The sequence below is a fragment of the Cyanistes caeruleus genome, chromosome Z (genome assembly GCF_971803275.1).
Source record: "Cyanistes caeruleus chromosome Z, bCyaCae1.hap1.1, whole genome shotgun sequence".
NCBI lineage: Eukaryota > Metazoa > Chordata > Aves > Passeriformes > Paridae > Cyanistes > Cyanistes caeruleus.
The window spans coordinates 49,401,372-49,507,911 of record NC_141732.1 but is presented as its reverse complement, the minus strand read 5'-3'; the positions used below and the strand labels follow the sequence as shown (position 1 = coordinate 49,507,911).

At 38.8% G+C, this 106,540-nt stretch overlaps 1 protein-coding gene across 5 annotated transcripts; it reads right to left on the bottom strand.

The window, feature by feature from the left end:
• Nucleotides 1-32,927: 32,927 nt before the first annotated feature.
• TTC39B (tetratricopeptide repeat domain 39B) lies at nt 32,928-105,956 on the bottom strand. 5 transcript variants are annotated; one of them, XM_086869246.1, is made up of 20 exons: nt 105,762-105,906; nt 103,506-103,632; nt 81,039-81,073; nt 55,609-55,713; nt 54,427-54,558; nt 52,578-52,654; nt 51,380-51,447; nt 46,986-47,050; nt 46,734-46,839; nt 45,349-45,414; nt 43,661-43,769; nt 42,741-42,808; nt 42,594-42,653; nt 42,133-42,294; nt 40,966-41,057; nt 40,565-40,685; nt 38,557-38,668; nt 35,267-35,384; nt 34,077-34,193; nt 32,928-33,072 (listed from the first exon to the last, which is right to left on the bottom strand). In XM_086869246.1, the coding sequence occupies exons 4-20, from the start codon at nt 55,701-55,703 to the stop codon at nt 32,976-32,978; spliced, it is 1,665 nt and encodes a 554-aa protein (XP_086725372.1). In that variant the 5' UTR covers nt 55,704-55,713; nt 81,039-81,073; nt 103,506-103,632; nt 105,762-105,906; the 3' UTR covers nt 32,928-32,975. The 5 variants fall into 5 exon arrangements, with proteins under 5 accessions (XP_086725372.1, XP_086725373.1, XP_086725374.1 ...); XM_086869247.1 differs by lacking the exon at nt 105,762-105,906 and adding an exon at nt 105,174-105,303; XM_086869248.1 differs by lacking the exon at nt 105,762-105,906 and adding an exon at nt 104,990-105,098.
• Between the last annotated feature and the right edge of the window lie 584 nt (nt 105,957-106,540).

Here is a 106,540-nt window from a genome sequence, read left to right as displayed (position 1 = left end):
GCAAAAAACACCAGCAAAAAAACATTTCTTTGAGGTACATTATTCGTGTTAGAGTGGAATACTGTCCTGGTTTTCAGACCACACGTTTTATCAGGTTTCAGAAAAACTTGCAGTAAATATTTGTCTCCTCTGAGTTGTGTAGATGGCTGTGGGTTACCCAGATTGTTTCTGGTTTTGCTTGCTGAAACACAGCTTCTAATTTACTGTGATGAATGGCCTGTCTGTATTGTACAGTGCTCTGATTAGGAGCATCAGCATAACTGTCCTTACAGGCTGATTAAAATAGTGGCAGCTTATATTAAAGTCTGTGACACATTAATCAATAATATCATTCCAGAAGCTGTCTTCAAACTGGTTTTATTACTGCAGCAATGAACTTAGCATCTCATTTCTTATTGTACTCCTTAACTGCAATTAGTTTTTGTAATCTATCAAGGTCACATTATCTAAAGGGTAGAGCAAAATTACCCAAGCTTTTCTTGATAAATGCCAGAGCAGAGAAAATAAGACAAGGCTTTTTTACAACGCTCATTCTTTCCATTTCAGTGTTTGCCCACACAGGAAAGAGAGTAGTCCTGCCTCCCATAGAGGAAATTTAAGCACAATATCTATTTTTATCAATTATTAGTAAAATCATGCAGTCCAGACTGTTGATAAGAAGGTAATAAGTAAAAAGTTTTCTGTAAGCTTTTGTTAACAAGATACAGCCAAAATCAGACCCTTTCTTTACAGGCTTTAATTTGAAAAATAATAAAAAAAGGCCATACTTGAAGCACAAAGCAGGCAAGAAGACACAAATGCACCTCACACACAGCCCCATTTCTCCTCTTTCATTTTGACTTACATTGATAAGCAACGGTCTAAACCCACATTGTCTGATATCTGCACATTCATTCAACACTCCTGTAAAGAGGATGAGGCTCTCAAAGGAACAAAAGACTTGTCCCTGTCCTGATCTGGAGGCTGTACAAGAGGAAGATCTGCTGCATTGTGAGGCAAAAAAGATACAATTATTTTCCAGGTATTTACTACATGACATTAATTTTATTGTGTGAGCAAAAATACCTGGTAGCAGCAGTCCATTCTTCATACAACTTTTAAAGAAAATATTCTGATGCATCAATATCTTACATGGAGCACAGCTGTCAGAAGATCAAATGCACTGGGTCATTGCCAGCTGCTTCATTGGAAAATACATGCAGAGAATCTATAATGGCAACGTTCTTGATCAAAGACAAATTACTCTAATTTTTTGACTGCAGAAGGGGCATTAGACATAGAGAATGGTATTATGGAAAGTACAACAGGGCAGCACAAAAATATTTGGTTTGTGTCAAGCAGATCAAAAGCTGCCTGAATGCTTGAGACAAATGTGAGTGGTACTTCCAGTAAAATGAGTAGCTTCTTTGGGAAATGCATATTCAGTCCTATTATCTCCAATTTTAAAGACATTGCTGTCTTTTTTAAAGACTTTTTGATATTTTGTATCTTGAGCTAGACCCTCAGATGTTGCAGAGGGCAGTGAAGGGACATCTTCAAAGACTTTGGCATCTTGGCAACCCCTGCAGTCCTTTGCCCCTGAGTCCTTTGCCTAGTGCGTATCTGGAGCACGTCACCACTAGTAAGGTTTCTTCAAATTATATGTCCATAGGGATTAGTATTCAGGCTGTAAATCATAAAAACACCTCTTCATGGCCATGGTGTTCTTTTCAGAGAAAGGGACTAAGCATAGCTGGATACAAAGCAGCAAAGTCTTCCCTCCATGCTTTCCAGAGTAGCCTCACTGCAGCATGCATGGCCACTGGGATTGTGGGAATATACAACCAGAAATGCTTGTCCCTCACTGGACCAGGACATTAAAGACACTTAATTATCTCTTAGGAAGGGAAACTCAGCTACCACCATTCTGCAGGACACTTTCTGCAGCACTAAAAGACATGTATGTGTGTGTAAACTTCATCACAGAATTTCTGTTCTTGAAATTATGGGTATTTGTACTTGTGCCCCCAGCATCTATAAAGGTATTTATTCTTTGTCTTCAAAGCTGCTGCCACATCCTTCTCATCTGCAGTAAAAAGATAAAGGTTAGGCTTTCCAAATCTTCAGGTAACAGTATGAAGTGGGTGGCAGCAGCTAAGATGACCACCAGCATTTCCAGCTTTTGAAGGTGGCTAGGGTCTGATCTGTCACACAGGTATCACACACAAGGTCAGGATCAACCCTTTCCTACCTCTTCCTGGTCACAGAGATCCTAGATAGGTTGAGCACCATGAAGATCATTGATTTGGCATCACTGGAGAGCAGCTCTTAATGAACACGTTGGAGGAATGGCAATGTCCCTGTGGCAGAAGAAATAATTATATTCCTGCTTGCAAAGAGCTGGGCTGTTCTTTAATATACCAAGGGATAGAAAAAGCAATTTTTCACACATCAAGAAGCATAGGAGAGAAAGGGTAAACACTATGTGTTGGATATGTAAGCTAAAGAAAGGCTAAAAATAATCTCAAAAACATGAAGGATTGTCTCATGCTGGCAGTCTGCCCACTTTCTATGAAATTGCTCACAACCAAGTTTCAAAATGCATGTTCCAAATGCCAGTGCTTTCCCTCTCTTTCCTTCAAGTCTGATGTTCCATGTCCAATCATTCCACCAAAACCCACAGACCACGTATCCTCATTAATGCAAAGGAGGAATTGTTTTCATAATTAAACTACTATCCAATTTACTTCAAACTGAAAGACTTTTAGGAATATATGCCTTATTGCCATTAAAGTAATTTCCACTCAGAAAAAGTTCCTTAGTTGTTTTAATTGAGATCAATCAAAGTGAATTTTATGAGACTTTGGAGATTTTTATCCAAACTCTTTGAAAATTGGGTCTTTTGTGGTGCAGGGCCTTACTTTGGCTTTAGACCACATATGAATTTAGCCATTTACACAGCTGGTACAAATGGATTTTCATCTCAGTTAATGTTTCTAAAGTTTCACTGTTTCCTTATTTAACTCGATCTGACACCAACTATGAAAGATCTGCAAAAAGAGTTTTCCTAGCAATGCCACAGATTTACATTTTGTATTCTACAGAAAGGTGTATGTTCTGCAAAGTCAGAAAACTTCTCAGAAGCATAATATGGTAGCACTAATGTGTAGAAAATACTGCTCCTGAACTTAACCAGTAGTTCCAGAAAACCCATACTTTTTAGAATACTGAAATCATCTTATGCTGTACAGAGCATGCAGACTGAAAACCAGGAATGCTGGTCCTCATAAACAACCTCCCTTGCATCTGAAGTCTATATTTTTACCAACAGCAGTGTTATAATTGTGATGACATATTCTCAAAACTCTTGCAATCCTTACCTTTTCAGAAGGTATTCATAAGTCTTCAAGCACAGAATAGTGCTTTAATTTGCTATAATCCTCTAAAAAGACCACTTCTGAAGAATTTTCTTAAATTGGCATTCAGCTAAGCTATTATTAAGATGAGCGATTAATTAAAGAAAATTGAAGGAGCCTTCTGAGGCAGAAGAAGAAAAGAAATCACACTAGCTTGCACCCAATGAGGATATCTTAGGGAATTCTAGGAAGATATGGTGCTGTTATCACAGAATCAAACAAAAATCACAGAATCACTAGGTTGGAAGAGACCTTCAAGATCATCAAGTCTAACCCATGCCCTAACACCTCAATTAAACAATGGGACCGCGTGGTTTAGGGCCAGCTGTTCCAGGAGTGTGCTGTGGGAGACGGTGTCAAAGGCCTTGCTGAAGCCCAAACAGAAACATCCACAGCCTTTCCATCCACAGGTGGGTCACCTAGGCATAAAAGGAGACCAGGTTGGTCAAACATGACCTACACCTGCTACACCCATGCTGGCTGGGTCTGATCCCCGGCCATCCCGTAACTGATGACTAGTTTACTCAGTGTAAACTACTCTATTACCTTACCAGGTACTGAGGTCAGGCTGACTGGCCTTTAATTACCAGGATCTTCCTTCCTACCCTTTTTATGAATGTGTCACATTGGCCAGCTTCCAATCATCTGGAACCTCTCTGGTGAGCCAGGACTGTTGGTAAAGAGATGCTGCTTCTCAAGTTCATCTGCCATCTCCCTCATCACCCTGGGATGGATCCCATCTGGGCCCATAGATTTATAAACATCCAAGCGGCTCAGCAGTTCTCTGACTGCCTCCTCCTGGATATGGAGAATGGGGGACCATTCTGCTCCCTGACACCATCTGCCAACCCAGGAGGACAGTTGTCCTGAGGACAAGCCATCACTGAAAACTGAGGCAAAGAAGTGCTAAATACCTCTGCCTTCTCTCCATCTGCCATTACTAAGTTCCCTCCTGCATCTATAGAGAACAAAGGCTGGTCTTATCTTTCCCTTTTATATGTTTAATTATTTTTATATAATTAATATATTTGTAAAAAAAATTTTATTATCCTTCACAAAGATTGCCAAATTAAGTTTTAACTGAGCTTTGACCTCCCTAATTTTTTTCCTACATGCCCTAGCAACCCCTTTAAATACTTCCTGAGAAACCTGACCATCATTCCAAAGATGATCCATCCTCTTTTGATTCATAAGTTCCTCTGAAACCTCCTTGCACATCCAGGGTGGACATCTGCCTTGTTGTTGCCATCTTTCAGCACACAGGGACAGTCTGTTCCTGTGCTCTCAGCATCTTTGTTTTGAAGCACATCCACTTTTCCTGGACTCCTTTGGTTTTGAGGGCTGCTTCCGTTGCCAAACCCATGCCAAACAAGGCTATATTCCTTGCTTCCCAAGGAACTCTCTGACTAAGTCCCCTAAACAGGCCAAATTTTATGCTGTTATCTTAATTCTATTGATTTTTGCTTATAATGAATGAAACATAGAATTTTCAAAGGAAAAATGAAGGCTTCTCCAGAATATCCCCACTGCACACACGGGTATTCCTGCCATCTTTGTACTTTAATATCAAAGCCCAGCTGTGGCACAAGCCGTACCCACCATCTGCTCCAGGCAGATTCAAACCTAAGGGAGGTACAACAGAATGGGCAACACTAGAGGTATGAGAGACAAAGCCAAAAAGAAAAGAGGAAGGCAGAACAAAGACTGGCTTGGAAAGGAGAGCCTGAAACCCAGATGCCAGCTACAGCCAACAGCTTCCTCTCACACTGCCCAAGGCACACCTTTGTTTCAACATTCTCACAGAACACCACATTGGTGTTAAGACGTGATCTGTCAAGACCAAAGAAATGCTTTCCCAGCCGGACACAGAGCTCTATCTTTGTGTGTGCAAACAGCTACAACTCAGCAAGAATTTTATAAGAAGTTATGCAAGTAATGCTATTAAGTTTGGTCATTGGAAGCAAGGAATCATACTTTCCTTTTCTTTTCAAGAACCATGCTTAGGATTACAGTAGATAATACAAAGAGAAGGAGAAAATTCTTAAGCAAGAACCTCTAAATGTTTGAGAAAGAATCTTGAGTAAGTGTTTTGAGTTGTGTTAACTTCATCAGCTTACATATCAGAATAGAGAAATGGCAAAAGACACATCACAAAACACCTGGACACACTATGAAGAAAAGAGACTTTCAAGAGACTTTCTAAAAATTCAGCACCTAGTCACTGTAGTAGGTAGTCTTCTCAAAAAAAAAAAAAAAAAAAAAAAGCAATTCTTCCTTTTTTTCCTCTTTCACTATTTTTTTGCAGTCTTTTTTTTCTAAGTCTTCAAATGACCAGATGTAACTCCATTCCAATTTCACCTGGAAGTGACTAGTTTTTATTCACAGTGTCTGTTTCTTACTTGAACCATCCTCCCTGCACTGGCCAGAGGATGAGTCCAATAAAAAAAATTAAAATAAGTAAATATACTCCATTCAAAACCTCTTTCCAGCTGAGGTTCTTTACAGAGTTGTTGCAGTCAGCAACCTCAGGATCTTGTCCAGGAAGATGCAGGGTTCTGGGGACCAGCATGAAACACCAACAAGACGGGCTCCCGGTTCACGAAACCATTTATTCAGGAACAAAGTCAGGTCCAGAACAGAGAGCCCTGAACAGAGGCACAGCAGGGGTTTTTGAGGGACAGAACTCCCAAGGGTCTCCACCTTTGAGGGTGGAGTTCAGGGTCAGGGACCAGTAGAAGCACAGCAAGGGAGAAACCCCCCAGGGACTCAAACCCAATCAGAGCACCTGGGCCACCCTTCACAAGGGGTTTGGGGTGGGACAATGGAACTCTTTGTCTCCCTTGAGGCACACTGCCACACAGAGTAACAGTGAATGATAATGTGAGGTGTCTTTTCTCTTGGAAGTTTGTCTGAACAGAATTTTAAATTAACCAGCCTAGATCTGAGTGAAAAAGCACAAAATCTCTTGAGGAGTGTAGGGTGCTGGCCAGAAAAACAGATGTTTGCAGGAGGAGCTGGGGTATTGTAGAAGAACAGAAATATGAATGAGGGACAAAGAAAGTTGTCCCATTTTCTGACTTTCCCAAGCCAAGGTACCCAAGGCTGGATCCAAACTGTGACAGCACTAATGGACATGGTGTCAGCTGGGTAGGACCTGGGGTAGGACAAGGTGGAGGAGCAGAATGCTAGCAGAAATCCCAGCTCTGGCAGTCCTACCTCCTGCGAATGACTGCAAACAGCATTCCTTCCTCAGGCATGGCTTGGGCTGGTCTGTCTCCCCAGCAGGTCAGGAAACCATTCTTTTGTGAAATGGAAGGTCTAACTGAGATGAGAGTGGAATATGAGGAAACAAAAGTGCACATTTCTTTCCTTTCACCAAGCCTATTCCCTCTGTTCACAACACTGTGATAGCACTTCAACAGAAAATTGAGGTGTCAGCAAAACCTCATCCTAAAAACACTTAGCTCAGATGCACATGCCATAGAAAGATGTTTTGTTTGTGGCCAAGGAAGGTAATGACCTACATATGCTGTTAACTAGCTTGTGCTATGGTCTGAAAAAAATAGTGTAAAACAGCATGGTATTTAGAACCAAAACCCAAAACTACTGGGTGGAGAGGAGGGTCATTAGTACAACTGAGGGATGCAATGATAGGCTGGTAATTACTGTACATTAGCAAATTTTAGGAAGGTTTCCATATTTTAACAAAAAATTTATCCTTTGCATCTTTGATCTCTCTCTACTGCATCTTCAAAATACAGTTGACTTCCTCCCCAAAAAAGAGGGACTTGCAGAAGTAAGGAATTGCTTAGTCAAGCTCCTCTACCCTTCAGGGAATTATAGCCAATTACATTTATAAACAATGTCTGAAGTTAACGGCAAGCTCTTGACCAGACCTCAGTATTTAACGTAAACTATATAACTTCAGTACTCAAAGTATTAAAGTATACAAAGTATACAAAGTATAAAGTACTTTAGTATTCAAAGTAAGCTTGTGTTGGCCACAGATACCACTCACTTCCCCTAAAAGCCTTTCCCTTTTTCTGGCCTTTCCCTTTTTTCTCCAGCACTATGTAGGATACTGACCAATAAAAAAATTGATGAAAGAAATTGTCTGTCTGAGAGAAAACATAGTTTTGTCTCTCATACTGTGCCTTTATTCCCAAATATCAGGAGTGTTGTAAACAGGGGTGAAGGAAAGCTACAAAACCACAGAATTCTGGTCAGCTTTGACATGGAAGACCATCTCTGCTAACATCAGTAAGACCAGTGACAATTATATGAGTGATTTTTACATTTAGGACTGGGCTTTACTCCTTAGGATCCACAGATTTTTACTGAGTATAGAGAAGACAATTGTGCAAATAGAAGAAAGACCTTTTAACCTTAACCAGTGTTTTTAAGTATATATATAAGCCAACAGTCTCAGCCAAAACACATTTTAGAACTCTGTTTTAAAGTATTTAGTTGAGTAGCCCAAACATGGTGTACCAGTAACAGAAAATCACTGTTTCAAACCAAAAAGAAAAGGGGAAGGTCTTATTAAAGTTATAATTTAAAAAAACAAAAAATTCTTAATACAAATCAATGACCTGTCTCTTCTGTATTAACATTTTCATCCCTTGTTTTCTCCTTCCCAATCTCTATTCATGTTATAGATGAAAACCTCCAGAGCCTCATTCCTCTCAACACTGAGCCTGTGTCTGACAATTTTTAACATCTTCCTCTTTGCAGAAGTCTGTCATAGTGAATCCCACTCAGTTGTGTCAGCACCAGACAGGGCCAGGAGAGTCCTATGTACATGAAATTGGCAGTCCTGCGTTTGGATGTCCTCCTGCAATAATATACTGATTTGCAGAGCTGCTGAGCACCTGGCATCCCCCCATTGCTGCTGAAAGGTGTTAAGGATTTCAGATGACAGTCACACCATCAGAGGCCTGACAGCAAGATCAGATGTAGTATTTTTAACAGTATATTAATTTCAAACCGTATTCTAACAATGTGCTTCAAAACCAGAAAACTTCAGTTATCTTGATTTTACACACTAGTCAAAGAGATGCTTACCCTGCAGGCCAAGTGTCCAACCTGTAATCCTGCAATGAATTATCACTGTCTCCGTGGACCTTTCCACTCCCATGGAGCCTCACAGAAACAAATCTTGTTCTCCCTATTCAGGGGATCCAAAATTCTTCGTTCATCAACAACTCAGTAGAAGTACTATTAGCAAACAAAGCAGAAATCTTGCCAATGCCAAAAACCCTGCCAAATGGATTGTTGATTGAATTTAACAATTGGATGCAACCACACAGCACTGGCAAAACAGAAATGTCTATTTTCATTTTCAGAGTGCTGAAGGATCCCCTCTATCCTACCTAGCACTCAGCCAGGTCCCAGCAATGCAATAGTGTATTCACTGCACTCTCATTTTGCCAGGCTGAGCTCAGGCAGTCAAGAACTTGCAACTGGAAAAGGTCATCTCCTTCTGAGTCTGTTTTCTAACAGATGGTTACAATCAGCTTTTCCTGGTAAGCACAAATGAATGATGTTTAAATTCTTAGCATCCTCTAGATAACATCTCGTGTAAACAGAAGTAAATTGCATATAAGAAATGTCTTTAAATGTATTTAAAGGGACTACCTCTATTTCAGCGTTCTTCTCTGAAACCAAGACCCTGACTTCTTGAATATCCACAGTCCAAGGGGCCCCAAGTTTGTATTTTGCTGTATGAGCCAAATCAGTTCTTGCTAAGAACACTGCCAAATACTGGAGACAACAGGATATGGAGCAAGTATATCACCCTTCAAAAACAAAGTAAACACCAGAGCTACTATTCATACTGGCTTTGTGCTTTATATTTTGATTCTGTAATGAGAACAATCTCTCTTCAATATCTATACCTGGAGGCCTGTGTTACATCCATATGACTACTTAGCATGCCATTCTCAGCCTTGTTAAAGCAGGATAACAGACTAATGAAAAGCATACTTCTGAAAGATGGGAGGTAGGAGGAGCTGGACAGGAATGCTAACAAAAATAAAAGACTGCTAATAATGGCAAGAGTTGACACCTGTTACATAATTTACAGTTTAACAGCAAAAGGAACTGTTTGTTTAGGAAATTAAACATGTTGTTACTCACTGCAAACACAGTTCTAATACTGCATTATAACCTCCTGATGGTTACACGGCTGAAGAATTTGCTTACTTTGGAAGAAGTTTGTTCCTTTCCTGTGAGAAAAGTGTTTCCCATAACTTTTGCCATGAACAGAGGGAGCTCAGGGGTCAGGGGCCCATCCAGAATGTTTTTGTAAGGAAAGCCAAGTAGTATTTTGCCTGTTAACTTACAACCTTATTTTCCCTGTCTCTTTGTTCTCATCTTTTCACTCAAATTTCCTTTAGGGGAATGGGGGGGGGGGGGGGGGAGGGGCGGGGGGGGAAGGAAGTTAAAAAAAATAGGAGTTTTTGGATATTCTAACTAATACTGCAAAGATTCAAGTGTACCAAAGAAAGAGAAGTAAGTCTATTGCAGCAGAAACTCTTTTCTACTCAGGTCATAACATTAAATCTTGACCTTTTCAAATTTAAGGTATAAGGGAAATTGGGAAAATTGTTTTCTCATTTGAGTCAAGAAATGGAAAACCCAGGCAAAAGATATGGTCAAAAGAGACAGGGGATCTTCTAAGGTTGGGGGTTTTTTAAGCTTTTTTTCACAGCTTCCTATCCTGACTGTAACAGTGGTTTGAATAACACTTTGAAATATCTTCCCATCAGTCAAAGAATACATGCAGAAAACATATGGGAGCCACCTTCTGTGTCAGGAGATCCTTAACCAGCACTGAGCAGAGCAGCTATTCCTGATGCTTATCAAGAAAAAAACAAGCAGAGAGTCTTCTTAAAATCAGAGATTTTAAGGTTGAGTAGGAAAAGTCAGCTCCTCCTAACAGCCAGAAAAGTCAAAAAATTAAATTTAAAAGCTCTTTTATAGGTTATTTTGGTCCTCCACAAAATACTATAATAATTGTAGTATCAAATCTTTTGCTTCTGTCCAAAACAATTTAATATTTACTAGTCAAATTTCACTGTATAGACTCATTTCAGTGCATTTTGTGTTTAAACACACAAAAATTCACTTGACTGGAAGATGCTTGTTTTGGAGCAAGATGATTGTAGGTTGATAAAGTGAAATGTTGATAACATGGCATAATAAAGTAAACATATCTCCTTTGTGCTCCTGAACAGTGGATGGATCTCTTCTCTCATAGAACAGGTAGAGTGGCTGTGTTTTTGGAAAAAGAAAACAACAAAAAAAAAACCCAAACAAAAAACCCAACCCAAACAAACAAAATAACACCTCCCCCCCCAAAAAAAACAACAACAAAATCACTTGCTAAGAGGATATCCAGTTTATGTGGTGTACCTGCATGGTACATGTGTTCCTTCCTTCAAAATCACTAGTAGGCAGAAGGAGTCACCATATTTAATTCATTATTTCCATAGCAGCCCTGAAAGTTTGAGCAAAATGAGCAGGAGAACAAACCTATATGTAGGTGGAAAAAACACTTGTATTTCACTTCTAGCAATGCTATTAATTGTTTCATTTTGATTCACTTTCCTCTGACTGGAACTTGCAGTTGAAGAAAAAAGACTACTTTCATTTTTTTTAAATCATGCCCAGTTTGTGTGATGTATGTAGCTAGTCCTCCCCAGGACAATGGTCTGTCTCTCAGGAGTGTTTTGTGCTGGTTGCAGTATCTACATCTGCAGAAATGACTTCCTAGAAAGTCTGAGCAAGTTTTAAACATACTACGTGACTTACCCTGCCCAAAGATGAAACCATGAAAAGTCACCTTATGTACCCTCATCTATAAAACTTCTCTGTGATTAGCATAGCCAGAGACAGCTAGAGTTGAACAAACTGCACTGAGACCTGCTCTCACAATAGGCAGCCAGTCAAGCATGATTTTAGTGTGTCCCAGACAATTCCATGAAAGACAGATAACCATGAAACATGAGGCACGTCTCCCCTAGACCATACCTTAATCTACTTTAATTGTTTTAGTGAAAAGTGGCAGTTTTCTCAGTGTGACTGAACACATGACTTCCCTTCAATGTTTTTAACACACTGCTCATTCACCATTTTCTCCACAGGTATAAGCAAAGACATGTGTTTCATAAGAGTGACAAAGAAAGTGTACAACTTCTGGGGTAACTCAGCATACTGAGTCCAAAAGGAGTAAAAAAAGTTCAAATCCTTTGTGTCTTCTGACAGATACTAAAACTCCCGAGATGGCCAGAAAACATGACAAATAAAGGCTCCATTAACGATTTTCAGAACATTGCATTTTATTAATAAAGCTTTGTCCCAGGCAAGAATTTAAGTGCTGAAAAAAAGAATTCCACATTTTCTAAGACTTATCAATATTTGTTCAGAGCTTTGTGCATACAGGAAAAAAAAGTTAAAGTAAGGGCCAAGAGGAATTAAAATAAACCATAAACTGTATTCTCATCTAGGCATTAATCAGGCAGAATTAGTTTGAATCTTAATCCTATATTAATGAAATACTGAAAGAAAGAAATGCCAACAGTGAATAAAATAATTACAGATTAATGTTTGGCAGACTTACAGAAGACAACTGGGGACATATGTATGCTAATATAGAGCATATATAGAGCTATATAGAGCTGTGTAAACAATTATCTGTTAAAAGTAATCCACGGACAACACAGACAAAGCTGAAACTTTAAAGTTGCCAAGTACTTTTCCATACATGGTGTGGTCATATCAGTGCTTAGAGGTAGTCAGCAAGAGGATCCTTAGACTTCATTAACCTGCATGAGCAACTGTCTCTCTTCCCTTGTTTTTTTGTCTGTCTTCTTTATCTTGTGGTTAAATACAAGTATGTCACAATGGCTGGTGGGTGTTGTACAAAATCATTGATGTCTTCTTTCTGAAGAAATAGAATTTTTAGTATGTAGGATTATTTTTAAGATCTTAGGAATTTGCTTCCATGGAAGAAGCTACTGGAAATGACAGGTATGAAGTCTGGATTGGAGTCTAGTGGAAAACTAGAAAATGGAGAAATGCAAAGCTCCTGGAGAAATGCAAAGTTCCTGAGGTCTCCAGCAGTCTTTGACTTACAGGGCAGAACTTCAGAAAGGCAGCTGAAAGGGAAAGGGAAGTAGTTGTCTGCTCTTCTGTCCTTGGGAGCATCATACCTGTTCCAGAAGAGACAGCTGCTTTCCATGTCAGCAGAGAAATCCATTCACATGCAAAGATTTGCTATTTACCTCCATGCATGACATTTTTAATCCATTAAAGTTTAAAAGGGGAGGCACAGACTCTTACTTGTCAAGGGGAAATGTATTTGTAAAACATGGCTAGACCAGTACCTGAGCTGGGTTTTTAAGTAGCTGATATGTTCCTGCCCTGAGGAGTTCACCACACAGGGGCAAGCACAAGGGCTATATTCTGCTATCAGAATTTTTTTTTGCTCATGTGGAATCTTGGTGTCTTCATTGGACCTCCTATTCAAGTATTTTATGTAGTACTACATAGATTTCTTATAGAGTTTATGCTTGTACAGAAATTCAACTTTTCTTTAAAGAAATTAGATGGAATGTTGCCAGTTTTAGTAGTCCAGTTAATTTTAACCCAAAATTACTTTCTTCTACAATGAATGATAAATACTATCCATTCTAATACTGAAATGCATCACTGCTAAAAAAAAAAAAAAAAAAAAATATTGACATAGGCTTCTCATTAATAACAAAAGATCCTTAGTAAGTAAGTACCCTACCACATTCTATGTTTAATGATTCTGAAGGCCACTAAATAAGTCCTGAACTGTAATTCATTAAATTATCTTTTGCTCAATTTTATAATTAAAACACCTTAGGAATACCAGAGTGAACCAAACCTAATAGTAGTAAATTGTCTTAGGGAGCTGTCTTTTCATGCCCTTTCACGTGAATCTACATACATATGTGAGATATTTCAAGCATGGACTGTACAAGAGCATATCAGGTTCACATCTCTGCCCATAAGTTGTCTGGTGCAGTGGTAAAGCAATTTGTTCTGTGTCAGTAACAGCATTCATGGCTGACAAGGGAGCCCAGGATGTGATTTATTCCTAGAGCAGCTGAAGATGAAATTCCAGCTGTGTTACATTCTCTTAGTTAAACCAGCTGTAAATTACAGCCAGATCCCTGCAAAAGGCAGAGAGATAGCAAAAGATGAAAAAGGAAGGAATGTCCAGAGACACAGTACCTCACAGGCTCCAGAGCACTTGGCAAAAGGTTTGGCTTGGTTAATTGTCTTCTCTGTGACAAGGAACATATGGCTCTCACACTTAAAAAAAGTTTGTGAAAAAACATCTCAGAGAAAGGAGTATTAAATCTCAAGCAGCTACATGTGGTGCTGGGTGGAAAAGGGAGGCAAGAGCAGTATCTTACCTGGCAAGAGCTAAAACAAAACCAAAAATTCTTACTGGATCTGGAAATCGAAAATTACAGATAATGGGAATAGAATGTTATTGCAGTGCACCATACATTCCCACCTGGGGAGAAATCCTTCCAAGAGTCATAGAGTTGGCAGGAAAAAAACCTCTAAGGCCATGGTGGGTTTCCACACCTTCCAAACCTGGTAGACCCAGGTATAAAATGATTGTTTAGATAAAGCATATGGCCACACTGCCTTTGTGAGCTGCTAAATATAATTTAGCAGAATTTGCAGTTTTTCAACTGTTCATGTAAAGCTTGGACAGAAGAGAGGGGAGGAAGAGGAATCAAAAATGTTGAAATGTATAGTTGCCTCTCTTTTCTACCTTTTTTCCTTAGCATCTGCTTTTGGCACTGTGGGAAGTGTGGCTGAGGATGGAAACCCTCCACAGATCCAATGCAGACTCATTATATTTTTGCAATCTTTTGGAAAATACACTTTTAAGATGAGGATGAGAATGAGAATAGCTCCCAATAATGACATTAATAACAGCAATTCCGTCTTTTTTATTAGGCTCAGTGTTTCTTCTGTTGTTGAAAGAGGAACTTCAGCCTGTGTCTTTTCTGAATAAGTCTTCTCATTTTTATGGAGATGTTTTACATCTTGAGATGTGGCTGCTAAGTCACATAAACATTGACCAGTCGCAGTAGTTATACAACACAGAAGTTAGGAACAGTTTTATTCTCTGAAACAAAAATATTTGAAAAAAACCCAAACAAACAAGCAAAAACAAACAAAACCAGAAAAAACACCAGCCAACCAACCAACCAACAACAAAAAAAACAAAACACAAACAAAAACATAAAACCTCTGGAAAAAAACAATACCACAAAAAAAAAAAACATAAAAAAAAAAAAAACCATGACTAGAGTAAATTGCAACTGTGTTATTTAAAACACTGCTCTTGTCAGCATTTAACTGATCATGCCTATTTTCAAGATGCTTTTAGAAAAAAAAAAACTTTTTTTTCTCAATTTTTTGTTCATTTACTTGCCTTTATTCTCCAAGCCCTAGTTAGTTTCTAAAAATATCTATTGAGGGTAATCACAAGAAAATCAGACAGAAAATCACTAAACTGGAACTAGAGAATGATAGATACACTTTTGCACACTAACCTGAGTATCATTTCTTATCTCTCACCATTATTTGACCACTGAGAGGACATGTACATTTGCCAGAGCTGGTGACATTTGACTAAAACTCCTCCTAAACATGAAGGATTCAGGAAGTAAATGCAAGAGAAGATTCTTGGAATCTCAAGCCCTACACCACTCTTGTTCTCTGTTTTGTGGACACAGCCAGACTCAGTGGTAAATAGATTCCAGTACTAGTTCAGGGTAATATTTCTACTGTAATAAATTCAAACAACCCCAATGTATGTAGTAAGATTCAATGTTATTACCTTAAGTATTCCTGAGCTTTTCCTGATGGGTATCATAGGCCAGGCTCTGAATAACAGGTACTGTGCAAATACCTTGAAAACTCCAATCTCAAGCTACCTCAGAGACAACTAAGAAACTGCCACTGAAAATCCTGTTGTCCTGAAAATTTCTCCATGAAGACTTCAGTGGTCACTTTACCTTCTGAAGTCATAAATGAACAATGAAATATCTGCCATTAAAAAAGCAACCATCTGTTGCAGACCTTGGAATGAAAGTGTTTTACATGATACCGTAAATTCTGGTAGGCCCAGTAACAACTTCTGTAAAAGCACTTCATTGGAGGGCTAAGCTCACTATATAGCACAGATTTCATCAACTGGTGAAAAAATCCAAACAAAATTACAGCATAGCTGCATTGTTTCGTAGAGGCATGCAGGGAAAAAAGCGAGAAGTCCCACAGAGAGAGCAGTAATTCCCACCTTACACTGGAATTGGGAAAATGTGTGTGAGAATAACGTCTCCCAGTTGTAATGAAAGAACAACGCTGACAAGTCTTCTTCCTCCTCTACCCTGCAGACCAGAAAGCACTTCATTAGCTAATCAGCAAGACCTCCAGCCTGAGGGAGCTGAGGGAGCAAAATCTGCAAAATTACATTGCCAGTATTCCTGGATGACTGAACTTGACTGCTTAATATAAAATGGAATTATGATTAAAAGGAATGAAAGACTTACGGGTAAACAAGTTGAAATCTGGCTAAACACAAGGCTTGTTGGCTGTAAATTTTGTCTTCATATCAGACCCCAGGAAGTGCTAAGGCAAATGCAACGGCAGGAGGTCAGAAAACCATAAGCAATCAAACACTACTAAGTCATTATCCTGAATTAAACTATGGCAAACAGGGTGCATGTTGTTCTTCACAGCAAATTTCAAGTAAAATATACTGGTCAAAATCAGAAAGATGAAAAACAGTGGAACTTTTAATCTCACCAAGGTGCACAGATTGAAAGCTCCTAAAAATTGTTCATATACTAAGTGTTAATTCATGATTGTGAATTTATTTCTTGCAATACCTTCCCAAACTGAAAGTGCAGCTAGGTCAATCAAACAAAGACCATAATGCAGCAATACTAGTTTAGTATTTTGTCTCTAAAAAGCACCTATACAAGTCTGCCTTTTGAGTAGTGATCCCTAATATACTTCACCTCTAATATAACTCTAGTTATAAGTCTAACATTCTCCAGGTCTTTCCATTCAAACCTGCATATATTTTGAATAACTACAAATTTGAATAATTACTAATTATAATTTTTTTTCAAAATTTCTTAATAATCCTAGGAAAAGTCACAAGAACTGTTGTAGAGAATTGACACAAAGGTTAATAGCAAAGAGTGCATCACAGCAGAAAACTGTAGCTTTTTACAGAATGTGTGCTGAAGAAAGCCATTCCAGAGAAATTAAAAACAGTTTTTAGAACACCCCTTACCAGTGGAGAAATTACTGGCATTCATGGGAAGACATTTCTTGATGTTCTTTCTGAATTTAAATGTACTCCTAATTCCTCTACAGATTTTTTTGGAAAGTGACTTTTTCTGGTCTTTGTATGAAAGAACGGAATAATTAAATCACACAGGCAGCAAAATATTGCTTACAAGGCTTCTATCTTATAAATAACCAGCCAGGTGCCTTGTGAATAGTTTCATTACTTGAATGATGCATCTCTGTTACTAATGGGAGAAGAGCAGTCAATTGAGCCATGGATAATAACTACAAGTCACAAAAGAAATTACAACCAGACTAAACAATAAGTTACTTGCAATTGTGCTTTCATGCTTTAAATTCCAACAGCACAGCCAGATCAGATATCCAAGCGGGAGAGGAAACAGGATCATGAAATCCCAAGAATGCCACAGCAAAGGACAGGAGGCATGCTTGATATTCACAAGGAAAATTGGCAGTCAGTTGATTGCTATTCTGAATTTGTAGAGACTGCCCAGAGAATAGATAAACTAAAGGATGAGAATTATACATTAAAAACAAATAACACCAAACACAATTAGCCAAAGAAAATATATCAGAGCTTCTAAAATTCATCTAAATTAAGAACATTACTTTGAAATATATATAAACAAACACCACAGATTGTAAAAGACAGGTATATGAGCATATTCATTTCCACTGTTTCTCTCATAGAGTAACTCACAGAGGGGAAGACTTAAATACCTGGGATACCACTGAAACATACATGAAAAGACTGTTTGCATCAGAGTCAATATTCATTCAACTGTGTGACATTACACACTGCAAATTACATGGCCACAATAAGGCAAAAATCCCCTCACGGTGCTGCTAGTTGCAACACTTTCTGTGTTCAATCCCCAAGAAGCCAAGGCTAAGCATTCCCTTTCTCCAGCCCATCAGATCACACAGGATGTCAGTAAATAACCATCAGCATTTCTCAAACATTCCTTCCTTCGGTAAACACATGGTCTTCACCAGGACAGCACGCAGAGAAAGGAGAAGGCTGTGTATATTGCTTCAATTTCTTCCATCAACAGGCATGGGTTTCATGGGCTGGAACCGCACTATCGATGTCAGCTGTAAAAATCAGCCCAAAGCCTGTGCCCCAATCAAGCCAGCACCCTGTGAAGCTCTGCCTGTCTTGACCAGTAGAGCAGACCATGGTCAATGTGACAGGAGACATACTTAGACCCTTGAAGCCTGATATTGAGGCTTCTCATGGCAGGGAGAGTGGGACTTCAGCACTGGTACAGTCTGGGCAGGCTGATGGCTCCTGTTGATACAGGACTATGCCATGAGGAGCTGGGGCTGCAGCCTTGGCACTCTGCACCTCCCCTCGCTCCCACCACTGCCCCACAGCTGGCGTGTGTGTAGGCACGTGTGGCAAGGGTGGCTGAGCTTGGGTACACCTCCAGTTAGCACATTCCCCAGCCCAAACCTCTGAGGGATCTTGGGTTGTGCCTGAAGGGACTAGAGAGGGAAAGAAACCGATCACTTTTGGTTAGACATCAATGGGCAGGTGAGTATACTTCAGCTAAATCCTCAGGAGACTGTTTTATGTTCAGTCTCCCATGGTCCCCACCATCTCCTTCTACCCTGTAAGTCATGTTCTATTTCCCAACACAGTCACAGCTGGGCTTCCCACAGGACATGGTGCTCTTCAGCATGGGCTCTACAATGGATGTGCCTCCTCACCATCATTTTTCTCAGAATTCAGTTTCACACATGTACCTCAATCTTCTTTCACCCTTCTCTGAAATTTACCCCAAACATTTTTGCAACTCTTTGGCTTTGATGTCTATTTTTCTCATGCCTCTAAGTGTCCACTTCATCTTGCCTGACAAACTAACTGCATGAGTTAAGTCAGAGCCCCATGGCCCTCCTTTTCTTCTTCTACAGCTAGCTGCGAGGGAATGCCCTTTAAGTGCACTGTCTACCTTCTGGCTTGTGTCCCAGAAGACATGTGGGCATGTCAGACTTTGATACCCAGGCATCATCTCTGCTTTCCACATTTTCCCCAGGTGGCAAGTTATAAAGCTCAGTCTTTCTCATACTTCTTATAACAACAGTCAGAGACAGACCTTAAGGATCATGATTGCAAAACCTTTCCCATTTCTGTGCTTTGAGCCCCTTTTACTGATTAGGAGAGGAACATTTTCCTCACAGTAGTATGCTGCGTTTGTATTTCACTTACAATACTGTTTATTCCTTACTGGAATGCATCATAGTCTTCCATTTTACCCCCAGCAGAGCTAGTGTAAAGATCCCTGTGCCTCTTCAGGAAGGTTATGAGCTCCTGCTGTTTTGCTTTGCTTTGTTAGGGACTGGTTTTCCCCCAGGACATATAACTGCCACATCCTAAACTGAGGGCACAGATGAAAAAATGAGGAGTTGGTTGCATGCAGAAAGTACAGGGGAGAAAAAGAGGAGGAAACAATAGGGCCAGCATATGGAGAGAAAATCTGACCTTAAACCTCGGGAGATAACGTGATAAAGATGAACGCAAATTCAGACAGGATCAACAGGTTGTATGGGGAATATGCAGCGTATAGAGAGAGCACAGGAGATACGAGGAGATAGAGAACAGGGTATTGTATTGTCAATATGACCACAGCAGGTGATTATGTTAATAGATCTACTTAGCCTACTGGTTAAAGGATGAAGAAATACATGGCAGGGTATTTCAAGGAGGGGGCAGGCGAGGGCTGCAAAGGAGAGTAAAGTCTTGATCCAAGATGAGAAAAGTATTAACAGAGTTCTCCCACAGAAAGCCTATATGGTTTCCTCAGTTTAAAGGTATGCTGTAGGTTTGTGTCCTCCAGTTCAAAAAGCAGATGTTAGGTTTTAAAACAACTCCCATCATTGTTTCAGGATCTCATGGTTGGAAATGCAAACAAACAGGCACAGAGTCATGAAACGATCTTCCACTGGATGCATGGCTTGTCATCATTATCACTCAGAAGAGCAAATTCTAGTTCAGACCACAGCTCCTTTCCAAACTGACTGGTTTCAGTTCCCCCCCTGCCCCACCTCCCAACACACTTCATTCTTGCTAATGAGGAAGCAATCCCTTTTCACAGACCCAGAAACATTCCCACAGAGGACTTGCTTGCAGTGGAATAGAGGGCCTTTGTTCTTTGTCTAAATTCAATGTCGTTAAAAACAAGCCCAACAGCTGCAACAACAGCTTCAACCAAACAGTCATTCTAGGGACTGAACCTCCCTGGTTCTTTTCAAATCTTTGTTAAAATCTCTCTACTGCTTCTTGTTTCTTTCCAAGCTTTCTTCACTGCCTTTTCCTAGTGAAGAAACATCACAGAAAAAATATCCACAGAAAAAATATGCACATTACATGCACAATGTCTTACACTGTGAATGTGATCACAAATATTTCCAGGGTTTCTTAAAAGAGCCAGGTCACAGCCCCTTACGCTTTCAGCTCTTTTCTTGGTGGCCCTGTGCATCAGATATACACTTTTTTCCTTCCAAATGCTCCTGAGACCAAAGCCCATGGATGGTTAGCAGAAATGTCACTGGTCCATCCCAAGTCATACCCTGCTCCCTATTTCACCTGCCTGCTTACTCAGTGTCACTGCTTGAACTGGATTCCACAGTGCCTGAAACACAAGACTCATTTTCATTATAAATGTTTAAGTTTCTTGAAGATGATCCTTGTTTCTGTAATATGAAGAATGCCATGTGCTCCCTCACACTTAATGATACTAAAGAAATGGTAGCACCAGATTATACTTATTATTCCAAAAAAAATGGCAGTGCTTTTTTATTATTCTAAGTAATGCTTGATCTATCATATCAACAAACCAGGGCTGTGGTTCATAGATACATTGTTTTTCTTTTTAAATAGCAAAGGGGACATTTTTCCAGTTGCTTATTCACTAATTTCACAGAGCAGAGAGTAAATACTCCATTACAGTAGCTATATGCTTTTTCACAGATCAGCTCAGAAAAGAAAATGTTTGAATTAGGAGCAATAATGGCTCCTTTTTGGCAAGTGAAAGAAGGCAAATATTATTTGGATGAGGTCCAAGCAAAGCTTTCCCAGCACATGTTATTTTATCAGAGGTTAAAGGCCTGCAAAAAAAAAAATATCCACCCGGCTACAGCTTGTGAAGTTTGCCACCTACTGAGGAAAGCACAGCACAGCACCACCAGAAAAAACGTGATGAAAAAAAATTTGTGCTGAAGCTATTAGATGTTACAGACATATTTGCCCTCATAGAGTCTTCATAAAGGCTTCTGGATACCACTATATAGCTTCCAAAGGACCAAGTAAACAACAGAAATACTTCTACTCTTCCTTCTCCTTGATACATAAAGACTCAAAGGCAGTGTTTTACCCTGAATTAATCCTAGATTTTGCCTTACAAACCCAGAAATGACTGAAAAAAATGACTCCCAGATTCAGCACGGAACAGAACTTCTCAATGATCTGAGTTCTTGAGATGTCCTGAGCCACAAACCGCTAAGTAATAAAAAGTCATGCTGTAGCTGTTTCTAGAATTATATTGGCAATTTCTATTTACCTCTCAGGCCCATTAGAAATACTGCTAAGAACCTAAGAATCTGCCTTTACAGCAGGAGCATTGAGAAATACTACCTGTTAAAGTTCAGAAAGATCTGCTGTGGTCTGGAAAGATCTCTCAGCGTGCATAGAATGCATAGAATTTAATAAGGCCCTGGAGCAAGGTAGAGGGTGCTCATACAGGATGTGGAGACATCACTGAGCATGACAGGATTGCTTCCATTCCACATTCGCTTAGGTCAAATACATATAAACACAAAAATGCTATTAATAACCTTAGTGGAGCCATGGGAAAAAATAAATCAGAACATAAAAGGTGCAGAAGACTCAGAGTCCATCTTAGTTTTCCTTAGCGTGTGGTCATGGGGCTACAAATAAAGCCTCATCAAAATATTACCTCCCCAGTAACACGTGAGTTTGCTGCCTGGAACAGCAGAGAGCAACAGCTCCACAGCAGATTTCATCTGCCTCCTGTTGGAGCAAAAATCATCGGCCCTAGCTGCTCACAGGTGGGTATTGTGGGTGACATGGGAGCTTCAGACAAAGTCTGTTAAAGAAGTCCTGCCACTGAGTCACAAGGTGCCAAGAAAACCCACCCTATTTCTAAACTCCTCAGAGAGAGGAGTCTTGGGGCAGCTGGATCTCATTTTACCCTCAGACTGTCAACAGTTTAAGTTTTCATAACTATGTCCCACAAGTTTTAAAGATGGAAAATCAGGTATATTTACAAAAGATGAGTTTTTTATTAAGAGGAATTAACAGACAGAAAATCTGCTTCTGAATAACTTATAGTACAAAAGCAAAAAAAAACCCCTAGTCATCTGTGACATAAAATGGCAAAATACACTATATTAAATCAATTATGTATTAAAGCTAGCAAAAGAAACTTTAAGTAGAAGTTTTGAAGTATCTCACCACAGTTCTTTTTGTGAAATACTTCCTCTTTGTATCAGTCCCTGGGAAGCAACCATGAAGAGGCATCCCAATCCATGGGAGAAATTCCATATACTTCACATGGAAGAATCTAAGTGAATGAATGTATGGACTTTTAGAGCATAAAGAATCTGGCTACCAATCATGCCTTCAGGCCAGTTTAGCATCTTATCTGTTAAACCTCACTTCAAAGGGACAGATGGGTTTGAAGATGGTAAGCCAAGCAGGGCTTTTAGGATATCCAACACCAAAAATTACTGGCACCTCCTCCAGTAGCTCCCCACAAAAACAGTTTGCATTGTTTGTATCTTCTGACCACATTCCAGGCCAAGCAGATAAACTTTGTTGGGGTGAAGTATTCTGCCCAAACTGGGTACCTGTTTGAACCTGGAAATCAGAGCTACTAGGGTCATCCTGCACCAGAAGCAACCACACCTCATCTATAGCAAATGAGTGTCTCTGCTTGAGCCTGTGGCCCTCTGAATAGAGGGACTCAGCTGGGCTCACCTCCTGCAATAAACCTCTCTGTGCTAGTGTCTGTGCTGCAGCTGCACACCAAGCACTAACAAAGCAGAAGTGTTCTCCAAGCATAGAGAAGCTCAAAATCCTAAGGTTGACCCTGCTATTTGAAATTATGCCTAAGTGGAATAATTATAAATGTATTTTAAATACATGTTTAAAGAGCACATATATTTATGCATTCATTTTCATATATATGTCTGTATCTGCAACAATTTGTATATATACACCACAGCAACCAATGTCAAACAAATACATTTTAACAGAGATGTACATGAAATTCCTGTACAATAAAACAAAAATGCTGAACAAAGTCACAGGTTCTGGTAAATAGGTAACATCACTCAAAATCCTCACCTTTAATGGAACTGGTCAGCAAAATAATAGCCACTGGATGAATATGGAGATATATTTCATCCGACACAGATAGAAAATCTGTGTTTGGCTGGTACAACCTAAAACTCAGAAATACTTCTTGACAAAAAAAAAATATTACTACTGCAAGGCTCTGGGAATGGCATATGAAACCCTACCAATTACTGCACACTCAGTGCGCCTTTAGCCCCACACAAAGGCTTAAGTCACTGTGCACTGAGCTGGTGTCCACTGCTGTGGGCTTCTGTGTCAGTGCTTTCAGAACTCCACACTCATCAGGGCACTCATCAGGGCTGCACAGAGCCCATGGGGCCCTGACACACGCAAGGCAAGAGTGCTCTGCTTCCCAGAGTGCCAATGGAAAAGTGTAATTGCTGGTTTTCCAGCCTGTAGGTTGAGAAAGTTACTGGTTGAGTGAATGGCTTACTTTTACAGGAGGCAAATTGAGTCCCCTGCTGAGATGTTCCTATTCAATCAAATTGTAACACCAGAGCAAAGCTGACATACTCAGTTCATGCAGTGGTGAAGACAACAGTGGCTCCTGGAAAACTTGCTCTAAGAAAAGCTTGTAACATTGGCCCCTAATAAAAAAGCAATGAAATTAAAAATTATTGCAGTCAATGCAAGATTATGATACAGATTTGTACATGCTACACTTCTTTGGGTTTCTTTCTGGTGGCTAAGTAAGTGAGGGGAGAATTATTGATTTTCAAGTGCATTAAGATCTTTGTTTACAATTGGAAACAATTTGCTACAGAATATCCCATAAAATCAGTTTCGTGGCCATCTTGCCCTAATTCTTCATTAGCTTGTACTTCTTGCAGGTCTTCTTTATTTCTTCCAAGCCACATACTTTGGCTAACTCTTTTGGTTCTCACAGCAAGAGCAGCAAGGAGCTGTCAGGAGACACCACCTCTCTGGTTACTGCTACGCTGCCCTCCTCTTATTTTCAATACCTATCTGCAATGCCCTAGTAGGAAAATTGCAGGTTTGAAGTTCTGCAATGCTTGCTTTCTCTTCTGTGGGTGGAGCAAGACATCAGGAACCTTAATTGCAGTGACAGCTCCAGGCTCATTCTCTATGTGTCTGCCAGTTATGCTCCTGCTCTTCTCCAAAATGGGAACAGACCCCAGGTGTCAATTTTAATGAGAAACAGGAAATGCACAAGATTCAAGAGAAGTCTGAAAACAATTAACAACCCACCTGTCTCAATCACCCCCTCTGATGTTATTGCAGATACTTTTCTACTCTTCCCACCTTAAGTGTCAAGAAGGTTGTCCAGCCCTCCATAGAAGCTCCGTGCTTTGGATCTGTCATGTACTGTACCTACAGACCTCCACATCAAAATGTCCTCTCAGCTGGTATTTTGGCTGTCTGCCCTGTAATGTACTCATGCACCTGCACACAATACAGCCAAAATGGCAATGACTAATTTACCAGTTTCTGGAACCACAAACTCATTACACCAGTTTTTAAAGATGATTTACCTTGGTGATATCAATAGCATTTTTTTTTTTTTTGTCTCCACATCTTGCTTTCTGCCTTTGAGACTACTGTGTCCTCTGTGAGTAATCTTTCTCTATAACCTTCAGATGTCTGCATTCAGTCTTCCAACTGATTCTCCAGCAATTAGAAGACTGTCCTCAGTAACACTGCACACATTTCTCAGCTTTTGCTAATCTTATTACAGCTACAGCTATTTCTTTCATATCCTGGAAAGTAACTCCCACAGCATTTTGTATTCCCATTTTCAATTAGCTCCTGTAAAGAGCAACCCCCATTTTTTTCTGTAATTTCGGAATCCTTTGTTTGTGTTGTCAAGGGTAAAGTTAGCTTCTGGCAGCCAATGCCCTTCCATGTGAACGGAGTCTTTCCCATCCAAGAAGGGCTGATCTGGTCATTTAAGTTATTTTCTTGGAACAAGATGAAGATAGTAGAGGGGAAGAAAAGAAATCAAGAGGTTGCAAGATCCTATGACAGGTGTTATTCCAGAGTCCCTGCCCAACCACAGCAAGTCTCGGCTAGCACAATAAGCCTCCAGTTTCTCCTGCACTTATATTGAGCAGCATGCTAAGAGGTCTGGAACATCTCAAGCTCAAGGCTCTGTTTTTACACACATGAACGTGCTTATTACCATCACATGAACATCAGCAAATATCTTGAATACAACTAGCTCCACCTGAAAACTGTGAGCAGAGATCAGCAAGGAAGAAACATGTTGTCACTGAGGACTCTTTGAAACTGGGACATCCCAGGCTCTGCTGCTGCGTCTCACTGTCCTGGTCACAGAGGTGGGGAGCAGTGACCAAGTCATTCTCACTGATAGTGGCTTGTCTCAGATTCGGCAGAAAAGCTTTTCTCTGCTGAAAAGGTTTTCTCTGCTGACCTATGGTTCCAGCCATCCTCTATCTCATGCTCTGCAGTTAAGCAAGCTCACATTGTCTTGTTTTGCTACTGCCGTCTCATTTTAAATGCTCGGAGTATGAGAAATGACAAATTCTCACTACTGCAATGGGGTTTCATACACCAGAAACACTGGGCATATAACTGTTTCCTGTTAATTCATCAAGTTAAAACCCATCAAAACCAAATTTCCAGATATTCATATTCATTCAAATAATCAGATTGGTAGATTAATGAGGCATAGGTAAGATTCCTGAAGTTAAGGAAACCTGCTTGTTTCAGAAACCAGAATTCCAATTTTTGTCCTGCCAATGTCAATCACTAAAATTTAAATTCAATTTTTCAGTGAACCCAGTACCAAAAGTGGTATCTTTATTGCGACATACTATTCGGGTAACACATCAAATAAACACAGAAACTTTTTTAAAAATTAAGAACAAAAAGGAAAAAAGATAGAAAATAGAACATTCATCACGTAAGGCCTACCAATTTACCAGGTAGCACTGAAAAAACCGAAGTGTTTAGACAAGAAAATATATAATTTGATTTTGAATAGATTGCTTGATTCCACACTCCCAAAGTTATCAATGGAGAGAGGTATCTCCTAGGGAAAGAGATGTGCGGGGATGGTTGACAAAAAACTCAGCATGAACTGGTAATGTGTACTTGCAACCCAGAAAGCCAACCAACCCTGGGCTGTATCAAAAAAAGCTGCCTGGCCTGCAGGGCAAGGGAGAGAATTCAGGTAGTAGTTCTGTGGTGACAGAACGAGGAGGAATAAATATAAACTGAAGGAGGGGAAATTTAGGTTCGAGATTAGGAAGAAATTCTTTACTGTGAGGGTGGTGAGGCACTGGAACAGGTTGCCCAGAGAAGCTGTGGGGATGCCTCAACCCTGGCAGTGGTACAACAAAGCCTTGAGCAACCTGGTTTAGGGTGAGGTGCCCCTGCCCATGGTGGGGGGTAGGGTTGGGACCAGATGACCTTTATGGTCCCTTCCAACACATAGCATTCTATAAATAACTTTTCACATACATCACATGGACGCCTTAAGTTTTAGTTTTCGTATGTTCCATATTCTGTGCTGCCTAGGTGTGTAGTTCTGAGTTTCATATGAAGTGTTAGTGAGCTCTCTACACAGGGTAGGTAGACAAAACAATTCCTTTTCCAGCTTGATAAGGACAATTGTTACAAGTTTCAGGCCTAAAAGCATAAACAACGGTGGGCTGCAGAGAGAAAACAAGAAGGACGTGACTTTGTAATCTGAAGCTGGAATTGGACACTTAACCCAAATACACGGAGCAAAACTTATGAAGATGTGAGACCTTGTGACCAGTTGTCCATTTTGTGACCATTTTTAGGTCCATCTTGGGTGTAGCCCTGGCCAAGGTGTATCCTTCAAGGCTTTTCAATAAATACCTACTTTAATCTTAACTCTGTCTCCAGCCTCTGTTCTAGGTCAGACTCCACAAGACAGCAACATATCCGACATCTTAAGTTAGCTTACCTGGCTCTTTCTTTCTTGTTTTTCAGGCAAGGCTTATTTATTTTTTTTCTACCTAAACTAAAATCCTAGCTTGTAGAAAAATGGCCTGTAAGCTGATATTCACTAGATGTATTGCCATAGGCCTCCAGAGTACACTGCATTTAAAGTAACATCTGGATGCAGCTGTTCATCTTCTATAGCCACTCTGAACTCCCCACAACACATTTTACTTTCACCTTTTTTTCCTTTTCTTTCAACTCACAGAAATCTGATTTAAAGCAGCTTCTACTTCAAAGATTCATTAAGAAGTAGACACAATGATTATAGTATTATTAGTATTACTGATTATAAATAAATAACAAATGAAGTCAGTTGCTCCCACAGCATATTTACCAATGTAAATTATTGGAGGAGTACTTTCCATTTGGGTTGTGAAAAGAAACTGATCTTGAATTTTATGCATATTATAGAAAAATAAAGTCTAAACTTTCTTCAAAGTGTAAAACCAATTAATTGTAGATGAAGGAACATCTGGCATTCTCTCACTGTCAAGAACAATGTTCCTATGTAAAAACTAATACAGACAGATTTGAAGCAACCTTACTGGTATGACTAGAATTTGAAGATTTAAGCCATGCATCTTTCCCAAGCAAAGCTTGAGCATCCATATCCTACCCCAAACGAAATTTTAAACTACAGCTAGATTCCTTTGTAGAACACTGCTTAAGTTCATCAGTGCATACAATACAGAACCTCTCTTAAATGAGAAATAATCTGATCAAGGTGGGCTGGGTGATACAAATTAAAATTTTACATCTGTACCTGAGTATACTTGTGTTTTGCCTGGAAATAAGTTCTATCACCTTGAGCAAAACTGTAATGTAATTTCATTATTAAAATTATTAAATTAATTATTAAATCATACTTAAATTCATTCTGCCCTGTTTTCTACATCCAAGTTTAATTCTGAAGATCATCTAATACTCTGGAACAAGTTAAGCCTAACATAAGCTATATAAGTAGCATTAACCTAATTTTAGGTATCTCTCCACCCTGACTGTAAATACTGAAGTAACATATCATTTGAGTATGTAAATAAAGTTATGCTTACATACTCTTATATCCACCTTACAGTAAGGAAATTGAGTTTTGAGGTCCACATTTACATGCTCAAGCAGGTAAGACCATAACTTCTCAGGAGGGATTTTAGTAAAACCTTAACTTTTCCCACAGTCACATGACACAAACACTGAGTATTCCCCACACTTCAATGGCACAGATATTGACTCTAGCCCACTGTCATTTTCATGGAACAGAAGACCTGACACAGAAAACAGAAACATCTCCTACTGCTTAAGTGTTTGAAGAAGTTTTGTCTTTAGATAAGTGACTAAATCTAGGAAGGTGTTCTAGCCTGGAATTACTAGCAGGCATGTACTTCTCTACTGACTAGAAGTACATGCTTACACTAACACACTAATAAAAAGGAAAGTATTTCATCTTGCAATCACTAAGCATTAAATTTGTCATGCTAACCACGGACTTGATTTTTTTTCCAGAAGGTACTCTTCTACTAATTGCAAAGTTAAGAGCCACACCATTTCTTTATGAAGCTGTCCTGTAGCATTTATTACCAGATTAAGGAAAAAAAAAAATAACCAAGCTGAAACCCATTTAAAAATAATCCGAAAACACCAGCATCACAACAAAAAATTCCCCAAACAAACAAAAAAAGCCCCGTAGCTTATTTTATATTTGCTATCTACATTCAAAAGACCCTTTGTTCACCCAATAGACTTAGACAGCTTTGTATAACCTCTCAGTCTGGACAGGTTGTATAAGAGCTCTACACCAAAAGTTGCATTTTTAAACTAGACACTTTTTTGATGATAATGCTTTGGTAAATCTCAGCTGGAGTTTTTTGATGTACAATTAGAATACAGTGCCAAATTCAGCACTCGGTAGAACAAGCGTATGTGATTTATTTGCCTGAAGTGAAAATCCATTCCATTGCATCACAATGAACATTTCTATATGCTCTTTAAACTAGAACATACTTCATTCCTCATTTTCTGTTTTTCTGCCCTCATTGTTTTCTCATAAAGTACCAGAAAAGAACATGTGCAAACCTCAGTAGATTAGAAGCAAAAAGACTGCAGCACCAGGGCAAATATAAACATTCTTTGTTGAACTAGGCAGTGTAAGGATATACAGAAACAGAAGACATGAAACATTAAGATTAGTAATAAAATAACTGCAATGTTGAAATTGTTACAAGAAATTACATGTTTTACACATTACTTTGCATGGTGTTTTAGAAACGTAACAAGATCTGATTATTGTACATTTCTTGGCCCAGAAAGTGCTACATACATCTGCTACCCCATGTGTATTAGAACAGATATGTAACAATCTTGCATCAGCTTTCTTTTAGCATATATATTTGCTTTCAATTTCTGTCAAAAACTGATGAATAAAGACTTACAAACCATAGTACAATGATCTTTCAATAGATTAAATATTTGACTGATATGCACAGACAAGTTTTTTATAATTGTTTCTAAGTAGGCTATGTTTAATCAAAGAGAAGCTTTGTCCTATAACCAGGCTAATTTATTATTATTGCTTACCTTAAAAAAAATAGATCTATTATCTGAAAGAACTAAATGACCTTTTATCATAATGTAACTGTAAGCTTAGGCTTGCTTGCTTAAACTAACAAATTAAATTTGCTCTTGTATATATTATAATTTCTACTATTATCCAGAGAAGCTATAGCATCAGAGGTAAGTGATCAGCTTTACTTAGTTAAGTCTCAGCACAATATTCAAAATTCCTATAGAGGATGAGCATGTGCAGTAAATATTATGAACAGCAGTTAAGACTAAATCAGAGCTGTATTTAAGGCCCAGTACAGAATACAGATTAAAAAATAAAATAAAATAAAATAAAATAAAATAAAATAAAATAAAATAAAATAAAATAAAATAAAATAAAATAAAATAAAATAAAATAAAATAAAATAAAATAAAGCCACAGACCAATTGTCTGAACTCTTGAACAGGAATCACTTAACTCAGACACAATGTCCTAAATAATACTGCATCACTGATGCATCGTGTCAAGGAAACATGCACTTTCCTGCAGCATTTGGAAAACTAAGCATCTCTTGCAGTTCTGTGGAGACCTACCTTAACTGAAGGGTTACAAATCACTCTCACACATTTATGCTTCCACCTTTAATAACATGGAAAAAAAATGCCCAGAATAAAGCTTAAAGCTAAGAATCCTGATTAATCAATCTTTCTAGCAGTTTGGACCAGCAGCACAGCAACGAGACAAACCGTAAATAGCACTTAATATTGGGTCCTGAAAACATGACAGAGGGTACTGCAAATCTACATTGATGAGCCTGTTCTCTGCAGGAGTGCAAAAAGGCTGATTCCAAAAGAAACACAGTATAACATACACAGGGAACTAATATTACCTTTGGAAGGTTGAACTGAAGAAAACATTTTTTTTTTGTTTCTCTTCAGTCAGTACTGAAGTCATCACCCCTGGGGAAAAAGTACACTGTTTCTTGAAGCTTTGTACTAAACTTAGAAAAAATCAGTTTCTAAGGAAGTTAATTTTTTTTAAATTTTGATTTCTATCTCAAATTACCCATAAAATATTAGCTGTAAAACACTCCGCACAAAAAAAAGGTATCAGAGACTACATCATGCTCTGCTCTGAGAGTCTGTAGTCTAGTTACAACTCTTCTAGAGGGAAGTACTATTTAGAACACAAATCATGGAAGTTTTACTGGCAATTGTTCTCAACACCTTCCACAGAAAAATGATTCAGACCCCAATCCAATAATCGGATTAAACCAAAATAATCCTAGACTGAACAGATAATGCCCACAGATCCATTAGAAGTATACTCAGAAAATATATGAGTTTATGCTCACTACAGTTTACAATCAGATAAATGGGAATCTTTAGAAGTCAGTTGACAGCATATCTGCTTTGAAGTTTAACTACAGATAACTGAATATATTTGAAAATAAGCATGCTTATTTTATCTGTAATTCAGTGTCTTGGGTAGCTAAGCTTCAGACCTTCATGTGTATAATTTTACACAATTACTTGCACATTTACAATAGGCACAAATCCAAACCATCAAAGAAAGACTTTGGATCAGGTTTGCATTTTAAAAAACCCATTATATTTATTTAGCTAATATTTTTAAACTCTTACTTCTGTAAAAACACCACTGTATTACAGAATTATAAGCAATTAAATGAACCCATGATTTATTAGTCATAGAAGAAATCTGTTTTCTCAGTAACCTGAGAATTGTTATAGCATTTAGATTATATTGACTGTTTAATTAGAAACTTCAGTTACTCATTTACTGAGAACATATTTTTCACCTATTTCTTTTATAGTGATTTTGCTTGGGTAGTAATTAAGGGCAGTGAATCACATATATGAGCATAGGGTACTATGAATTTTCTGTGCAGAAGTAAACATACTAGACATGGATAAAATATGGAAATTTCAAGTTTTGCAATAGCTAGTGAAAAGAGTTACCAGGTGTATACTGAAAATATAAATCAAATATATTTTTTTTTTTTAAGAACAGACAGCTAGAAAATCTGTGTATCCAAATAAACGGGAAATTCAATTTGATTCTGCTGTTTGATTATAAGCATGAAAAGAAAAATGCATGCACTTGTAAGTATCTCAATTTTACTGCACAGTTTTGGTAGACATTGTACTAGAATATGCACATTTTCTTAACTGCAAGTTTAAAAGTGGATTTGCTTTTTGAAATGCAATCAACTTCTGTTTATATGAATTATAATTGATTATTAAGAAAATATATAAATCCACTAATTTTTTATATACTTTGGTTGGGATCTAAGAACAGAGAATACCAACTAGGGTGCTAGTCTACAAACATTAAATGATTGCTTCAAAAATGAAAAGAACAATCCTGTCTCCAGATCCATGACAGGGAAGATGGGAAACAATCAGTTTCAGTTGTGCCAAGAATTATCTGGGGTAGACATCAGGCAAAATTTGCCAGTCTTTTCTCACTGAGAAAGACATCCTGTAAGTTCCAAAATTACTTTCTCAGTGCTTTTTTTTTTTTTTTTTTTTTTTGGTTATTTTTGTTAAACAGGTGAAATAAATCTGTCAGGATCAACTTAAGACTGCTGATTCTACTTTAGAATAAGGACATAATGTCCTTTGTAGCTCTGCTTTTCTACAAGTGAAAAATATCCCCTGTAAGCACTTCTTTTGAATGAAACAGATCTGCAAAGACATTATAACTATAGCCCTGTTCAGCTTCATCTGAAGCCCTCCTTAGTTTCATCTGACAGAGTAAAAATATTGCACTTCAGACAAGTTCATTTTGTTCCCAAAATGAAATTAAGTCAAAGATGACTAATTCTTTCCTCTGGAACACAAGTTTCAGAGTATGGTACGCCAAAAAATGTGGGTAGGGTTATCTGCAGACATTGCATTTTTGTTCCAGAGGGAAAAAAAATGTCTCAAGTGTACTGCAGAAATTCAAACTTTCAAAAAATTCAGAAATTATCACCAGCTCCACTGCATAACCTGCATCTGTTCTTATATAAAAAAAATAAAGTATTTTCATTAAACTTTATTGCACCATCACCTTTGTTTTAAAAATATCCCCCATTCAAGTCAAATATTAAATTATTTTTATCAAACAAAATATAAGGTCTTCTTTAAAACAGCATGTAGATACAGTATAGGTGCTATAGAGAAAACATCTAAAGGAATAACATACATCAAATCAAAAGTGACAGAAAACAATCATTATGTTCTTCTCTATGATTAAAAAAAGACTGCAAAAAGATTGTGTAGGCTATTTATTGTTTGCATGAAAAGCATCCCTCCTCATTTTAAGGTGTTGAAGCAGGTGACACCCTCAAGCTGTCAAGTGCTGCATGAATTCTGAAGTGCAACCTGGATTCCATAGAGTATTCCTTGTAGTTGTTTCTGCAAAACAGACAACTTATTTTAAGAAAAGTATGTTTGGACTAGATTGTTTCTACTTCATATGTTTGTAGGTTAACAGTCTTTATTCCTTCAACAGGAAACAGAGATTGACACACAAATGAGTTATGAGACATTTAAAGCTACATCCACAAGTTGAGCAAAGAAGACTTAGACCAGTATTAAAATTAAATGTCCTGATAAACTGAACCAGTGTCTTAGCATCTCTTGAACTTATTTTGATCTTTTTAACAGCCCTCCCACTTACTGAAATTTGCTGTGAAAAGACAAGCCAAAATACTACAGAACAGGGTGTTAGTAGGAAATGTATATTCAAACTCAGAATACAATTCAGCCAGAGTAATAAACTCTGGATATTTACAGAGATTTTATTCTGTAACTCCCATCCCCCCAAAACAAACAAACAAACAAAAACCCATGAGGGGACGCTATTACAAGACTGAGCTACTTCTCTGTAAACACAAGGGACATTCTACCTCCTACTACCATCTACAGATGATGCAAGCATGCTGCTCTACAGTAAATTAAACCCTCAGGTGGTCCTCTGTGACACCATGTGAAAGGAAAAAGGGGTCAGACTGGTGTACTGGCTGTTAACCTACTCTTATCAACAACTTCAGTGGAGCTGATTTAATTCCCACAGGTGCCCTCTGGGACAGAGAGTACATATCCCTTCCCTGGAATCTCCAGCTTCATGTCATGCAGGCAGTGGACCCTCAACATCTCTGAAGCCCATACAAGAAGGAGACATTTTCCCTTCATACTGTGTCTTATTTGAATCTGCCTATTCCACTCTGTCTTATGGACAGTTCATGAAACTGCAAAATTCAATTATATTGGACAAGTTCTGCAAATCAAGAACACAGATTTATAATTACTTGTGTTTTTGCAAGGAAGCTGTCAGGAAGAAAAAAAAAATGTGCCTTCATTGCTACAAATATACAGCTATTCTTAACTTACAAGGCAATAAAAAAAAGGCCACTTACTTTGCAGTTTCTATGTATCTTATTGCTTTTTCTCTCTCATCCTGTTGTTTGTAGAGAAGACCCAATTCATACAGCGTGAATGGCACCAAGTAACTGTCATATTTTATTTGCTTCTCACTAGAAAACCGGAAAAATACAGCAATTATTACAACCCTGTCTCCAGTGACCAGTTAACTTTTAAAAGCAATCACTGCCCGTAACAGCACATAGCCAGAAAAAACATTCTGAAGCCTTTTTTACTGGTTAATTCTGTACACATTGATAAACAGTCTTAGAGCACTATAGCAGCCCTAAACATTTAGAATGTCTATCACAAAATGTTCCTCACAAAACCTTTCCCCTCAGCCATGCAAAACATACCACTTATGAAGAACTGCTGTCTTTAGATTTTTAAAAATATCTCAGCTATAAAAGCTTGCCCATTGCCAGCTACCTTTGGAAAAAGATGATTCAGAAATAGTGTTCCTTTAACTTGCAACCAATCAAACCCCTCTGCCTGTCGCCTGCAATGTTCTTGACTAAACTCACATGGGATCTTAGAAACAGTAAGAGAAAACAAGATGGCAAGAGAATTAAAACACACAATTCTTAATAACAAACTGTATCATTAATTTTTCAAAATCACTTGTTAGAAATATTGTACATGTAAAAATGCTTCTTCAGCCCAAATACCTAAAAACTTCTAAGAAGTTTTCAACTACAACCAGTACCCGACTCATGTTTTAAACAGAAAAGTTATTACAGGTGGTATGGATCTGAGACCTGAAAATCTGTAACACAGGAAAAACCAGTCTTCAACTAAAACATGTAACAAAAACTTCTCATCTACATGGGAAAGCACTCACTACTGAAGTACTAAATACTGAATAATAAAAAAAACCCAGGAAACTTACTTACAGGTATCCTTACTTACAGGTAGCTCTGCAGATACAATTCCAAATGTATTTGGGTATGTTACCAGGCAGTTTGATTTATTTAGCTTCAAACACCGCATATAGAAAGCTATAGTAAGTGTCAAACTGTTACAGAAAAACACAAAGTTTTCTGGTTCTCTAACTATTTTCAGAGCTACTTTAGTTCCAGCTCCGTAACACAATGTTTAATTATTCCAAATTCAAGTATGACAGCTGCAACAGGAGTATCAGAAATGTCACCAAAAGCTAGAATATCTATTTCTGTTACTTTCTTACCTTTGAATTACTTTATTGAAACATAATTCAGCTTGCATGAGTCTTCCCAAGTGTTTCAGGCAGAGGCCTTTCAGTAGCTGCAACATGCACACATCATCCACATAGTATTCATTGTGATCTGAAAGTAAAAGTGAGATATGTCAAACAATTTGAAGACATCATGAAAACGGAAATTAGATTTTCAGTAGGGAATATATATCAAGATTCAGGACATTGTTTCTCATGTTCTATACCTCAAAATGTACATAACATGATTTAAAATGATTTAAAATACTGTCTACTAAAGAAGATGCGTCCATGACATCCACATCTTTCTCTTAAAAGACAGGCAAAGAAGAAATAAGAAATCGAAACATTCAACAAACAGATATAAACTTCATTACTTGAAGATCAAATAGTCATTAGTTAAGTATATTACATTATATAAACAGTCATTAAAGATTTCTTACTTGCAACAGCTGAAACCACAGTGAGACAGAAACCATGATATTATCTTAACAGTTAATTGTAATAGTTAATTATCTTCCTGTGTTATAGAGCACTGACAGAACTCCACTAGCAATGGTAACATAAAAAAACCTGTGACTGTCCTACAGAACTCTTCAAATAATTCATTTTGCAGTATTCAAATAATTCAATAAACCATGTTTTTATCATAATAAACTAAGTAAACTAATTTCTCTAATATTTGAAAAGCCTCAGTAGTAGTGTATAGTTTTTGAAAAATTCAATGGGACTAAAAACACCAGATGAAAGAGGGTGCCAGAATCAATTCAAAATTTACTTATCAAGTGTGATCCTTTTTAGTTCCCTTAGTTTGTAGCATTTGCTGGGTAAAGGGAAGGAAAAGAAAGGAAAGCAAACACATATGGATAGACAGATGGCACCACATACATTAACAATTCAGGAAGCATAACACTCTCCCTTCAGATCATGCTGTTTACAACTAATTACCAGCTCTCTAAGGTCACATTATTTTTTTCCTTAATAGTCTGCCAAAGCAATCCTACGTAAACAGTTCTAAAACATGCAAGACTAATGCATTTTAGGATCCTGCAAAGTGCTTTGCCACTATGTTCAGCCTTATTTCTGTCTGTGTTTAAACCCAGAAAGTCTTGATAGATTGTAACTGACAAGACTGCGCTTTTAGTGATAGTAGAAATTCAGCACATGAGTACTTTGCATTCTCTCTAGCCTGTTCTGCTAGGCTAAGGCATTGGATTCTGTGACTGGCTCCTGAAGGACATGTTCACTGAAATTACTGGGAGCATGTACTTATGTCAGTAAGGGCTCAGCAGTCTTTAACAACTTCAACTAGTAGTCTTATTTCCCAAAAGAATAAAAGCTATTATGCCAAAGCATTAACACTAAAGGATGAGAAAAGCGCAGGCCAATTTAACGCAGACAACCTTGCAATCAAAGTGGGAGCAACTGCAGTGCTCTACACCAAAGAAAGTATCATTACCAGGACAAAAAAAAACAAACAAAAAATTACCTTTGAAGTTACATATTCTTTTACATATATATATATAGATATTGGAAATTAAAAAAACCAAAAAAGATTCCCAGAAATCCTGTGGGGGGAAAAAAAGTCTTCCATTTGTTCCTTCTACCATCTCTATCTTCAGCTCTATACAACAAAATTAATTTCAGTCCTTGAAAGATTCCATGCTGTGCCTGATCATGTGCAGCAAATGAAGTAAAAACAGTTCTAGGAAGTCTTAATCCCTAAGTGACCTTTGTGTATAATCAACACCCTTTTTTCACAGCAATCCTTTGACATGGCTACTACTGTTTCTTAAAATTATATTGTAACGTTGTCATACTCTACTGGCAGCCTTAATCACCTTTTTTTTAGGGATTCAGCAGCAACTCAGGTAATCAGAGTCTATTTTCACTAATTCCACATCTTTAAAAGCAGATCAAGATCACATATATGAAGTCCAGAATAAACTTACATCTGACTGAATTTATTACTAAAAAAACAACACAGAAAATATATACACTTCCAGACTATATCTAGCAGTGAACTTCTGTAAGAAAAACACAGTGGTTTTATTTCCACTGCTTTTATTTTGGTACCTTGTACATCTCTAGTTAGGGATTTGATAGGAAATTTACTTCACTGTTGCAACTGATGAGCACTTCTAGTACGAACCTCTGCACAATACAGCACTGGATTTCAGCAGGTTCTGCCAAACCCTCCATGTGGAGCTCATGGGAATTACTTTATTTGCAAATATCTTGCATATCACTACACTTTTGTTTTAACATCACAACAATTAAAAAGAAAAACACCTGAGATTTAGGAGGCACACTACTGATTCTGCAGAAATGTGAAGAGCAACACAGAAAGTAAAGGAACACAGTTCAAATATGCAATGCAGGTTACTCTTATTTGGTTTATAATACCATCCACATTTGACCATTATATATTTCTTGCACATTCCTGTGCAATTTCTAATGCATCGTCTCACTTTACACTGTAAATCATACTTTGATGTATCTTATGTTTTAGAATTGCTGTTTTAACCACAGGTAAAACTAAGTTGCTAAATTGTTCATAAGCATGACTAAAGTCTGGGTTCAATAGAAATTATTTTAGTGAATTATCATTTAAAAAATTACACATGCAAAACCATAATATTAATTCTAGAAAAACTCAAAAAACAACTGTACCAAAAAATTCATGACAGGTGACAGAACCACCCTGATAAAATCTGATAAAATCAAGTACTTATGCAATAAACCAGTTGCAATAATTGAATTTAAATTTTTTTAGGAGTTATGGGCTGATTCTCTAAACATTACCCTCAGATGTAAAATCATGGAAGCTTGTTATGTTTCATTTTACAACTATCAAACATGTTTTACTTTGCCAGAAAGTAAAACGAAAAAAAACAGACTCATGCATGCATAGCACTATGTAGCATGTGTCTTCTGTAATAAAATGTGATGTAGATTGGTTTTACATTTAAGACATTAGAAGATTATGGTCCAAGAACAGTCTCAAAGATAAGAAAAACTTAACTAGACCAGTCATGTTCTGTAACTAATAACTTAAAGTCCCTGAGTTTTCTGTATTCATCTGCAACATCAATCAAGCTGCCTAAAGAACATATTGAAGAACCACTCCTAACTTTCACATGGCTCCAAAATTTCCATACTTAGACTTAATTAGCACATTGTCAAAGCAAACACTCACTTCTCAGAATACTGGAAGACAGAAGCATAGAAAAATGTCAGCATTTCTTATAAGATGATTAATTCCATCTTAATTGACCACTTACTAGTTTCATTTTGTAGAGCAGTTTCTTCTTTTTCAATTGTTACCAGTAAGTTTTCAGTAAGGTCTGCTCTTTTGCCCACAATTGCAAATCCATTCCAGACATACATCATTTCCTGATCAAAAAAAAAAATGAAAACAAAACTAACCAATCAAAAAGGTAAGAAAAACCACTGGAACTGCATAAATATTTAACTAAAGAGTGCCTCTGAAAAGGCTACTGTGGAACATTCTTGAGTACTTAAAAATACTACCAAAAGCTTGTTTTGGTATAAAACATCTATGAATAGGAAAGGAAAAAATTATGTTGAATGTGTGTTGACAAAATTAACTTGGGCTTCTAAGTTTTGAATGTTTTGATGCCTTTTCAGTGGATTTTACTATCATGTATTTCCACAGATCTTCAAGAATGAAGATTTTATCAGGACAGTTTACCATCACCCACAAAACACATCAGCAAAACTGGATGCCTTAGGTTCAACCTGCAGTCTCTGCCACATGAACTAAGAAAGAACTAAAAGTAGTTACTTTCTAAAGGATGATAGGTAAATTTGGTGTACATTTGTATGCACAGTATACAAACACACTTGTTTGGTTTTTTTATACATATATATATATATATGTTCTAATCTATAGACCACTACCTTCCATACAGAATGAAACTGGAAGTAGATACAACTTTCTAGATAAAAATGTGATCCCAGCAGGCATATCCAACATGATTTTAGTATAACTTCTACAAAATCTTGTTGAAAAAAAAAAAAACAAGGCAAATCCTGTAAACAAATCTTCCCAGATGCCTCAGACCAAAAGTAAGCAATAAGCTTGTTTTGATACATTATCACATTGTAAAACTTAAGGGGAATGAGGGTTAATGCTAACCAACAAGAAGCTTTGCCAAGACCTTTACTCACAAACTCGAGTATCATCTGTTCTACCTTAATTGAAATTACAGCTCTGAAATATGAAGACTGATGTCATTCTGAAGCTGATATAATACACTGGTGAAGTATTTCCACTTCTATTTGTACTGTAAATATGTAGGTCTTCAGACAGAGAAAAAAATCTGGCTCTATAGAAGTCTGAAATAGTTATTATGTTACAATGTTATTAACATCATCAACTGCATCATGCTAGATGCATTTCAATTCTGTAGTCCTGTGTAACTTATACTTACTGAAATAAACCATACACTATGTTTGGTTATGACTAATCCATTATGAAAAAATTCCTAAATTAAAAGATACTGGATTTGACAGCAAGACCAAATATATGCACTCACAAGCACTCTGCTGAACAAGCCCAAGACAAATTTTACTTAAGTATTCTACATGCAATTTAATACAGAATGAATTTTATAGCCGGTGGATTGATTTTCTTTGGACTCCTCTTTCTATATCAATGAACTTTAACATAAGAAATTCCTCCTCACATTAGTTTTTTCATGTACAGTTGTCAAATTATGCATGTACAAGGATTTTAACATACACATATGAGAAGTACCACTGCTGTGCCCATATAAACAGATTGTGCAATAGTAATGACTCTGAAGTTAAAATATGGGAATTTAGAATAGCATTCATAAAGTACCTTTAACTTCTGCACATTTTCATCAGACTCAGTACAATGAAAAAAAAAAACATATCCACAACAAAACTGACCACCGCTCTTCATTTTCACCAGAAAAACAGAAAGTACCAAAGTACTCCTTAACTTGCTAATGAGTCTAGAAGACGAGGACTAAAAATAAGCCTACCTAAAGAACATGGAATGCTGTATGCTGCACTTTGCACATGCAAAATCTGGTGCTTGTTTCAGACTACTGCTTAGTTGGTAGTATGATCCAGTCCCTAATACTTTCCACAAAAATTACATTGCATGAATGCAATACTTCATAAAAAATTTAAAATGCAGACACTTAATACCTGACAATATTATTCCTTCCCTCTATAATAAAGTATACTGATTCATTTTCTTTTTTAAAAGGATGAAAACAAAGCAAGAACAAATACCAAGGCAGGTAGTATCAGCTTCACTGGTTCAGGACATGCATAGCGTCGAGCTTTCCTTACTGCGAACTTCTCCGTTGGGATAGATTTTCCTGCAATTCTCTGCTTTAGACCATCCACTTGTCTACAAGAAGGGGAAATAGAAAACCGAAGTAGTTTTTGTATTTTTTTTCATCTCATTTCAATTAGAAAGATTTACTGTTTTCCTCTGAAATATAACATCTTAAAATTGTTTTACACCATGGAGACCAGAGCTGTATGTCTTTGCTGATAAAAGCAATTCTAATGCTAAAGGCAAAGAGAAAAAAATGAAAAGCTTATGGTAATAAGCAAGAAGTAAGTCACACAAGAAAAAGACATGGCAGGAGAAAGAGTGCATATTCAGCTGCTTTATAGAAGTTTACCTGAATAAAGACACTATGTCCTCACCAGTCCTCTTCAAATCATCCTCTGGAAGCATACACAAAATAGCTGCCTTCTGGAATACATATATTGCCTATTTCAAAAAGAAACAGAAACAGATTACCACATCTAATTTTCTGTGTACATTAAAGACTCAAATCTCCCACCCCAATTGCTGCAGCGAAGTGTTTCCATAATCCTCAGGCAGTTAGAACTATAAAAGTTTAGCATTCCCTCTGTCATCATTTGTGCTGTAATTTTATTTTTATTGTATTTATTAATATTTTATATTAGTCAGAAAGTTAAAGGTATCACCTGCAAAGAACAGGAGAATTTATTATGCCAACCACTGTCAAAGAGGTAAGGTTAACTGACTTAACTGTTCTGAAGTCCACTACTGTTATTATATGATCTATTACATGATCTATTACATGTAGAGATATGATTGACAAAAACGGCAGGAAGTATCTGAGGTACTGATTTAAGGGCAGTTTAATAACTGGACTTTGCAGAAAAAAAACCCAAAAAACCTGTAATTCTATTAAAGACACTTGCACTTCATGTTGAATATATTATTCTCTTCCCCTTTTGCCAAGAATTAGATGTATAACCTTTTTCATTAAGATAATAAAACAGAAATCTATAAAGGAACAGACAATAATAATGCAAAAAAGGTTATTGACACATTGTGTATGCTTGGTTCATACTCTGAGAAACATTTTTGCAAGGAAAAGGTTATCTGGTAGCCCAGCCTTTCTTGTGAGATCCTGTCCCCAGCAGCTTCATTTTGTGCCACAAACCAGCTGCTAAGTAGGTGTGTCTGTTTATAAACACTAAACACAGTTTCTTCAGCCAAGTTTTACTAGTGAGTGCTAGAACTTGACTTGAGAGACAAGTTTACAGGTGTCCTATCCCTCTTCTTTCTCCCAGCTCAGGTAAGTACCTCCATTTTTGGAAGGGCCAAAGCATTACTGCTTATGGTTCTGCTGCTTCAGAGCATGAAATAAAAATTCATCCTTAACCACCCAGTTACAACATTTTGGTGGCATTTTGTCATTGCTTGTGAGTTTCTCAGGAAGGAAAACATGATACTTATTGTGCAAAATGAAAAGTAACTTTAACTGTAGAGACTACTGGTATATCACAAGAATGTCCACCTGCCCATTTACCTTAGACCACCTGCTCTCTTTGCTGAGCAGGTCTGCATACCGATATGCTTGAAGCCAGTCCTGCTGGAAGGTGTAGCACCACATCAGTTCCCAGTAACAGAGATGATGAATCTGTTTCCACTCTTGCTGGGCTGCTATGCAGTCTTGGAACCTCAATTGTGCCTATGAGAAGGGAAGGGAGAATGACGAAAACTGGCTCGATTACAGCTCCATGTAAGATCAATGCCTAATTACAGAGCAAATTCTTACCTAGCACTCAGGTGGAGAACACCTGACAAGTAAAATGAGAAACTTCCCTTTCAGTCTCACTTAGAGAGAGGGCTGGAATCAACATTGACAGTGAATGTGAACAGAGGTAACAGCATACTTATCAGTCCAACTGATACGTAGATGGATTAAATTATTTTTCCCCCCGCAGGCTAAACACTACACAAAAACCTTAGAAAGAAAAATTTATTTACCTTTTCAAAATTTCCTTTCAGTATGTCTATTCTGGCAGCATAAAACAGAATAATGGAACCCTTGAAAAGAGATGAGAAAAATAAACAGTAAGGAGTTTGAGCTTAGGGAAGTACATTTCTGTTATAAAATTTATTAAAAATACGCACATTTGGAAATTTATGGAGGTAGGGCTCGAGGAGAGTGTCTGCTTCCTGAAGGTTGGCTTCCCCTGTACCTAGAAAACATAGCAAATCAACCTCAGTGTACTTAAAAAAATCCAAGTTTCATAGACTAAGATTTTTTTTTAAATCACATTTGATAGATCAATGGATGATTGCTTAACGTGAAAGCAGAATTATTTCATCATATCATGTACCTATAAAACTAAATTATTGTCCCAAAGATACTAAGTGCTTTAAAAATACTGTCTGTAAGAAGAAACAGACTAGAACTATAGGAATGTTTTTTAGACTGTTCCATTATTGATCCTAGTTATATTTTTAAATCCCTTTAATTGTTTTAGCAAGTTAGGAAAACATTCTTCAGTTGCCTCTTCTCCTAATTTTGAACTCAGTAATGAAATACAAGTGATACTGGAAGAAATGAAGTTCTCCTTAATTTCCTGATGAGCCTGAGGGACAAGTACTAAAATACTTAAATATTAGAGAATGTGAAAATATATGGCAAAGAAGCATATAGAATTAATTATGACTTTTAGCTCTAAATGGCAAAAGTGATTAATTCTGGGTGTATAGGCTTTTTTCTGGAGGTAGTTTTCACAACATCTGATGTTAATGTATAGATGATCACTTTTCTGAACTTAATACTGTTTTGAAATATTTTGCTGTTGAGACAGCCCTGCAAATGGAGCAAGATGTTGGTATAATGCTATCAACCCTCACTGTTTCTGCAGACACGGCTTTGTCATGGGTATTAATTTTATATCCTTATTAACTACATTAGGTCATATTAATTTATACCATAATTAATTACATTAGGCCACAATTTTGAAATTCAGTTATAGAAATAAATCACAGTATCTACCATAAGGTGTAACATGACTGAAAAGCTACACAGTGGGTCTCACCAAGGATTAAGGAGACGTAAGTATGATAAACCAACAGGGTGAAAGTACACAGAATGGCCCTCAAACTGCTGCCAGATGCGCCTTCCCGTAGTTGGCAGAGGCCCAACTCCTAAGAAACATCACAAACACATGCAGAATTAACTATGAGTATACAGAGTTACTATTATTTTTTTCCTGGCTAACCAAAATTCAGTTTTCCTTTCAGATTTAAGTATTTTTTTCAGATTTAAGTATTTCAGATTTAAGTTCATAATTCGGTGCTTATCTAGAATCCAACACAACCCTCTACCAAAAAGTTTCTGTCACAGCTAATAGCACTAAAGAAGGAGAAGACTAATCTTACTCTTAATAAAATCATGCACTTCAGGGCTCTGGTGAAATGGGAACACCACATGAACCATCCAGACACACAAGTCTACAACCCTTCCCCATTGTGTTCTGACTATGAGCCTTTCAGAATATCATCCTTCAACCTATGTTCAGAGAAAAACTTGCCCAGCTCTTCCAGTGATACTTGGTGGTGTGAGTCTTCCTTCACAGAAAACCCTGGTTATCCTCAATTCTCTTCCATCAAGTCAGCCACTACTTTGAGTTTCTGACCAAAATACTACCTCTGCTGATACATCAGTGTCTAAAGACAGGTCCAGATTCACAGAGCCTTACACAGCTCTAAACATATGAGATTTCCCTCTTGTTCCTGTTTAGTCCCATTACGTAACAGTCTAGGGGGTGCTGAGTTTCCTGATCAAAAGCAGTGACTCCTCAGAAACATAATTTTGCCTCAAATATTAACAGATCAGTTTTACTGCACAGCAACTTGATGAATTATAGCAACTTGATGAATTATAGGAGAACTCAAGCACCGCACAAAAAAATCGTGATAATATTTCAAAATAGTTAATTTTCTTTCAATCTTTATTGCATTTTTAGTCAGGGAAAAGTGTATTTTGGAAGAGCTTCAGCATGAACCAGGTTTTTCAGAGGAAGAAACAGAATGAACAGATCTCTAGTGAAGTCTTATTTTACAGCAGGAGACCCATGTTGTGGACAAGCTAACAGCAGTAAGATCATATGGTGACTAGCATTAGTAACTTGAAGTTCAGCTGTGTACAGTTCTGTGGGTTATTTTATTTGGTATTTTTGCTTGAGTTTTGCTTGGGTTTTTTCATTTCTTAGGAGCATCAAAAAGTGTTTTAAAGAGCAGTAAAATATTTACAAAACAAGTTACAAATATTTTTCTCATTCATAAGAGAAAGATGTACCTAGATTCCAGGGTGACACATGATATTCAGAAATTCTTTTTTCCACAGAAATGGGCTGGGATTTTGGGTGGAAAAATGTAGAACTGTGATTCTTCCCTCAGTTACTACTGAGGACTGTCAATTTCTGACTGCATCAACTAGAAAAGAAAGCTGATCTCCTCTACTTAAGGATCAGCAAAAGGAAAGGAAACTGCATTGTCAAAATCTCCTCTTAACTGGTAATTTCCCATGGTTGTTAAAGAGTGGGGTTATCATCATATGTGCTTTTATGCCTGTATCATCTAACCCATTTATCTTTTTAACAACACTAAAATACAGACAAGCAATCGAGATTATAATTTTGGTGTGGAATATATGACATTAAATTAATCTAGTCTTTTATCTGAGAAAAAATTAATTTGAAAAAGCAAGTATCAAATCAAATACCCTATTGCCAGAAAATCCAATAAATTCTAGAAGTCGGAGGATCCTTCCTGGTAAAAGTGACAGCATCTGAAAAACATTTAAAAATGAAAGGATAATTAAAAAACATGTACACTTCAAAAAAAAGTTAAATTGCTATAAATGTGAACCAAAAAGGCCAGCTACTATGTTAAATGCAAAGAAAAACACAAAAGAACTTGAAAGTAAACATGCATGACGAGAATTCTGATGATCATCCAGCATGAAAATATACAAGAGTCCAACTGTGCTTCTTCAGGTTATGACAGATGAAGTTTCTACCTTCAGGTGGTCAGACTTGCTTGAAAATGGTGGGTCTTTTGGAATGAAAGTCTTTTATATTTCAGTATTACTTATAACCTACAACTGTCATCTTCCTTGGCCATTATTCCGTTTTATTGTGAGTCTCACAGAAGCTCTACTTGCTCCTCCTGTGGGAGCACTGAATCAGCAGATCAGTGAGCATAATGGTTCTAGAAATACTAGCTGTTGCTATCATTCTTTAGCCCTCTATTATAGGTGTTTTTGCTAACTCTGTAACTGCATTCTCCACATCCTACGCCACAGAAAAGGTAAAAACACCATAACCACCTTTTCAATGAGAATTAAGAAGCAGGTCTACTTGAGGGTCAGTTTTTAGAAAGCTCATTCAATATATTCCTAATATATTCTGCCCATCAGACACTTTTTCTGTTAAGCCTCCTACTGAGAAGACTCTATGAAGAATAGGAGAGGTCAAAAAGCACTTATGAACACAGTTGCTACAATTTTCAAGTCTGGTGCAGATACACCTGAGTGCTTCTGACCATACTCAAAATTGACCATCTCCAATCTAGAATGATACAGAAATTAAAACACTGGCAGAAATACACGTTCACCATTGCCATGACAGATGTGAAAAGGTAACTGTAGCAAATTGTAAAGAAAACGCAATTTTCTTTTGCACTAACTCAGTAAAGTACTGTTCATTCTTCTAACTATAATTATCTATGTGAATCTGGAGTATGTCATTGCAGCAAAAGAACAGGATACATGGGGGAGTTAGAATTAAACAGTCGCTCCAGGTATTCTGTAACCACAGCCACGGTAACCTCATCTTTAAAAATCCTGCTACACACAGGTAGATGCAGCTGCTTTTTCACTTCACAAATACATACTTTAGTTTTTTCCAGAGAATGAAACAGTTTGGAATAAACCAGAAAGCATGCATGCCAGAAGCTGCTGCTGGTTTCATACTGCATAAAACCTCCAAACCCCATATCTATTTTACAAATGTGCAAATGTGACATCAGTTGCAGTACTGCATATACAAAGAAAGACAGTCCTACAGAATTATCCCCATGGCCTTTCTGCAGTGGAAGAAGCCATACCAAGTTGAATGCTCCAATTCCAAGTTTTACTCCTCCTTCAAACTGGTAGTATGTTTCATTTTTGCTTTTGTTCCCCTGAGTCATCTGTAGCACCTGATGACATTCCCTTGTGATGGAGAAAAAAAGGAGGGAAGGGGAAACATGAGACAGAAATTATATTCATTACTATGATTGATATAAAAATATTCCTTACTATTTTGGGGGCATTAATGCCAATCCAGCTGCTTATATTAATGTTTTCTAATAGCTTACTTGTATATTTGGTAACTAGTCCTAATTTTGAGACCACCTTTGATAAAGTTGATCATATTTTCATCCTGGAAGAAAAAAATTTAACAGTAAAATACTGTGCATTCATATTACACATAACACATACACAAAAATCCTCCAGCTACATTTACATTTATTTTTAAGTTAATGTCTTAGGAAACACTAAAAATGTTTTTCAGTTACTGGATGTGTCTCTAAGACTGACATTAACACTTGCTCTAAGTTGTCAGGGAAATATTTCTTTGGTGCATGTTGCAAATTTTAAAACTGAAGAGAGAGATGAAAAAAAGAGTATTTTAGCAGAATTTGCAATGTATATAAATGAACCAAGTACGCTCTCCACCAGAGGGCACTGCCAGAACTGTTCCGAACATTTGCGAATGGCAATCCTGATACACACAAGGAAGCCTGCACAAACTGGCAGAAGACAAACTTAATCCCCTCAACAGATGAAATTCCATTGCTGATCAAAAGTAACTACACATGCTACTCAATTTATGTGCTTAGTAACCTCTATAAAAATCAAAACAAAGCCACAATGTACTTGTCATCAAAACTAAATTCCTGAAAAGCAAGACATTATCAATTCAATAGGATGAAATATTTTCTCCTAGAGCTCACACAAAAGGGGAACATGTGTTGGCATTTCAGAAGTGCAGGTTTAAATACTTAGGGACTGTGGGGAGCTAGGGCCCGGAGGTCGGAAAATATCGTGGTGTACGGAAAGATAGAGTTACCCCCCTCCTCTACACTTTATGGTAATGACTCCCATAATTGGCCAATAGCACCTAGCTGTGGTGAAAGCAGATGGGAGTGACACTGTGAACCTAGGTTATAAAGTGTCAAATTCTTCACCAATAAACGCCATTTTTGCCATCCATCACATTGGTGTTGTGTGCGGATGGACCGAGTGACCTGGGATTGGTCACCGTGCCGTTCCTGAACCAGGTCCTCTGCCTTGCCGAAGGCAGCAAAGTGGTGCCGAAACCCGGGAATCAAATTCGAAAAGCGGGAACCAAATCCAGAGAGCGGGGATCACCTGGAAAGGGGAACAGTGACCAGAACAGCTGGACCAGCCCAGCGGGGAGGATGCTCCTGGACCAACAAGGAGATGGAAGCCCTTGTGAAGGTCATATCACAATTACATAAGCAGTGGGGTATCAATTACAAACCTAAGGATTTTATTCTTGCAATTGCAAGGCTTTTGCATATTGGGGTCATAGACTAGCCAGTAGATATTATCTACCCTAAGGTGTGGGACAGATGTACTAAAACCCTTGCCAAAGAAACTTGGAGGGTGGCAAAAAACTGATTACTGGCCACCCCGAAATTTGGGGTCAGTGCTGCCACCCAGACATTACAGCTTCCAGACGAGAACAGCCTGGCTGAGCTGACGGGGACACAAGAGGGCGATACGTCCCCTCAATCCCCGAACCCTTATCTGCTCACAGAGAAACAGCAAAGAGCAGAAACCTTTTGGAAAGAGTTAACAGAGGAAGCCAGGGGTCCTGCAGGGAAAGCCAGGGAGGGACCACCGCCCTATGTGCCCCAAGATGGTGCCGAGGAAAAAGACAAAGAGCGAGGGGAAAATGTCCTTGGTAAGAGCAGGAAACAAACGCTGGCATTGACAAGCGTACATGGTTGGGAAAAGAATGAGGACAAGAAAGATAAAGTACATGAGAAAGAAAGAGAATGTGAAGAGAAAGAGATAAGATGCAGGGGTGGTGTACAGCAAAAACAGGAGAGAAATGTAAGGGCGGGGGGGGGCGTCGAGCAGAGACGGGGAAAGGAGCGGAGGGCAGAACAGAGGGAGGAACAGAGGGCAGAGTGAAGGGCAGGGAGAACCAGGAGGGAGGGAACAGCCGCCCACAAGGGACATAGGCGAGGTCGGAGCCCAACAAAAAGGTACGAGAAAACGCAAGTAACCAACCAGTCGAGTTCCGACTCTGACCGAGACACCAGCGGGGATGAGTGGTCCGAGACCGACTCCTTTGAGGAGGAAACAACAAGATAAACAAGAATACCCCCCTCCACATTAAAAAATAACTGAGAGAGGATACTCCTCTCACAGACTGGGGAGAGATAAAAGCCGTATGCGCTACCTGGATCCCTTCAGCTGCACTAGCGTTCCCAGTCCGAGTGACAGATGGGGGACAGAGAGTTCACTCACCAATAAATTCTAAACTGCAAGGCTCCAGCCTGTAGCGGCTGATGGGCACAGACCCGACAATGATTACCACATACCTATCAGTTTGTGACTTCAGTGTTTCTAATGATTTTTGTGTGCAAGTTGTGACTGTTCCCAGCATCCTGTACCACCCAGATGAGAAGTTAAACCTGCAGGTGGAGAGACTCACCTGACTTCAGAAAAGAGAACTGGTGACAGGTGTGACCATAGCGATGCTGCTTAACCTGGGAGCAGCTGGTGCTGCCACAGGTGTCTCTGCCCTCGTGACCCAACAACAGGGACTGTCTCAGCTAAGAATGCACTTGGTCATCGCCTGTTCAGTGTGCCTTATGTTTGTCAATGAAAAACTGTGGTGTCTATTTTATAAGTTTGTAGCCTTTTTAGTTGAGTATAGTGCACTTTATATTTTTACTCAAGTCTATTATATCTACTTTTAAAACTTTTCATAATATAGATAAGTTAGATAAAATGTTTAAAGACACATATACATAAAATAATGTTAGAACTTTCAAGACTAATACACCTTGTATTCTAACAAATTTAGTTAAGCATAAGGAGGGGGGGGGAAATGTGGGGAGCTAGGGCCCGGAAGTCGGAAGATATCATGGTGTACGGAAAGATAGAGTTACCCCCCTTCTCAACAGTTTATGGTAATGACTCCCATAATCGGCCAATAGCACCTAGCTGTGATGAAAGCAGATGGGAGTAGCACTGTGAATCTATGTTATAGAGTGTCAAATTCTTCACCAATAAATGCCATTTTTGCCATCCATCACATTGGTGTTGTGTGTGGATGGACCGAGTGACCTGGGATTGGGCACCGTGCCGTTCCCGAACCAGGTCCTCTTCCTCGCTGAAGGCAGCAAGGGACAAAATATACAAGGTACAAAATGAAAGAGCACCAAAAAAAAAAAAGGCTCCTGAACAATCAACCAAAGGCTTCCATAAAAGGATCACCATTTCAAAAGACCTAATCTGTCTTGTCTGCATGTCTGAACATCCAAATGCAAGTGTTACAGTACAAGAACTCTATTTCCCTCTGAGTGGTTACATTTTTGTTATCATCACCATCCTAACATGAATCATGGTAAGCCAAAGATGAAAAATACGGGGCAGCATAGCAACCAGCAACGTGGAGTGTTACAGCCAAAAGTAGTAACAGATGTGGTGTTTTAGAGAAAATATACATCTAAGGGGTTTCTATTACTGTATACAGTCCTAACTCAACTCCTTCAACAACTGTTTCAAAATTCTTTTCATGGTTAAATCAGACTCCATCCACCCAACAGAAATAAAGAGGGTTGCTTGCACATGGTTAGTAAAGGAACAAGCCAGTTATAGGAAAAACTAGCAGTATTTTCTGACACTTCTGGCCAAATACTGGATAAAGTAGTTTACAAGTACCTGCCAAAGGAACTTAATCCAACCTCAGCATCTATGTGCCTCACTTCTTTCTCATAATTTATACTGGAAGAGATTATCTAAAATACATTCAATAAATACTTGCTAAACACTCACATACATTAAAAGTATGACTAACAACTCTCCTGTTTTCAGGAATCAAATTTCAAATCGAATGTGAAAGCTCTACCATGAAGCCCCTGAACCACAACCTAAATCAGTAGTACCACACAGTATAAAATACCAGATCTTTCTGTGAGCTGAATTTTTACCTCAGCAATGCTAAGGCATGCCCATTTTATAAATATTAATTTCTGTATTATTCCTGACACCATGTGCATAGACAGCAAGACTGAATTGGAAATTACAAATGGGTATCAGCTGGAGTTTTGTTAGTTGGAAAATATTGTACCCGTTCATGCAGAAAATGACTTGTACTTTCAAGCAACACACTTCCTCATACTTGAACTTATTTTTATACAGGCACTGGACAGTGTCCAATGTAATGAAAATCATTTAAACATACCACCTTGTATAACACAGCAATATACCTTAGGGTGATAACTTGGTATCTGAGTATCATCTTCGCTTATTCATACAAGCACAGAGATAACTTTGCTGAGCAGCCCAGGATTTACCACACTTTCAATCACTGCCATGAAATAACATCCACTAGCAAAAAACTTGGTTTGAAATATCACATCTATGGCTAGAATCATGTTTTACAAGTACTGATCTCTCTCCATTACTGACATCACTGTCACATAAAATCAAAAATTGACTTTACCTGTACGAAGGTGAGAGCTGCTTTCTGTAATAAGCATTCAGCATAGCAGATTTCAGCATGCATTTCCTCTATATAAGAAAGAAAATTTATTTACTATCAGTAAAGTCATTGTCAATATTGTCTTCTTGGGGTCAATGGAACAAACAAAATGCTGCCAAGACAAGGAAAAAAATAATAATAATAAAAAAAAAGCAAAATTCTGCTGTTGCCATTTCAATAACTGCTGATTAATAGCTGTAACACGCAAATCCCAACAGAATTCTACTTCCCTTCTTCTCAGACAAAACATTGTTAGAGCTGACCTCAGTCTCTGCCAAAAGCTACTTGACATTCTAGTAGGTGGTCTCCTGTACTTTTCATTGATTCTAAGCTTAATAGCCCACAGCAACTCAGTCTTTCAGCCCTCCTTCCATGCCTTACAAGAAATTTCTGTAGATGAATGGTAACCCTCATAGAGGTTCAGGCTTTTCCTACACCCACTGAGACATTATGAACAGGTTTTCACCAAGTCATGCTTAACAAACTGAAAGCCCCAGGCAGACTTTCTGTCTTCATGCAGCACTAAAGTACATTTGATTTAACACACATGACACAAGTTGCTCCGCACCCATGCTGCAAGACCAGCCACATGCACAAGGCTGCTGTATGTACAGTGCATACGTGGTGAGTTTGATGTGTCCAAGTATTAAAGAGGATTCTTGTGCCAGGTTAGAAAAAAATGCATACTTGATTCTGCCTGAATCAGAAATAGGAGATCAGCATTTTCAGAGCCATGAACAATGTACTGATACCATTTCCCAAAACACCTTAAGGCAAAACAGACAAGCACAGAACTTGTTAATATATTCAGTTTCCAATGCAACTAATGACAAGGATGTACTCCTCCACATCAATGATTCTTAAACTTTTGGGAGCTGTCTTAAGTCAAAAAAGGAAATTTCCCTTCAGTCCTACAATGTGTTGTGAAAGGCATTCCTTTCTTAATTCATGCATGCTCAGAGACAAAAGAAAATTAGGCTGAATTCTCCACTGAAGCTTTGCATTCAAATTAGAAAAAAAAATTATACACATGGTTTGTATGTTTATTACTGTAAGACACTAGTCAAATCACAGAGTTAAGCATATTTGTACACATTGGTAGGGGTAATTTTGACCTTTTTTCACTTTTTTATTTTAACCTGATTATTTAACCACTTACCTTCACTCAACTGATCCACCGTCTGTTTAGAAACTAGATTGGACAAGGATTCCACCACTGTGCTTCTTTTCCTGAATCTAAGCAAGTTATCCAATGAAGAAAAGTAAGCCATACATTTAACACAAACCTTAAGTTAATTATTTGAATTCTTAATCATTTCCAAACCAAAATTTACAGATATTCTTAGCAAAATGATTGTTTGTCAACTGTTTCAATTCCTCCAGTAGTCTAAAGAATTGTATGCCTCTAGGCTAAAAAGCTTATCCAAGATTAAATGTATGCTTGCAACTTCCATTCATCTACTTTAAACATATGACTGCTTCAACCCCATTGCCACTCACCAGCTGCAGAGGGGTCTCTGGACAAGACACTTGAACTGGACTTTGAAGTTCTATGAATTGTTTCTTTCTGTTTCTTAAACTTGCACTCAGAATTAGAATGAAAAAGATAAAAATCTCTGTTTTCAATATAAATGCTTCAATATTTATGGTGGTTTATGCCAGATAAAATGCCAAAACAATCACATACTTTACTTTCAAGGGATCTCAACTGCACATGTTTTAATTCCAAAAATTAATTTTGGACAAAAAATTACAAGCAACTTGGCTTTATGAAGAAGCTAGAGAAACAATTCTCTATTGTTTCTATCTCTAATTTAGAAAAAGAATGCACTCTGTAAGCCAGGGAGTCACTGATTATAAATACTAAGCATTAGCTTATCACTTGTTTACACTACTCTTCACATTGACAATTGTGGGATCCTGACAAGAAGATTATGACACTACACATTAACATAAAGCATACAAGAAAAGAGTCAATTAAGGTACACGTAGTTATGGTAATTCTTCACCTTTGAACATTTAATTGCCTTTATCTTGCATTTTTATGAGTTTTATGACAGACTAGACCAGAGTACTCATGAATTAAAGTTTATTTCCTGCAGAGATGAAATCCTGCAGTGCAGCTGTCTAGACTAGAGGGATATCTAATCTTCAGACACACTAAACAAGTTACAATAGTAAACTTATAGTAAACAATAGTTCAGATGAAACTGCAAATTGATAGCACACCTGAAAAAGATGCAGAAACTGTTGACCCCTTCTCCAGATAGCATGCGGTAACATTTTCCCATTTCTTTTCTTTTTTGCTGATGGTGACGTTAAATGTCTGAACAAATATTTGGCATTCATTTCTTGGGAGATCATTGTGATAAAATAAAGCCTAACCAATATGAAGCCGTAAAGAAGAAATAATTTCTATTTTTGTCAGAGGTTTGTTAGAACTTTAGCTTTCACAGTCCACTTTTTAAGGATTTTTTTTTTCTGTTCAAAGAAAGACCAGCAGCAAAATGGTCTTTCTGATCAGATAATTTCTGATGGGAATAATAGCTCTTTAATTTTAAAGACTTAGTACTAAAGCTTAATTGTATTAGACTATTGGTTCAACCTTTGGAAGCAACTTTTTTAAAAAGACTTTTCATGCTGAGAGAGAAAATTCAAAATATAGGCCTTTTATGATTTTATATTTCCAAACTGCTGGAAAACAAAAAGTCACAGTTGCCAATAGCTCAGACAGCGTGTAATGTCAACTTATATGTAGGTCTAGAGTGAACCAGCCATTTACCCAACTTTAGTGGCTATTAATAGCCAGACAGGACAAGTCTGTTGTTTCTACAATACCATGTAGAAAAACATCCTCATCAGAAATAATTGTGTTGTGTCTTTACAAATTTAGACCACTATCATACAGACGAGAGTCTGCTTTAAAAGCGTGCAGAGAACTGGGGTATTTCACAAAGAATGTTTATTGGATTTAGTATCTCATAACTGTTGGGCTTGCTTGGGCTTACCTTTGGCAGGTTTGCAAAGCATCCTTCATTGTAGAAATTCCCATTTGTATATCATGCTGTTCAAAGGTCATTGCAGCTTGCATAACTAAAATAGTGCTGTATCCAAGTGCATGGTACATACTATCTTTGGACCTAGGGAAAACATGAATCTTGTGCATTTAAGCAACACTTTACATTGCAAAACAAAATTAAATTCAGAGGCACTTGTATTAATTTGTGAAGAGACTGAAGAATTAAGCAGGAAAGTAACAGACCTGAGAATATAACCTAGTAATATAATCTTCCAATGAGCCTGAGTTTAACTGCAGCAGACTTTAAGAGATAATATCCCTAGCCTAACACCTTTCTCACTTTACCTCTCCAGAGCACTGAAGGCAAACACTTGATAGCTGTGTCATCCTTCTGATGTTTCATTTAAAGCTGTCCTTGAACTTGTTCATACAATACCAACTCATGACCCTTGGTCCATTCTTACTAGCACCAAACTGCAGAGCAAGAACACTACTCCACTCTATTAACACAGGCTATCCCTCTTGCCAACACACCCCTTAACACAGCATGCTCCTTTCAGAGAAAGACAGGAGAAGAATGGTGGATGGGATTCAGATTCCAGCCCTAAAGACCAGCCACCCAGACTGCCTCCCCACAGTCACACATAACACAGGTGTCATCTGTGAACATCTCCATATTCTTTAATTTCCTACATCTGCACTGCCAAGCTTTTCTTCTCAGTGGAGGAAAGGCAAGAGGGGAACAAAGAAAATTAGTCAGAAGAGCAAAAGATGAGCATAAAGATAAACACCAGACTCAAATATAATATAAAACACAACAAAAAGAGTATTATGGAGTTTTGTTCCAGCTTTTCTGAATTGTCAAAAGCATTTCATTGTACAAATTATTTGATCAAAGATGCATTGAATAAAGTCTTGCTCCCCAGCTTTTTCCCTCTGTGAGGAAAGACAGCTTGAATGATAAACTCTAACATAGCAATTTCAGTGCTTCAACAACAGTTTTTTGAGATGGTTTTAATGACCCAAAAATAAATTAAAAAAACCCAAATATGGAGAAATGCTTTTGGACAAAGAAGAATAAATTAAAACTACTATCTTCAGAGGACTTAAATTGATCTATAGGTACCAGACACTGTCGGTTTACAATAATTTCAGGAAATAACAATCTCACCATGGACGAAGTAGCTCCAGAGCTTCAGAGAACTTATTATTTAGAAATAAGTTCAGTGCCATTGAGCATTCTTCCAGAGCACACTTGAGATCCATCTTGGATGCCCTAAAAAACAGATTCTTAGTTTACTCAAACTGTAAATATAAACAAAAAATTAAAAAGAAAAAATTGCCTTATGTAACACAGAAGGTCTTTCTGTGGTGATTTTATTTTATTTTGTTTTCAAAATGTAGTTTTTCAAAACAAAATCATATGCTCAACTCTGTCTATGTTACGCAGGTGTACCCTCTGCTTATTTAAGCAATGTTTTTGGCTTTGTCCTCCTATTCTTACCAGAGAAATTCTCAAAATTTATCCCTGTGTCCAAGCTCTCAATCTTTCCCATGAGTACAAATACTGCTCCAGACTCTATATTCATATCAGAATCTCAAAAGAGGTCACAAGATAATATTTTCATCAAAAAAAGCAATAAATAGACATTTATTCAGCAAACAGGTATACTACAGACAGTCCTGTCATAAACCTGTAGATATGCTAGCTAACAGCTTTTGTTCGTCCTAATTCACTTCAAGTAAAAACACTTGCACTTGCTTAAGCAGAAAACATTTCAACAAACCCATTCTTTGGCCAGTTCTGCCTGAAATACTCAGGAGCACTCACAAATTATTCCATGGGTGCAACTGGAATGATCACTACATCACAGTAGTGATGTCCAGCTAGACGCTACACAGCCATCAATGTGCACAGCTGGATCTAGAAAAGATAATCTCTCTACAGCTTTAAAACAACAGGTTTAAACTAGATAATGGGCTTTCTCCAAGTAAGGTTAAGCAGTGGCAAGCAAGAGATCATGTCAATGAGATAAATATTTAAGTACTGACCAGATGAGAAGAACTCTAAAGGAGGAATTTAAGGAGAGAACAACAAAGGAGTGCAGCTGTTCTGAATCTAACAGTAACACACACACAAAACAAACAAACAGAGAGGTTGACATGAAAGTATGATGGGGGGCTTTTTTACCCTCCAAAGAATAGTGTTAAAAAATAAAAAAGGCTTGCTTATAAAGACCAAAATATGTTTTAAGTACTCAATTTTATTAGCTAATTCCAGGAATACCATCTGCTAGCAAAAAAACGCCAAATAACTATTTTTTAGCTAGATTTAAAGGCTGATTCTTTTTCTAGTACACAAGCAAGGACCTGAGTTAGTCCCTTAATAACATCATCCCTACCCCCATCTGTGTACCCATGCTTCTGTATCTTCTTCTCACATTTGTGTTTAATGAAACTCTTTCACTTGGTCCATTCCTAGCTAGATTAATCATTCCATTTGCTCTGCCTTTCCTGCTAGGAAGAATAGGTTAGTTGCTTTCAAACATTTTTCAAGGTAAAAAAAAAAGGTGGGAGGAGAGTGGGGGAGGGAAATATTTCTTCCTTTCAATACTAAATTGTCACTGGTTGTCTTTAGTGGCAAAATAAAAAAAACACCACACCAGTAACTGAAGTTCATCTCTACTAGATAGCAAGAATGAGATTTTATTTTTTCATACTTGCACACTACAATTATTTTGTGACTAGCACTGAAGCAGTGGCCTGTTCCAAGTCTCTTCCCATACAAATGCCAGGGTCCATACTAAGGTGGGTGGAATCTTCAAAATTACAGAGGACAAATGGCCCTTTTGGTCCTCTCCCCTTAGCAGGCATGGTTACTAACTTTTTGGTGGGCTAAGAACTCTATCAACTATGGGAACAGAAAAACCCCATGTGAGGCAATGTTCAGCCACACACAGTATGGAGAACATGAACAGTCATCTGAAGTCAAGAGAGGGAAGAGAATGGCACGGAAGACATACATATATAAACACAGTTCATAAAACAATCTTAGGGAAAGTAGATCACTGGTAACTGCAGGTAATTTAACAATTGATGACTGCTTTATACACTTAAGTTTCAAAGCATTTTTTCAGCCTCAAAAGAGTATGCTTCCCATGTGAGAAGCAACAGCAGAAAAACAGTGTTACAGTACTCCACCACTGTAGCACTTTTACGAAGGCAAGGATCAAGGTGTAAGGGCAATGTTTTGTTTTCAACTGCTTTACTAAGCCCCTTCTTAGTGAGCAGAAATACATTTTCTGTACTTGTATGTTGTAAATGCACAGTTCCTACCCTGCAATAAGAAACTGCTGAATCAGGAACTTTCCCTGGATGGAAAATCTAATCTTTATTTCATTTAACACACCTATGGACACTATAACATTTTAGTTGCAGATGTGTACAGTTTGCCATCAGGCTCCCAAATCCCATCACACCACCAGCTCGAGCACCACCACAGTACATCAGTATTTGCAAAATGATTCCATAAACAAGGGTCCTTAAACAACCTGGCATCATGACAAAACTATGTTTTCCCAGTCACATGGAAAAGCAGCAGATTGCACCAGCACCTGGCTATCATGTTTTTTCCCTCCATTACAGACTAGCTCTCCTGAGGCTGCCTGTATGTGACCAAAGTCTGCAGACAATGCAAATAGTATTCCTTAAGTTAATATATTTACTGTTCCCTGCATCAAGCATGTTTATGCACTTACGCTGCCACTTCAGACACAGAACTTGGGAAGTTAGTTTTCTCAAACTGTTATTTCTGATAAGTGAATCATATTCTCTGCCAGAGAATTCCTTATTTCTGTTTCATTACTCTTCACGTATATTTTCTACTGTCTTCCTACATCCTGCAGCAGAAGAACTTAACCAAAAGGGTTCATTTCAACTCAAATTCATAACTTGATACCGGAACAGTCAGAAGAAAGGAGCATACTGATTCAGAAGCAACTTGGCTATCTTTGCTGGCATTTCTATGCAGAGGCTCAGAATAAGCACACTTCCTCTTCTATTCCCAAAACATCACAAACCAATTTCTACAGCAATACCAGACTGATGAACAGTTCAGTCAGTAATGCTGACTCACACTCTCCTTCTTACTTATGTTGTTTTCCTTCTATCTTATTTTTTCCCTACTTCCACAGTTTTCCTGGAATGGATCGGAACTTTATGCATTTTAGCACATTAGAAGAGGATATCCTTTAATTTACCCCAGAGCAGATTAAATTAACACCACTTCTGTGTCACTATTATGTATTTTACACCTAGTGATGTCACTATGGATTTTACACCTGGTGTCATGGTTTAACCCCAGTGGACAGCCAAGCCCCACACAGCCACTCACTCACTCCCCCACCAGTGGGATCAGGGAGAGAACTGGAAGGGTGAAAGCTAGAAAACTCATGGGTTAAGATGGAGACTGTTTAACAGGGAAAGCAAAAGCCACACACACAATCAGAGCAAAACAAGGAATTAACTGCTTTCCATGGGCAGGCAGGTGTTCAGCCATCTCCAGGGTAGCAGGGGCCCCTATCACAGGTTACAGTGACTTGAGAAGACAAACATCATCACAAATGTCCACCCTTTCCCCAACTTTATATACTGAGTGTGATATCATATGGTATGGAATATCCCTCTGGGGCCCAGTTTGGGTCACCTACCCCTGCTGTGTCTCTTCCCCATTTCCCACACACACAAGTCTCCTCGCCGGTGTGACTACATGAAAAGCAAAAAAGGCCTTGGCTGTGTGTAAGCCCTGATCAGCAATAACAAAAACATCTCCATCTACATCAACATCTGTCCAGCCTATGTTCAGCACAAACCCAAACCACAGCCCCATACCAGCCACTGTGAAGAAGGTTAACTCTACCCTAGCCAAAGCTAACACTTCCCCACACCTTATTCCATACCTTTTGTATCACAAAAAGTTTCATGCTTCCCAAATCCCATCACCTTCCCTGCTTATCTGTTTTGATAGATAATACAGATAGACACCATTCTCCTAGTCTGTGGAACACCACTGTCAAATGTTCATAAAATATCCACCAAAAAAATGTTTATTGAGTCCACACAGTCTACAACTTTGGCCTTCACCCTTGCCAATAGCCTTTCAAACCAGGCAGTGATGTCTTGCCACAGCTTAGCAGCCCAGGTGTGTTTACTTCTAGGCTGCCTGTTATTCTGTTTCCATTGGTGCCACCACTCCCACAGGGCCATCACCCATGGATCAGTACAGAGGTAAAAAAAAAAAATAATTACAAATAAAATAAAATAAAATAAAAAATATTGGCCTTTTCTCTCCAGCAGTGTCTAAGGCCAATTGGATAGCTTTTATCTTTGCATATTGACTCAATTCATGTTCTCCTCCAGCAATTTCTGCGACTTGTCATAGGGGACTCCATACAGTTGTTTTCCCACAGAACAGAAGGATTTATCAGTAAACAAGGCATACTGCTTCTCAGTTTCTGGGAATTTATTATATAGTGGGGCCTCTTCACCCCAAGCCTGGTGACATTCCAAAAACCATTGCCTTGTGGCCAGTCCATGATTAATTCTAAGTTTCCTGGACAACAAAGGTTTCCTGTCCAAGCTCTTTATGTGATCAGTGCAATGCCTTTACTCCATGCAGCATCTGCTGCATGATGTGTAGAGGAGACCCTCCCTTTGAGCATCCAACTCAGGGCAAGTAACTGTGGTGTCAGAAGCTGTGTTTTATTACCAATCATCTCTGAAGCAGCTCAGACACCATCAAAGCTGCCAGTAAAAAAGAAAAGCTTTTCAGTTAGAGTATAGTGGGCTTCAGATCCTCTGTATGCTCAACTCAAAAAACATAGAGGTCAGCCTCAAGACCCCCCTGGTGCTTCCTGCCAGAGGCTCCAGGTAGGTCCATTCTCTCCAGATGCAATAAAAAGCACATTTTTTACATCTTTCTCTGTTCAGACTGGCCAAAGGGCTACAGCATGAACTATTTCCTACTTGATTTGTTCAATGGCTTGTTGTTGCTCAGGGCCTCATTTGAAATCATTCTTCTTCTGGGTCATTTAATAGAGAGGGCTTACAATCAGACTGCGAGTTGGAATGTTCATTCTCCAAAATCCCACAAGACCTAAAAAATCTTCTTTCTTGTGTTAGTTGGTGGAGACATTACTGTTATTTTAATAACAACCATCGGGCTCTGACAGTGTCCATTTTGACATTTGATTCCTAAAAGCTAGATCTCTTGTGTAGGTTCCTTTACCTTATTCTGTTTTATGGCAAAACCAGCTTTTAAAAGGATTGTATTATTTGCTTCCTTTTTGCCAAAACTTCTGTTGTATTTTCTCACAAAATAGTATCACTAACACATTCCAGGTGTTCCAGAGCTCCACCTTGTTCCAGTTTTCATCAGACTGTGTCAGATGATACAGCTCTGTTTCCTTCCCACTGGCAGTCGATTCCAGGTACTATAGAGAAAGCTCCAAACAAAAGCAAACTGTGGTCCTCTGTGCCAAAGGAACTGATAAAAACACAGCATCAGTATCAATTGTGGTTGCCTTTGGCTCCAGCTCATATGGAAGTTCCAATATGTCCAGTACACCAGGACTCAGATGTGTTGTGACTTCATTCAGGCCACAACAGTTCACTGTCAGCCTTCACTCTCTGCTGGACTTTCAAACTGGCCATATGGGGCTGTTAAAGGGTAAGCAGGTCTTGCTGATAACTCCTTGGCTCTCTAGGTGACAAATCAGTTTATGAATGGAAATTACAGGGTCTAGATTGTGAGACACTGCTTCTGGTGTACTGATGTGGTGGCAATTGGCATCTGCTGTTCTCCAGCCCCAGAACAAAAGGAATGTCTGAAATTTCCTCCATCCACAGGGCAGGTATACTGAAAGCCCACCAACAGCCTTCTGAATCCTTGAGATATCGTCTCCCTGAGATAGTCTATGCCAAGGATGAATGGAGCCCCTGATCCCGTCAAGATAGGGTACTTCTGCCACTCATGCTAGTCAGACTAGTCTCAGCCTCCTGACTCCTGTCAGTCAGCTGTTTGGATCTCTCTGTCATCCCAGAAATCCAAATGGATTCCATCCCTACGTAGCTTGATGACATTAGGGTACACTGTGCACCAGTGTCTAATAAAGCCTTGTATTCCTATGGGGCTGCTGTGCCAGGCCATCATATCCACACAGTCCAACAAACCAGGTTATTTCTCTCCTCCCCCCAGGTGGAGGCAGGGCCCCTCTAATACTGATCACAATGTTCCCCACTAAGATCATACAAAAATGGATTAGTGCTTCTCTCCACAGTCAGTAGTATGATCAGACCTTCAATCTGCCTGAAAAAATTGCTCACTGGAGACTGGAGCAGCAATTTTCCTGGAAAAGCTTCCAGTTGTGTTTGTTTTTCCCTGCAATTCCCACACCAGTGCATCTAGGATCGAGGTATTCCCATTTATCCCAGTTCCTTCTATCCTCTATGGTCCTGCAGGTAAAACTGTAGGGTATCCCATAGTGTGTATCTTCTATATCTTCCCTCTTGAGGAACAGGATACCTGCTGTCAGTTATTGATTTACAGGCCCACCCAGATGGGAGCATGACAGATCCCTGTGAATTGCTGGACCTCCTGAGTCAGTTCATCAGTTAGCTTCTCCCCAGGCGCTATTACCTGAGTTGCAAAATTTCATCAGCTGCTCTTGGTGGCACATGACCTTTCCAAATTACTGTTGTTTAGGGGTTCCATGTGCCCTTGCTGCACTCTGTAGAAATTTCTGACACATGAGTAACTGACACAAGATGTGGTCTGGATCCATGGGGACCTGGGCATTGTCCAGGTCAAAATACATCACTTCTTGAACAGCTAATTCCCTTGGGAATTGAGTAGCTTTGTCTATCACAGTCCATCTGCCTAAATTACATGGAGCATCATGTTTACAGGCATACCTTTCCCCCCCTCACACTTGCTAAGAATTTACTCCAGAGACTAAAGACTTGTGTCTTTTTCCCCACTGCTTTGTCAATGTCTGGGTCCTTAGCAAGTGATCTCAGCCTGAATTCCTTACCCTCTCATTCCACACTGTTGGCTCCACTGTCTCACCAGCAAACTAGCTAGGCAGTAATACACTCATGGATGACTGCTGAAATCTTTTCATGCCTCCCAGAGCTTGCTCAGGCCTGTGATGGTCTTGATAATGGCACTGAAAAATCACCCTTGTGATGGCTCTGCTTCATCATCTTCACTCTCCTTTGTCCTTGACTGTTTTTACTAAAGCTCTTTGGGTGATTTTTATGTACATTTCTTTTGCTTCTGTGCAGGGGCCACTGACACCAGCCCATGTTGATTCACTGCTTTAGTGGTTTCAGTTGCAGTGCCACAGCCAGTGGAAGTGGAGCAGTCACAGTGTCCTTCAGGTAGCTGAAGGACAAGGCCTGCTGTCGTCTCACTATCATATTTAGAGACCTTCTTTTCCTCCTGTTGGTACTAAGCCATGTTGAACATTGTGACAGAACAACCTTTTTCAACATTTTACTCGTTTTTCTGGATTCTGCACTTGTTCAGGAGTAAGGTGCAAGTACACTGAAGGAGCTTACTGCCCTAAGTACTGGCCCATACAACCCCAAACACCCTGCCACTCTGTAATACCCAGCTTTTGGGCAGATCTGTGTTAACTAATGTTATTAGTTATTTATCTCACCTTAAACAAGACATAAACCATATACAGCAACATACTGGTTCCTACAAAAAAACCCAGGCTGGTTTTAAGGGCAGTCAAAGGATATTCAAAAATCTTTAAAATGTTGACTACTGTAACCAGCCTAGAAGACAAGGAAGGGAAAAAAGGAGGAGAAAAATATACAGGAAGGTGTTTCTCCCATAGGCTGTTCCTCCAAGGAATCAAAAAACAAAGATGTGATTAATTGCTCCCAGCAGGTGACTCCCAAAGCACAAAGGTGCCTGCAATATACATCAGATTGGTGACCAGCAACACTATCATGTAATAAGCCCATCCCATAAAATACACCACACAGAACATGTATTTCAAGTATGGAATTATTGCTATAATACAGGAAAAAACCCCACAAATATGAGAGAAAATAAATCCACATTGTAACCAGCAACTATTAAATCAATACTATGAATGTTTATAACAATTTTATTTCAACACACTCTAGGTCAGATCTGTCCTGATCTCAACTGACCGCCCACACTGGTCACCAAAAGAGACTCTTGTGGTTTAACCCCAGCTGACAGCCAAGCCCTATGCAGCTGCTCACTCACTCACACTGGTGGAAACAGGGAGGGAATTGGAAGGGTAAAAGCTAGAAAATTTGTAGGTTGAGATAAAGGTAATTTAATTGGGAACACAAAAGCTGTACAGACCAGCAAAGCAAAACAAGGAATCAACTCATTGCTTCCTATGGGCAGGCAGGTGTTCTGCAATCTCCAGGAAAGTAGGGCCCCGTCACACATAATGGTGACATGGAAAAATAAATGCTGTCACTCTGAATGTCTTCCCCTTCTTCTTTCTTCCCCCCAGTTTATATACTGAGCACTACATCATATGGTCTGGAATATCCCTTTGGTCACTTTGGGTCACCTGAATTGCAGAATCACATAGAATTAACTAGGTTGGAAAAGGCCTTTGAGTTCATCAAGTCCAGTCTGTGACCAAACACCACTAGACCATGGCACTACATCCAGTCCTGATTCTTAAACACCTCCAGGACAGTGACTCCACCACCTTCCTGGGCAGCCCACTCCAACACTGAGTCACTTTCTGTGAAGAAATTGTTCCTAATGTCCAACCTGCACCTCCCCTGGTACAGCTTAAGACTATGTCCTCTTGTCCTGTCACTGGCTGCCCTCAAAAAGAGACTGACCCCACCTGACTACAGCCTCCTTTCAAGGAGTTATAGAGAGTGATAAGGTCAGCCCTGAGCCTCCTCTTCTCCAGGCTAAACACTGCCAGCTCCCTCAGCCACGCCTCATAGCACCTGTGCTCCAGACCTTTCATCAGCTCCACTGACCTTTCCTTAACACACTACAGCATCTCAACATCCTTCCAGAATTGAGGGGCCTCACCAGTGCTGAGTACAGGGGACAATCCCTGTCCTGGCCCTGCTGGCCACACCATTGCTGGTACAGGCCAGGATGCCATTCGCCTTCTTGGCCACCTGGGCACAGCTGGCTGATGTTCAGCTGCAGTCAGTCACTTCTGCCTGGCCACTGTCCAGCCACTCTGCCCCAGCCTGTAGCACTGCATGGGGTTGCTGTGGCCAAAGTGCAGGACCTGGCACTTGGCCTTGCTAAACTTAATTTTGTTGTACTCAGCCCATTGAACCGGCCTGTTCAGGCCCCTCTGCAGAGCCTTTCTACCCTCCAGCACATTGATACTTGCACCCAACTTGATGGTATCTGTGAATTTGCTAATAGTAGTCTCAATCACCCCATCCAGATCATTAGTAAAGATACTAAACAGGACTGGGCCCAACACAGATCCCTGGGGGACACCACCAGTGAGCAGCCCCCAGCTGGGTGCAGCACCATTCACCACTCTCTGGTCCTGCCCTCCAGCCAGTTCTGAACCCAGGGAAGGGTGAACCTGTCCAGCCATGGGCTGCCAGCTTTTACAGGAGGCTGCTGTGGGAGATGGTGAAGGCCTTGCTGAAGTCCTGGCAGACATCCACAGCCTTCCCTGCATCCACTGGTTAGGTCACCTGATATAAAAGGAGATCTGGCCGGTAAAGCAAGACCTGCACCTCTAAAATCCATGCTGGCTGTCCCTGTTGTGTGCCCTCCCAACCTCCTATGCACTCCCAGCCTCGTCACCACTGTGGGATTACAGAAAACAGAAAAGGCCTCGGCTGTGTGTAAACCCCGCTCACCAGTTACAAAAACATCTCTGTATTACAAACCCTGTGTTCAGCATAAATCCAAAACACAGCCCCATACCAGTCACTATGAAGAAAGTTAAGGCTACCCCAGCCACAACCAGCACAATCTCGTTCACTTCAAAATGAAATAAAAAGGAACAGAAAAATGTGCTATATTGAATGAATGATACACAAAGATAACAATGTCACATTACAAGGGGAAGAAAATATTACTGTCTTACAGTCCTGACATATTAGGAATACTTTTTTCCCCACCATATAGCATTTTTTAAGTTTTCCTCTCACTACTATTTCAAACTTCTTTTGGGAAAAAAAGAGAAATACTGTGAATTTCCAGCAATAGTTTGTGTACCCCTGAGCTTCCAATTGAGTGGGGATATACTGTTCATAAGCAAATTATTACAAATTAGCAACTAAAAATTAGCAACTTTGAGTAGGTTCTTATAACATACTACTTGGAACCACAGCAGAAATAAAGCATAAAAATACATTTGATATATTTTTATATAAATTACATATATATAAAATAAATAATATATTAATATATCTTATATAATATATAATAATATAATAATTTTATATTATTATATTGTGTATATTATATATTGCATATAAATTATAAATAAATAAAAATAAATAATACATAAAACCTGAAAACCCCCACTTATTAAGATGATAATACTCAAGATGTACATAGAACAAAAACGTCACTAATTTAAAATGTTGTAACAGTTTACAGCTTAAGCTCCTTTCCTTTTTTTCACCTTCTACGTATTAATGTAAGAAGGGCTGAACTAAACTTACTACTAGCCTAAAACAAGGGAAATGTCACTGTGTCAGTATTTGAAAGTAATGTAAACATGAGTAATGAGCTAGGCAATTACATCTATCTCTCTATATCAGGGCTCAGTGTAAGAGTATTTCTGAGAAGCCATTATATAGAAAATGCTAAGCATTAACTTGGTATATGTGGCTTTGTATTTGCAGGAGATTTAGTAAGATTTTAACAATCGCCCCAGGTGCAGTGATTTACCAACTCTTGGAAGGGGATTCAGGAGCTAGAAATGGGAGAATTGCAGAAAAAAAATCACCAGTAATCCACCAATGCTTTCCACCTTTTATATTACATATTTAGGACTGAGTCCCACATGACTTTAATAACATCAGCTAAATCAAATGTTCAAGCAACACTTTGGATGAATAGGGATTGAAGAATTTAGTTTTTAAACTTCTAAAACATTTTGTTGTCTCTTTTTACAACACAGCCTTATCTGATAAAGAACATGGAATTGCCAGCAAAGTGGTTTTTATGTTTATTTTTAAGCTGTTCTTATCAATGGAAGTCTTACTACAACTACTGAAAATATTTGTAATTATTAGTGGGAATAAAGCAAAATTTTAAGTAATAAAGACCACAAAAAGGTGAAACTAGCAATAAAAGTTTTAAGATAATCATATTAAGATGGAAATCTGCCACAAACTAAAGGAGTAAAAATAAGGTTCTCTAAAAAATGCAGGGGATATGGAGAGAATGCTGTTTTGAGTAGAAGTATCAAGAAAACAAGATGCATTACAATTAAGAGAACATTTTCCCAGAACATTAATACTTTAGCAAACAAATGACCCTTAACATTTACAGAAGCTTAATTAGAAGTATTTTTAGAGACACTTCCATAAACTTAAATAAAAATCACCTCGTACGGGACTACAGTATCAACAGGTAAGGCAGCAAGAAGCTACCATATGCCGCACTCTTCTTGAGCAACATTTATGCAAGTATCTGCTAGAGTATTTACTGCCAAACTAATAATGGCAAAACAGCCTTAAAACTGATTGCTCGCAGTTGGTTCTTGTCTTCTGCGGGAAGATTGTTAAGCCAAATAGTCATAGTATGCTGTCAAAATCTGATACTGTCACTATACAGAATGTTTATATACTTTCTGAAGTAGATCTTTCCCTTTGTGGAAATGAATTGGTGCAAGAAAACTCAATATTGAGCTGTTTATGTTCTACCATATCAAAAAGAGTAACTATCTTGTTGTCAGTCTTAAACAGTCACAACGTGACTTCTTAATGGAAAATAACAGTTGATCCTCAAAATCTATTCCATAGTTCCATTTTCTTCGCTAGAAGCCTCTGGGTATTGTTGTATACTGCTCTACTTCAACTTTACTGATTCCTTGGAATGTCCAAGAACAGTGGTCATTTTAAAGCTTTTTTACTTGATAGGATTCCTCTTCCCTCCATGTCACCAAGGGCACTATGTGCAGACCACACTATGCTTCTTCCACAAATGTCATCCTGTGTGCTGTGTGCTTCCACACATGCTTAGCATAAAATAAATTCAAATCCAGCCCAGTGAGGGCTGAAACTCACTGTCTCCTTAGAAAACTTTCTCCCAGCCAACATCAAAAGCCGTACTAAAACTACATTATCAAAAGTCACAGTTTACAGGTCATGGAGATATTAAATCATCACTTCAGGTTCATGTCTTACATACCTTTACATTGCCAAAACGCACTTGATGTCCTCTTGACTGGTTTTACTATAAAGGAAATGTCCAAAACATCTGAAAAACTGTCACTACCACATTACCACTCACATTTTAGATTCAATTTACCCAGACATCTCGCATTACTGTAGCAAAAGACTGTTCCGGACATCCTTCTTTTTGCTGTGTTTCAATTTTAAACTAGCTTCAGATTAGAAGTATGTCACTAGCACAAGAATACTAATATCCTTAATTTTGCAATGTTTAAAAATCATACACTAAGAAAAAGGAAATTGTTAAGGAGCAGGCAAGCAAACAGGTTCTTTGTTGCTGATTTCTGTCAGTCCTCAAATATTCAAACACTGGAAGTCCTGTCATAGTCTACTGCTACTTCGGTCTCAGTGAAGTGGAAAGAGTCATCCTTTACTATGGCAGAGACACTTTCTTTCTGCCTAGCTCTGTAAAATACTAGTACAAACCCCATATCTCTTATTTTCTTCAACTATTTTATCTTCCACCAACATGTGTCAATTCCTCTTGCGGTTCAACACCTTGTCCCTATAAGGTGTCATATTCTTTCAACAACCTTTAAGCAGAAAATGCAAAATCTGTCTCTGTGGGTAACAGGAAACATCTCTATCATGTTTACTTAAGGAAACACCAGTGAAGTATGGTTCTTAGTACCTATTTAATGTTCCTTCAAATAGAGGACAGTCTCCTATGTCTGAAAAGCTTGCAGGATTGCTTATCTCTTCATGAACATGTTTCGTACTTGAAATATCTATTTTAAGGCTGCACATGCACAGCTAGCAACCACAAAGATCTGAAATGTCCAACAGGAACTACTTTCACCTTCAGACTAGCATACATCCATATGCACTCTTTGTATCTGAGCAATCATACAGAAAACTCAGATATTACTTCTGCTATCTGGAGTTATTTCTTCAAATAACTTCCTGCGTATTTTGAAAGCATTGGACTCTTCACCATTAAGTCTGTAATTTGAAAAAACAATGACTTTTGCATCTTATCCCTCTCATCTATCACTCATATACGAGCTAACAGTAATACTCTGGTTTCCTGTCTAGTGCTTTACCAAAATTTAGTTTCAATCGCTTCTTAAGGGACAATATTATCTGCTATCACTTCTCTTAGTTATTTCCACAGACATAAAGTTGCAATACAAAGCATCAAACAGAAGGTGAGATACTTGTAGGAGTACTACCTACCTACCACAGAGCAGTGGGTTGCACTAGTTCTCATGGCAAATGCCCGCCAAGAGCATCAAAGAAATGAAGTAACTTATCCTACTGAGATATTCTGTTAGATCTGCATTTTATGTTCTAGATCATTTCATGAAGGATGGCTGAAGGTAATAAATTTACTGACACACAGGAAATGTTCAAAAAAGTAAATGGAAATAGCTTTTTGGTTGTGTTGGATTCTCTAATACAAGGGATTAGTCTTAAATCTCACAAGTGAGAGACTTCTGAATGATTTGGTTTTAAACAAACACAAGGTACAAATATGCAGAAATGCACGACCTTCAGGAACAATTCCTGTATCAAGTCTGAAACTAATTCTCATCACCGTGCGTTGTTCTGAGGGACTACTGACACATGCAAGAAACTGCACACACACACAGTCCCAGTCTATGCTAGTGCTGGCACATGTTTTTCAGTATCTTGTTGGAAAGGTACAGGACTCAGCCTCTGAAGGACCATCAGGCAAGCCTCATGAAGCTGAATTTTATTTTTTTACCTATAGGCAGGCTATGCATATCTCTAACCCAGAGAATAACTCATAAATGCAGAATCAAATTGAGTAACCTGTTTCACAGTTGAACATTTCTTCATGCTAAGATATTAAAGCATATTACACCCCTGACATTAAAGGAATCACAGTATTTTTAAGTAGCCAATTGCTTCCAGTTTATGAACAAAAATATGCTTAAACCTTTTGTGTTAATTTAAAGTGATCCTGGGGAAATATAAGATCATGTGATCAGTACTTTTTTTAATGAAAACAGAAAAATTGTTGTAAACTCTTTTATTGTTTAATCTAAAACTCAGTCTTCAACACCACATATAAGCATACAATAGAAAAATGGCTAAATGCCACACAAAAAATACTTCAAGGCATACCACTAGGCATATTTGCAATTTATATCAAGCATTTTCTATCCTAGGCTATTACCATTAATACAAAAGTTTGAAAACTTCAGCCACCTGGTCAGTATAGTAAACAATATCTTATCTTACCCACGTATTAAATCCACTAGTCATACCTCCCCACCAAATTCTGCATTTATGATGCACACACCCCTTTTTATGAGATGCATGAATTTTAGGTAAATAAATTATTTAGGGTAAGCACTGAAAAAAAAATTCTTGCCAATGCAAGGCACAAATTACTTATTCCTTTGAAGGCTTACTGTCTTCACTGTTTCAGAACTTCACCAATGCATACAATAGTCTGTATGCTGAACATTCACTTAAAAAAATCCAACTGGCAGCGACACTACACAGAACTGTGTTAGCCAAATTTGCAAAAAGGCAGAAATTACTTTAAAAGCTCACAATAATAAAATGCACTCAACGTCAGGCACTTTTTGAAAAGAAAGAAAGAAACAAAAGTAATTTAAAAAAACCCCACCAGAAAACACACAACTGATGAATACCCCCTAAATGGTCATTTAGTTTAAATTACGTTAAATTATATAGCTTGGTATTCAGGCAAAACCATCAGCATAAAACACTTATTTTCACTTATTCCTCCCTTAGGACTTCCTTACACGGTATTTGAAATCTTATTCTATAGCAGAGAGAGACAAACAGCATTGTTCTTACCCAAGCCCTTCCCTGGTACGAGCTTCCATTTGAATTTTTGGAGACACCTATCTACCCAGAGAGCTGGTAATAATAGCACATGATGCAAACACCATGGTAGAAACAGAATCAGTGTTGCTGCACCTTCTTTCTCAGCACTACCTGAGTGTAGCTAGCTGTAAATCTGTATCCGTGAATTTCTGGATCATTGCTGCAATACCATTGGATCTGCCTATACAATCCTTTGAATGATCAAGCCAACTCATTACTACAGCATTTTCCTTTCCTTTAATAGCAATGAGGGCTTTGTTTCATTGTTGGCTTAGGATTTGCTAAGTTATTTCTTCTCCCTCACCTTACAGCTGTGGCAGAAAAGATTATGCAGAGCAAAAAGAAACAATAGCTAGCTGATATTACGCATTTGTATAGGTAAAGAGAAAGCACTGAAAACAATTTTTCAAAAGGAACAGCTGTGGAAAAGGAGTCGGAGCTCTAGAGGTAAATGAGGGAGAAAAAAGGAGGTAGCTGCTCCTATTGAAAACCAATTTTTATTAAAATAATATGCACCAAAATGAGCTGAGAATGACTTTACAGTTTTTATCTATACCTTAGCATTGTCAGAAAAGGTCAAGCTGATAGCTTTTCATAGACTACCGGAATTTCACTAAGAGACGATTTTAATCGATCCACTGGTATACATTAACAGGTGTAATGTTACATGTAATGTAACAACAAGGCAAGGGCAAGGACAGACCACAAGATGGGGGTAGGGGAAACCTGCTAGTATTTTAGGACAAGTGTTTGCCCTCTCTTTCTTTTTAGAGCTAGAAGTTACAGTCTTAGCTCCTCTAAACTAAACAGATTTACCTACAGGTGACAGTGTCCTGTTTTAGGAGTTATTACTGCTCACAGCAGCAGAAATATTTGTAATGCTGTCTTACAAATTAAATGCATTAAAAGACCATCAAACAAACAAAAACTTTCTATAGAAACAAAAATTGCTTCTCAGAAGTCTCATCTGATCTTGAAACTTAAATGTCAGATCATCATGTCAGGAGACGAATTATGTTTATTTGCTTTACATTCTGCACTTAAAGTTTGTTTGCAATCTCCAGCTTAAGAGGGCAAGCACCACTGGATTGCCTTCTGGTCAGAAAGAAGCCCAGCACCCACAGTGCTGCCTCATGGGAATCTAACAATTGACTACAAGAAAGTGATCAAGAGGTTAGCTTCCAAATATTTCAATGACTGAGGGGGCAGAGAAGGATGACAAGATAAGGAGCTTCCCTAGTGGTCTGTCTTTCTTAAAACATAGATTTTACTTATCTACCTATCTATTATAAATGCAGCATCTGAATACTGATCTGTGTATCTGCACAGATTACTCTACAGATGCAACAAAGCAACAGAATAAGCACAAAGGAAGAAAATCTAGGCGAAGTTGACCATCTGCTTGAATCTCAGGTGCCACAGGATATACACTGCCAAGAGGAAGCTCATCTTGCTGGCTCACCATCAACCCACCATTGCCAACAGAGCCTACTGTTCTGAAAATAAGACAGGCTACATTTCTAGCCACTTTATTATCTTATTTGTATTTTTAAAAAGAAATATCAGCATAGCCAAATGTTTCCATTTTTAACTGATCATTATTAAGATTCAGTAAGCCAATAATCAATTTGTTTCAAATCAGGTGTTTTTATCATCTGAGTAACATGAGCAGCTTTATCTGACACCAAGTTCTTAAGTTCAACAGCAGATTGCACTGCACATGGACAGAAAGGGAGACACAAATTTCCCATAAGGACCCATAGTGTGAAAGCAAGACATGCCAACTCCTTAGGTTACTATTTACCCACCTGAATAACCATACACAGTTCATCTGATCCCTAAAATGATTACAAAATAATCCTATGTAAGCATATCAAGCCATTCCAGCATGAATTGGTCACAATATATATGAAAGCTTAAAAATTGGCAGCAAAACAGTCAGATCACAGGCATTTAGAATTGACCACAGTCTGACTGAGAAGGCAGAAAAATAAAGTGTCAGTATTGGTTTGCAGTAGAAGAAAAATCTCACACTGCTCTGTTCAACACTAATGAGAATGCATAGCAGTATAAAGGGCTATCAGATTTATTTAACGGAACTTATTGGTTAGACAGTATTTTTAGATAAAAGTTTTAACATGAGACCATTGCATAAACTAAGAATTTACTATGCTTGAATACTCTTTATTAGACTAATAGTTTGTATCAAATAATCAAGCTGAGGTCAACACAAACAATAAATACAGTGTACAAAATTGATCACCTGAATATGGCAGAGAGCGGTACTGCCAAAATTCAATATACAGCATGTAGATACAAACAAATAGATGTTCACCATAAAAAATACATAATTTTGATCTCTTCAACATTTCTGCTTGAAAATAGGTCTAAATAAGGCATGCTGACAAGAAAATAGAGAAAGAACCTCCTTGAAGAGCTAGCATATATGAATAATAATGACAGCTCACTGGCAGTTTTACATGAGATGAATAAAAATTTCACTGATCTTGCTATGGAAAAAAAAAATAAATAAATTGAGCTGCAAGTAGGACACCAGATCAGGCCAGATGTTTATGGGACTAACACTGCGTCACACAAATATTGGCCCAGATCCAAAGAGACAATTAGGACACCATGATCCTAGCAAGACACTCCTCCTAAACTTCAAACCAATTTACTTGAATTTATTACATAGAGAACTTACAGCCTATGCTGGAGGCATTCTGAAAAAACTAAAGTCTCTAACACCACAGTGCATTATACTTAACATTTAATACTTTGAAAGCACTGCACTGCATCCCATGAAATAAATTATTTATGTGTAAGTAAAAAATTACATAACCTCAAATGGTTAAATCAACGCAGCCACCAGGAGCAGAAGAAATAGAGCTACTTTTTCCATTTATAGACTAAGTCTGATACTGTCCTTAAATTACCACATTTTAAAGAGTGGCATCCCAAAATACAGGACACCTTGCAGTGTCCTACAACCTACAGTATCTGAGCTGATTAAGCACTGACATCAGCAGAGAAGCTTCTGCTCTCTAAAAGCATTGTTCACCACTGCAAAGTGCAAAGGAGAAACAACTATTTCATAATACCATTGTGAACATATAATTTTTCCTTTACCTTCAAGGAAATCTGTAGGGAAAAAAAAATGTTGTAGTTTGACATACATTCTGAAGCAAATTTTCATAGACAAAATCCAATAAATCTTACTACCACATTCATGATTTCAAGGACTATTAGGCAGAGATAATATACTTACAGGATTAATTCAGTTAACTTCAGGTATGTAAATATAGTCCTTGTGTAAAAATAAGTGCTGCTTCTTTCACTCTTTTTCCACCGTGCGCACACACAAAAAAAAAGCAAAAAGATAAAGAAAAGCATAAAGAGAAAAGTGATTCTGTTTTATTTCTCAATATCCATGAGATTCCATTAATGAGTTATCAAGCAAAAAGAATAAAAGTTTCCATGCCAGCAGCTGGCAACAGAGGCACTCTCCATAGCCGAATTCAAAAGAAATGTCAGTGAGAGTGGCAGCAGCTACAGTCAGTGCTGGAAGCTGATGCCTCTGCAGGAAGAGGATGCTGGGAGATTCTCCCAATCTGTGCTGCAGCCTAATTCTAATCCATCACTCCCAACTGTAAGGGGAAAATGGAGACATGCAAAATGCAAAGTAATTTATATTTAAAGACAAAAAAGGAGTCACCTTAGTATTTCCTGAATATATAAAAAAAAAGAAGCCACAATTAAAGTCAGACAGATATGCTAATGAAACTGCAGTAAAGTATGTTAGAGCAACTGCAGGAAAACTAGATCAAATATATGAGAGCTGATAGCAAGTAACACTGAAGAAAAATAACTAGCTCATGTTTGATTTTCTTTATTTAATGGTACTCAAACATCATTTTTTTAAAATTAACCCTTTGACATATTTTCCCCCAGAAATCCACATTTTTAGCTAGAGTTCCATGACCAAACAAATCACTAACACAGAGAGCTGTTAATAAACAGTTCTCTTCATGAATATCAACTGCATTAGAAGAAAGCAGAGTCAAAAGCAAATCAGCTACAACATAGTTTCATTCCTTTGGTCTAATCTCTCTAGATGAGATATGATAAAAGCTCAGTACATGGGACCTAAGCAGCAGAAAATTAAACTATGTCCTCTACTATTATCTTCAAAAGGTATTCTTTAAAGCTGTACCAACTGGACTAATAGTACCTATTTCTAGCAATGTTTACTGTTATGAATTGAGATTTACTCACAAAAATGTCTCAAACAAATCTCTTAAAGCAAAATGCAGGAAACCTCAGGTCTGAATTTACTTATTTCAGGCACAGGCTAAGTAGTATCAGCAGTAATACTTCAAACCAATTTATTTAAACCATTTACTTTTGTTAAAACATTCTTATTTGTATGGAAAGAATTGCACAGTATTTCCTACAACACCTGTAGGAACCAAGGGCTATGAGCAGGTAAAAAAGGTTTTCTAAATCTTGTAAACTTTTCAAAGAGGTGAGATTGACCCCTGTAATTTATAGACAACAGCACCTTTAAAATCTGGACAATCTACCTTTTCCAGGAAACTCGACCCAGTAGTGTTAAAGACCAAGAAGCTCAGAGATATATATATCCAAGTTCTCCACCATGTCATTTGAAACAGTGTTTATGCATATTGTCAGTTAATATACTGACAATATTAGAAACAGGGAAAGTAAAAACGCCAGGATTTCTGTGACCTTGCCTATATATGAAGAATAGAAAACTTTCAGTTAAGGCTGCCCTGTCACCCATATAAACATACAGTGCTCTGTTTTTAACACAAGTTCCAGACAGTACACACTTGATGGCTGAGAAACTATTTTCTAGAAAAAGCTGTGAGTCAGGAGAACATTTCCACAAAGATGACAAAAGGAAGCTTTCTGTCTGCAAATATCAACCCATGCTCAAAAGATTTTCCCTGGATTGACTTAAGGAAAATGAACTAATACACACTCATTACAACTTCCACTCAGATTGATTCTCAAAATACTCCTGTGACAGCATTTAATCATTAAGGAAGCAGAGGGAGGGACATGACACAACTAAATCAAACAACCAAAACAACACTACTGAAAACCAGGATTTTTGTTTGTTTGTTTAATGGCTTAAAATAATCAAACAGGCAAATCTGGATTTCAGTCTGTTTTCCTTAAAAACAATCCTACTTCTCAGCATCTAACCAATTTACACTTTTTCTTCATCAATGACTTAGAACTCATCTTTCCATTTTTTTATCTAAATATTAAGACTTATGTCTTAATGTCAGTACCACCAATCCAAAAGTCTACATCACTTTCCAAGTCTCAGAAGTTATTCAGACAAGGCAATTCTTGAGCTGCAGGGCTAGAAATAGTGTTATGTAGTCTTTATTAAAACACCAGACAAACATTACTTTCCAGAAAGACATTTAAAGAAAGAAGACACAGATGTGATCATGCATTCCACCCTAACATCAAGATTCCAACATGATACTTAAATAAACTCCAGAAGTCTCCAGAAAGCCCCACCCCAAAAATATGATGTGATTTTAAAGCTATAGTGTTGATTTACTGCCACAGAGCAGTAAAGAAATATTTAGGCCCAATTAAGACAAATTTCTTTTGGTGAACAGAGGATAAGAGAAAAACATGCTGTGGTATCTTCCTGTGCACCAGCCTTTCAGCAAAGGCTTGCAAAAAGACTAACAGGGTGTGGAAAACATGCAGTTTTGGGCACTTCATGTACAATGTCTCTGAAACTGATTTTGGGTTTTTGTCTACCTCCTCTCCTCACTTTCAAAGGAGGTATGAACACAAGTGGAAATGCAAATATCAAACTGAACAGAAGATACCAATACAAACAACACCACAGTGCAGCCTGAAGTATTCTACTGAAATCCAAACACAGAGAAATCTTACAGCACAGGCAAAAAGTGTTGTGGCAATAAACAAATATGTGTTAGGAATGACATAATTATTGCCCAATGAAAACATCACCAAGATTAGAAATTTATAATCTTAGAACTGTTTGAGTTGGGGAAAGATTAGAGAGATAAGGCTACTGGTCATTACTGTCGTTTCAAATCTTGAAACTCACTATAGTGTGTCATATTTTTATATTTCTGCAGCTGTGAGAATATTATCTTCTAGACACAAAAAAATGCCTTTAATGGAATTTTTTTCTACTAACCTTGAGGGTCAAACATAAGAAAATAAAATTTGGAGGATTTCAATTGCCACTGCGGCTTCTCATCATCTCAAGACAATGTCAGAATATGAGTTTAAACTTACGAAGACAGTAAGTTTCCAGAAGTTGTTGGCTCCCTAAATTAAAATTTTAATTTAAAGCCATTTCCTTAACTGTTCAGTTTCATTCACTGACAAAACACAGGTGCAGGTGTAACTGAAATCTTAACTACACATCTAAGATTACAAGGCTAACCTGCTCTAACTTCCTTAAACACTTCTGGCCCTTAATCTATCACCCCAGTAATACCACACAGAGCTGCTTTGGTAGGATCAAGGATTAACAGTATACAGCTTTGGGTAGGCAAAAAAAATGTGAAAGAGAATCAGTGAAGCATGTCTCTTTTTGCTGAAATTGATAAAGACAAAAAATACCAAAAGTTCCATTCTTGATCAAAAATCATCTGTCTGCTCTGCTTACAGAATGCAAGCTCCCACTTTTTCAATAATTCATGTTTTAAATGTGTTTAAGTGACATCTCACTAGCTTTCTACTGATGACATAACTCAGGGTCTGGCATCTGAAATTTCTATATAAACAGCACAACATGAAGACTTCCTCTGCATATGAGCTGCCTGCAGCAGTGAGACTACTGTGTTTCTTCCCAATCTCAACTACAAAACATCTATAAAAATGCCCACACAGCTATCATAATACAGTGCTAAATGCTGCTATTCATTTGCATAAGCCTCTGATATTGGGGTAGTAAATAAAGGCACTATCTTTGCCTTGCAATCTAAGGAGGATTGCACAGACAAACATAACTTGATGGCTACTTACTCCTTTCATATACAGCTAACATTTTAAGGAAAGTAAAGTAAGTAAAATGAGATGGACAGAAATACAAACAGAATTAATATTTCATACATGTTCTAAACAAATTGAGAACTTCAGGAGGATAAAATACATACAGAAATCAAAATAGCAGTGGCAAGGTCATTACATGCCAAGCATAATACAGTGATGGTTAAAAACTGTTGAAAACTCAAACTACTTTCAATCAAGTTATAAAGCCCAAGACAACATAATTTAGAAAATTACACTCTGGCAACAAAAAACGTGAATATTTGCATTCTACGAAGAGATTTTCAGAACAATTTGAGTAAAAATTAAGGTAGTAGAAATACATTAAAAAAAATTCAACGTAGAAAATTATCTTGTTCGGTAAGGCTAGAAGTAAAGTTTAAGTTTTTCCACAGTAAGATTTAAGTATTGATGAGGCATTTTTAACAACTGAATAAAAGAATAGACCACACACAAGTATGTTCCATCTACTTATGTTTTTGAACCTGTAGATGCTTGGCAGGTATTAGGTAACTTTGTCAAACACATCCGCTAAGCCCAAAACTTGGAAGCAGATGCTCCATTGGAAAAATGGTAAAAAACAGCCTACCACCACAAAACTTCTTGGCAGAGTTTTCAATTTCCACAAAAGAAATCACAGTTTGTCTCCAGTTATTCAGTTCCTTTTACAACAGAATATGCTAATCAAACTAGTTCTGAGTTAACAGAAACAAGTAATGGTGAATTTACTTTGACATGTATTCCACCTATTCAATCTTTGGAAAATTCAAAATGGTGTAACTAGTGTTACTATCATACCAGTACTTTGAAAACTCAGTTTCTTTTACTGGCAGAGAAGACATTAAATGCTAGTGCTTGCTTTAAGTAAAATGGCAGAGTGACCTACTGTAAAAGCCTTTCTTCAGCTTTAGCAAAAAAACAGTGAACAAAATTTACAGTAAATAACTCTGTTTAAAGGTTTCTTCATGTTTCTACAAAGCAAGTATTTTTTGATCATTACATGCTTTGGCATTGCTGCTTATATCTACAATAGCTACTATGAGTAGAAGATGACAAAAGAGTCTAGACAGAGAATCTAATACATTTAAATCACTGGAGCAAAGACTGACTTCCTCCTGGGCCTGTCCTCAGATATGAGCAGCACATGAGATTTAGGGAAGGATTTTACCACACTAAGGTAACTCATTGTCCTTTCAACATCTAACCTGCACAGTCTGGTATCTATAGGTAAGCATTAATATTTAAAGAATAAAGCAAATTAAAGTCAAGTTGGATTAGCAGAACCACTCACTAGCATCTACTGGTGCAAAATACAGAGCCATTTTACCCTGCACATATTTCACACTAAGAATTGCAGTGGTGTATGAAATACTATGAAGATCTTCTTGTTACACATTCTTTCCCAATTCTGTAAACTTAACACGTCAATCTGACAGAACTGGAACCAAAACTGATCTCAAAAGTAAACATGAGTATTTGTTGACACAATTCCCTATAAAAAAGGTGCATTTCAGATAATTCAATTGGATATAACTAACTACAACAATGCACTCAAACCAATGCCAGGCATATCATCACAGAGCTCTAACAATCCCACCTTCCTATCCAAAATAAAGGAGAATGAAATACTGCCACAGAAAAATAATGAAAGTGAAAGTTACCAATACCAAAATCAAAAAAATAGAGACAGCTTCCCAGAAGCTTAAACCACTGGCCAGTTATTGTTTCAATATAGTAATGAAAAAACTACAATTGATTTTGTATTCATAGATAAAGCTCAGGAACAACTAGTATGGCACTGGATTTACAAAAGGTTTTCCCCTCAGGGAATCTACTAACATCATTTGAAAACTACGATCAAAGCATTTCAAGAAAGATAAGATTGAAGACCTTCACAAAACATTCCAAGATCTTTTTCAGTTCCTTAGGCACATTTTTTTTTTAATAGCCGTATAGTCAAAAGAATTTGAGAAAGTAGAGTCTAATCCAGGGAAGAATCCTGCCCAGATACACAAGAATATAAACATTCAGTATGTTCAATGTGATGTTAAGTAACGACACAATGTTTTGTCCCATTAATATTCTATCATCTTCTATATAATGCTTATTGCAGATGGAGGTAATACCAACCAGAATAAACGGACATCCTAACTTCTATTATAAAAAGTGTATGTGAGACAGCTATGAACACAGAAGAAGACACTCAGGAAGAACAAATCAAGGCTCTGCATGCCAAAAATAAACAACCATACCCAGCTCAGACATCAACAGAAAACAACAAAACCACTTTCTCATAGAAGGAATGAATATTGGGTAAATATTCTCATACAGTATTTCAAAGTTACTCTTGTCCCTGTCCCAGGGGAAAACAGTGGCCAAAGAAATGTTACCTAATCATACACAAACCCTTTGGCAGTCAAAGGAAGAATAAGCAACCATTAACATGTAGAATTCTCAGCTTGAACGTATCAGGTTTCCTTCTGAGTGTCAGGAAACAATGTTTAATTTTTCTCAGCTCTACACAGATCAGACCTTACTACTCTAGGTCTGGAAAATCTGCAGAGGGTCTGGCAAACCTGCAAAATACAGTTTGCCAAGACTATGGATGTTTTGGCCATGAAGTTAACCTACTGCTGGGTCTAGAAGTGTTTTAGCAATCTGAGGATATCAGCAGAAGTCCCCTTCTCATGTGCTTCATGGCACAAAAATTAAATAAAATTCTAGAGAAAAACTAAAACCACTTATGAACAGCATAATGTGTTTTCATCACAGTTTAAGAAAGGTGTTGCTTCGGCATGAGATCTTGTACCAGAGAAGTGACTATTTCACTTCATTAGGGGAAAGTATGCAGCCATACATTATAAGACATAGCAATTTCCATTTGAAAATCTTGCTTAGATGGTTTTGCATAATGTATGATCCAAAGTTTTCCTAATAATGTTGTGACTATTTTTTCAGCACACAAAAATGTCTAGAGCTGTCAGTATGTAACTAAGTTACTAGATTTCTATTTTTAATTCTTTACAATTTTCACATTTGTTGACAAATATTTCATCACATGTATCAACCTAATTACACTTCCATTTCTCAACTCTTGAGGACTTTAACTGTTGTGAAAAACATGAATATAATCAGTGTATATAAAATTATGCTGTGTGGAGTCCACACAGTATTCCAGCTTTGTATAAGGAGTTTTAACAAAGACACATTTTAAAAAATTCTACTTACACAGGGATGTTTTCATAGGCATCTTCGAAGTTTTCCTGCAGAAGAAAAGAAAAAGTTTCTATTAAATGCATATATGTTTTGTAACATAACAGAAATTTACCATTACCTGATAGCACTTACTTCTGCAACAGACAGTAATTACCAGAATATTCACAGTCTACTGACTGTTTGCTAAGCTTTCACTGCAAATCATTTGTAGAGAGATTTCCCACGGACCTACTACATCAGACTACAGCTAAATTAAACCAGAGATATTTTCCTTTTTAGATTCTAAACTTCCACCATGTATATCACAGAAGACAATGCAGACTTACGCCTCAGGAGTTTGTGCAGCACATGTGATGTATTCAGGACAAACTAGCTGAGCAGTGTATCTATACATGAAACAAAAGGTGCTGTGTTCATGTACCTGACATGCAGGTTGGCCAGGGCACATACAAGACATGACAGATAGTGCACACATGCAGCCAGCTCACATGTGTGAGCAGTTATGTGAATAGCTTAGTCCAGAAATATAGAAGTTTTTTCTTCCCACCTAGAACCAAAGCTCTTTCAACCTAGGTTCAAATTTCAAATTGAAATAAAGGAAGAAATGCACAAATGTAAAAATGAGGAGAACGGCTCAGCTCAAAAATCATTTATTTCTGTATCCAGCTTTCAAAACTGGGCTCCAGAAGTGTGTATCAAGGACAAATGGGCAAACAGCCCTCCCTCACATATAACTCTCTACCTCATACTTTCCAGCCTCTGGCAACTCTGGGAATTTCAGACCAAAATAGTTTGGCCATCTTATGATTTTCAGTAGATCTCTGTTCTAAATACAAGCCTGATTTCCTTAATACCATGCAGACTTTGTTTTATTAATGACTTATAACATTAGTAAGGAATTTCATGAGCCTGATACCCATTTCATGCAAAATAAGACTTTCCACTTGAGCCTGGCTCCAGCTACCTTTGTTTAACAATCTCCAGCTTTATTTATTCAAAAACAGTAAAGAACCAATTTGTACTTGATCTTTCCTTGACACTCAAAATTTTGAAAGCTTTTGTTACGTCATCAAACTCATCTCTCCTCTGAGCTCATGACTGCTACCTTACTCACTCTTCAAACCGAAACTATTTTCTACTTTGTAACCGTGATTTCTACTCTTTCCATAAGAAAAACTGGAAGCTTGATGGAACAGACTTTTAACACATGCCAGGAAGACGCCTGGAGACTAACCTCCACTTCTGTACAACCCTTTTCAGTTAGCTGTAGAGAGTTATAAGATCTCTCCAGAGTCTCCTTTTTTCCATCCTAAATACCCTCAGCTCCATCAGCCCCTCCTCACTGGATTTGTGCTCCAGACCCTTCATCAGTTCCATTGTCCTCCTTTGGACACGCCGCAGCACCTCACTGTCTGTCCTGGAATGAGGGGACTAAACCAATACAGAATACAGAATTTCAAGGGTGGTCTCACCAGTGCCAAGTACAGAGGGAACTTAAAAGAACATGGAAAAAGCCAATTAAATGATCCTCCTGATCTGAGGAGAACTGGAGTTTCAAAAAGCTGAACAGAAACCCACAGGAACATCCTCAACAGAAATTCTGTTATCCACGTCTCACCCCAGACACTAACAGATGTCACCAGTCTTCTAATAAGCACCTTCTCTAAAGACTAATTGCCTCCTTGAGACACTTCTGGAGACAAGAGAAGAAATTAGGCAGAATAAACAAGCAGAACACACTTACAGCTTTTTCAGTACATTTCATCTCTCCTAAGAAAACAAAAGTCAAGGTACTTTTAATTGTCAGGTACTTAATAAAGAACAGTAATGACTGGAAGTTCACATGAATAAATATCTGTGATGTGAACCTTTTGCAGGCTCTTTCAAACCTTCATACAAAAGCAGCACTTACTTACACAAAGAAACAGGAAAAGAATTTGCATTCTGTCTAGGTAAATGCTTCCTCTGCCTGGTAGCTTCTGAATTTTGAATCCTGTCATTCACACCAGTCAAATGGCTGTCCAAACATTTAAAATGATGAAGTACAACCTTAGTGTTTTTCCCCAAACACCAAGACATAAGGAATAGTCACAGCCTTTCAAGGGACTCCTAAAAGGTGCTAAAAACAACATCACTGAAGACAGCTTCTATGCTAAAAGAAATAAACTAACCAAACAACAAAAAATCAAAAACCCAATCTGAAAGTTCTTTCTGAAGTTTCCTGTGTCTTCCTACTCCCACTGCATGCAAAATGGGTATTAGAAAATATTCAAATTGGTATCTTGATCCCATTTCCAAAGACTTACATGAGTCTGCAGTTGATCCCACAGACTCTCAGAAAAATGCTGGAGGCAGTAGAAGAGAAGCCTGGCCCTTTTCTACTCCATCCCATGCCCATTACAACAAAAACGTGACACCATCCTAAGAAGTAAAGAAAGGGACTGCAACAGGGGTAACTAGAATAGCTCCGTCCCGATCAAGGTCTAGGAATGATCACATTCCTACCACGAAACAAATTATTTAAAAAGTACTCAGAACATATTCACTTTTTTTTCCAGTAGTCTGGTAAAATCTACTTGTAAATTAAGCCTGTTCAACAAAAAGATTGATGGAACTGTTACATAAAATACACAGCATCTTAAAGGCCTAAGGCCGTATTTAAGATTCAAATGTATATACATACGTATATACTATATGTCAATACAAAAAAATATAATCAAGTGATTGAAAAAGTTTGTCTATTCTTCAGAGTACAGAAGGACACCAAAAGTATAGTCAGACACATTCTTGTACATTCAATTAAAGGCTAGTAAAGTTTCTATTTTCAAGTGCTTATTCCAGCACTGCAGATTGCAGCTGACACAGCTGAGATGTCACAACAGTTTCCTGAGGTACTTGGTTCATTTTAGCCTACAGCAAAGAAAGTGTTTTTACTTAGCACCACTGAAGAGCAATGCCAGGCATTGGCCACAGCTAGTTCCTTCAAGACTGCAGTGTGACCTCCACACTTCAGCACAGAACACCATTTCCATCATCTACATGGCTGAAGAGACTGAGGTGGATGCAATCCTTCATTCATTTCCTTCACCTGATCCAGATCTGTCCTGCAGCAAGTCCCAAAGGGCAGGTTCCCACTCCAGAATGTCCTTGTTATAACAGTGTCCTGTCCACAGGACATGCACAGAGCAGAAATCTTCAAGAAATATAAACGATAGTTAAAGCCACAAAAAGGACCACAAAGCCTTTTTTCATATTCTACTCAGAAAATGCAGAATATGAACACGTAAGCTAGTACCAAGAGAAACAATTTAATAACTATCTTGCTCAGTACAATGCTAGTTAATGCTGCAATACACAGATTTTTAGTGCACTTCTTCTAGAGTACACATCCATCCAAGAATTAAAATCACATAAATAGACGTAAAACTGCCACTAGATGGCATGACTCAGACTTTTCCCACAGATTTCAGAAAATCATCAGCACAAAATTTAGTAAAATAAAGCTGTCTCAAAATTATGTTTCTTGAATTGCACAGTCTTTATTTTTTGTTGTTTGATAATTGTATTATTTCTTTAAATCTTTATTATGTATCATTTTCAAGATGCAAGCAGGCTTAAAATGACTAAGTTTACATAACTTAGAGATACTAATGTTTTTGAGGCAAAGAAAGTCAAAGTCAGACAGAGAAATAAATGGACACAGTATACTAATGAAGAAAAACAGAAGAGCTCCTGCACTCTAGCAGTGAGAGCAGAAATGTTCACAGCAGACACTTTACTTCTCAAGCCTCACAAAATCAGCATGAAGAGAGGTCCTTCAACTAATACAGGACATCTATCAGTACCTACACTTTTGTTCTAATGCACTGCAAGAAAGAAGAAACAACTTATTATTATTATGCTTGCTTATTAGAGATTCTAGCATCAAATGTGAACTCCACTTTCTTCCATATTTATCATAAATCAACTCTAAGGAAATTTCAGACTATATCATGTGACTCTTGAACTGCTGTTTTAACTTCATTAAACATTTTATCAAGCTAAGTGTTTAAACACTGCCCTTTTCCAAGTGAAGCAGCCCAATTTGATCAGTGCAAAGAATTCCCTTAAAATTCACATTTATGACAATTATCATAACAAGTAGGGTACGAAGCATCTAAATTCGCCCCAATGAAAACAACATCACTTCAGTAAACTAAATCCAATAGTATCTAGATACACCAGCCACAATTCAAAGTCCATTCTGATTGGGCAAAGGAAAAAAAGCCCCACCAAAAGCATTTTCTCAAAAGTATAAACATGACATGAATTATGTTGGCTAAAAGTTGGCAGACTCAGCCAAAATAACACTAGTATATACTTCGCATGTGGGAGTATGCATTAAACCTCTTTTCCCTTCGTAATACTGAACACAGGAAAAACATGCAACCATGGGAGACAATGGGTGAGGTGTAAGAAGAAACAGACCTACAGTGCTTATAATATGAACTGAAACAGCTCAGAAGAAAGACCTTCCATACGGTCTTCATTTCAACAAGGATACCAGTTTCCAAACAGCTTCTCTAAGTCAGCAGTCACCACACACTTTTATTATCAAATGGAATAGAATATAAATATATGCACTTTTTCCCCCCATTTTCTGTTATGAAATTTTGAGAATATTTGTTTCTCCTTAGTCTTAGGCAGGCTAAGCCATTAAAAATCATTCAAAGAAACCGGTGGCTAAAAATTTTACATTCCAGGTCCACAGAAGTGATAACTTAAAATCACTGTGCATTTAAAATTTACCAAACATTATAGCAGCATGAAAGCTCCTTAGAATCTTACTCAAGGATACCAAACAACAGCATGCTATCTCTCTCCTTAGTTGACTTGACTGAGCTGAGAACTGCTAACAGAAGGTGGAAAATAACAAAGAACAGCAACACAATTAGTGAAACTCCTAGATGTACGAGTCAAAAAGGCCCTTGCTCAGGTGAAGACCCATCCCTGTGATTGTGTAACTTGTATAGAAATCCCTAACTAAACAAAATAGAGGGACTGTACTTGGGAGGTTGCTAACACTGAACTCTGTGTACAAATAAAGGCATGAGAAGTCTGGAAGGGCATGCTTGACTTGTGGAATGCCACTGAGCATCCAGGCTTGTGCAAGTCTGAAATAAATAAATAATCAATGTCTCTCTAATGCAATTATTAGCTTGTTGCACATCAGTTAACGAATCTGACTTTTGTGGGCTACACTCTGAAGCATCAAATATCAGATATCACTACTTCACAAAAAAAAGAATTATGGAGATGAAAGCCAGAGCAATTCACTGGTCTTAAATTATGAAAGTTTTGCCTGTTAGACCACTCAGACCAAAATAAATACATTCAGCTATGAAAATGGGGTTTGATTCATCTGCAGTTAAGAGAAGTAAGGTAACAAAGCCACACACATCTACAAACTACAGACAGTACCTGCACGAACTAAAAAAGAAAACTAGTTCTGAGAACTTGAATTACAACACATAATCTGTTATGGAAACCTTTCCTGCATATTAACAATTGGATGACAGTGTCACATAAGGACAGAACTGTCGCTTAAATGGGCAGTTGTATGAGAAAACATGCGACTGCCCATTTAACTCAGAACTGCATATTTTCCCGTATGTTAAGAAACAAAAACACCCAGCATGACAGCAGGACCCAAAAGCTAATTTGTCACGTTATCTTCAGCTAATTCATAATGTGAATGATGTAAAGAATTAGCACTTTGATGAGCCAAATAAAATTTAGACTTCATCTCAAAAATATAAGATGCTTTTCACTTCCTTATATTTCCGTAGGACTGACAATACTCTGCATTATGAAGTGCTTAAAAATCCTAACTTTTTAGCTACTGCTTCATTACACTTATAGCAATTTCTCACAGAAAAGAACACTCTACCCTACAAGCCAGCAGAAAGTAACATGGAAGTTAAACTACATCTTATGTTTACTGTCAAAAACCCCTCAAACATAGGAGAGAAACATCATTTCAATGTTGTCTTGGCAAAGCAATAACCTGGGGGAGCACAGGAAGGAAAAGGTACCTCCAGCTCTTCATCTCTGTCAGCCACACATGCCTTATTTGGCACTTCGACACCAGATCTTGGTATTAACAATTAATAGCCTAGGAACAGAAACACATGAATAACACCCAGTTCAAAGGGGAAAGAGATGATGAAGCCGTTACAAAACAGGAAAATTATTTCCCCTTGCCAGAGACAGAAATAGCCTGGAGGCTGCAAGAATGGAATGGAAATGCACAAGTTCTGCTCTACACAGTACAACCAATTTTCACGTGAAAAGTAAAAAGTGAAATTTATTTCTCCAAAAGAAAAAATGCACATATTTTTCTGGTTACATATTACTTCAGATTTATTAGTTTGAACTATAAACATAACTCATCTACTTTTAAAAAATTCTCAAGATTATTTGCCTAAAATACCAGTGGTTTTTTCCAGAGATCTGAGTGGACAGGCAATGGTGGTTGCTTGGAAGAAGCTGTGTTTTCCACTGCCGATGAAGAGCTTCAGTAGTCAGAAGCCAAAGATTGGACTTGATAATCTAGACTTACTCATTCACTCTCATCTAAATAGAACATGCTGCATTCAAGACATGACTGGGAGTCATGCTTTAACAAAAAAAAAAAAAAAAAAAAAAAAAAACAAACAAAAAAAAAATGCTAAAAACAGACCACAAAAACAAAACAAGACACCAAATACAAGAAACCCAGAAAAACAACCGCACACCAAGAATAAATGAAGAACTGGTAAGGTAAAACTCACTTTTTCTAGAAGTTAGGGTAACTAAAGTGCTGAAGAACAATTAGAAATTAAAACAAATTTCAGTGTCATCTTGCTCAAAAATTAGATGTCAGTAACTGCAAGAACAAAGCTTTCTCCATTACAGTATGGAGAGCAATGGCCTTTGGATGCTGCTGGTCACCCAAAAATTTCCAGAAGATACAAGAAAATTCAGTCTTAAAAAAAAATCTACTCTCTATTCTCTACAAAAAAAGGACATTTGCAATGGAAGCAACTGCTGTAACTAAGAGCAGCTAATCAACATGTTATAGAAAGTGGACAATTCCTACTCTGCCTCCAGCCAGACAATTCTTAGACAGCCATATTGTATAAACCAGGGCAGGACCAAGAACAAACCACAACCAAAGGAATTGCAGTCAGACATTGTCAGTCAGCCTGGTTGCATACCAGAGCCAGCCTCAAGATGAAGGTTTTTTCTGAACCTACTTGTAAAGATGGGTCACCAGGAAGTCACATTTTAATAAACTGACATCTCTCTCACCTGATGTGAACAACTGGACAAGCTCCTACTATTTTAAATGGCACCTCTCCCTCATGACTGAAAAATGGAAATCAGCAGGTTCAGTTACACGCTCACCAAGGAAAGCATTATGACTACTTTATGTTCAGATTCATGTCCAACATGTCGCACAAGAAAGCCGTACAGCTGCAGTTAAAAGCTGGCTAAACACCAAGACACCTTTTCTTACTGTTTACAGTGGCACCTTCTTGTTATTCAATCTGCAGTTGTTTCAGCACAGAAAGCATTTCTAAGAGGCAGAAGAACAGGGCAGTAGCATAGAACTTCACTGCTGCAATAAAGCTTTGATCTTGCTAGATGATCACCTTTCCCCTCTGTCTCACACAGACTTCCTTGGTCATCCCCAAGACCCAAGGAGCGTCATGTAGTTTCTATTTGTTTGAAAGTGGTACCAGAAAAAAACAAACCAAAATGCAAGAGAACAAAGAAACCGCATACTCAACCAAGAGTTCAACGTTCAGTACATTTGCACAGTTGCAAAGTGCACTCCTTATATAAAATCTCTACAAAAATTGCATATAACTCTATTCTTGGTCAACTTCATTACACAAAACTGATTGCCAAGCAATCCCAAACTGAAACGCAAATACAAACAACCACCTTGCCTGGACAGATCATCCTTTTCCAATTGTAGGAAGAGAGATTTGAGAAGAATTTGAGATTTGAGAAGGCAGCTAAGGAGCCTGAGAAGACAGAAAGAATACGTAAGCATTCTTCTCTAAACAATTACTACACAAGGGAAAACGCTAAGTTTGTCCTCCCTAGCCATAAGAAAGATTATTCAATCAAATTAATTCTTGTTGCAGCAGACAAGCCTGTAAGTATGGCAAGAGTTTTGTGCCAAGCTCATTAGTTTTTGTAAAATCTTGTACCATCATTCAGTCATTCCAATGAAACTGCAGAAAACCCCACTGAAATCAAAAAGAATTTGAGGATGCTATTTATTATGTTTATAAAGTTAGCAAGAGTTCTGCTACATCTTTCTAGTCCTAATCATTCCAACACCATCACCAGCAACTACTAGGAACAGCTGTGTTTTCCAGGACACTGGACACAAACATGGATGAGATACCACTGCTAATGAAAGACCAATCTGATAAAGACTTTCCTACTCTCAGCCACAGAGCTTAACAATAAACTTTTAGTAAATTTCTGTTGGCTTTCAAATAAAGATTATTCAGTTATAATTTTTCATTTGGTAAAAGAGACAGACACAATGTAATTTCAGAGACACAGAGAGTACTTTCAGACACTAACTGAAGGTAAAGCAGCACAAACAAGTGTTTACTTTCTTAACATGCTTGTAGGCAGTCAAGGCATGAACAACTTGAAAGTCACTAGCCACACTGCAACTCAAACCAAGAAGCTTGGTCTTTCCCAATTTCGCAAGGAAGCATTTCCCAGCCAGTGAGTTATCTATTATAGTTCAGAACTGGCTCTCTCTCATCAAGTTTAACTTTCCATGACTGGGTAACACTCACAGAATCTTCCACTCAGTTTAGCCAAAGGATCACTAGACAGTTTGCTGATAACAAAACGTTATCACTTCAAGAGATAGGGTAGATAAGAAGCCAAGATACTCTTTGACCTCACTTGAGTCAACATAACCTACCAAATAAAATAAAAGTTATGTGAATAGGGAAGAAAAACATGGTTGGAAGATCCATTTAAAAAACATCAGAAAACAGAGTTCTTCTGGGAGGTGGAGTATCATGCCTCTTGTCTCACAAGGGTAGGTCTATTTAGCAGTCTCATCTAACCTTCTCACCTTCATTCCCATACGTCTGTGTTTGTGATGTGACTGATGAGGCAGAACTCGACAGCTTTTAGTTACATATAACTTAGACATATCAGGATGGATCAAACACAAAGACATAGTGAAAGTCAAGCTTCAGTTACAACTAAGAGGCAGTCTTGAATCAATAAGAAACAGACAAAGTGGATTCTGCTTCCCATTAAAGTAAAATATAGACAGCTGAGAGGAAAAGCACATTGTGTTGTCCTGGACTTTACTAAGCCATTTCATATTGGTTAAAGATGCTTGATACTTACTGCTTCCAATAGGTATCTAAAGCTACCTGGAAAAAACCCTAATTATGGTTCACTATGCACTTAATATACACTATCCAGACAAAATCAAATTACATCTTCCCTGGAGGGATACTTTGACAGTGTTCCAGAATGCTTATCAACTACAATGTAATCGACAATCCTAAATCTCATTAAAGACACATTATCTTGCCACTGGTGATAATAATACTTTCCAGAGATGACCCCAAGCTGGGGAACAGAACAGGTTTACCTCATATTAAAAACAATTTCCCTATAGCTAATAAAGGCCAGCTTTCCCTATAAAAATAAAAATAATAAAAAAAATAATAACGGGTCATTAAAATGAGTATCTTAGGTTTTAACCTTCTTCTCCTGTCCTCCTCAGGTTAAATATGCTCTTGACTATAAAGCTGGTCACTCATTCATTAAGAATGTGACAGCAGTTGCTGCACATTTAGCACCACAAGGTTCTATTTTATAGTGAAAAGCAATTCAAGTTATTTTTCTTAACTGGTTAATTTCCTTTAAAAGAAGATCTTGCTGCAGTAATTCCAATAATGCTGTTTTTGATAAAGTTGTTTTTACTTCAGAACTTCAAAGTCTCTATATTTTCTGATCCGTCAGCAGTACTAACTGCAGTAACAGAAGAGACCTTTAGAAGTCAACATTATCTAGAGTTAAATGTGGCTGCAATAGAAGATTAAAGCAGTGACTTTTGTCCAGAGCACAGCTTGTTCTCTCTGTGAAAGACCAGCTTCCATCTCTTCTGGAAACCACTTTATATTCATTATTTTCATTAACAGAAAAGCATTGTCTCAAGGTTGTGGCAATTTAACTTCCTTACTTCATCACCAGTATAATATTAACTAATTACCAACTGACTTATACATGCATTCTAGAGAGTTTGCTCTTGCCATCAGAAAAAAAAAAAGCCAAACACAGAAATACAGTGCCACGTTCAGACCAAGTATCACATTAAATTACACTAGGCAAAATCAGATCTTGAATTAACCAGACAGTAAGCTAAAGTGTTAGTTCTTCCTGGGCTACTTACAGGCAAACACAAAAAGAACAGATTCTCATTGGAAGTTACAATAATTCTTACCAAGAAAATAAACCAGAAAAACCCTACAAGTAACACAAAAATTTAATTAACATAAAGTAATAGCCTATTAATGTCCCCTAAATTCTGGTGATGTGTCAAGTGTCCATGAAAGCCTACAGCTTTCCTCCTTCTGTCAAGACTCCCCCAGTGTAAATTCTTCATCCAGTCCATCCCCAACCACAGCATGGTATTTCTTCAGGTAGTGCAGGACAGCTGCAGGATCCAGAAGACACACACCAAATGGACTACTCAGGTACACTGAAAGCAGCATGTGTTTCCCAGTTGGAAGTTGTAACATTTGATAGACATTGTCAGACAGTCGTAGTGCCACCACCCTGCCCCGCATGCACACCCCCCATACAGCTTACTGACGTCAAGGGGAATTTATAGCCTTTGAAAATTCCAGCTGGCATGTAATAACAAGGACAGGATTAATTTACAGTTGTTACCACATTTGTCACTCCTTCTACCCAGAGGGTCACTTTACCACAAATGTAAGTTTACAGTATGTTATTGCCTCTAGGCTTCTGTTCATACATACATACACACACACCACACACAGAGACACACAGACACACACTCCTCTTCCTCCCACTCCTGAGTACTCATGGGCAATCACAGCACTGGTTCCTCTGCAGCAAACCCACACCAGAGCAAGTCACTTGCTCTCGTGACTCACACACTGCCAAAGGAAATCCTGCACAACCACAGGATGGTTCAGTCCAAAGCACTGAACCTCTCCTTGCACGCTTCTTCCTTCCGCCAGCACCCAGAGACACAGAACAGAAAAAAGCCAAACACATTACATGAGGTGTAGAGAGTTTTTTACATTATGGAAAGGGAAGTATCAGACAGTTTTTCCAGTTTCTCCAGGTAGAAACTACTTCTTTTATAGCTCATCTCTACCTATTGCTGGTATCCTTATCCGTTTTCACTTTAGCCCACAGTTAAAGTTTTTAACAATTTGTGAATGCTGTTGCACAAATTTTTCACATGGATTTTTTAATTACTTCTTCAGACCACAAAAACACTTACCAAAGGGTGAATATATTTTAATGTTAGAAAGATACCATTCAGGCCAAATTCTGCAACTATTAAAATCTAAGGTCAGTAGCTACCAGACCTCACATACATAAAATGAAGAGATGAAGTGCTATGGTATTATCTACAAAGATACAAACCACAAAAGTAATATAGTGTCTACAGCAAAGACCAGACATAGAACAAAGAAAAAGGATCTGACACAAAACTTCCAGTCAAGGACAAGAGTAGCATGTTTCAGAGACAGCTGCAAAGGCAAGCCCTATATCCTTGGTTGCCATCACAAGATGTAACCTCAGCTTCCCCTTCTTGCACGCTACCTGTCCTCCTAAGACCAGAGGACTTCCACAAACGTCAAACACAAAGCAACACATTACATGGGTCTAAAATTAAAAAGAAACTAAGCCAAAACATTAACCATACTGGATGTCAGCTCTTTCAGTGATGCCACATGACTTCCTTTCTCTACTCCACCAGACCACACACACACAGAAACACTGACAGGAACTCAAGGCAACGGTACAAACCCCACTGGCCAAGACAAGCTGCTTTATGTAGAGAAACTAGCTAACACTCAGCCACTAACTACTTTCCATGTTGCAACACAAACTACTCAGAGAAAGCACATAAGCCACTTCTACTATGTAATCTCTACTCTTTGTCCCCATGATATTTTTTTAGTATTCCTTCAGTTGTGCCCCTGCACAGCTACCTGTGATGACACGCCTGTAAGGTGAACATCCTGGCTGATTCGGCATGAATCCCCAATGCAAGGCACCATGAATGCAGAGCTGTACAGTCCATACAGTAACTCCTTGCCTACTTTCCCTTACAGACTGGAATGTTCTCCTCTTCACTCGCTCACACACACTACTATTTAAAATTACAATCACTATTTCAATGCTCCAGTGTACAAACTCACAACAAGCAGGAACTGAGAAAGCAGTTAGGAGGAGTCCGTCACAGTGGAACTCTGAACTGCAGAAGAGAGTAAATACAGAGCATGATTTCCAGGAAGATCCTCCTACCTGGGACATGACCCTATATTTCTGTTTCCAGTCCAAAAAAGAGCAAAGCCGGGAAATCCACATTTAGTTTGCACTTCCACTCCTAACATAACTTAATGAACTCAGAAGCTAAAGATCCCACCACTGAAATAAGTAAAATGGACTTTTAAACAGCCTACCATAATTTATTTTTTTTTAAACTTGGATTTTAAGACTCCTTTGGCGTCACTTGCTAAGAAATACGTTCACTCTGAAGCTTAAATATACAACTTCAGCCATCCCTTCAACTCAGCATGACTTGAAATTACATTTAGCAGAAGATACAGCACTTTAGCAAAGCACCAAACCATGTATGCCATCTTCTAAAAGTGAATGGCCATGAGATATCCCATATTTTCCAGAGTTATAACCATATGTGGCACTTTAATCCAAGTGACATTAAAAGACAGACTCTGAGCTGCTACTGAACATCTCTTACCCAAAGTTTTAAGAAAACTTTGCTTCAGCTCAGTAGACCACACCTTAACAGAGCCAGCTACTTCAGTGGTGTCAAGACTATACAGGCAGTATGTTTAACTGGATTACCCAGAGCTGCACATGTTTTTCCTGCTAAGATTCTCCATACGGACATGGCACAGATTTAAATATTCTTTAGCAATATGCTCAAACCACCAAGTCTCACCTTAAAGTTTTTCCTCTGGTCCAAACCATACACTTAAATTTAGGAAGATTGTTTTGTCTCCAAAGTTTAGTTCCAACACTTTTACACTTCTTGTGACAAGGAACGTAATAATTAACATTATAAGATTACATCTTTATCACCTAGTAACAATAATATAATATTTAGATTAAAATGGCTCAAACAACATTGTTCTCCCTCAAAAAGTAACAGAATTACTTTTCAAAATACTTTTCTTACAGGGAAGAGCCAAAAAAGCTGTACTTCATGAAGTACTCAGTTATCCTTCAGTTTACCAAAAAAGTCAAAAAGCACTTAAGTTTCTCATCCCATATTAAATATGACTTATCAAAGTCATTAATATAAATTCTTTTTGTAATGAATTACTGTTTCCCCTAATTAAGGTGGGAGGGTTTTGTCAAAATTGTGGAATACTTCAGTTTTTGCATGTTTCTTCAGCTCCTCTAGCCAGCTGAGCTAGAAGAACCTTGAACGTCTGTGTAAGATGCCTCACTCTGCTAGTTTTGGCTGAGGTAGAGTTACTTTTCCTCACAGTGGCTGGTATAGGGCTGTATACTGGATTTGTGTTGTATACAGAAGTTGATAATACAGAGATGTTTTTGTATTGCTGAAAGGGGCTTACGCACAGCCAAGGCCTTTTCTGCTTTTTGTGTTGCAGTCTGGGGAGTAAGTTGAGGGTGCATGGGTGGTTGGGAGGAGACAGAGGCAGGTGACCCAAACTGACCAAAGGGATATTTCAGACCATGTGGCATCATGCTCAGTACATAAAGGGGAGGAAGAGGAAAACAGGGGAATCTATGGAGTGGTGGCACTTCTCTTCCCAAGCCACTGTCACCTGTGAGGAAACCCTGCTCTCCTGGTGATGGCTGAACACCTGCCTGCCCATGGGAAGCAATAAATTAACTCCTTGCTTTGCTTTTATGCACAGATTTTGCTTTCCCTATTAAACTGTCTTTATCTCAACCCATTAGTTCTCAGCTTCTACCCTCCTGAGTCTCTCCTCAATCCCACTGGCGGGGGAGTGAGCGAGTGGCTACATGAGCGGTCAGCTGAGCTTAAACCATAATACTCACCAGAAAGAGATGGATTTACTAAATCCACAACTGGTAATTCTACTTATCCATCATATTTCCAGAGACAAGCTAAGGTTTTGCCACACGACCTTAGAGCAACCATTTAACCATAAATTATTATACGTACTAAAGAGGAGGGGAAAAAAAAGAAAAATATTAAGTATCTTTTAGCCCTGGAAACAGTAAATTTGCAGAAAAGGGAAAATAACAAAAACAAACAAAACCCACAAAACAAAAAATCAACCAAACAAAAAACAAACCCAAAACATAATCAAACAAACAAAAAACAAGAAAAAACAGAACAAGCCTAAACAAAAAGCCAATCAAACAAAAAAAAAGCATCCCCAAAAAAAACAAAACAGACAAACAAAAAAAACCCCAACAAAACAACACGAAAATGACACAGGCATGAAGTCATTAAGTTTAACTAGCTATCCCACTGGATTGGTAACGACAGTCCTAAGGGAGAGAATCCAGATAAAACAACTTCATCCTAGTCCATTATTTCTTGGTGAAAATAAAAGCCAGTGTGATACACTCTGTCATCACTATAATCCCACTTTATTCAACTAAAGCTAATAGGAATATTTTTCCTTTCCTCTGGCCTACTACTAGTTACAGATAAGTATTCCTACTCACCTACCCAACACTACACTTTTTAGAAGAACTAGTACTACCCTGAGTTGCCAGACACACAATTATTTCCAGAAACAGGTTTTCCACTAACTTCCTCTCTGTTTGGATGACAGGCTGTCCTCATATACCCTCCAACAAGAGGATTATTATATGGATAGCAAGAGTGTGTGTGAGATTGACTTCTGTGGATGACAGAAATCAAAGGAATGCTGCACACCCAAACACTGGTTTGCAAAAGTTCATACACCACTCTATTGCAAAGTGAATGCATAAGAGAACTGGAATAAAAACACGATACATTCACTGCCTCACAACAAAAAATACCATTCCTACTAAAATACTAGATTATCTTGCCTTAGTATGTGGTAACAGCATTACTTCCTTACTCCAGAATAAGATGACAAACAAGTCTTTACTTGCCTGATAGAAAACCTTACTGTTTTACTGCACTTGGTGTCTGGGCATAAGTCCACACATCTGTGATATTTACTTACTGCTGACTTAGCAGAACCCTTTCGAACCTGAGCGGGCTTGGAAAAGCAGAAGGAATTTTTAGCTCACAAATTCTCACATTTCTGACTACTTAGGCAGACACTTGACCCACTGTGGCACACAGGTCTTGGCCATGTCCAAGCTCTAATCAGAAGACATACCAACATCAGCACGTATCCAACTCTCAGACTCAAGTCTTTAGCTTCTCAAGTCTTCAGCTGCACAGTTTTGCTCCCTTTTCAAAATGAGCGCTGAGATCCATCATTTCTGTTCCCTCTAATATAATACTGTTTCTATTAATCCAGAAGAAACAGCGTTTGTTAAAATTACTGCCCACCAGATGGGCATAGTGTGCTGGGCTGTATTCCTGCCAGCCTGTCACCAACAACTGTGATCTTATCTCCATCTCCCTGATGGTGTCACACGGGAAAAGAAATCCATACGAGTTGCAATAGCAATGAAAGTTTCAAATACGTCCTTATGGTTAGGCAAGCTACAGGAGATTTACTTAAGACAGGAGGCATAAGATCAGACATGCCTATCACCTACTCCTGAGTTGAGTCATCCTGGTCCATGATCCTAAGTAATGCCAAGAAATAACTAAGTTCCTTTTCTCTTTCAACACACAATCTCTTTGGCAAGTGAGGGGACCAGCAAGAACCTTTATCTATGCCAAGGTATCAACTTCTAGTAGTTTCAACAAGCTCAGCGGGTCTAGAGGTTTTTCCAAGCATACTGGCACCAATATGTCAGCAAAAGAAGAACAAACATTTGCAGAACCAAACATGTTTCCACAAAGTCATAACTCTCACATAGATTGACCAGAACTACAAAGAAGCAAACCATGCTGCTTTAAGCTTATACATGAAACAGAACTGTCTTTTTAGAGTTGTGGATGGCTCAGTCCTGGTGGTGTTCAAGGCTAGGATGGACAAGGCCTTGAGCAATCTGGTCTAGTTTTTGAAAATCTGTTTAATCTGGGAGGGGGCGGAGTTTGGTCTAGATGATCTTTCAGGTCTGTTCAAGCCCTTAACATTTTGTGATTCTACAGTGACTAAAGTGGCAAGCTTTTAGCTACAATTACCATGCCACTTGTACAATTTACAGTTGTAATGACAGTAAGTTTCACTGCTCCAAGAAAAGCATACATTGAAAGATACTGGATGCTACTTCCCACTGTTCAATATTCAAAGAATACCCAAAACGTTAAGAAAAAAGCTAACTCTTCCTTTTTGGTTATACTGTTTTCTATTCATATACAAGTAAGTATTTAAGTATCACCACCTCACACTCCTCCTCCAAGAAAAACAAACAAACAAACAAACAGTAAACCAAAAACCAAACCTCAGAAAATAGAAATAAAAGCAAAATTTACTTCCATTTAAAAATTAATTTCATAGGTACACAGCCTTCCCAGTTTATGTCAGCTCTGCCTCCCTAAGAGGCACATAGTGCTTCCTACAGTGATCCCACCTTTTCCCATTTCTTCTGCACCTTTTATCTCTTGCTCTGAGGAGAAACAGCTCACAAGTTAATAGTGAATATTAAATAAGAAAATTTAATTGGAATACTGCATACTCCTTTTTCCCTCCAGTTAATCAATAGAGACTTGTTTTTTTTTCGCTACCCAGCTTTCAAGTTTGGTCGCAGTCAACTAAGGAACACAAATGCACGACTCTAGGAAGCAAATAAGAAATGGAAAAATGCAAAAAATAAAAGCAAGCCATCTCAGAACAACATAGGTACTATAAAATTGGAGTACACATCCTTATTTTGAATAGTAGACACAAGCAAACAAAGTACCTCTCAAAAGGTAAACCTGTAAGTAAAGCAAAGTTTTATTTGAACTTAAGAAATTCAGAATATTGGAACGAGAGAGCACAACCTAATTTTATTTAATAAAAAAGAAATTACTAGTCATGTTTAGTTTTCCATTTGTGTTGCTGAAATACCATGGTCCTTATCTTAGATGCAGATGTGCTCTGACGGTAGGAAAGACCAACACAGAACCAGGAAAAATAGATGAGCCACGTGCCAAAGCACAACACTTTGGAAAAAGCAGACAAGAGGAATATGAATTTTACATTCGTCAGTTGAACAAAGTCTATTTCTCAACGAAACAAAACCATACAAGTCTCATGCAGACCTTTAAAAAAATAAAAAATTATCCCTCAAGAGAGTAAGCACCCCCACTACTGCTTCCCAACTCTGTATTTCCAACACAATCTAGTTTTTAAGGTGAAAAAGGCACCGCAGTATCTCACTTCCAGTTTCTCAGTCTCTGTGGAAATGCAGCTACCACCATCTCTCACCACAGAGACAGCTGAAGAATCCTCAGCATAAACATGAGAGATAAAATTGCCAGTGCTACACATTCTGTAATTTATTCTAAAGTGCATTATATTAAGCTACTGATGTAAAGAATCATACCACTAGCAAGGTCTTTCATCTTAATTACAGCAGCTGCTGCAGCAGTGGATGAAACTCTTGAGTACTTAAACCAAGTACTAACCGGCTTTTGAATTAAAGACGATGCTGGTTTCATTTGAAATTAGCTCTTAAGATAAACTGTCCAGGCTGGTAAAGCCAGCCCATACAGTGTTTATCCCTGCTAGGGCAGTTCAAGAGAGTACAACATGCATCATAAGACCTTCATTACCTAAATTTTCCTTAATAGCTTAGTTTAGAGATGAAGCACAGATTAGCTGAATTGGCCAAGCTGTCCTTAACACAAGCCTGTCATGGCTTGTACCTACAACTAAGCCTGCAACTAAATACCACATAGATGCTCTGTCACCCCATCACACCTCACACTCCCACCCCATCCTCCCAGCAGGGCTGTGTTTCAACCCTGGGGCAGTCAGTTCCAGGCGTACCTGACAGCTCTTCAAGTGAAAGCACACTGTGGCTGCTAAAGGGATTGAGAAAAATGCATTAACAGTATCAGGTGTGGCACCACTTGGCTGCCTTTGACTCCAGCTGTTATTGAAGTCCCATCACGTCCAGAAGAGCAGCACTCGGAGGTGGTATGACTTCAGACAGGCCACAAGAGTCTACTGTCAGACTCCACTCTCCCTTAGACTTAACTGCTTGTAAGGTGCTATCATCAGAAGGTAAGCGCGTCCTGCTGATCACTCCTTGGCTCCAGAACCACTCTGTGAAGAGTCAGAGCCCACTGGTACCCTTTTGGGGCTTTGTAATGTCCTGAAAAAACCTGTGCCAAGGATGCAGAGGGCCTCTGAAGCCATCACAGTAAGGTACTTTTGCCACTCATTCCAAGTCAAGCTCATTTCAGCCTCCAGCAGACAGCTACTGGGACAACACTGTCACTCCAAAAGTACAAATGGGCTCTGACTCTTTATAGTTTGAGTGTGCACTGGTGTCTGCTAGAGCCTTATACACCCATGGGTTTGACATGCCACTGGATAGGCCATTGGATCCACAGAATCCAACGAACATGGTTACCCCTCTCCTCCGCCTCGCTGGAGCAGGGCCCCTCCACTCCTGGTCACTGGACTGTCCACCTCATATAAAGAAAACATAAATATTAGAACTTCTTTTAAAAAAAATCAGGAGTAAGATAAGACTTTCCACTCTGATAAACTGCCCACTGGAGACTGGAGAAACAACTTTCCTGGTAAAAATACCATTTGGGACTGTTTTTCCCCTACAACTCAGGTACCACTGCCTCCAGGGTTGAAGGTAGGTTTTCTATGCCACTTTCTCATGTCGACTCTGTGATCCCTCAGATAAAAAGACAGAGCAACCCACTGTGTCTATACCCTCTACATCCTCTCTCTTGAGCAGAAGAATACTTACTGTTAATAGTAGAGATACCGGGCCATACAAACAGGGAGTAGGATGTATCTTTTTTTGTTGTTGGAACTTCTGGAACATTTTTTCCCATTTTTCAAGCAGTTTTTCCACAGCAAAGTCTGTGGAAAATAGGGACTCTGTAACTGCCAGAGCTGGCAAGCCACTTTGCCCACCATCACTGCCTGCTTGTCCCCCCAGCTACCCAGCTTTGTCTCATTACCACCAATAAACTGGCACGCAACAATGGTGCATATGCACTGGATTTCACCTGGATCTGTGGGCAACTCCACATTGTTTTGGTCATAATAAATCATCTCTAGCATGGCTGATTCCCTCACGTACTAGACATGGTGGTCCACTTGCCTGGGTGGCATATAACATCTCCCTTGAAGGGATACCTCTCCTTCACACCTGACAAGAGTCACCTCCAGAGGTCGACGACTTGTATTCTTTTCCTAATTGCCTTGTTAATGCCATCTTCTAGAAAGAAATCACAGCTGCTTCCATACTCCAAAATTCCAGGCTACTAGCCCTGTTATTGCAGCACCAGAACAGGCAGGTAACAATGTGCTCATCTTGATGATGGCTATATTCCATAGTTCACTGGGATAGGTACTGAATTGTTGCTTTTTTTGGGTCTTTTCCTTCTGCTTCACCCTTTACTATGAGCTGACTTCCCTGTCCATTTTTTCTTGTTTATACAAGTGACTGGTAAGGGTTGTTTCAGCAGCAATGCCCGTCACTGGAGTTAGAGCCTGTCACCTTCCTGACATTTAAAGACCTTCTCTTCCTCTGAGAGTACTGAGCAGGACTGCCCCTTCACGAACCCATACTGGCTCTGACTAATACTTGCATTTTCCTTTGGGTGTTTTACAATAGTTCCCAGAACAATCTTCTCCATGCTTTTACCGGTCACTGGAGCAAGACTGAGAGGCTTGTAGTTTCCAGGATCACCTTTCTAGTCCCTTCTCTTGGGAAAATGTTACCCAGATTGCAATTGAGTAGGACCTCTCCAGATACCCAAGACCATTCAAAAATTATTGAATGAGATCTTGTGATGAATGACATCAGCCAGCTCTTTTGACTACTCTTGGCTGAATCCCATCAGGCACTCAGACTTCAGGGGATCAAGCTAGTTTTCTATTCTCATAGCCACAGTCCTCCAGCTCAGGGTGCTGGGACATGCTTAGCCCATTTTCAATGCTGACAAGAGAGGCAAAGAAAGCTTTAAACATCTCTTCCTTGTCTATGTCCCTGCTTGTGAAGTCATCATCCTCATCCTGTAATGGGCCAGCATTATTTCTGCACCACCTTTTGCTACTAACCTATCAAAGAATAAAAAAACTTTTTTTTATTGTTCTGACAGTCCTGGCTATCTTCAACTCCATTTGAGCTTTGGATGCACAATTTTCTCCTTACAATAGGGAGCAGCACCTCTGTATTCCTTTCGTCACTACAACAACGAATGCTTTTAAAAATTTGTTCTAACACGTTCTATTCCGATTTGCTATTACCTGAACTCATCACACCTCCTATTGGGCACAAGAAAAAGACTGTCCTGGTTTAACACCAGTCAGCAACGAAGTATCACACATCCACTCAATTTGCTCTCCCCTCTTGTCAGTGAGAGGGGAATAAGATTGGGCAGAAAAGGTAAAATCCATGGGCTGAGATAAAGATTGTTTAATAATTGAAATAAAGTAAAATTAATAATAATAATAGTATAGAAAGGAGGAAAGAGAGAGGAACAAAACCCAAGAGAAAGAAGTGATGCACAATACAATTTCTGACTGCCTGCTGACTGACACCCAGACTGTTCCCAAGCAGGAGTGACTGGCCCCTCCAAGCCAACTCCCCCCACTGTGTATCTTGGGCATGATGTTCAAGGGTGTGGGAATATACAGGCCACCAGTCCTGGCCATGATCCCTCACAGCTTCTTGTGCACCTGGCTGCTGGCAGCACATGGGACACTGAGAAAGTTCTTGGTTTAGGGTAAGCCCTACTTAGCAACAACTAGAAATCACTGTTATTCAAAGGGTTCTCGTACAAAATCCAAAACACAGCACTTCACCAATTAACTCTACCCCAGCCAAAGTCAGCACAAAGCCTTAGAATTTACCACAGCAAGGGCACCAAATCACCTTCCGGTCTGTAAATAATCCTTAGTCTGGCTCCCTTTGGCCAAGTAAGGAATTCTTTCAGCATCTAGATGCTTCTTGATTGTAAACCTTTCTGTCAACCCAGAATCCTCAGACACACAAGGACCTCGGCTGGGTTTGAGGGTTAATTTTTTTTAATTGCTAGGGAATCCCCAAGTAACCAATTAAGCTGGCTTTAAGACTTTGAAAAACCAGGGCAGCAAAGAGTGAACTTAATGGGAAGCAGATCTGGCCCGCTATTTTAAGTAATCTTTAGACACTGGGGCGGGGTGGGGGGGAGGGGGGGGAGGGTTGGGGGTGGGAAGAAGAGGGTGGATGGGGAGAAGAATAAAGTTTTGCTTGAAGATTCTCCAGTGGCTGTGAATGCTACTTTGTTCTTAAAATTAAGTATATCTGTTCTAGATTTCCAACCCATTCCAAAGGAATACAGTATGAATTCTTTTAGGGGGTATATTCAGTGTCATATAGAAGTTTAAGTGTCAACGGTATATCATGTTTGAGTTCACAACTGGCCACACCACAGGTGAATACACTGATCACACAGTAATCAGGAAACTGCTCCCTAGTAGAGATTGACCACAAACACACTTCAACACCACAGAAGCAACACTGCACTCAGGAAAATCTTGAGTTTAACAGCATTTGTTTTCACAGACGGCATACCCATAACTATCTCATTTATACAGCCTCTTAGTCATAGGTCTCTGGTTCCTCTTGGTGGGTTTCTTTTCCTTTAAATAAAAAAAAAAACCAATACACTTGTGTTAGTTGGCTTAAAAAGAATCTCAAGATTTATTTACACTTCATACCATTTTCTTGCTGTTCCCATCAGAAAGCCACAGCTGCAGAACACGACATAAATGAGAAAAAAACCCCAAACAAACAATAACAAAAAAAAAAAACCAAACAACCATACAAACAAAAAAACCCCATGGTAACTGGCACTTCCTTGAGCTGCAAGAAGCATCAGGAAAAGCACAAATTTTATTCAGGGACAGACTACAGCAGGGGGCAGCTATCTGGTACCTTATGCTTGGACTTTAGAAGAAGAGTTCTTGCTGGTCTATGTCCTGTTAAGTAGGAAACAACTTCAAGGTTTAGCTTAACATATTCCTCTTCAAAGCTTCAGGGGCGAAGAAGTATTCACAAGTCCCTGCAAAGCAAAATTCTATGCTAAAAGCTATGTTCATATAGTACTAAGCGTGTACACTTAAATCAGGAAGCAAGGCTCCCATCTGCTATGTTCTAAGTAAACAATACTATTTAGATGCATGTAGCTCATAAAAAAAGAGCTGTTCTGCTACCTGTTTCTCAGCATCACAGCCACTGCAAACACCAAAAAAAAAGCTAACACACTAAAACAATTACCATATGAATGAAACTACAAGAAGCTTATTTATTTATTTATTAGTGAAGACACTATGCTGAACCTGTAGGCAAAGACAGTCTACAGTGGTCTAGAAAAATTCTGTTACAAACGCAGTGACCATCCATCCCCAAGACAACCATCTACCCTCTCCTCCTGAATCCTGACTGGGAAAGATTGAAGTACTTGCTGCATTACCACTACAGGTGTGTTTCAGACTCCAAAGAATCAAGCACTAAGCAAATCAAGCACTTGCAAAGAACATGTTTTTTTGGCTTATAATGAGAAAACTTCACACTTTTTGTAAAGTATTGCTGAAATAAAGCCTCTTTCATGGGCTTTCATGCCTACCTTTACCTTTTTTTTTTTTTTTTTTTTTTTGGCATGGCAGCTTCTTTTACTGTAAAAAGCATTGGCATCTAACACCAAACTCAATGAAGTACATTCTTTCCTACTGTTCACACAGAACGATTGGGAAACAACAAAGTTGCTGAATACCTGTTTTAACAACTGTGAACTCTGACTATCTGCTTACTGAGAGCTTCAAGAGGTAGTTAATAAGTTTTTTCCCCCTACTCTGGAAAACAAATCTCTCAGCTTCAAAGAGATGACTTTACCATTCTGCAGTGATTCACTCTGGTACACAATGAAATTCAAGCATTTCACATCCTTTCATTGCTGCCACATATAACCTCAGGAAGTAGAAACTTTCACACCATGCTCTGAAATACAGGCTAACAGGTATATTCCCATTCTCTAACCAAGAACAAGAACAAGCTAGTTCAACTGAACTGCAGCATAGTAAGTTCTACATAGACATTAGTCACTTGCCCCATCGTACAAAGCACTGCCACACCTCAAACTCTGGGCACTGGATAAAACCCAACCTATTACGTCCTCATTCATAAATTGTCTTCAGCAAAACTTGGGCAGATTTGCCTTGCCAGTCTTCCTGAAGAAGCTGCTGGATGCACACAACGCTAAAATCGCTCATTCTAGACTGGACAGTCATAAGACAAGTCTGTATTCCCACACGCGCACGCCAGGACTGTGATCTGTGTTTAAAAGCACGTTCCAGTTAAAACCGCCTCAGTTAGGTAGTACCGTTCTCAAAAGCCCGTCTACGACAATACTTTATAATCACCAGTTTCCAAGAGGTTTTGTCAAGGAATCTTGCTACCGTGTTCTCCTAGACTGACAGTATTACAAGGTATATCTTCAAGTTCAAGCGATCGTTTGAAGGGGACTTCTGTCTGGGGCATTTGAAAGACCTTTAATAAAACAACGGCGAAATTATAAACGCATCTTAAATCAACTACAGCTCTGACCGACTGCACTTCCCAGAGAAGGTGCTCATGGAAGACCCCACGCACACGGGGCCCCCTCGGACACCCCGAGAGCGAGGCCGTGGCCGCCGTGCAGAGCCGGGGGTGGCCGCTGCCCGCACACCTGTCACCTGTCCCTGGCTCCCGCGCAGGGGTCGCGCCCGCCCAACCGCCGGGAGGGACACACGGGAGCGCCGGCGCGGCACACTCGCACGGAGCAGCGCAGGAGCTGGGCTTAAAGAAAAATTTTTAAATAATAATAATAATAATAATAATAATTTTTAAAAAAATAATTTTAAAAGAAAAAGCAAAGAAGGGGGGTGCGGGAAGGGGCCGCCTGCGGCCCCGCTGTGCCGGGACAGCTTCCTCAACTCCAGGCGATGGACTCGTCCCTAGACCGGCGGCCAGGCCTGCCCCTGTCCTGTCCGGCCGCCCGCCCATCAGCCCCCTCCGCGGAGCAGGTGGGCGACCGGGACGGCCCGTGCAGCGGAGCCCCCGCCCGCATTTCTCCCGCCGCCGCCGCGGGGCCGCCGGGCACGGCCGCTCGCTGCCCGCACGCCCGAAGCCCCTCAGCAATCGCCCTCCGTTTACCTCCTCGCCGCCGCCGCCGCTCTCCTCCGTGCCGTTTCCTACGCTCGCCATGTTCCCTCTCCGCTGCCCGCCGCCAGAGATCTGCGTCCGCCGCGCCCCGTCCACTGCTCACAGTCCAGCGGCGGTGCCGCCCCCCGCCCTTCCCGGCCGCCCCCGCTCGATCCGGCCCGCTCTGGCCCGGCACCGCAGGCTCCCGCCCGGTCCGACCGGGGCCGCGCTCGCCGCCTCCGCCCGCCCCGGCCGCCCCGCGGCTCCGGCGGCCGCGCCCCCTCGTTTGCATGGCAGGACCCGCCCCCGCCGGTCGCGCCCCGCTGGCCCTCGGTGTCCGCCCGCGGCACGCCGCCCGCGCTGCCTCCCGGCCGGGGCGGCATGGGCTGTCCCGGGGCCGCCGGGCCCGTGGGCGGTCGGAGAGTGCGGCTGAACGGGTCGGAGCGAGCGGAGCGTCGTCCCAGACTCATGTCGAGGCCGCCGTCCTTCCTCCGTCCTGCAGCCCCACCTCCAAACACGCTACGGCTTCGCGCCACTGTGACCGGCTTCACTGACAGAGGTGCCGCAAAGCTTGTCGCAGGTGTCCCCGCCGTGTCCTTCCAGTGCCCGCGCTACCTGAGCGGCAGCCCGGGCCGGTTCAGCACACCTGAGCCAGCGGTGGCGGACTGGCGGTCTGTGCCAGCAGCCTCCGCCGGCATCTGCCGCGCCGCCCGGCCGGCTGCTCCGGGGAAGGACAGCGCGGGCTGTGCTCGCGTCCGGAGGGGCCTCCGGTAGTGCTGCCTGCAGACCCT

Bases quoted from the DNA above. Each gene is read 5' to 3' on its own strand.
- TTC39B (XM_023943634.2), bottom strand. From the start codon at position 74,123: ATGCTTTTCTTTATCTTTTTGCTTTTTTTTTGTGTGTGCGCACGGTGG. The intron at 43,770-45,348 runs GTATTTGATTTG...GATGTTTCTTAG, and splicing joins TTGGATTTTCTGGCAATAGG to GAGTTGGGCCTCTGCCAACT. The intron at 34,194-35,266 runs GTAAGAAAGTAA...CCGGTTTTCTAG, and splicing joins TTCAATAAAGTAATTCAAAG to TGAGAAGCAAATAAAATATG.